The 139,801-nt window shown below is 43.7% G+C and overlaps 2 protein-coding genes and 1 pseudogene across 6 annotated transcripts in view; all 3 read right to left on the reverse strand.

Annotated features, from left to right (window-relative positions):
• Positions 1–1,106: 1,106 nt before the first annotated feature.
• On the reverse strand, positions 1,107–16,903 carry LOC109899699 (nuclear valosin-containing protein-like; annotated as a pseudogene).
• Positions 16,904–27,983: 11,080 nt separating this feature from the next.
• Positions 27,984–77,932, reverse strand: LOC109899698 (ras guanyl-releasing protein 3). Its single transcript, XM_020495144.2, has 17 exons — positions 77,549–77,932; positions 58,006–58,189; positions 56,589–56,691; positions 54,867–54,929; positions 53,800–53,931; positions 53,564–53,711; positions 53,013–53,186; positions 49,392–49,508; positions 48,572–48,847; positions 48,296–48,376; positions 48,041–48,154; positions 47,538–47,653; positions 46,400–46,547; positions 37,952–37,988; positions 37,680–37,829; positions 37,222–37,586; positions 27,984–29,674 (listed from the first exon to the last, which is right to left on the reverse strand). The coding sequence occupies exons 2-17, from the start codon at positions 58,073–58,075 to the stop codon at positions 29,666–29,668; spliced, it is 2,103 nt and encodes a 700-aa protein (XP_020350733.1). The 5' UTR covers positions 58,076–58,189; positions 77,549–77,932; the 3' UTR covers positions 27,984–29,665.
• Positions 77,933–90,875: 12,943 nt separating this feature from the next.
• Positions 90,876–139,801, reverse strand: part of LOC109898846 (latent-transforming growth factor beta-binding protein 1) — a 128,290-nt gene continuing 79,364 nt past the window's right edge. For 2 of the 5 annotated variants that reach the window (XM_031835757.1, XM_031835754.1), the window contains 24 exons: positions 136,041–136,265; positions 133,690–133,712; positions 132,694–132,805; positions 132,088–132,174; positions 125,601–125,726; positions 125,012–125,137; positions 122,969–123,094; positions 122,499–122,618; positions 119,148–119,270; positions 115,512–115,634; positions 114,643–114,768; positions 112,028–112,156; positions 109,750–109,872; positions 109,464–109,595; positions 108,255–108,383; positions 101,205–101,345; positions 100,063–100,224; positions 99,879–99,968; positions 98,535–98,663; positions 95,876–96,016; positions 95,515–95,688; positions 93,327–93,491; positions 92,782–92,931; positions 90,876–92,039 (listed from right to left, as the gene is read on the reverse strand). In XM_031835757.1, the coding sequence (XP_031691617.1) occupies positions 91,858–92,039; positions 92,782–92,931; positions 93,327–93,491; positions 95,515–95,688; positions 95,876–96,016; positions 98,535–98,663; positions 99,879–99,968; positions 100,063–100,224; positions 101,205–101,345; positions 108,255–108,383; positions 109,464–109,595; positions 109,750–109,872; positions 112,028–112,156; positions 114,643–114,768; positions 115,512–115,634; positions 119,148–119,270; positions 122,499–122,618; positions 122,969–123,094; positions 125,012–125,137; positions 125,601–125,726; positions 132,088–132,174; positions 132,694–132,805; positions 133,690–133,712; positions 136,041–136,265 (3,164 nt within the window). In that variant the 3' untranslated portion in view covers positions 90,876–91,857. The remainder of the gene's footprint in view (positions 92,040–92,781; positions 92,932–93,326; positions 93,492–95,514; positions 95,689–95,875; positions 96,017–98,534; positions 98,664–99,878; positions 99,969–100,062; positions 100,225–101,204; positions 101,346–108,254; positions 108,384–109,463; positions 109,596–109,749; positions 109,873–112,027; positions 112,157–114,642; positions 114,769–115,511; positions 115,635–119,147; positions 119,271–122,498; positions 122,619–122,968; positions 123,095–125,011; positions 125,138–125,600; positions 125,727–132,087; positions 132,175–132,693; positions 132,806–133,689; positions 133,713–136,040; positions 136,266–139,801) is intronic. The other 3 variants (XM_031835755.1, XM_031835756.1, XM_031835758.1) reach the window with 3 other exon arrangements.

Below are 139,801 nucleotides of genomic sequence, written 5' to 3' on the forward strand. Positions count from 1 at the left end.
GTAAGTGGAGGGTTTGGCCGGCAGGGATGTCCTTGTCCTGTCGCACACTAGTGACTCCTGTGGCGGGCCGGGTGCAGGGCATGCTGCCAGGTGTGCGGTTGCCAGGCGTACGGTGTTTCCTCCAACACATTGGTGCGGCTGGCTTCCGGGTTAAGTGGGCAGTGCGGCTCGGTTGGGTCGTGTTTCGGAGTATGCCGCTTCTCCCGTGTCCGTATGAGAGTTGCAGTAATGAGACAAGACTACCAATTAGAAACCACGAAATTGGGGAGAAAATAGGGCAAAACATAGATGTACATCTGTATGCAAATTGGGATGGAAATAGTAATTACGCAACAGTTAGTTCCCCAGAGTCCACAAACCCCCTGAGACTGTGTGGGAATAATGTGCTGACCCCCTCCATTGTTAATGACCACATTTAGGAATGCTGATCCTAGGGATGACCGAGGCAACTCAACAAGCCATTACCAGAAACACACTCACTGGGGACATAACTACTTGTCTAATCGATTTGGATTCGAGTCACTCACTGGATAAATGATGACGACAGTGCAGGAGATTTGACTGGTAGGGTGTGTGGTCATCCACACCCCCTCCCAAAATGGCTGCTGTGCCATTTCTTCCCCTTGCATGTCTGTGCAGTCATTCATATGTCCATGTCCCAATGCATCTCACCTTTTTAGACACAGACGGCCATACTTTCTTGAAGGTGTCCTCAAAGTTCTTCTTGCTGACCCTGATGTCGGCCACAGGGCCGTTGGAGTAGCTATGACCTGAGGGGTTAATAAGTACAGACTCGGACAGAGAGGAAGTGGACTGGTGACCTTGAGGCTAATAGCGCAAATCCCTGGTGGAGGATACTGTACAATTGCTATGACCTTGGCTACGGTACTTATCTTGCCTTAGAAAGCATTGTAAACAGAAATCCAGCTTTCTAAATGGCAGACATGGGGAAATGCATGTGAGCAGTAAACCAAGTTTGCAGTGTTCCATAAAACAATAAAAAGAGTAAAGAGGCAGAGAGGACCTAGATGTCTTTAGGCCAGTATTACCTGTATAAGATGGGTTGGGTTGAGTCAGGAGGTAGGCTCTCAGAGCATTGACAGAGGCTTCCCTCACCAACAGGTCAGGTCTGAGACAGGTCTGCCCCACTGCATGGAACACAGACACACATTACACATACACTCACACATATCCACTGTGTTATTATAGCCACTGTGTTGAGGAAGGCGGCGTGAACATCTGTAACAAAATCATCAGGGTGTTCTAAGGGTTTTATTTCTCCCGAGGGAGCAGACAGACAGGTTTAGATGCATTTTGCTCCCTCCTTCCTTCTCTGGGACACTCATGCGAAGCAGTCACTGTGCACGTCACGGGCAATTTCTTCCAGACTCACGTCCTGCTCCAGATGAGGTTTGCTTCCCCCCCTATGACAGACACAGTAATCACGAAACAACCCTTCTCCCAGCAACAAACATTATGAGAGGGTCATGGACCATTTACATCATGAGTTCCATCCATGGCATTCCACGTTACCCTGGTGATGATGAGTAAGATGGCGTGTCGGTCTGACGGAGGTGGGAGGCCCACATACAGGGTCTTGTCCAGACGGCCTGGTCTCAGATTAGTATACAAAACTGTACATGTGTCAATATAATCATACCCCAAAACACTGAATAATAATCTTTGTGAATATCTATGTCAGTTAGGGAGTGAAATTATGCCAGACGTCCTCCTGGTCTGTTGGTAGCTGCCATAATGAAGACCTGCCGCCTGGCCTCCAGTCTGTCCATCTTAGTAAGCAGCTGGTTGACCACACGGACACTGGCTCCAGACTGAGGACACACCGCCACCATCACCCACATGTCAACAATACTATTCTCATCCACCTCCATTCACACGATGGTGACCATCGGATTGCGGATTATTGGCCCCTCTCACCGCATGCCCGGAGCGGCAGGGGCACAGTGAGTCAATCTCATCGCTCGCTCTCTCCGACCTACGGAGGTACAAGAGACACAACGATGTCTAACTCATGTCGAAACGCACAGCTTGAATAAAAGACACACAAAAATGTCTTAGCTACATAATGCAAAGATAATAATTCAGGTCCCCAGGATCCTTTGTGTTTTACTTCACATTATATAAAGTCAGTGGGCATGAGTTAGGAATCTTACCTTTCACACTGGGAGGTATCTGATGTAATGCCAATTAAGGTTATTGATGTCTGTAACTACAGGTAACGGGAGCCCTCTACAAGTAAATAATGCACAATACTTTTTTTGGGGCGGCAGGGTAGCCTAGTGGTTAGAGCGTTGGACTAGTAACCGGAAGGTTGTCAGCTCGGAGGTTTGAACTTGCAAGGTACAAATATGTCGTTCTGCCCCTGAACAGGCACTTAACCTACTGTTCCTAGGCCGTCATTGAAAATAAGAATTTGTTCTTAACCGACTTGCCTAGTTAAATAAAGGTTAAGAAAAAGGCTGTTGGATCAATTAAGCCTGCTCTCTGTGAGAACGCTTTCGAGAGCTACGGCGATGCTATTGATTTCAGTGGGGCACTTCAGTTACAAATATACATTTCAGCAGATCTACCAACACAGAGGCAATATTACTGGACAGGGCAAAGGGTCACAGGGAAAAGAGTGACGTCGAGGCACTTCAGGAATCTGTATAGCTGAACGTCTCACCATGTTCAGCAACTCTGGCCCCTTGACAGAGATTAAGTTAAGTCCAGACTCATTGGCAACATCCTGAAATAAGAGAAAATGATATACTGTTTTAAATGATTAATTACTTAAAACAAGCCTTCAACATTCCACTTATTTTAGCAGCTGGCAAATGGTACCTTGGCCAGCAGGGTCTTTCCACAGCCTGGAGGCCCAGCTAGCAACACCCCTGCAGGAGCACTGAGCTTTGAACTGCTCAGGAGAACGCACAGGTGCCTATGGACACACACACAAAGTTACACACACACTGCCCTTATTCATCTAAACAGCACACTACCACAGCATTCCTTCTGATGTCAACAACATTGAATGAATGCTGGCATGCTACCAGGACTATTTGCATTGTCTCCCCACCCCCATTTTTACGCTGCTGCTACTGTTTATTATCCATGCGTAGTCACTTTACCTCTACCTACATGTACATATTATCTCAATTACCTTGACTAACCTGTGCCCTCGTACCAGTGCACCCTGTATACAGCCTCGCTACTGTTCTTTTATTGTTGCTACTTAATTATTTGTTATTTTTCTTATTTATTTTTTACTTCAGTTTATTTTAGTAAATACTTTAACACTTATTTCTCTTAACTACATTGTTGGTTAAGGGTTTGTAAGTAAGCATTTCACTGTAAGGTCTACTACACCTGTTGTAGTCTCCGCATGTGACAAATAAAATTTGAAATACACCCTACCACAATCCAGTCTGAATCTGGTGTTTAGAGCTAGATAGAGTTAAAAGGCCTGTCATACAATTTTAATGTATGTATAACATTTACAATTAGGGACGAGATGATACTAGTATCACTATACTCGTTAGTATTGTAGCAAGCAGACAAAACACTGACAAAGCACTAACTTCTTTAGGAAAACAGCCCTAATGTTAGAAACAAACACCATTATGTTGTCATCCAGAGTCAAATGTATTTTCCAAGCTGTAGCACACAATACTTTACATACAGCAGGTTTATAAAGAACCAATGAGTTCGGACAGCTTCTTGTTTTAATTTTTGCCATGGAAAAAATATATAGATAATGGTATCATCCCGGCCCCATTTACAATGTGCCATTAACTCTGTGAACACTGCTATTGACTGTGTAAATTGACTGACATCATGCGGTTGTTAAATGAACCCAAAGAGAACATATGGTTCCTTGTGTTGCTACTCATTCAAATCATAACAGTTGAGTCAAACTAGCATGTTGTTGGTGAGGAAGCCAATTATATATGGTTAAGTTCCCACTGTCAATCCCTATTGATCTAAATGACATGCTCAGAACAGGTATATTTCCTTTGTTCTGATGACAATACCTTCTAGGGTGGGGATAATTGCTGTATGGTGTTATGCTTTTAGAGTAGATGGTTTAATGTTTCTTAAAGAGCTAACCACGATAGAGGTTGATATTGAACTTGACCAACTTAGATGCTACAAGAGCAAAGGAACTGGTCAATTATACTTTAAGGAGGAGGCAAGGAGTTTTTCCTGACCATGTGACCTGACCAGAAAAACTCCTGGCTCAAATTAAGTCCAAATCTTAATATGTTGGTGCGCAGTGGCTAACACTGAGCCCAACATATTAGATATTTTGTTTCAGGCCTATCGAGGCGATACCCACCAGGAAGGCCATGGTGAGCTCTTTGCGGATGTCATGCAGGGCCCCCACATCCTTCCAGGTGACGTCTGGCACCGTGACGAAGCCTTCACTCTTGGCAGAGGGCTGCACGCTGGCCAGTGAGCCCTGGAAGTCTGACATGAGGATGCACAGGCCAGCCATCTGTTCCTCAGACAGAGATTCACTGCTCTTCAGCAGAGACAGCAGGTGACACAGCTCCCCCTGGTGGTAAAGACAGAAGTGGAACATTTTCACACCACTGAATCTGGTGAACATATCACCTTAATGGTCAGAGGGAATAGTGGATCCCATACTATGTACAGCATTCTGCCCTGGTGAAAAACACAACTAGTCTACACTTAATGGAGTCAAATATATCACCCTGAAGATTGTCTCTGTGGCCAGAGGCTGCTGCTCATCTCTCGGTGGTACGTTGCTTAGGTCTGTCATCTCCTGGCTTTCTGTGTCTGCTAAAGCCTGACAGCTCTCATCACCTGCTCCCTCCTGGACCTTTGGGCCCTGTGGGAGAGGACATGCGCCCTGAGGCCCTTCTGACTCTCCTCTCCCCTCCGCCTTGGGGACCAGCCCCTGGTTCTTGTCCTCCAGCAGGACCCTGTCGACGGCGCTCATGGCGGCCTCGCGGCACAGCGCCATGAGTTCAGCTCCCACGTACCCAGGGGTCAGACGGGCCAGCTGCTGGTAGTCAAAGTCCTCAGGGAGCTTCAGCTTCCGACAAAGGGTCTTCAGATTTCTGAGAGCAGGAATCAACACATGGCCGGTGACTTACAGTTGCAACACCAGAGCTAGCAACCACATTCTTGTCAACACCACTATTATTATAGGAGACAAGCCCACTCACCTGAGACGAGCTGCTTCGTCAGGTATCCCCAGACAGATTTCTTTGTCAAAGCGTCCAGCCCGGCGCAGCGCTGGGTCCAGAGAGCCTGGCTGATTGGTGGCACCAATATCCATTACCTGGGCTGTGACAGCTAAAGAGTTCAGGTCTGGAGGAACATATCGATGAGTGAAGGGACGATGAACGTCAACCAAAAGTACCAGAGAACGTGAATTGATCCTCTCCCAAGCCTGCCAACAAAATGTCATATTGATATTTTTATCATAAGTACTAAAATCTGAGATATTCCTATCAACAAAATGAAATTATGAAATCAACAAATGTATTCCACTAGCATCTCTCACCATCCATGCAAGTGAGCAGCTGAGAAACAATCCATCTCTCCGTGTCCTTGGATGCCACCTCTCTTAGGAGTGATGGCATCAATCTCATCAATGAACAGGATCCAGGGGGAGCTGGTCTGCATGGGTAAAAGGACCATAATTGTTAGTTTGAGCAAGCTGTCCTTAAAAAAAAGCCACAGTTAGCTGTAAAATGAAATAAAATAAAAAAAACCTGGGGAGCAGCCTGACAGTAAGGTCTCAGGAGTAGGGCTTTCCCCAACAACAACAAAACATCTTGGTTCCGAGAGTTGGAACTTTGAGACTCGAAATTGAGCTCAGGTGCATTCTGTTTCCATTAATCATCCTTGAGATGTTTCTACAACTTGGAGTCCACCTGTGGTAAATTCAATTGATTGGACATGATTTGGAAAGGCACACACCTGTCTATATATAAGGTCTCACAGTTGACAGTGCATGTCAGAGCAAAAACCAAGCCATGAGGTTGAAGGAATTGTCCGTAGAGCACTGAGACAGGATTGTGTTGAGGCACAGATCTGGGGAATGGTAACAAAAAACTGCAGCATTGAAGGTCCCCAAGAACACAATGGCCTCCTCCATTCTTAAAATGGAAGAAGTTTGGAACCACCAAACTCTTCCTAGAGCTGGCCTCCCAGCTAAGCTGCGCAATCGGGGGGGAAAGGGCCTTGGTCAGGGAGGTGACCAAGAACCCGATGGTCATTCTGACAGAGCTCCAGAGTTCCTCCGTGTAGATGGGAGAACCTTCCAGAAGGACAACCATCTCAGCAGCACTCCACCAATCAGGCCTTTACACTAGTGGCCAGAAAGAAGCCACTCCTCAGTAAAAGGCATATGACAGCCTGCTTGGAGTTTGCCAAAGTCACCTAAAGACTCTCAGACCATGAGAAACCAGATTCTCTGGTCTGATGAAACCAATATTGAACTCTTTAGCCTGAATGGATCAAGGGAATGATGAACGGAGAAAAGTACAGAGAGATAATTGATGAAAACATGCTCCAGAGCGCTCAGGACCTCAGACTGGGGAGACGGTTCCCCTTCCAACAGGACAAGGCAGGAGTGGTTTCGTGACAAGTCTCGATGTCCTTGAGATGCCCAGCCAGAGCCCGGACTTGAACCCGATCTAACATCTCTGGAGACTTGAAAATAGCTGTGCAGTGAGGATTTGCAGAGAAGAATGGGAGAAACTCCCCAAATACAGGTGTGCCAAGCTTGTAGCGTCATACCCTAGAAGAGTCAAGGCAGTAATTGCTGCCAGAGGTGCTTCAACAAAGTACTAAGTAAAGGGTCTGAATACTTATGTAAAATATATATATTTTTTAATATACATTTGCAAAAATGTCTAAACCTGTTTTTGCTTCGTTATTATGGGGTATTGTGTGTAGACTAAAATGTAATCCATTTTAAAATAAGGCTGTAATGCATTTTGAAAAAGTCAAGGGGTCTGAATACTTTCCGGATGCACTGTATATTTGCGACTGCTCGACCAAAAGCCTATCCACCAAACAATCGACTAAATGGTGTCAGCCCTACTTAGGAGTGACACTTACCACAGCCTGCTCAAACAGCTCTCTCAGCTTCTGCTCAGACTCCCCTGACACCCCAGACACCAGCTCTGGCACAGACACCTTCAGCAAGGGCAACTCCATTTCCTGGTAACGCAGAGGGAAATTAATAAGTCACCTAGAAACCACTATATCATTTGCAGATTTTTCCAGGAAATGTGTAAAAAGAGCTACCAAAAAACAGGTTTTGCACAGTAGTGAGAAAAATGTTTAATCAACATGCAGACCAAGGTTATTATAGTAAACAAAAAAAGAATTAAAACAAAATCATTAACAAACCCGTTTGAAAAACTAAAACTATTACACTTGACTACAAAACTAACTAAAATCCATCATGATTTATGTTCAATTAGATTTTTTCTAAACTTCAGCCAAAAACCTAAGCTTTTTGAAGATTGTCTAGTTACTGAATCTGGCAGGTAAAATGTGGCTGGGAGATGGCAATGTTTCAAATAGGCCGAGCTTGTGCATCCCTATTACTAGCGATCACTAGATAACAGAAAGCCAAAAAAAGGTCTGTAGGTTGCCTACTAGATTCTGCCTTTTCTACTAAAGTTAAAAAGCAGTGGATTGGTGTAAACATGGGCGAAAGAGTTTTGCTCTGTAACAGAGTTAAGAACGTACCATAAGCTCACGCCACAGCTAGCTTTGCAATGTTGCCGAAGGAGCTATCGATTAGGTATTTTTCGATAGCTCAAACGGTTGGTACGTTGTCAAGATAATCAAATTGTCACATGAGTCTAATACAACTGTTGTAGACTTTACCGTAAAATGCTTGCTTACGAGCCCTTCCCAACAATGCAGAGTTTAAAATAGTAACAAGAGGAATAAAATAAAATACACAATGGAGCTACGAGTACCAGCACCAGAGCAATGTGCAGGGGTACGAGGTAGGTATTTGAGGTAGATATGTACATGAAGGCAGGGTAAATTGACTAGGCATCAGGATAGATAATAATATGATTAAAATAAATAACTGAGTAGCAGCACACTGACGTCCATTTATTTCACTGGTGCCATGACCCAAATTGGCTGTTGGGCTCAGCTCAAAGGCTGGGGTCACCCGCTGTGTAGTGAGTTTTTAAAAGGAGTGAATGTAACGGAGTTAAGAATGTACCGTAGGCGCACTCCACAGCTAGCTTGAAATATCGCCGATGAGCTATTGAATTAAGATATTTTTCGATAGCTCAAACGGTTGGTATGTTGTCAAGTAGGACGGTCACGTGTGTCTACGAGCAGAGGACCACAGGTTTGAGCCCAGTATGGTGACAGGGAAAGAAGCTACACTGTTAGCAGCACAGGTCCCGTTTCACTTCCACCATATTTGTTTTACATCAGTCTCTCTCACAGACTATTCCTTTAAAATCCATGTCACATTGAGATGGGTTTAAAATTATAAAATCAAGCCTTATAACCTGACCCGTCACCTTGTATTACTGCCAACCAGTTGCGAAGTGACATCCCCCAAAAATGATTCAACACAAATGACTAGCCTAGCCTCCCATGCCTGCTTTCTATCCCTAACACTAAATAATATAAAAACGAAATATAAATATTTTTATACAACTTAAACTAAATAAAAACTAACAAACCAGGTCTGAAAACTAACAAACAAAACTGCAAGTAAAAATCCCAAATTTAACATAAATAAAAAATAACTATGATAATGGCAGGTAGCCAAGCGGATAGGAGCGTTGGGCCAGTAACTGAAAGGTTGCTGGTTCAAATCCCAGAGCCAACTAGGTGAAACATCTGAAATAACCTTGATCCAGAATCACACCAGCCACAGCCTGGGCCAGGAGGGTCTTTCCACAGCCAGGGGGGCCATGGAGCAGAAACCCCCGTGGAGGGACAACCCCCAGCTGCTGGTACAACTCTGGGTGACGCATATGGATCAGCAGCTTGCACACCTCCTACAGTTACAAAGAGCCAGACAGGAATTCAATCTACAAGCCATTATGATTCGGCGCCTGGGTCATCATGTTCAGTAGAATACAATGTAGCAAAATGCTTTGAAATGTGAAATGAATACGAGCATTCTTATTGGACAAGTTCAGGTATCATCTCTACTGCATCAAAACACAACCCTGGATACATCTAAATGAGCTTCCACAGCTAAGCAAACAAAATACTAAAAGAAAGATGGCAATGTAACAAGTGTACCGCCAATGTGTCTTCATTGCCGCCAACATCTTCAAACTTTAATGTAGAATACTGTAGCTCAATGGATTTTGTCATCGCTAGAACAATCAGAGGACAACTTATAGTTTATAAAACACACACCATTCTGACTTCAAGTGATAATGTAAAATGTCTTGACATGTTCAACTGTTTGCTGTATATTGTTTGTATCCTTGACTGACTACAATGTTAGACTTCTTAAACATCAGCAAAGTAAGGTGGGAAGCAGCCTTTACCTTTCTTGTTAATGATACTGGCCTCTGTCTCCAGCATTTCGCTTTGAAACTCCCTCTTTCTGATGTTTCGATTTTTTTTTTAAATTGGCCTTTTTTAAATTTCTTCTTAGGCTCAGGCATTGAGACATTTGTTTGCTTCTGGTGAAGTCAATAGAAGCATTCAAATTGTTATAGCAAATTGTGAGACAAAGAGGCATGTAGCAATCCACAACTGATGAAAAACAGCATAGGAAGCTGTAAGACATACATTTCCTGCAGGACTGGCTGCCTCCTCTTTACACAGGTCAATAAGGATGCTGTCCTGCTCCGGGCCTCTGCCCTTGTTTTTGAACCACCCCCCTGCAGACACCTTGGTGCCACAACTATGAGGGGTGGACTGAGCCTGGGCAGGGCTGTCTGATGCAGACTGTTCCCTCTTGGGAGAAGTCCCACTCTCTGGGTTACCCTTCTTGTACAGGGACATGAGGTTGATGGGCTGGTCAGGCAAGGGATAATCAGAAGGAAAAACAAGTTTAGTCTATTAGCATATCATCCTGAAGCTCTTTGCCATTTATTATATTACATGGTAATAAGCAACAGCTAATGATGGTACACCTGACAGATTAATTATATGGGAAGAGGTAGTAGAGGATTATGTACCAGTTGTTCGGGAAGGTCCTCATGTCATCCGAGTTACTGCTGCCATCACTGTAAAAGACCAGAATATGAACAGTTTAGTCACGCCACTCAGGTGCATTGACAAATCAAAAAGGTTATGAGCAGATGGTGTGACCCTTACCCAGCATCCTTCTGACTGTGTTTGGCTCTCTTGGCTAAGTGCTTGTTCTCCAGATCTGTCAGTCCAGATTCATCGCATATCACTCCATGGACTAGAAGGGAAAAGGAAGCGAGAATAATAATATCTGGTTTTCTCTCGGAGAGACAGGCTAACATACTTTCGCCAAAAGGCAAGAGAACATTGTGATCGTCAGTGGCAATATTAAACTATCAAAAATGGCTTCCCAAGTCAAATAATAGATTGGTTATCTGTATGAAGAAAATGTTTTTGCTGACCTTTTTCCACCTGAATCGTGAATGCAGTCTTGTTTTGCCTGCCATAGTCCATTCTGAGGATACAATATTAAGCCTAGTTATTTATTTTATTTAACCTTTTATTTATGTGCATAAACCCCGAAGGTGTTCAGAAAGGCAAAGCTGTGGAAAGAGCACAGGGGGAAATTATGTCAAATAAACCTCACCTGTGGAATCTCTGAAGGTCTTCTGCCATTGAAGAAATGTCAACATATTTTCCACTCTGGTTACTCAAATACTAGCAAACAAAATTTAACAGATTCAATACAGTAACAAACCATTATTACTGTTAATTTTGTAGCTAGCTGTTACCGTGGATACCTAGTCCAAAATTGTCTTTACCTGCTCAACTTTCTGATTGAGTCGGTTGTCCACTCTGCCGAAGCCACCTTGTCCTGCCACATTTGATAACTGCATAGTGAAGCGTTATTACACGTAAGCTAGCTAATGTAAACTCACCCCATTCCATATGTGCGCAACCGCAACATTCAAACGAGGCTACAAAGAAAACTAATGGGACTGTAGCGACTGTGTTGATGTCAAAATTGGGGGTGTGAACTAGGTTTCTATTCAAGCGTTGATCGACATGGTAATGGCTCTATAGTATTGGAGAAAAGTTGATAAAACTGACCCTCCTTTAGAACTGTTTGGCCATAATGACCATCGTTATGTTTGGAGGAAAAAGGGGGGCTTCCAAGCCGAAGAACACCATCCCAACCGTAAAGCATGGGGGTGGCAGCATCATGTTGTGGGGGTGCTTTGCTGCAGGAAGGACTGGTGCACTTCACAAAATAGATGGCATCATGAGGTAGGAAAATTATGTGGATATATTGAAGCAACATCTCAAGACATCAGTCAGGCCGTTAAAGCTTAGTTGCAAATGGGTCTTCCAAGCTTGGTTGCAAATCAAATCAAATCCAATTTTATTTGTCACATACACATGGTTAGCAGATGTTAATGCGAGTGTAGCGAAATGCTTGTGCTTCTAGTTCCGACAATGCAGTAATAACCAACAAGTAATCTAGCTAACAATTCCAAAACTACTACCTTATAGACACAAGTGTAAGGGGATAAAGAATATGTACATAAAGATATATGAATGAGTGATGGTACAGAGCGGCATAGGCAAGATACAGTAGATGGTATTGAGTGCAGTATATACATATGAGATGAGTATGTAAACAAAGTGCATAGTTAAAGTGGCTAGTGATACATGTATTACATAAAGATGCAGTAGATGATATAGAGTACAGTATATACGTATACATATGAGGATAATGTAGGGTATGTAAACATATTAGGTAGCATTGTTTAAAGTGGCTAGTGATATATTTTACATCATTTCCCATCAATTCCCATTATTAAAGTGGCTGGAGTTGAGTCAGTGTGTTGGCAGCAGCCACTCAATGTTAGTGGTGGCTGTTTAACAGTCTGATGGCCTTGAGATAGAAGCTGTTTTTCAGTCTCTCGGTCCCAGCTTTGATGCACCTGTACTGACCTCGCCTTCTGGATGATAGCGGGGTGAACAGGCAGTGGCTCGGGTGGTTGTTGTCCTTGATGATCTTTATGGCCTTCCTGTGACATCGGGTGGTGTAGGTGTCCTGGAGGGCAGGTAGTTTGCCCCCGGTGATGCGTTGTGCAGACCTCACTACCCTCTGGAGAGCCTTACGGTTGTGGGCGGAGCAGTTGCCGTACCAGGCGGTGATACAGCCCGACAGGATGCTCTCGATTGTGCATCTGTAGAAGTTTGTGAGTGCTTTTGGTGACAAGCCGAATTTCTTCAGCCTCCTGAGGTTGAAGAGGCGCTGCTGCGCCTTCTTCACGATGTTGTCTGTGTGGGTGGACCAATTCAGTTTGTCTGTGATGTGTACTCCGAGGAACTTAAAACTTACTACCCTCTCCACTACTGTTCCATCGATGTGGATAGGGGGGTGTTCCCACAATCATCTCCTTAGTTTTGTTGACGTTGAGTGTGAGGTTATTTTCCTGACACCACACTCCGAGGGCCCTCAACTCCTCCCTGTAGGCCGTCTCGTCGTTGTTGGTAATAAAGCCTACCACTGTTGTGTCGTCCGCAAACTTGATGATTGAGTTGGAGGTGTGCGTGGCCACGCAGTCGTGGGTGAACAGGGAGTAAAGGAGAGGGCTCAGAACGCACCCTTGTGGGGCCCCCAGTGTTGAGGATCAGCGGGGTGGAGATGTTGTTACCTACCCTCACCACCTGGGGGCGGCCCGTCAGGAAGTCCAGTACCCAGTTGCACAGGGCGGGTTCGAGACCCAGGGTCTCGAGCTTGATGACGAGTTTGGAGGGTACTATGGTGTTAAATGCTGAGCTGTAGTCGATGAACAGCATTCTCACATAGGTATTCCTCTTGTCCAGATGGGTTAGGGCAGTGTGCAGTGTGGTTGAGATTGCATCGTCTGTGGACCTATTTGGGCGGTAAGCAAATTGGAGTGGGTCTAGGGTGTCAGGTAGGGTGGAGGTGATATGGTCCTTGACTAGTCTCTCAAAGCACTTCATGATGACGGAAGTGAGTGCTACGGGTCTTCCAAATGGACAATGACCCCAGGCATACTTCCAAAGTTGTGACAGAATGGCTTAAGGATAACAAAGTCAAGGTATTGGAGTGGCCATTACAAAGCCCTGACCTCAATCCTATAGAAAATTTGTGGGCAGAACTGAAAAAGCGTGCGCGAGCATGGAGGCCTACAAACCTGAGTCAGTTACACCAGCTCTGTCAGGAGGAATGGGCCAAAATTCACCCAACATATTCTGGGAAGCTTGTGGAAGGCTACCCGAAACGTTTGACCCAAGTTAAACAATTTAAGGGCAATGCTACCAAATACAAATTGAGTGTATGTAAACTTCTGACCCACTGGGAATGTGATGAAAGAAATAAAAGCTGAAATAAATCATTCTCTCTACTATTATGCTGACATTTCACATTCTTAAAATAATGTATTTGGCTAACGTGTATGTAAACTTCCAACTTCAACTTTATTTATTTAGATTTTTTTATAGCTGCTAGTTAAATAAAGGTTTAATAAAAGTACTTGCCATGCTAATCTCATTCCACTGGTGGGTTGCTGCGTGGCTCTCAGCAGTGGTCATGTCTTCAAAGAACTCCTCACACTTCTGGCAGTAGAACCTGATGACAGGAATTAAAAAGCTAAACTATAAAGAAAAATATATGAATGAAAAGGCATTTAAGAGTCATTCTATTAGCAAGTAATGATAAATAATAACAAATAATGCTTAAATTATGTAGACAGAAAAGATGGGTCTATAATGAATAATATTGTACCATCCTGCTTTAGCAAATCCTCTAGTTCCTTCACAAGAGTCTCTTTCCTTTTAATTTGGTCCTGTCTCGATCTCCTCTGACTCACCTGGTCATCTTTGCTCTAGACAGACCCATTTCATCAGAATATTAAAATGCAGTTTTTTACAGTTTACACACCACAACATACAGTACCAGTCAAAAGTTTGGACACACCTAACGGCTTTTCTTTATTTGTACACAAACTATGAAATAACACGTATGGAATTGTGTTAAACAAATCAAAATATATTTTATATTTCAGATTCTTCAGAGTAGACACCCTTTGTTGATGGGAGCTTTGCACACCGTTGGAATTCTCTCAACCAGCTTCATGAGGTAGGCAACTGGAATGCATTTCAATTAACAGGTGTGCCTTGTTAATTTGTGGAATTTATTTTCTTCTTAATGCGTTTGAGCCAATCAGTTGTGTTGTGACAAGGTAGGGGTGGTAAACAGAAGATAGCCTTATTGGGGTGGTAAACAGAAGATAGCCTTATTTGGTAAAAGACCAAGTCCATAAAATGTCAAGAAGAGAAATGACAGTCCATCATTACTTTAAGACATGAAGGTCAGTCAATCTGGAAAATTTCAAGTTTCTTCAAATGCGGTTGCAAAAACTCTCAAGCACTATGATGAAACTGGCTCTCATGAGGACCACCACAGGAAAGGAAGACCCAGAGTTACCTCTGCTGCAGAGGATAAGTTCATTAGAGTTAACTGCACCTCAGATTGCAGCCCAAATAAACACTTCACAGAGTTCAAGTAACAGACATCTCAACATCAACTGTTCAGAGGAGACTGCGTGAATCAGGCATTCATGGTCGAATTGCTACTAACGGACACCAATAAGAAGAGGAGACTTGCTTGGGCCAAGAAACACGAGCAATGGACATTAGACCGGTGGAAATCTGTCCTTTGGTCTGATGTCCAAATTTGGGATTTTTGGTTCCAACCGCTGTGTCTTTGTGAGATGCAGAGTAGGTGATGGGAATATCTTCGCATGTGTGGCTCGCACCATGAAGCATGGAGGAGGTGGTGTGCTGGTGCTTTCCTGGTGAGACTGTCGGGTGATTCAAATCAAATTTATTTATATAGCCCTTCGTACATCAGCTGATATCTCAAAGTGCTGTACAGAAACCCAGCCTAAAACCCCAAACAGCAAGCAATGCAGGTGTAGAAGCACGGTGATTTATTTAGAATTCAAGGCACACTTAACCAGCTTGGTTACCACAGCATTCTACAGCGATATGCCATCCCATCTCATTTGCGCTTAGTGGGACTATCATTTGTTTTTCAACAAGACAAGCACCCAAAACTCACCTCCAGGCTGTGTAAGGGCAATTGACCAAGGAGAGTGATGAAGCGCTGCATCAGATGACCTGGTCTCCACAATCACCGACCTCAACCTAATTGAGATGGTTTGGGATGAGTTGGACAGCAGAGTGAAGGAAAAGCAGCCAACAAGTGCTCAGCGTATGTGGGAACTCCTTCAAGACTGTTGGAAAAGCATTCCTCATGAAACTGGTTGAGAGAATGCCAAGAGTGTGCAAAGCTGTCATCAAGCCAAAGGGTCACTACTTTAAAGAATCTGAAATATAAAATGCATTTGATTTGTTTAACACTTTCTTTGGTTACTACATGATGCCATGTGTTATTTCACAGTGTTGATGTCTTCACTATTATTCTACTATGTACAAATAAATAAAAAAACTGGAATTATTGGTGTATCCAAACTTTTGACTGGTACTGTACATCAGGAGTAATTATCATCAGCAAGAATTAGTTTTATCTCAGAGAAAAGAGTGTGATTGGAATGATACTGCCAGACCTTTTGTTTGCCTGAATTCCTCTGGGAATGGTTGCTATCATGTGGATCACACTCTGCACTTTTCTCCCTTGTTGCTAAGAAAGCAAGTGAAATGCAATTAGTCAGATAAGTAATATAGATTCACATGTTTCCTGTAAGAGTGAATGTGTTGTATATAGACTGCTCTCACCTTTTAATAATGGACTGTAAAGACTTCAGTGCTTGTCGTATTGGTGCTGTTCCAAGTGCTGGCGAGGCCAGTCTGGGCTCCTGTGATTCCCCAGCTACAAGAGGAAGAGGCAGCATTGGTGCTGGTAACGGCAGTTTCTCCTCCTGCTTCTGCTCCGGCATCTTCTCATCCTTCTGCTCCGTCATCTTCTCATCCATCTGCTGCTGCAGCTTGATCATCAAGTTACTGATCTCCGCCGTGCCCAGATTCAGCCCAATGGTTTTCAGCATGGTCTTGATCTTCTCATAGTCCTTCACAGTAGGGGCAGGTTTCACATCAGGAGCAGGAGGGACAGGCTGAACCCTAGATTCAGGCCTCACACTGAACTGGACCAGTGGAAGAGGCATCTTGAAGTCCTGGATTTCACCATGGTTCCCGAACAGAGGCATGCTTTGATAGTAAGGAGGGCCTGCCGGTGAGACCTCTGCAGAGCTTTGCTGGGTAATAGTTGTGGACTGTGCAAAAGGCAGGGTGGCAGGGTGTTGTTTTGCCTGGTTATCCTCATTCCCATAAAGAAAGTCCTCCTCATCCTCAACCTCCTGCAGTTTCTGAACAGGCGAGACCTCCCTAGTATCCTGCAGCCAGACGAAATCACAGCCCACTCTCTTGTGGGGGAGGAGATTGCTGTCAGTTTCCTGCTGTCTCATCTGGGAAACTTCCTGTCCACTGACTGGATTAGGCCCATCCGGAACTTGAAGAAATTCCTGTCTTCTGGCCGAGACTGGCCAACCTGGAATACTGCTGCTCTGGATTTCTCTGCTGAAGTTATTGGCCTATGGAACAAATAGAAAAGACAATGAGTTGTATTGTGAGAATTTATTTTACATTTGTTAGATTGCCTAGCCTTCTTCACTGCAGATATAATTGATAGTTTTACAGCAAAATGGATCTCACAAGGTCTGTAGAACATTCATTAACTTACCATACCCCATGATGACATGTCGTTCTCATACTATATCTGGATTGTGAGAATGACATTCTTGATGGAAGGCATACTGTCCTCCAGTTTGAGGTACTGGAGCAGGTCATTGTAAGAAGAGGTGTGACTATTGATGCTGCTGCTGCTACAGCTCCGACTGGGGCTCCTTTTGTCCCTGTGATCTGGGTGATGTTCCACTCAGCCCTGACTCTTTCCACGGCTGTGACTCCTACTCCTTGCTCTACTTTTGCTCCTTGTCTGACTTTTCCCTCGGCTTTGGCTGCTACTACGAGCCTTGCTTTTGCTTCTGACCTGGCTCTTTCCACGACTGTGACTCCTGCTCCGTGGTCTGCTTTTGCTTCTTGCCTGGCTTTTTCCTCGGGTACGACTTCTGCTGCGCGGACGGCTCTTGCTTCTCACCTTGCTCTTTGCTCGGCTCTTGCTTTCCTTTGCTGGACTACGAGATTTACTCTGGAGACTTTGCCTCTACCAGCCCAGGTCTTCTGGTACACCTGGTGCCTTGACTGCCTTCCCTGTGTCCGACAGGTTGAGTCCTTTGAGGAAGTCAGGGACTGGCTTATTGGCTGCAAGGCATCTGAGGAATTATTGACCAGCAGTCAAGTTCCCACTGATATACAAGTAAAAGCTGTTTAGATTCCTGTCCATTGCAAGCAGCTACAATTGAATGAGGTTGTGAACTAGGGGGTGATTCCACGTCAGCGTAGGTAGAAAATATTTTTTGTATCTCAGATTGTTCTGACAATTCTCACATATAAAATTGTTTGACATGCTTTTTACATTTGTATCTTTCCAGATCCCCTTTTTTTCCTTTAACGAGTCCAAAGACAAGCATATACTGCTCTCCCGGGAACAGGCCCAAATCCCTGTCATTTGCATAAAGAAAAGACAGAGGAAAAGAGGACGCAGATCAGGCTGCCTTCCGAGAATCTGTAGGCGAGTAAGTAAACTTCCACTGCCATTCGTCCTACTTGCTAACATGCAAATAACATTGATGACCTACGATTACCCTACAAACGGGGCATTAAGAACTGTAATATCTTATGTTTCACCGAGTCGTGGCTGAACGACGACACAGATAATATAGAGATGGCGGGATTTTCCATGTACCGGCAGAACAGAGAAGCTACGCCTGGTAAGACGAGGGGTGGGGGTGTGTGTCTTTTTGTCAATAACAGCTGGTGCACAATGTCTAATATTAAAGAAGTCTCTAGGTATTGCTCACCTGAGGTAGAGTACCTTATGATAAGCTGTAGACCACACTATCTATATTATTCGTAGCTGTCTATTTACCACCACAGACCGATGCTGGAAATTAGTTTTACCAAATGTTCACCAGCATGTCACATGTGCAACCAGAGATAATAAAACTCTAGCCCACCTTTACTCCACACATATAGATGCATACAAGCTCTCCACCGCCCTCCATTTGGAAAATCTGACCATAATTATATCCTCCAGGTTCCTGCTTACAAGCAAAAACTAAAGCAGGAAGTACCAGGGACTCGCTCAATACGAAAGTGGTCAGATGACACAGATGCTACGCTATAGGACTGTTTTGCTAGCACAGACTGGAATATGTTCCTGGATTCATCCAATGGCATTGAGGAGTATACCACCTCAGTCATCGGCTTCATCAATAAGTGCATCGACAATGTCGTACATATTCCAACCAGAAGCCATGGATTACAGGCAACATCCGCATCGAGCTAAAGGCTAGAGATGCCAATTTCAAGAAGTAGGACACTTATAAGAAATCCCACTATGCCCTCGGACAAACCATCAACCAACAAAGTGTCATTATAGGATTAAGACTGAATCATACTACACCAGCTCTGACGCTCGTCGGATGTGGCAGGGCTCAAACTATTACGGACTATAAAGGGAAACCCGAGATGCCCAGTGACGCGAGCTTACCAGACGAGCTAAATGCCTTTTTATGCTCGCTTCGAGGCAAGCAACACTGAAGCATGCACGAGAGCACCAGCTGTTCTGGATGACTGTGTGATAACGCCCTCAGTGGCCGATGTGAGCAAGACCTTTAAACAGGTCAACTTTCACAAAGCCGCAAGGCCAGATGGATTACCAGGATGTGTACTCAAAGCATGCGCAACCAACTGGCAAGTGACTTCACTGACATTTTCAACCTCTCCCTTACCGAGTCTGTAATACCTACATGTTTCAAGCAGACCACCATAGTTCCGGTGACCAAGGAAGCGAAGGTAACCTGTCTAAATGATTACCGCCCCATTGTACTCACTTCGGTAGCCATGAAGTGCTTTGAAAGGCTGGTCATGGCTCACATCACCAGCATCCTCCCGGATACCCTAGACCCACTCCAATTCGCATACCGCCCCAACAGATGCACAGATGATGCAATCACAATCGCACTCCACACTGCCCTTTCCTACCTGGGCAAAGGGAACACCTATGCGAGAATGCTGTTCATTGACTACAGCTCAGCATTCAACACCATAGTGTCCATGAAGCTTATCACTAAGCTAAGGACCCTGGGACTAAACACATCCTTCTGCAACTGGATCCTGGACTTCCTGAGGGGCCGCCCCATGGTGGTGAGGGGAGGTCCCACCTGTACTCCCTGTTCACCCACGACTGTATGGCTGCGCAAAACTCCAACACCATCATCGAATTTGCTGATGACACAATGATGGTGGGCCTGATCACCAATGACGATGAGACCGTCTATAGGGAGGAGGTCAAAGACCTGGCAGTGTTATGCCAGGACAACAACCTCTCCCTCAACGTGGGCAAGACAAAGGAGCTTATTCTGGACTACAGGAAATGGTTGGCTGAACACGCCCCCATTCACATCAATGAGGCTGTAGTGGAGCGGGTTGAGTGCTTTAAATTCCTCGATGTCCACATCGCTAAGGACCGATCATGTCCAAACACAACACAATCATGAAGAGGGCTCGACAATGCCTCTTCCCCCTCAGGAAGCTGAAAAGATTTGGCATGGGCCCTCAGATCCTCAAAAGGTGAAACAACTGCACCACTGAGAGCATCCTGATTGGCTGCATCACCGCTTGGTATGGCAACTGCTTGGCATCTGACTGCAAGGCACTACAGAGGGTAGTGCAAAAGCCAAGTACACCTCTATACGCGCAGTGTCAGAGGAAGGCCCTCAAAGACTCCAGTCACCCAGGTCATAGACTGTTCTCTCTGCTACCACATGGCAAACAGTACCGGAGTGCTAAGTCTGGGGCAAAAGGCTCATGAACAGCTTCTACCCCCAAGCCATAAGACTGCTAAATATACTGACCAAAAATATAAATGCAACATGCAACAATTTCTAAGATTTTACTGAGTTCATATGAGAAAATCAGTCAAATGAAATAAGTGCATTAGGGCCTAATCTATGGATTTCACATGACTGGGAATACAGATATGCATCTGTTGGTCACAGATACCTTAAATGAAAAATGGGCCTCAGGATCTCGTTACAGTATTTCTGTGCATTCATATTGCCATTGATAAAATACAATTGTCTTGGTTATCCTTAGCTTATGCCTGCCCATACCATAACCCCACTGCCATCATGGGGCACTCTGTTCACAACGTTGACATCAGCAAACAGAGCGCCAGAGTTCCTCTGTAGAGATGGGAGAACCTTCCAGAAGGACAACCATCTCTGCAGCCTCCACCAATCAGCCATTTCTGGTAGAGTTGGCCAGACGGAAGCCACTCCTCAGTAAAAGGCAAGTGACAGCCCGCTTGGACTCTCAGACCATGAGAAACCAGACTCTATGGTCTGATGAAACCAAGATTGAACTGAACCTCCAACAATGCATCTGTCAAACTACTCAAGTTTGCAGATGACACCACTCTGGTCGGTCCATGTACCGTAGGGAGGTTGACCAGCTAGTGGCCTGGTGCAGTCGCAATAACCTGGAACTCAGGTTATTGAGTTCCAGTTTAACACAGACAAATATTTCCACCTCGAGATTGATAACTCAGCTGCTAACACTGCGGAATCATTCAAATTCCTGAGGACCATCATCTCCCACAACCTGAAGTGGGAGGACAACATCACAACAGTCAACAAAAAGGCACACCAGCGGATGCACTACTTGCTGCAGCTGAAAAAACTCAATCTCCCAGTCAATTCTGATCCGGTTTTACGCATCAATTGTTGAGTCCATCCTCACGTCCTCCATCACCATCTGGTTTGGGTCTTCCCGCTGCAAGGGCAAACTGCAACGCATTGTCCTGTCTGCAGAGAGGGCTGCCACCAGCCTCAATCGTAGTCCTGCACGACTCCAGGGCAAGGAAGTGCGCAGGAAAGATTATCACTGATCCCTCCTCCAAAACCCCTCCTCCAAAAATTCACCTCTGGCAAGCGGTTCAGGTCACTCATTACCAAAACCTCCCGCCACCTGAAAAGTTTCTTCCCAGAGGCTGTGGCCCTCACCAACTGGCTATCTGGCCCATAAAGACTAAAGGACTAGGAACTTTTATGCTGCACACCGCATCAAGCCATCTCTGAACTGTACACAAAATAACTGCACTATACTGCAATGCACATTTCTCTGCATTTAAATATATTCATACTGATACTGTAAATTTGTACATTCACTGTATAGCAACTGTACACCCACTGTACATTTGTATATCCGCTGATTCTCTTACAGCACTATGCTCACTCTACCTAGTTGTATATAATGTATGTAACCTTTGTTTAAACTCTGTATTCTGCCTCTAAATGCTGTCTATCACTAGCAGCCATATCACCAAGTACAATTCTGAGTATGTGTAAATGTACTTGGTGAGAAAAGGTGATTCGGATTCTGAGGTACTGTCTGTGGGAAGTCACTGAAGTAATCTGGGCAGCTATCCTATTCTCATATAATGGAAGCTAAACTAATAAATAAACTGACTACGCGTTATGAGATAGTAAGCCAGGCATAATGGGACCAATGTCATCTGCCCAAATAACATTCTTCCAAGGGTCTTGATGATTATCCAGGTGCTTCTTGGCAAACTTGAATCAACTTTTTGGATGAGATGGGTCCTATTATGTCCTGCGAAAACCTAACACTACATTCCACAGTAAGAACCTCTTACCAACAGTCAAGCATGGTGGTGGTAGTTTGATGGTTTGGGGATGCGTTGCTGCCTCAGGACCTGGACGGCTTAATAGGAGGAACCATGAATTCTGCTCTGTATCAGAGAATTCTACAGGAGAATGTCAGGCCATTTGTCTGTAAGCTAAAGCCAGGGGCGCAACTTTCACTGAGGACGGGGGGGGACATTCTGAAATTGCACTTTTATCATTGGAATGTGAAACAATACGAGGCAATGGTGTGCTTTAGGACCATGCGGACGCCTCCGAGGTAGGCTTTGATGTCCCCCCCACTTCTAAAGCCAAAGTTGCACCCCTGGCTGAAGCTGAAGCGCAGCTGGGTCATGCAGCAAGACAATGATTCAAAACACACAATCAAGTCTACATTACTTGTTGTTGTTGTAATGGCCTAGTAAATGTTGTGGCAGGACTTAAAACGTGCAGTTCATGCTTAACAATCCACAAATGTCGCTGAGTTAAAGCAGTTCTGCATGCAAGAGTGAGCCAAAATTCCCCAACAGCGATGTGAGAGACTGATCAACAACTACAGAAAGCATTTGGTTGCAGTCATTGCAGCTAAAGGTGCCACAACCACTTGTTCAGCGTAAGGAGGCAATTACATTATCACACAGGGGAATTGGGTGTTGCATAACTTTGTTAGTTATATAAATAAAAGAAGTAGATCTTTTTTTTGGTTATTTGTAAACTCAGGTTCTCTTTATCTAATATTAGGTTTGGTTTAAGATCTGATAACATTCCGTTAAAAATATATGCAAAAGTAGAGATTCAGAAAGTGGGCAAATACTTTTTACAGGACTGTATCTCATAATGAGTCATTTATGAGATAGTAAGTTATTTGTATGAAAAAGTTACTTACTATCTCATAATTGACTTAGTATCTCATTATGACATGAATTTATATATGACTTACATATCTGATAACAAAGACTCATAATTCCGACTTACTATCTCATAACTGGTAGTCAGGTTCATTTTTTTCGTGGCGGGAACGAGCTTCCATTTCACTTGGCATGTTTGATTTACAATGATAAATTGTAGATCTGTGCCATTTGGCCACCACTAGGGGGTGGTGTCTGATAACACACATTTTACATTTCCCATTTCACTTCAGATGACAGTGAATTCAGACATTTTAATAGAACATGAAAGGCATTTTCCCAGATGTTGCTTCCTCTTTCTAAATTAGATCTAAATGAACTGTATCTGCTTTCTGTGGGAGACATCCTGTTGTGGACACCCCATCTTCCCTCTCTACATCCCACTGGTTCAACATGTTAAAAAAATACTGGTACTCCAGTCTGATAAACAGGAGTCGTTTCTTTATTTGGCCGTTTACAGTGTAAAGGTCGATAGTTTACATGTCACATATGGAGAAACAGAATTCTTAGCACTCCAGGGGTTTATCTTTAAGACATGGTGCCCCCCAGTGAAGATACAACACACATAGGTCTAAGCAGGGATAGAGAGAGAAGACAGATTTGGCAAATCAACCCATAGCACATGGTCGACAAGATGGAACAGGACAACATTGAAGCACAGTATAGAGCAGATTTATACATAAAAGTGAAATATGAAAAGATATGGGAAATGAGTAGGCTACTAACAGCAGATGGTTCATAGGAATAATGTAAAACTTCTATAAATACATTATATTATCATCACTTATTTTTCTTTATTTTTCCTTTGTTCAAAAATACACTGTTTTTAAAGACCATAACCCCCAACATAATCCGTCAAGGTAATGCGTTTAACACATAAATAAAAATGGTAATTTTGACCGAGGTAATGTATATATTTGGATGTAGCCTATGAAGTTTCATATTTTTTATTGCTTTTTAACCATTTTCATGTAGACTTGATTGTGTGTTTTGAATCATTGTCTTGCTGCATGACCCAGCCGCGCTTCAGCTTCAGCCAGGGGTGCATTCATATTATATACATAAATCCAGTATTCAAGTTTGATTAGTTGGTGAATTCTGCCTCTCTAATAATGGATCTGATATTGGACTGCAGTGACAGTTTTTTTTGGCCTCAGAATATGTGTTGGCTTTACTTTTCCCTCAAACAAAGACTGTCAGCAGGTAACAGGGCTAGAGACGGTACATTGCATTGTTTCAAAAAATACACAAGGAGTAAAAACACTGCCGTATGATTGGTTTCAGGAAAGCATTGAATGAGAGTTTTCTGTGGTAACCTTCAATAACAATCTGACAATTCTAAACTGAATAGTAGGTGCTGAAAATCTGTAGTTTTATACAGTACATAAAAATGTGTATACATTTGCCACATCAACAAATAAAATAAAATTGGCACAGAATGGCTAATTAAACAATGCTAGAAAATGCTCTACATAAACAATACATTAGACAGTATGAAAATCGATGAAAAACGTACAATCAAGTGAGAACACACTTTTCTCAAGTAGACCAGTTAATGTTGATAATAGTGTCATCAATATTGTTGACAATCATTTGACAGAAATAATATAAAGTCTTGTTGGAATGTGTCCCAAATACAAAAAAGTATGTCGTAGTAGAAGTGAAGTTGTTATTGTCGTAATATCCCTTATAGACATGATAACTCAGAACCTTTTTCAAAACAAGCAAAGTCATTTTGTGGTAATTACACAACATGAACAAAAGTATGTGAACACCTGCTCGTCAAACATCTCATTCCAAACTCACAGGCAATAATATGGAGTTGGTCCCCTGCTATAACAGCCTCCACTCTTCTGGGAAGGTTTTCCACTAGATGTTGGAACATTGCTGCAGGGACTTGCTTCCCGTTCAGCCACAAGAGCATTAGTTAGGTTGAGCACTGATATTGGGCGATTAGGCCGGGCTCGCAGTCGCCGTTCCAATTCATCCCAAAGGTGTTCGAGGGAGTTGTCAGGGCTCTGTGCAGGCCAGTCAAGTTCTTCCTCTCCGATCTCGACAAACCATTTCTGTATGGACCTTGCTTTGTGCACGGGGGCATTGTCATGCTGAAACAGGAAAGGGCCTTCCCCAAACTGTTGCCACAAAGTTGGAAGCACAGTATCATCTAGAATATCATTGCATGCTATAGCGTCAATATATCCCTTCACTGGAACTAAGGGGCCTAGACCAAACCATGAAAAACAGCCCCAGACTATTATTCCTCCTCCACCAAAATTTACAATTGGCACTATGCATTTGGGCAGGTAGCGTTTTCCTGGCATCCACCAAACCCAGATTTGTCTGTCGAACTGCCAGATGGTGAAGCGTGATTCACCACTCCAGAGAACGCATTTCCACTGCCTCAGAATCCAATGGCGGCAAGCTTTGCACCACTCCAGCCGACACTTGGCATTGCGCATGGTTATCTTAGGCTTGTATGCGGCTGATCAGCCATGGAAACGAGTGGAGGCTGTTGAGAGGAGTACAGCTCATAATACTGTCTGGAACGGAGCAAATGCAATAGCATCAAACACATGGAAACCATGTGTTGGATGTATTTGATACCATTCCACTTATTTCCGCTCCAGCCATTACCATGAGCCTATTCTACCCAATTATGGTTGAGATTGCGTCACCTGTGGATCTGTTGGGGCGGTATGCGAATTGGAGTGGGTCTTGGGTATCCGGGAGGATGCTGTTGATGTGAGCCATGACCAGCCTTTCAAAGTACTTCATGGCTACCGACGTGAGTGCTACCGGGCGGTAGTCATTTATGCAGGTTACCTTCACTTCCTTGGGCACAGGGACTATGGTGGTCTGCTTGAAACATGTAGGTATTACAGACTCGGTAAGGGAGAGGTTGAAAATGTCAGTGAAGACACTTGCCAGTTGGTCCGCGGATGCTTTGAGTACACGTCGTGTATGCATCTCTGTGTGTGGTGTAAAGGCGGTCTAGAGTTTTTTTTCCTTTGGTTGCACATGTGACATGCTGGTAAAAATGTGGTCAAACGGATTTAAGTTTTCCTGCATTGAAGTCCCCGGCCACTAGGAGCGCCACTTCTGGATGAGCATTTTCTTGTTTGCTTATGGCCTTATGGAGTTGTTTGAGTGCAGTCTTAGTGCCAGCGTCGGTCTGTGGTGGTAAATAGACGACTATAAATAATATAAATGAGAACTCTCTTGGTAGATAGTGTGTCAGTGTGTCAACAGCTTATCATAAGGTACTCTACCTCAGGCGAGCAATACCTTGAGACTTCTTCAATATTAGATATCGCGCACCAGCTGTTATTGAGAAAAAGACACACCCCCACCCCTCGTTTTACCAGACATAGCTTCTTCTCTGTTTTGCCGGTGCATGGAAAATCCTGCCAGCTCTATTATCCATGTCGTTATTCAGCCACGACTCGGTGAAACAAGATATTACAGTTTTTAATGTCCCGTTGGTAGGGTAATCGTAGGTCATCAATTTTATTTTCCAATGATAGCATGTTAGCAAGTAGAACGGATGGCAGTGGGAGTTTACTCGCTCGCCTACGGATTCTCAGAAGGCAGCCCGAACTTTGCCCTCTTTTCCTCCGTCTTTTCTTCACGCAAATGATGGGGATTTGGGCCTGTTCCCAGGAAAGCAGTATATCCTTCTCGTCTGATTTGTTAAGGGATATAGCTTCTTCTAGTTCGTGGTGAGTAATCGTTGTTCTGATGTCCAGAAGTTATTTTCAGTCATAGGAGACGGTAGCTGCAACATTACATACAAAATAAGTTAAGAAATAAGTTGCAAAAAAACTGTTGGTTAGGAGCATGTAAAAAGTCAGCCATCCTCTTCGACGCCATCTTATCAAAACATGGTTTCCATGTGTTTAATGCCATTCCATTTGCTCTGTTCCAGCCATTATTATGAGCTGTCCTCCCCTCAGCAGTCTCCACTGATGGAAACCCATTTCATGAAGTTCCCAACAAACAGTTATTGTGCTGACGTTGCTTCCAGAGGCAGTTTGGAACTCGGCAGTGAGTGTTGCAACTGATAACAGACCATTTTTAGGCACTGCGTGCTTCAGCACTCGGCAGTCCCGTTCTGTGAGCTTTTGTGGCCTATCACTTCGCGGCTGAGCTGTTGTTGCTCCTAGACGTTTTCACTTCACAAGAACAGCATTTATAGTTGACCGGGGCAGCTCTAGCAGGGCAGAAATGACTTGTTGGAAAGGTGGCATCCTATGACGGTGCCACATTGAAAGTCACTGAGCTCTTCAGTAAGGCCAATCTACTGCTAATGTTGTGTGCTTGATGTTATACACCTGTCAGCATGGGTGTGGCTGAAATAGCCAAATCCACTCATTTGAAGGGGTGTCCACATACTTTTGTATATATATGTATGTGAGTGTGAGACAAGCAGAGAATTCAAAGGTCAGCTTAGTGGCATTCATTAGTGTGACATTATACATGCATGTGTATGTTCTCAATACCCAACACGTAACAGCCCCAGTAGAGCTATATAAGATCTGGCACCAAGATCAATGAGAACTTATGCAAACCAATGTACTCGAAAGCAGCTCAGCCAAGCATATGGAAAGAACCTCTGTGGCATCACAACACTTTGCTGTCCTTGATTTCAGCCAGGTATGATGATATTGTGGGTTTAGGAGACCTTGCAGGAATAACACATTATCCATGAGTAGTCCAGCAGCAAAGAGAGTGATATTGCACCGACTCGTGTCACCCACTAAGCACTGAATCATTGTCATGATTCATAAAGGCCCAGTGCAGTCAAAAATGCAATTTTTCTGTGTTTTATATGCAGTATATTTCCACAATGCCCTTTGCACAAGAGCTGTTTGAAAAGACTGCCTGAAATTTCAGCCTGTTTTGGTGGGACAGAGCTTTGGTCTGCCTGGTGACATCACCAGGAGGTAAATTAGTTAATAGTCCAATAAGAAAGAGAGTTCCAAACCTCTCTGCCAGTAACAGCTAGTTTCCCCCTCCCCTCTCAGACCACTCCCAGACAGTCCTAGCAAAATTATTGCTTGAGAAATTGCTCTTTGCTAAGAATCTATGTGTTTCTTTTTGACCATTTTAATTGAAAACAATCACAGTAAGGTACTTAATTGTTACACCAAAATGATTTGATGTTGAGATTTTTTTTAAATGGCTGCATTGGACCTTTTTAGCTCTTGTATATGAAGCCTTGGATATCTCTTGCAAATATACACAATATTTCCCCCATGCTCCTCCCCCAACATGGAGTCCTCTGACCCTGCAGTCCTGTTATTGGCTCTGTCTTACTTTGTCAAACAGAAGGTCAGACTCTATTGTTATTACAGAGACCTCCATGTCAAACTCACCTGCCCGTACCTACTTGTCCCTACCTTGAGGCCCTACAAGAAGTCTCTACAGATGAAAATAAACTCCCTCCCCTTACGTAACCTGCTGTATCCTTTGTGATGGAGGAACTTACCTGCTCACTCAACTGATGCCTGGCAACCACCGCACAAGCACCTGGGCTCACACCTGGTGCCACTGTAAGCAAGTGCGTAATCAGTGCTCCACTGACTGAAGGCTTAGTGGAGATTCCATTACCTCTGCCTGAATGCAACAGGCTTGATTCTTCAGCTGATGAAAATAGGTCAAAGGTCACTCAAATGGTGTCTCTATTTATGTGGACAATGAGAAACACTGTTGACCCATATTCACATATTCAGCCTGCAAGGCTTTGAAATAACCGGAATACTTTAAACATTGAATCGCCTGACTATATGAAATATCACATACCTAAACCCATAAATAAATGTAAAGTATCTGTAGTTTACCACATTGTCCTGAGTGGATACAGAGTTCAAATCCCTTTGAAATAATAAGACTGAAAACAATAACGCTTTCTTAACTAACCAAAAGACAACTTTTCCTTAAATTTATAACACAACTCTCAGTGGTTGTATTGTTCTTTTCCTCATGCTAACACAAGAAGTACCATTTCTTGTATTTCAGACTAAGATATAGAACTGGCTCATAAACGACCATCAGTTGTCATGCCACATGTCATGCCACTTTTAATCCATTACCCTTAGAAACAATGTACCTGCCACTTTTTCCCTCATATTCATCTTCACCTTCAACTTTCTATTGCTTTACATCTTGATCTCTTATTAATGCATTCTCACATCTCCAAATGCATTCTCACTTTGCATCCCCCACCCAGTCCATCATAAAACATTCACAGTGTCTTCAAAATGTCAATCAAACATGATACATTATTGCAACTAAGCCACGTGACCCAAATAACTTATTTTTTGCAGCAAATCAACAGTAGATAACACACATATGTGCTCCACAGACCACACAGAAATGCAATAGGAAGCATGTACATGCTCCAACATTCATACAGGCACAGGTGGACACCCGCTCATTTACGTTCAGTCAGTCAAACACTGGTGAGCCCCAACAAACCTAAATCACATGTACTGTAAGTAGTCCAGGATCCTTTTCCAATGACACTGATGGGTTGTGAAGGCAGGGTGTGTAGAGCTGGGGAGCATTGAGGACAAGGGCTTTTTCAGTCCCATCACTCACATCCCTGGTTCGGGATTAAACATCAGTATTCATATGTGGTTCACTGAACACCTGTCCATTCTACTCCAGGTCACCAAACGAAGGCCTCAAGCAGCCAAGTACTTCGCCCAGTGAGGAGAGCTTCCTGATGCGGGCTTCCAAGGGCCTCCTGGAGCCCTGGGTTCGGCCCTTGGTGTCTCCAAGTCAGCTGTCCTGAGTGCAAGAGGAGAGACACGTACTGTAGTCACATACTCAGAGGTCACGATAGAGGAGAGAAGACAGGAACACACTAGCCAGGTATTCCCAAGAAGTCACTACTGTAAATAGACATTCAGTTATTGTATTCTTGTTTTTCTTTACAATAGATTGCATTGGTAAGAAATTGGCCAATGATAAGGTTTTACGTTCTGAAGGCTGGGCCTAAAATACTGTATAAGAGATCATACAAAAGAGGTTCTCTAGTGATTCTTATGTTGAAGATGTAAAGAATATTGTGTTGTATTGTTTATTGAGGAGCAACCAGACGCCGCACTTGACATATTTATGAAAACAATTTTACTGAGTTACAGTTCATATAAGGAAATCGGTACATTTCAATAAATGAATTAGGCCTGGGAGGTCATTTGCCGAACCACTGGGGAATCAAGCCCAGCCACTGGGGAATCAGGCCCAGCAAATCAGAGTTTTTCCCCACAAAGGGCTTCATTACAGATAGAAATACTCCTCAGTTTCATCAGCTGTCCAGGTGACGAGTCTCAGACGATCCTGCAGGTAAAGAAACCGGATGTGGAGGTCCTGGGCTGGAGTGGTTTCAAGTGGTCTGCGGTTGGACATACTGCCAAATTCTCTAAAACAACATTGGAGGCGGCTTATGGTAGAGAAATTAACAGAAAATTATCTGGCAACAGCTCTGGTGGACAATCCTGCAGTCAGCATGCCATTTGCCCGCTCCCTCAAAACTTGAGACATCTGTGGCATTGTGTTGTGTGACAAAACTGCACATTTTAGAGTGGCCTTTTATTGTCCCCCGCACAAGGTGCACCTGTGTAATGATCATTCTGTTTAAATCAGCTTCTTGATATGACACACCTGTCAGTTAGATGGATTACCTTGGAAACTGAGAAATGCTGATTTCCTGTAAAATGTGTGGCCAACATTTTTGAGAAATAATCTTTTTGTGCAAATGGAACATTTCTGGAATCTTTTATCCAGCTCATGAAACATGGGACCAACACTTTACATGTTGCGTTTATATTTTTGTTCAGTATAATAATCATGCACCCAGTAAGAAACTGACTCTAAAAATGGCTAAATCCCTGTGGATGATGAGAAATGGAAGCATTATTGTTGAGAGGGACGAGGCAAAAGGAATGGCAAATAAGTCTGTCCACACAGCCGATTGGCAAACGTACTGTAAATTGAGAAATCCTGTGACTAAACAAATAGAAGAAGAAACTAGTATGAAACAAAAATAAATAAGTAAGTAAAAGATTATAGTAAAATCTTTGGAGCATCATAAATTATATTTTGGGGAAAAAGGCAAACTCGGCTCCATCCTGCATTGAATCAAATGTCTCATTCATCACAAAACCCTCTGATATTACCAACTACTTTAATGACTTTTTCATTGGCAAGATTATCAAACTTAGGCATGACATGCCAACAACAAACTCTGAACCTTCGTGTCCATGCATAACTGACCAAATGAAGAAAGACAAGCATTGTAATTTTGAATTCTGTAAAGTTAGTGTGAAACATTTTGAATGATTGTTGTCTATCAATAATGACAAACCACCTGGTACTGACAACTTGGACAGATTTTACTGAGGTTGGTAGCGGACTATATTGCCATTCCTATTTGCCATCTCCTCAATCTAAGCCTACAGGAAAGTGTGTTTCCTTAGGCCTGGAGGGAAGCAAAAATAATTCCGTTACCCAAGAATACCTTAAGCACTAGTTCAAACAGCCGACAAAACAGCCTGCTATGTATCAAAAACTAAAAGCATTGAATTTGGGACAAATCATTCACTAAACCCTAAACCTTGGTGTAACCCAAGATTGTAAACTGACATGGTCAAAACATATTGACGCAACGGTAGCTAAAATGGAGAGAGGTCTGTCTGTGATAAAGCGCTGCTCTGCTTTCTTGACATCACTATCAACAAAACAAGTCCTACCGGCCCTAGTTTTATCACACCTGGACTACTGCCCAGTTATATGGTCAGATGCCAAAATGAAGAACAGAGGCAAATTACAGTTGGCCCAGAACAGAGCAGCACGGCTGGCACTTAAATGTACATGGAGGGCTAATATCAATAATATGCATGTCAATCTCTCCTGGCTCAAAGTACAGATCAGATTGACTGCATCACTACTTCTTTATGAGAGGTATTGACATGTTGAAAGCACCTCACAGCACATTGCGGACTGTGAAGAGACACACACACACGCGCACTCACATAGGGCTGTGGTGGTCATGACATTTTGTCAGCCGTTCATTGTCGTGCAAATAACTGGCAGTCTCACAGTATCTCACCGTTAATTAACATAAACACATTTAGCATCTTCTGGCTTCCACGCAAGTCTAATAAATCTATGTAATTTAGCCTACACCTTCACAATAAATCCATTATTTGTTTTAGACAGGTCTAAAGAAACATGATATGAAGAAAATGTATTACATTTTCAGAATAGCATACTCTGAGTTGTTCTTACGTTAGGCTCTGATCTGGCTATGCCATATGGCTGTGGGCTACACTAGTTCACTTAGCAGACAAGATTTGTTTAGAATTCCGTGGAATTATTTTATAGTATTAGTATAGTATTTGTTTTCAAACGTTGGATTTTTATTTTAATTTTTTGAATTTTACCCCATTTTTCTCCCCAATTTCGTGGTATCCAATTGTTTAGTAGCTACTATCTTGTCTCATCGCTACAACTCCCGTACGGACTCAGGAGAGACGAAGATTGAAAGTCATGCGTCCTCCGATACACAACCCAACCAAGCCGCACTGCTTTTTAACACAGCGCGCATCCAACCCGGAAGCCACCTGCACCAATGTGTCGGAGGAAGCGTTTTGAGGAAGTGTTTTGATTTTTAATACATTCTAACACTGCATGATGGGACTCGAATGATGATTTGAAAAAAGTTGTTTGAAAGGCATGACCTCGTCTTTGTTTTTAGCGCAGGCTACATTGCACTTCATCAGTCTGTCATTCACAAATTGAGAAACACTTGATAATGCCTCAAATTTCCCAGCGGCATCCCCTTTGTGTGGCCGTAATGCCCCCTAATGGCCGTAATGCCCCCTAATGGCGATCATAATAAATACTAAATACAGTGTCTCATAATGGGATAAAGCAATATTTGGTAGTGAGTTTTGTTGAGGCTCTTAGGATGGAAACCACTTGCAAATATGTTTGATTGAATGTCTAAAAATAGAGGAGCCTGTCACGACTCCGACCGAAGGACACTCCCCGTTCGGGTGGCGCTCGGTGGTCGTTGTCGCCGGCCTACTAGCTGCTACTGATTATTTCCTCCCCCTCCTTATGTGTTGATTGTGTGCACCTGTTTTGTGTTAGGTAGTAGGCTTTATTAGTCAGCCGGCCCGCAGGGTTCCTTGTGCGGGATTAATTATTGTGATCGTCTGTTTGGTGTACTATTGTGCACGTCTATGGGTTTTGTGTTTTTCCCATTTTGTGGTTTTCCCTGGACAGTTTAAGTCCCCCTGTTTGGGGCATTTGTTTGTTCAGTACGCCCTGTGTGTTTGTGAGGGTTGGCTTATGTTCAGCGTTTTTTCTCAGTGCATTAAAATAGCACTCACCTGAACTCTCTGCTTCCTGCGCCTGACTCCTCACCCACTACACTCAGACCGTTACAGAGCCAGCGTGTTCGCAAGTCACCTTCCATCCTTTCATTTATTTCCAAATATTCCTAAGGTAGATGACCTAATAATACCATTAGTGCCACAGGTTATAACAGCATGATTTGTCTCGATAAAATATTAAACTCCCTGCTTTTGAGCCAAAATATCAGGTCTTTATTTAACCTCTATAAACTGATGAAAATCAACTTTTTGACACAGGCCACCATCTTTAAAAAATAATAATTAATTGTTGGACATAAAAGACTTTAAAACATCAGCTTCAAGGAATTTCAATTTTGGACATTTGTGCCCAAATATTCCAGGCATAATAGAGAGACATATGTGATCTTATACAAATAATAAGAAATAATAATTGATTGGATTTAGGCCTATGTGGCGCTTTTCTACCAACTGAGGTACTCAAAGTGCTTTACATAGTAGAGGGAAACTCACATCATCCACCATCAGTGTGTAGCACCCATCTCCGTGATGCACGGCAACCATTTTTGTGCCAGAACGCTAATTCCACCTCAACTATCAGGTGGAGAGGTGATATATGCCAATTTGGAATGAAGGGGATAATTAGGTGGCCATGAAGGAATGTAGCTAGGTTGGGAATTTAGCCATGAAACCAGGGTGAACACACCAGTGGAGGGTATACCCACTTATTTTTCAGTGGGCATTGCATAACTCGACAGCCTTGGTTTCTCAAATGATTGCCTCGCCTGGTTCACCAACTACTTCTCTGATAGAGTTCAGTGTGTCAAATCGGAGGGTCTGCTGTCCGGACCTCTAGCAGTCTCTATGGGGGTTCCACAGGGTTCAATTCTTGGACCGACTCTCTGTATACATCAATGATGTCGCTCTTGCTGACCGACTCTCTGTATACATCAATGATGTCGCTCTTGCTGCTGGTGAGTCTCTGATCCACCTCTACGCAGACGACACCATTCTGTATACTTCCGGCCCTTCTTTGGACACTGTGTTAACAACCCTCCAGGCAAGCTTCAATGCCATACAACTCTCCTTCCGTGGCCTCCAATTGCTCTTAAATACAAGTAAAACTAAATGCATGCTCTTCAACCGATCGCTGCCTGCACCTGCCCGCCTGTCCAACATCACTACTCTGGACGGCTCTGACTTAGAATACGTGGACAACTACAAATACCTAGGTGTCTGGTTAGACTGTAAACTCTCCTTCCAGACCCACATCAAACATCTCCAATCCAAAGTTAAATCTAGAATTGGCTTCCTATTTCGTAACAAAGCATCCTTCACTCATGCTGCCAAACACCCTTGTAAAACTGACCATCCTACCAATCCTCGACTTCGGCGATGTCATTTACAAAATAGCCTCCAATACCCTACTCAACAAATTGGATGCAAGTCTATCACAGTGCAATCCGTTTTGTCACCAAAGCCCGATATACTACCCACCATTGCGATCTGTACGCTCTCGTTGGCTGGCCCTCGCTTCATACTCGTCGCCAAACCCACTGGCTCCATGTCATCTACAAGACCCTGCTAGGTAAAGTCCCCCCTTATCTCAGCTCGCTGGTCACCATAGCATCTCCCACCTGTAGCACACACTCCAGCAGGTATATCTCTCTAGTCACCCCCAAAACCAATTCTTTCTTTGGCCGCCTCTCCTTCCAGTTCTCTGCTGCCAATGACTGGAACGAACTACAAAAATCTCTGAAACACTTATCTCCCTCACTAGCTTTAAGCACAAACTGTCAGAGCAGCTCACAGATTACTGCACCTGTACATAGCCCACCTATAATTTAGCCCAAACAACTACCTCTTTCCCTACTGTATTTATTTATTTAGCTCCTTTGCACCCCATTATTTTTATTTCTACTTTGCACATTCTTCCACTGCAAATCTACCATTCCAGTGTTTTACTTGCTATATTGTATTTACTTTGCCACCATGGCCTTTTTTTGCCTTTTACCTCCCTTATCTCACCTCATTTGTTCACATCGTATATAGACTTGTTTATACTGTATTATTGACTGTATGTTTGTTTTACTCCATGTGTAACTCTGTGTCGTTGTATGTGTCGAACTGCTTTGCTTTATTTTGGCCAGGTCGCAATTGTAAATGAGAACTTGTTCTCAACTTGCCTACCTGGTTAAATAAAGGTCAAATAAAAAATATAAAAAAATATACTCACTTCTTAAATCTCCACGATGCGTATCACAGTGTAGTGGAGGAATGCGCCGTATCAATAAATAGGGCTGATAGAACAGATCGGAAAGTTTAGCTTAAAATGTTGATCAAACTATTATTTCTTCCCATTTTAGGTGCAGCAATGTACACACGGTAGTAGGCCTATATGTGAATGTTCCAACATGCAATTTGCAGGAAACACAGTTCTAAAATACGCACCCTACAAGCACGCTGTTTCATAGACAGAGATCAAAATATCCTTTAGAAAGATTGCCTCCACATTTCTATGGTGGGACCTTGGCTATAGGCTACTTTGAAGCAAGGTAAGACATGCCTCATAATATGAAGTAAAACAATAGGCCAAACCATCTTCTGGTAGAAGGAAAGGCTTTCCCAAAAACCTCTAAATGTTAACTAGCTACAAAGTAGCCCATGCCTTGTTGTCAGAATGATATCATGATGATTATTTGCGTTAATCCAGTGGCCATTTATTCTGCAAACTCCGTCTCGTGTGCCTGCACACTTGAATTAAAGGATAATTACTCTCAAAAATCTAAATGTCTCAGATTTTCCCGGAACTCAAAAGTGGTCTCCTAATGTGGATTAACCATTGTTATGGGCTTAGAACACATCACTTTGATGTTTTTCTGTTTAAAAAAGTGTGACTTTGAGAACGAAAACCTGAAAAATGTGAGAAAATCTGAAACCTGTGAACTTCGGACTCAGTTTCAATAGTAGGCCTACTATAGGCCAGCTAGGGTTGGCCTGACTGTGAAAGACCAATATGGGATTTATCATTTATAGGTCATTCAGAGTGTATGTCACTGTTTCACCACTACAACACTGGAACACCCCTACTCATACAATAAGTGCCATGGGATTTTGAATGACCACAGAGTCAGGACACCCGTTTTAACGTCCCGTCCGAAAGACAGCACCCTACGCAGGGAAATGTCCCCAAATGTAATCAAGGATTGAAATGATTATGTTTCTGTTTAGGCTTCTTGCGGTCAATTTGCAGTCTACAAATGATTTGTTTTATTATGATCCGGCCCCCCCACCATCCGTTTAATAAAAAATTTGCCCATGGCTGAATTTAGTTGATGATCCCTGATCTAGATACTCCCAATGAATGAAAGAGAAAATGCCCCTCGGTGCCCTGTAACTGAATCCCTTGTTTCCAAGGGGAGGGAAATAAATGAGGCTTTAATAACAAAATATTATGAGGTTGTGAGGCCATCGGTAAAATAGATTCATCATTCACTGTGTTATTCTGCATCCCTGAATCTGATCTGGCCAGGTTATCCATTTGGGTTTGATAAGAAAACATGTATAACACAATAATAACTGTAAGGCTGTAATTGTATTTTCTTTCTAATAAAAGACCAGTCTTCAAACATCCATGAGAGAGGATCAACATGAACGAACAGAATGTGGGTAATAACCACTTGGGGGAGAATGAGGGATAATGGGAGACTCAATGTGACATATGTTGTGTCACAGATAATTAAAATAACCTTAACCTTCCCTAAAGACACAAAACAATACACACACACACACACACACACACACACACACACACACACACACACACACACACACACACACACACACACACACACACACACAGACAGGTACTCACACTTTCCAATATACAGACCAATATACAGAGATCCCCTGATCCATCTATACACTCAACACACACACCTCAGCAGCAATTACCTTCTCTCTGTGTGGTATTATCCCGTTCTGCACCACCTCTGCAGGTCTGTCCGTCTGCTCCTGGGATCCCCGCCGACCCCTGGGCTCCTTCTGGGCCTCGTTCTCCCAGCGGGCAAAGCCTTTGCTCATGGAGGCCTGCCGGTGTGGTCGATACTTCATCTTGGGGAAGGTGTGGGAGCCCCCATCCCCAGCCCCCCAGGTGTGCTCTGACCACAGGTGCTCCGTCTGCGTGGCCTGGCTGGTGGTGGCCCGCTGTAAACCCACAGAGATCCGCTGGGCTGAGCACGTTATCAGGGTGATGGACTTATGCTCCAGGTCAGAACCTCCAGGTGTCACTGAGGGGAACTCAAACATCTCGTCCTCATCTGCATGGAGGACAGTATGACAGGAATGAAACACACTGACCAAGACCATATTAGTTGAAACGCTGTTGGTGTATCACTGAAGTGCTGCTGTACCCTTGAAGGTGGGCATGGTTGGGCTGCTGGGTAGAGAGCTGTGGGTCAGGCCTCCAGGGGAGACACTTTGCAAAGAGGTGGAACGCGGCAGCTTCCTACAGGCCAGTACCAACAGCTCTCTGCACTGCTTATGGCAGTTCACACCGCAATCTGAAACAGAACACATAACAGCACCGTCAGGCCAAAGCCCTCACAGTGCATGCATTGAAAAATCCCAAATGTCTTCAATATGTAGTTCTATACACGTGAACATTACAGTCCATAGAGCCTACCTTTGCACTTGTATCCCTGTTTGATTATTCCCCAGAGCTAAGAGCAACATGTCCAGAGGGGCAGGAATAGGAGGGAGGTGGAAAAATACAAAGGAGTGTTAGGATTTGTAATGTGGAAGCATATTTATGCTGCAAATATGGTCAGAGGGGTCAGTGTAAACCATTGTGTAATACCGTTTTTCTTTTACAATCGCTTTGGTGCAATTTGCACAAATATGTAGTATACTTTCACAACTCTTAGCACAACATTCAGTAACACTTTATTTGGATAGTCCAGCTGTAGTTCTCTACAGACTGTCAATAACAGTTCAACTATCTAGTAACCCTAACTCTAACCTTAACATTATTCGAAACCTCACCGAAACCATAGCCTGCAGTTACTTATCAACAGATAGTATGGGCATCTGTTGAGCATCTACAGTGCCTTGCAAACTATTCATCCCCCTTGGCGTTTTTCCTATTTTGTTGCATTACAACCTGCGATTAAAATTGATTTTTATTTGGATTTCATGTAATGGACATACACAAAATAGTCCAAATTGGTGAAGTGAAATGGAAAAAAATCTACAAATTTGAACAAATTAAAACCGGAAAAGTGATGTGTGCATATGTATTCACCCCCTTTGCTATGAAGCCCCTAAATAAGATCTGGTGCAACCAATTACATTCATCACCCCGAGAACACCATCGGCAGGGACTGGGAAACTGGTCAGATTTGAAGGAATGATGGATGGCATTAAATACAGGGAAATTATTGATGGAAACCTGTTCTAGTCTTCCAGAGATTTAAGACTGGGATGGAGATTCCAAAGGTGAAATAAATCAAATTTAAATAAATTCACCTTGCAGCAGGACAATGACCCTAAACATATTGCTAAACAAACACTGGAGTGGTTTAAGGGGGACATTTAAATGTCTTGGAATGGCCTAGTCAAAGCCCAGACCTCAATCCAATTGAGGATCTGTGGCATGACTTAAAGATTGCTGTACACCAGCAGAACCCTTGAACTTCAAGAATGGGCAAAAATCCCAGTGGCTAGATGTGCCAAGCTTATAGATACGTACCCCAAGAGACTTACAGCTGTAATTGCTGCAAAAGGTGGCTCTTCAAAGTATTGACTTTGGGGGGGTGAATAGTTATGCACACTCAAGTTCTGTTTTTTTGTCTTATTTCTTGTTTGTTTCACAATAAAAAAATATTTTGCATCTTCAAAGTGGTAGGCATGTTGTGTAAATCAAATGATACAAACCCCCCCCCAAAAAAATCAATTTTAATTCCAGGTTTTAAGGTAACAAAATAGGAAAATGCCAATGGGGGTGAATACTTTTGCAAATGTGACCAAAATTCAAAACAGACCACTAAAAAGGCAGTTGTTTCAAACTCTAAGCACATTTTCAATTGACTAAGTATAACAGACAAAATCACAGTCACTTTTTCACCAAACTTAATCAGTGATTCATCTAAAGTAATTGGTTTTCACAATGCAATGCTCACATTACCTTTGATAGGACTTTCTTAAACCAATTTTACTATTTTTTTAACAAGGCAAGTCAGTTAAGAACACATTCTTATTTTCAATTTAAGAACACATTCTTATTTTCAATGACAGCCTAGGAACAGTGGGTTAACTGCCTGTTCAGGGGCAGAACAACAGATTTGTACCTTGTCAGCTCAGGGGTTTGAACTTGCAACCTTCCGGTTACTAGTCCAACGCTCTAACCACTAGGCTACGCTGCCGCTTTTAATTGATAATCACTTAACTATTTGTTAAACCTACTGGTTTATCTACTATAGATTGAGAACTACATAGTGAAAATGTATGTTTGTAAAGTATAAACATACATATAAAGGTTGATAAATACTGTAATGTACTACTATGACTTCACAGTAAGTTTTACGAAATATTTACAAAATACCTCAGATTTACTGTATGTAATGCATCCTATATACAGTAAACTTGTATCCAAAATGAAGTTGCTAGGGTATTGTAACGTCTGCTTCCAACGCTCAAACACCTAGATCCCCTGAACGCAGCTCACTTTCCAGCTCACACTCTCAAACACATAGATCCCCTGAACTCAGCTCACTCTCCAGATCCCAATAACCTGATCACCTGTTCACACACCTGTAAGTCATTACACACACTATTTAGTTCAGTTCTTTGCACCACATCATTGTGAGGTATTGTTTGTTTTGTGACACACTTCTATTGGAGTGCTGGTTTGTCCAGTAATTTAATCCTCCCGTGTTTTGATGGTTGTATGATGGTTCTTTTCCTGCCTCCCTAACGACGCATATCGGATTTCCTGTTATCAACCTATTGCCTGATCTCCTGGACAACGTTACTAGCCTTTTCCCTGCATGTACTGTTGCCTTTTTGGAACCCTGTGTTTGACCTTCTGCCTACCCCTGGACCCAGCAACCTCCTCCTGTGGTCCTTTACAAATAAACACCTGCTGCGCCCTGCGCTTGAAGCCAGCTCTGTGTCTCCCATCGTGTTCATTACAGGTATTTTTGATGGTGGGGTTTGTTGGGGAATAATCAGAATTGGTTGGTAACATAGGTAAGATGTTTTATATTCATCATATGTTTGTAAGTTACTTCTCATCAGAATGTTATTTTTGTATAATACTGTGGCGGGGTTGCAGTTATCTGTTCTATGTCAAGACTAAGTTGCATGGGCCGCAGAGAGGGGAGAGGTCAAGGTGTCATCATGTGTAAACATATATTTTGCTCCACTGTGTCTGTGTGCCAGTCACTCCCTACTTTTCCCATCGGGGAGAGGAGGATGGCAGTGTCTGGAATCATTCTCATGCTCCCTCTTATCTTAACATATAGCCTCACTCTCCTCTTCGTGAGCTTGTCCAGGATTGGTTGTATTTAGAATTGGTTGTATCTAAATGACAATTTGATATATGCCTGTTGATATGAAGGATTGGTTTATGTTTCTGGGTTTGAGTAGGGAGACAAAGCTGAATGATTTATTATGTCTATGCTGTCTGACTACGTGTGTTCTTTGCTATTAAAGGATCTCAGTTGCAATGTGTAAGGGGCTCTCAGAGAATTCATTGATAGACACTGAATTGCCTGAGAGTCACAGGGTTGTGAGAGAGCTCATATAATTAAAGATGGACTTTGATAACTAACTCTGACTGGTGTTGTGGTTTGCTCCCATGATTTGGTAAATAGAGTAATTTTCCACGACAGGTTTCACACTCCTTTCCTAAAACTGCATTGGCCAATACATTTACTGTACTACTGTGATGTATGCCATTTACGTAGCAGGTGTTTTATCCAAAGTGACAAGTGAGTCCACACTTTTTTTAAAGTGACCCCAGTGGAAATCGAAACCACTACTCTGATGTTGTTAGTGGCGTGCTTTTACTAACTGAGCCACACAGGACCACTACAATACAATAATGTAAAATAAAATACATGATTACAATACAAGTGGAAGGTGTATGACCGCCATCCCCATGAGCATGCCACCCTCGTCCAGGCCATGGATGATGTGGCAGGTGTGCAATGACATCAATCCAGACGTATACAAGGCTTGGATTCACCAAAATGTTTTCCCTAGATCCATGAACAATGAGGGCATGTACTGCAATGTCAATGAGAACCTATAGCCAAATGTGCAAAACGGGCTTGATGCAGACTACAGTACACCTATGCATGCTGTAGTTATATCTGAACAATATTTTTTTTTGCATCAATGATTGTGAAAGCTGTCTTCAATTATCACACATTTGATTACACATGGGATGGGAATGTGATTTAACATTTTTGAGGGGTCAAATTTGATAGGTCGTGTAAGTTTATTGCCTAATGTGAAAACAGTGTATTGAACTTTAGCGTACTGTAGTATATTACATTCAAAGGGCAATTTTGAAATATGTATCTTGCATTTTTTTGGGCATTGAATTCAATTGTTAAAACAAACAACTACATTGAAAAGATCTCATTATGTTGTTCTGGTGATTCAATCAATGTTCTCATGGTATTTCACAGTAAACTTATTTTGGTTGTGTGGTGAACGATGTCTCCAAACAAAATGAATGCACAGTAAAAAGGTTTTGAATATAAGACTTGCTGTATTGCGAGTGTTAACAGTTTGGAGTTTACTATTAGTTTTGAAAATGTACCAGACTTGTGATAGCACCAAAGTGATGTAAAAAAAAAACTGTAAACAGAATACAATGTCTCATAACACACTTCCTGTAAACTCGTATGTGTGTTTTATTTGTGTACCTGTGTGCATGCTCGTTTAAGAATAGGAGGAATTATCTATAGAAATTCTCATTTATTTTCACTAAGTGATGCCTAAATCAGCACAAATAGAAAGCTAGAGGGAACATCATTTGTGTACATGTTTTGACACACAACTCTTCTCTCATGTAAGACGTTCATGCTTTCATTGTTGACTATGTGACTGTTGCCATCACCATGTAAATTGCATTATTGTTCCACCAACGCTAATCAGTGTTTCTTTATAAACCTTTAAACAATGTAGCCTGCACTCATGTCAACATATTGCATGTCTGTGTCACGACTTCTACCGAAGGTAACTCCTCTCCCTGTTCGGGCGGCGCTCGGCGCTAGGCGTCGCCGGTCTACTAGCCGCTACCGATCCCTTTTTCTTTTTCTGGTTGTTTTGTCTGTGTTCCTTTTCACACCTGGTTTTCAATTGCTTTGATTTCTGTTGGTATATAGGGCACCTGTTACCTGCCGTAATTCGTGCAGGATTAGACTTGTGTGTATTGCGCTCGATTGTATTTGATGTTTGTTGTTTTTTCGCTATTACGCACGTGTATGTAAAGTGTCGGAACTGTGTTTGTTCCTCCGTGTGTTTGCACGAGTATTCGAGAGCGTAGTTTTGGGATTTTTTTCTGTGCCATTTGTATTGGTGGACTATATTATTAAAACACGCTTCTCAGACATCCCTGCTCTCCTGCGCCTGACTCCTACACCTCTCACCAAGACGCATGTTATCACAGAATCCTGCACCAATATAATTATGGAGTCAGCAGGAGCGGACGCACTTCCAGGGTCCGTGGAGGAGCGAGTTCAACACCACACGGCAGTGTTACACCGACTGGGGACCGCCATGGATCAGGTGATGGCGACGATGGAGAGATGGGAGAGAGGTGGCCTTCCCACACCGTTATCAGCTACACCCCAACCAGTACCACTACCCTCTCCTTCATTGCCTGAGCACAGTGGAATTCGACTCGCCCTCCCGAGGGAGTATGATGGGACGGCGGCCGGGTGCCAGGGCTTCTTACTCCAGATGGACCTATACCTGGCGACTGTTCGTCCGGCTCCTTCGGGGGGTGAGAGCGTGAACGCCCTCGTCTCCTGCCTCGCAGGTAAAGCCCTGGAGTGGGCCAACGCGGTATGGAACGATCCTGACTCGGCGAGGGACCACTACCCAGAGTTCACCCGCCGCTTTCGGGCCGTGTTTGATCACCCACCTGAGGGTCGAGCGGCGGGTGAACGGCTGTTCCATCTGAGGCAGGAGAGGAGGAGTGCTCAGGACTTTGCTCTAGAGTTCCGGACCTTGGCCGCTGGCGCGGGATGGAACGACAGGGCCTTGATCGATCACTATAGATGTAGTTTGCATGAGGACGTCCGTAGGGAGCTGGCCTGTAGAGACACCACCTTGTCCTTGGACCAATTGATCGACATGTCCATTCGGTTGGACAACTTGCTGGCGACCCGCGGACGTCCAGATCGGGCTCTGTCAGTTCCATCTCCCAGCTCCACCACTCCAACACCCATGGAGCTAGGAGGTGCTTCAGCAAGGGTGACCGGAGGAGGGGGCCTTTCCTGTGCCAGCTGTGGTCGCAGAGGGGGTCCCCCCGGGAGTCGAGACGCCAGGCCGAGCACTGCCCGGACACCTCAGGTGAGTCGGCACCAGGCTCACCCAGAGCCCCCTGTTGGTCACATGTATGTATGGATTGTTTTTCCTGAATTTTCCGCTCTGTCCCGGCATAAGGCGCTAGTAGATTCAGGCGCGGCGGGGAATTTTATTGACCGCGGTTTAGCGAACAGGTTAGGGATTCCCCTTGTTCAGCTGGACAAACCCTTCCCAGTGCACGCCTTAGATAGCCGACCATTTGGGTCAGGGCTAGTCAGGGAGGCCACGGCTCCACTGGGTATGGTTACGCAGGAGGGTCATGAGGAGAGAATTAGTCTCTTCCTCATTGATTCTTCCTCAATGATTCTCCTGCGTTTCCGGTGGCCCGTCACAACCCCAGGATTTCGTGGCAACAGAGGGCTCTACAGGGGTGGTCGGAGGAGTGCTCAGGCAGGTGTGTAGGAGTTTCCATCGGTGCTACAACGGTGGAGAGTCCAGACCAAGTCTCCACCGTGCACATTCCCTCAGAATATGCCGATTTGGCTATCGCCTTCTGTAAAAAGAAGGCGACCCAATTACCACCTCATCGACGAGGGGATTGTGCGATAAATCTCCTGGTAGGCGCTGCACTTCCCAGGAGTCACGTGTATCCCCTGTCACAGGAGGAGACGGTGGCTATGGAGACATACATATCAGAATCTCTGGGGCAGGGGTTCATTCAGCCCTCCATCTCACCTGCCTCCTCGAGTTTATTTTTTGTGAAGAAGAAGGAGGGTGGTCTGCATCTGTGCATTGACTATAGAGGTCTAAATTCCATCACGGTGGGGTATAGTTACCCGCTACCTCTCATTGCCACGGCGATTGAGTCATTTCACGGAGCACGGTTTTTCACAAAACTGGATCTCAGGAGTGCATATAACTTGGTGCGTATCCGGAAGGGAGATGAGTGGAAGACGGCGTTTAGTACCACATCCGGCCATTATGAGTACCTCGTCATGCCGTACGGGTTGAAGAATGCTCCAGCAGTCTTCCAATCTTTTGTGGATGAGATTCTCAGGGATCTGCACGGTCAGGGTGTGGTGGTTTACATCGATGATATTCTGGTCTATTCCGCTACACGGGCCGCGCATGTGTCTCTGGTGCGCAGGGTACTTGGGCGACTGTTGGAGCATGACCTGTACGTCAAGGCTGAGAAATGCTCGTTCTTCCAACAGGCCGTCTCCTTCCTTGGATATCGCATTTCCACATCGGGGTTGGTGATGGAGGATGACCGCATTGCAGCCGTGAGTAATTGGCCGACTCCAACCACGGTAAAGGAGGTGCAGCGGTTCTTAGGGTTTGCCAACTACTACCGGAGGTTTATCCGGGGTTTTGGGCAGGTGGCAGCGCCCATTACGTCACTGCTGAAGGGGGGGCCGACGCGTCTGGGGTGGTCGGCTGAGGCGGACAGGGCTTTTGGTCGCCTGAAGGCTCTTTTTACCTCTGCTCCCGTGCTAGCGCATCCGGACCCCTCTTTGGCATTTATAGTGGAGGTGGACGCATCCGAGGCTGGGGTTGGAGCCGTGCTCTCCCAGCGCTCGGGTACGCCACCGAAGCTCCGCCCCTGTGCTTTCTTTTCTCGGAAGCTCAGCCCGGCGGAGCGAAACTATGACATGGGGGATCGGGAGCTGCTAGCTGTTGTCAGAGCCCTGAAGGTGTGGAGACATTGGCTTGAGGGGGCCCAGCACCCTTTCCTCATCTGGACTGACCATTGTAATCTAGAGTACATTCGGGCAGCGAGGAGACTGAACCCTCGTCAGGCAAGGTGGGCCATGTTTTTCACCCGATTTAGGTTTACCATCTCCTATAGACCAGGCTCCCAGAACACTAAGCAGACGCACTGTCCCGACTATATGATACAGAGGAGCGGGCCATTGACCCTGCGCCCATCCTCCCGGCTTCTTGTCTAGTGGCACCTGTAAGGTGGGAGGTGGACGCAGACATTGAGCGAGCATCGCGTGTTGAGCCCACTCCTCCACAGTGTCCAGCGGGACGGGTGTATGTTCCGCTGGAGGTTAGAGACAGGTTAATTTGGTGGGCTCACACATCCCCCTCCTCTGGTCACCCGGGGATTGGGAGGACGGTGCGATGTCTTAGTGGGAAGTACTGGTGGCCCACTTTAGCCAAGGACATGAGGGTTTATGTGTCCTCCTGCTCAGTGTGCGCTCAGTGCAAGTGGACTATATTATTAAAACACGCTTCTCAGACATCCCTGCTCTCCTGCACCTGACTCCTACACCTCTCACCAAGACGCATGTTATCACAGTCTGTTTTTTGAAACCCCTCTATGCACTGTGAATAATCTTTGTCTCAGTAGGTCATTAAGAGCCATGGGGTATCAACTTCAAGGAATAAAGATGGACATCTTTTCTCAGCACTGTATCATTTGGTAGCTGACTGAGGGCTTGCGCTAAGTTGACGGCAATATATAGCACAGAGTTTCTGACAGAAACTACCAGAAAGCCTTTACTTTTCTTCCAACCGAAATTGCACTGTGTCGCTGAGCATAAACAGTTCATGTTTCTCACAAGGTGCACAGTATACATACAAATCCAGCACAGTGCTCGCAGAAGGTAGGCTTCAGATACGTCATCTCCGTAAAGTTGTGGATAAAACCAGGGCCCATTTTACACTGGAGCAAGGGGTTGGCCCTCAGGAAGTAAGCCATCATCTCATCCTTACTAATCAGGCCATCTCTGGAGTGAGGGGGGAGAAGACAAAGAATATAGATAAGTGAATAATAAGACGGCGAGAATGACAGCTTTTGTTCTGCAAACATTACAGTAAATCCCAACCCTTATTTCTGTCTTATCCAGACATGGAGAGACCTACAAAAATGCTCTAGATCAGACACCCAGGTGGTTTGTAGCAGCTCCAGCCTCTGCATGTATCCAGTCTCCCTCCTAAGGAGCTTAGCCTCCCAGACCTATTTCCTGAGTCATGGAGCTGCTCAGGCGATCTGAAATGCGATTTGAGGTGTTCCAGTGAACAGACGAACCACCCAGGACACGAGGGCAGATCACTGTGTGTGGCGCTGCGTGTCCTTCATGGGCTGCCATAACCTTCACCTCCCCTCCTCAAGCCATGGTGACAAAGCACCACTCCTAGTCAAGGCAGGGCAGGGCTAAAGCAGACGTAACTCTGTTGTGACTTCGGAGTGTTTTCCTGCAGATTTACGATAGGAGGTTTGACAACACCAATAACCTCATTCATACTGTAGGTTTGTGTGGAGAAAAATGGGTGATGGCCTGTGAAATCACAGGGTTTTTAGAACACCCACAGTTGCAGTCCTATTGCATCTTGGATGCTCATAACTGCTTTGAAGGCAAATATTAGGCACAAGAATCACATTACTGTGTTTGTGTATAAGAGAGAGTGAGAGAGATATGGGGTGCATATATGAAGGGCAAACAAGGTGAGATGTATGAGGAGATGGGTTAGTGTGGAAATGTCAAAATGTGGTTGCATGTGTGGAACTTGAATCTGTGGGTGGGTGCGTGCTTGTGTGGGTTGGGTGTGTGTGCTCGTGTGCGTGCTTGGTGCCTGTGTGTGTTTAAGTGAGAAAGAGGCGATGTGAGAGAGTGTTTGTTGGTGACAGAAAGAGGGAGATAGAAGAGGAGGATGAGGTGACTTAGCTGTGACACTTCTGAAGCTTTAAAATGTCAATGGTAGACAGGGTCACTCACTGGTCCTTGTCCAACACACAGAAAGAGTCCAAGAAAGGAAAGTTGGCAGCAATACTCTCAAAGTCCTCCTGAGAGATGTAGCCATCATGGTCATGGTCGTAGTTCCTGAATACAGACTTCCCAGAATAAGACAAAAACAAAGGACTTCAACTGATTTACAAGCACCAGCAATTGTGTGATTCATATTTTAGTAGTTGTTGTGAACCATCGTGGAAATGGTTCATATACAGAACCTACTCAAATATTTGGTATTGTGACAGAAATAGCCACAGACTGATTCTTGAAGTCATGTATGAGATATTTCTGAATGGGTAACTCATCTTATAGATAATAACATGTTTAAGTCTTGTTTTTTTTTTTGAAAACTTAGTTTTCTACTACAATGTCATTTCACCAGTCAATAAGAGTTTCAGTTCAGACCACAGCTAAGCTATGTCCTCCTGGACTTTATGCAGGTGCCTTTATTTACGCAGATCAGTGTTACTGTAATGGAAGCAACTTACATCCACCACCTTCCTGATGTGCTTGTTCACCACATTGGGGTCAGGTTTGGCTGTCACACCTGATGCCCAGTCCAGAGGGGCCATTGGCTTGTTGGGGGTTGTTGGAGAAGTAGGCTGTGGAGTGGGAAAAGATGGAGTGAAGATAGGACCACTCAGGTATCCAATATTATTTCTGTTCTTTATAAATTTTAGTTGATATTTATAATAACCATAGATCCAACAATGCAGCCTATAGACCCCAACATGGAGACTTACCAAAGACTTTGGGTTCCGTGGTTCCCTTAACAAGGATAGCTCATATATCTCATCTTCAGTGTAGTAAAGGTCTAGAGAGAGCTGGGGAAATCACTTAAGATTAAACATGAAAATAGACTTAGTGTTTCTGCAATAACGAAGCCATTTATGATCATGTTACTCATCTGTATGATCCTACAAAATGTGGTTTGAGACCCACTGAAATGAGAAATGTGACAGAACGATTAACAAGTCCATTTCCTGTTGACGGGGGACCTTTTAGGCCGGGACACTCACAGTGAGCAGGTAGATGAGGTCCATGTTTGGTTCCACCTGGGCTGCAGCACTCTGAAGGGACACCAGCTCGTTGAAGGTGAGGTAGAGCTGCTGCATCTTTATGATGTTCACCTTGTCGTCGTTCACCCAGTCGGGGAAGACCACGTGCACGGCGATCAGGTCCTTCAGGTGGACCCCCAGGATGGGGACCTTGAAGCCTTCGGAGTCTGTGAAGGCCTTGCGGTAAGCACAGTAGTTCCCATTGGAGGAGACCAGCTCCGTCATCTCATTCCAGATCTGATGAGAGGGGTAGGACGGCAGGAAGTAGTGGACAGGATCGATTTTTAGATACAGCAACGGAAAGCTACAGAGAGAGTGACCAGTGCCGGGGAATCTACTATGAAAATATAGTTCACCAAGCTACCAATTACTTCACACTGGAAGAAGTTAAGCTACATTAAAGCTTCCCTTTAAAAAAATGTGATGGAGTTCCAATAATTCTCTGCACCACATGGCAAAAAAAGTTATGAACTACTGAAAACACTACCAAGATTTTAATTTAGTTCAACTACCACCAAGCTTCTGCTAAATGTAATTAAATTACATGTGGTTCACAACTGCCCAACACTGAATGTAACATCAAATGGCAGGAAATGAAGACGATACCAATTCTGCGTGGTGTGTTTTCTGAAACCATCAATACATGGCAGTTGATGAATTGACCTACATTGTTCCTTAGCAGACACTAAATGATTATGACCAAAAGTCAATTCAAGTGTAGAACCCGATCAGATGATATTAGTGAGGCTGTGACAGAGCACAGGCAGGCGTACGTGCTGACCTTGTTGACCTCGGGTGCTAGATGAGAGTGGGTCTCCTTCAGACGGGAAATTGAGCTGTGGCTCAGACCTCCAACCATGGCCATCAGTGTATTAAAGTTCTGCAGTTGGAGGAGTTTCTGAAGGACAGAGTGGCATGGAACAAAGTGGAAGAGATTAGAGGTAGAGTGAGAGAGATAAATAGAGAGAGAGAGAGAAATAGAGATAACGAGGAAGAGAAAACAGTGCAAGAAAAAATTACAATAAACAACAAACAAACCTAAAATATATTTTAAAAATTACCCCCTTTTTCTCCCCTAATTTCGTGGTATCCAAATGCGATCCAATTACGATCTTGTCTCATCGCTGGAACTTCCCAACGGGCTCGGGAGAGGTGAAGGTCGAGTCATGCGTCCTCAGAAACATGACCCGCCAAACCGCGCTTCTTAACACCTGCCCACTTTACCCAGCCACACCAATGTGTCAGAGGAAACACCGTCCTACTGACAACCAAAGTCAGCCTGCAGGCACCCGGCCCACCACAAGGAGTCGCTTGAGCACGATGAGCCAAGTAAAGTTCCCCAAGCCAAACCCTTCCCTAACTCGGGCGATGCTGGGCCAATTGTGCGCCGCCCTATGTCCCATAGGTCACTACCGGTCATGGCCGGTAGTGACACAGCCTGGGAACTCATCCGGGTCTATAATGACGCCTCAAGCACTGCGATGTAGTGCCTTAGACTGCTGACCACTTGTGAGGCGACCTAAAATAACCTTAATAAAAAACAGTACCTAAAATAACATAAACCAACATAAATTGATCTCTTTACACTGTGCTTATGGAATCAATTGCATGAGGGGAAAGTGCTTGAACAAAAAAACTAAAGAGCCCTCTTGAGTTAAACGTCACGCTTCTGCATTTAAAGGGTAGGCCATTTCATTGTAGCTGACAGATGACCTGCATAAGCAATGGAGGCAGACATGAGCATGAGTGCTTGTCATTAGTCTTCTGAATAATTCCTTTATCTAAATCCTGGTAGATGATAATGGTAGAGAGAAGCCACCGGTCTCTGATGAGATTGAGAGGCCTAATAGCATGCATGATGCTTAATGTCTGTTAAGAAATACAGACAATAATTTGCACCCCCCCCCCCCCCCATGCACACAGCAATTAGACATGGAGAATCACATTAATAATGATGAAATGTTATTGCTGGAGGGATGCCCTGTGCTAACATAACATTGTCTTACGTCAGATAGCGCAAGGATTCCGCCTGCACTGATCTGTTTGGTTTATCGCAAAAAGAGCAAGGGGATGGATCAAAACTAATTCAAAGACAATGTGCCACCATAACTATTGAAAATACTATGCAAGTTTGAGTTCAAGGTCACCTATATAATGATTTTTGTGAAAGTTCTCATGGATTAATGTTGAGATACGTTGTGATATGGAACCTGCTAAACAGCATTATGAAATACAATTTCTCACAATAAGCTATAGGACTAGACTTCAATTGTTGATAAGAAGGGTAACACTGAATCTTAGCCCTCATTCTCATGATGGTCTTTCTCAACTCAGAGAACTCTAGTGGATAATGGTTGATGAAAGGGTCATTCATCTGAAATTGAGATTGATCCACAACATCCTGTATGTCATAGTCCCCATGCATCTTAAAAGCTATTTTACTTCAGTAATACCCTGACTACACCACTCGCATGCGCTAGCTAAAGAGGACAAATTAGCTAGCAAGTGCAAGCTAGCTAGCTAAATTGCCATAAATGTTTAATGCTTTTCGACATGTCCCCAAATTAATGTAATTGTTACAGAGTTTGTTTTGATATTTTAACCTGCGTGTCGTGATTGCGTTTGGTGTGGGGCGACAAAATAGATTTATGCACGATGGCACACGATGGCGCACGCGCTTAGTCCGTTTGGGTTCCGTGTAAGTGACTCACATTCTTACGCCACCAGAGGCAGTGCCACCGACTTTGTGCCATGTCATTTTTAAGAGTTTTTGTATATGAATCTGTTGCCGGGTGTAACATTGTTATGTATTTTAAATTGTCAAATAAAATCAAATAAAAAATACACGAGGAAAGCATATAAGAGAAAGCCTTTCTATAAGACAAAAGAAAGTATGTGGGCAGCAGTAGATTTGAATGACCGAAGGGTGTTATGATCTAATTGACAATGTTCCAGCTCCATTGATACAGATGATTTAATGCAAGTCTGGCTCAGCAAACTGTCTGATTAATATATGGTACATGAGTCCCTTTCCCGTCCTCTTTCTCATTCGGGATGTTCACATACTTATAATGAGAGATGTTCTGCACAAAAAGGTGGTGAAAGAAACCCCTATTCATTTCAAGTGTTACAGTGCCGTACAGTTTATATATTTAAAAAAATATTACCCCTTTGTCGTGGTATCCAATTGGTAGTTACAGTCTTGTCTCATCACTGCAACTCCCGTATGGACTCGGAAGAGGAGAATGCGTCCTCCGAAACATGATCCAACCAAGCCACACTGCTTCTAGACATAATGCCTGATTAACGCGGAAGCATGCCGCACCAATGTGTCAGAGGAAACACAATACACCTGGCAACCATGTCAGCGTGCACTGCGCCCGGCTCGCCACAGGAGTCACTAGAGCGCGATGGGACAAGGACATGCCTGCCGGGCAAACCCTCCGCTAACCCGGACAATGCGAGGCCAATTGTGCGCCGCCCCATGGGTCTCCCGGTCGCGGCCGGCTGCGACAAAGCCTGGACTCGAACCAGGATCTCTAGTGGCACAGCTAGCAACTGTGAGGCAGTGCCTTAAACCACTGCATCACTCAGGAGGCTAGTGCTGTACAGTTAATGAGAATTTATGCCTCCTTTACAATTGATTGTGTCAGAGTGGGCGGGTTTTACACTCTAAATTGTGAGGAGTTATGGAATATTGGATGTAAGTGGAGAGAATGAAGAAGCGTGAAACAGCACCTCCCCAGCTGTCAGAGCGAGAGAGACAGAGAGAGATGTTACGAATAACTATGAGTGGTGGGTGGAATCAGGCGCAGAGAGCAGGGTTCTGTCGTTTATCAAATTTATTACACCTGTGCAACCAAAACGATCACGCCAACACACAGGGCGTATATAAGTTGCCAGTCCAAAACAACAGGACAAAATAGACCGGAGAATAAAGATATGAAAACAAATCACACCATCAAACACAGAGTAACAATTAACAAGCCCGCACAAATACCCAGCGGGCCTAGTGCCCTTAAATACCCTAATACAAAACAGGTGTACCCAATTAACCAATAACCAACACAAACGGAAAAGGAATCGATGGCAGCTAATAGGCCGGTGACGACGACCGCCGAGCCCCGCCCGAACAGGAAGAGGCACCCTCTTCAGCGAGGTTCGTGACAAGAGAACTATTTGCAAATCATTATAACACGGTATATAGACATAATATGACATTAGAAATGTCTTTATTCTTTTGGAACTTCTGTGAGTGTAATGGTTACTGTTCATTGTTATTGTTTATTTCACTTTTGTTTATTATCTACTTCACTTGCTTTGCCAATGTTAACATTTGCTTCCCATGCCAATAAAGCCTTTGAATTTAATTGAGAGAGAGATACCATCTCCCTCTTCTTACCTGGGCCACGTTGATGTATTTGGTGATGACCTCAGCACGGTGTTGGGGTGTCAGCTTACTGAGCACCATGAGCTGAACCCACTGGGAGACTCCGTTGAACAGGGCGATGGAGCGCTCCAGCGTTGGGTTGTCCACCAGACATCCGTGCATCACATAGCTTTGGTAGTCTGTGAACTGGGTTTGGGGGTTGGAGAAAGAGAGAGTTAGTGTACGTGGCATGTACAGTACCGCTGAGTTAATAACACAGACGTCATTGGCATATTCAGTATACAGTGTGCCCTCAATCGCTGGTGAATTTACAAGTGAACTGCCCAGTAAATAAAACAAACTGAAAGGTAGAGCAAACGTATCTAAGAACATATTCTGTGGTGGTGCGCAATTATCCTGGGGATGAAGTTAGTTGACAGCCAAAGCTTTGTTCTGTAGTTAGTAACAGGAAAAAAAAGAGTTCTGTGGAAAAAGCACTCTTGGAAAGAGTCTTGAGGAATGTCACACACAGGGGTTAGATAGGGAGGAAAGGGCACAAGTCTTTTTCCACCAGGGACACTCACTGATATCCTCCTGATGGACTTGTACTCCAGGAACGTGAGGTGTTCCGCCAGCTCCATGGGCTCCAGGTGGTCAAAGAGGAGTGAGGCTTTGCCCTTCTTGGCTTGCTTCTTCCTCTGGGTCAGCTTTCTCATCCAGTCATATGACGGGCTAGAAAGAAACACACACAGTCTGTTGAAACTGGAAACTCTCTACTGACTCCGTGTGCGTGTGCACCCATCCTTGGGTAGTTCCTCACATGGTGGAGATGTCAATGAGTTTGTAGTGTTCCTCACAGCCCAGCTGAGCCGCCACGTCTCTGAACTCCTCAGTGAGGCGTATAAGGCCCATGTCCAGGTTAAACTCTGCAGGAAACACCGTAATCCAGTACCTGACACACACACACGGATGGCTGATTTAGCACTAATATGTTAGCAGTTACGCAATATGTTTACTGTTTGCATGTGGACATTATGGCTGGGCAGTCTGGCTGAACATCATAGTGTGTAGCCCCAAGCAGCAGTGCCAATAGAATAGGAATGATTCACAATGACACCATAGTCTCAGAAGGAAAAGGTAGAGTTGAGGGTACTGACCCTGCACAAGGACTGCCGGGGGCTCCTTGCTCAGTGATTTGTAGTGTGATGTGGCTAAGGGGAGTGGTGAGATGGGCAAGTCCAGCAACCATGGTCATAAACGTGGCCTAGATTTTATCAACCCAACAAATCATGTTTCCCTAATGTGGAAATAACAAATGAATACAGAGAACCATTGACAAGGGAATGGCCATTGTGGTATTCTCCCTTCAGATACAAATTCAATGCAAAATATCACATGGACTTTAGTATGGCCCCTCGTTACAGTAGTTAACATTAAATTCAGATGATTTATTTAGTATTTCCTTTCATGTAAAGGTTGCACACAAAATAATAGGACACATTTTTTAATGGATTGGCAGACGGTGGTTGAGAATTGCTTTAAAGGGGCTACCAGTGAAAATGAGTGTCTGTGTACTCTGTTAAAGATCGCCTGAGGACGTTTTGGGGGTAAATAATAGATCACAAGACTCCTAATTCACTGAACGCTTTCGCACAAAACAGTATCTCCACCTCAGATGGCAGGCGGCGGTCCACGTCTCATGAGGACAGCCACTGGCTGTCAATTGTAATGACATCCTCTCAACTCTCATTGCACACCAGCCAGTCAGTCACAGAGCCCTAAGAGAGGAGCCTACAACCCTCAGGGCATTTTCAGCCTAGCAATACAAAACATCTTCAATACTAAAGAGCGCAGAAACTCATTGGTATGTAGCAGTGTTTTCTTTACCTCATTAAATAGCAGATCTTCAGTCTCGTTCTTTGGCACTCATCTCCCTGGCAGTCACGGTATGTGGGGTTGTGTCAAGGACAGTTTAGCACTTTTTGGAGACCGTGTCCCAAGCCCTATTACGAATGGACACACATTCCACATTTCCAACATCCCCCCCCCCCCCACAAAAAAAAATACAACAATAAAACAGCATCTTTCATGAGAAGCAGCTGCACATTTATCAGTTGGACAAAATGTCTCCTCTAATGAAGAATAACTTAAGTGTTCAAAGAGGAATGCCCAGTATGTGGAAATATAAAAACAATGAAAGGTCTGGCCATGTTATGAACCTCTCCACCAATGCATGTGCACATTCTCTAAATAATTGTCACTTGCCAATGTTTTTCCTCCTCGAACCGTTGAAATATACAGGTAGCTGACAAAATAAAGGAAACACTTGAGAAATGAGGGACACAAAGTATATTGAAAGCAGGTCCTTCCACACAGGTGTGGTTAATGAGGTAATTAAACAATTAACATCCCATCATGCTTAGGATCATGTATAAAAAAATGCCCAGAATTTTGCAACTTTAACCATGGCTAGAGATCTCAGTGACTTTGAAAGAGGGGTCTCAAAAGGAGCATAGGGGGTTTAAAGGTGTGTGTGTGGGGGGGGGGGTTGACGTATTTAACTATTCTTGTGGGGACCAGAAGTCAACCAGAAGTCAAACAAACAAAGATTTGACAAACTGGGGACATTTTGTTAGTCCCCACGAGGTCAAACGGTATTTCAAGGGGGTTTAGGGTTAAGGTTAGAATTAGTGTTAGGGTTAGCATTATGTTAGGGTTAGGGTTAGGAGCTAGGGTTAGTTTTAGGGTTAGGGTTAAGGTTAGGTTTTTGGGTTAAGGTAAGGGTAAGGGTACGGTTTGGGGTTAGGTTTAGGGGTCAGGGAAAATACGATTTTGAATGGGACTGAATTGTGTGCCCCCAAATGGTTAGCTGTACAAGACGGTAAGGTTAGGATTGGATTTAGGGTGATGGCTAATCTGATTATAGATCTGCAAATAGGGGAATCTTCCATCAGGAGCACCACAGCCATTACTCCAACCAGCAGCAGGGAAAAGATGGGGTTCGTCAGTGGAGAGGCCTGACGCCAGGCATTGTAATATCTCAGGGTGTCTAACCAGAAGCAAAGACATCAAACCACTTAGTGGTATGGAGTCTCCAGGAAAACACTGTCCAGAACCCTGCTAACTGAATCAGATTCAAATGCACAGTCAAGGCACACTAGGTACAAATCATAAAGAGGAATGGAACGCTAATAGCTATCGATTCGATCCAGGTTGCTCTTCCTTTTGAAGCGGTTCTCCATCTCTAACGTTGCTCTCAAATGCACTTGCACTTAACATGTCTGATTCTTCCAGTAGCTTTGATAGGACAATCTGACTTAACCCAGAGCTGTGCGATCAACCAATCATAATTGGTTGCTAGAAATGACACAAACAGTTGACTGAAAAACTATCCCTCAAAATAAACAAGATATTTTTTTATACTCAGGAAAAGTCACTCAGGGTTAGTCAGTGTCCACCCAGAAAATACATTTGGCACAGTCAGGGAACACAGCATTCCATAGCGCCCATATTACAGTATATACTCTGCCATTTCTAAACACTACCAAAGGCTTTAAATGACATATGACAACTGTTCTTTGTTAGTCTGATGAGAATCTACATGGATATTTCACGAGCAGCTTCCCGGCCAGCTCTGTGGATGTGACATACCAGCGATGCATCAGTAGCAGAGTGCGAGGGAGCGGGTTGGACTGCAACTCCCCATTGTCATCTGTGGAGAGGGATCACACCATAGAAAAGGAACAATGGGAACACATCTACACTGAGTGTACAAAACATTCTAAACATGGTCTCTTTCCATGACATAGACTGACCAGGGGAATGCAGCTGAACGCTAGGATCCCTTATTGATGTCACCTGTGTAGCTGAAGTGAAGGAGACAGATTAAAGATGGAATTTTAAGCCTTGAGACATTTGGGACATGGATTGTTTACGTGTGCGATTCAGAGGGTGAATGGGCAAGGCAAAAGATTGAAGTGCCTTTGAATGGGGTATGGTAGTAGATGCCAGGCTCACCGGTTTGAGTGTATCAAGAGCTGCAACGCTGCTGGGTTTTACACGCTCAACAGTTTCCCGTGTGCATCAAGAATGGTCCACTACCCAAAGGACATCCAGCCCACTTGACACAACTGTGGGAAGCATTGGAGTCAACATGGGCCAGCAACCCTGTTGAACGCTTTCGCCACCTTGTAGAGTCCATGCCCAGTCTAATTGTGGCTGTTCTGATGGCAAAAGGGAGTGCAACTCAATATTAGAAAGACATTCCTAACGTTTTGTACACTCAGTCTATACTGTATGGATCACATCACACACCACTGAGATAGCTTCCCCACTGTGTTTCTGTGCCATACCAGGCAACTGCACCGCCCGCAACCGCAGGGCTCTCCAGAGGGTGGTGCGGTCCGCCCAAAGCATCACCGGGGCAAACTACCTGCACTCCAGCACACCTACAGCACCCGATGTCACAGGAAGGCCAAAATGAGAATCAAGGACAACAAACACCCGAGCCACTGCCTGTTCACCCCGCTATCATCCAGAAGGCGAGGTCAGTACAGGTGCATCAAAGCTGGGAACGAGAGACTGAAAAACAGCTTCTATCTCAAGGCCATCAGACTGTTAAATAACCATTACTAGGCGGCTTCCACTCGGTTACGTAACCCTGCACCTTAGAGGCTGCTGCCATATATACATATACATAGACTTGAAGTCGCTAGCCACTTTAATAATGGAACACTATTAACTTTAATCATGTTTACATATTTTTGCTTTACTAATTTAATATGCACATACTGTATTCTATTCTACTGTATTTTTGTCGATGCCACTCCGACATTGATCGTCCCAATATTTATATATTCCTTAATTCCATTATGTTACTTATAGGTTGTGTGTATTGTTGTGAATTGTTAGATATTACTGGACTGTTGGAGATAGCAACACAAGCATTCTGCTACATCCACAATAACATCTGCTAAACATGTGTATGTGACAAATAAAATGTAATATGATTTGATTGGTCACTCACTAAAAGCCTGGATGCAGGCATCCAGTAGCATGTTGAGGGGGGCTGCCTTTCCCAGCGTCGATGTTCCCATGGTCCCACAGGACGACTCCTCACAGCAGAGATGGGTTCACGCCCCCCGAGCGGGAGAACACATGGTACACCTCCACACCTGGAGGTCAGGGGTCAAAGCCTGCTCAGGAGCTCTCTGTGAGAAGAGGAGACACGGCCAGGCTAAATAAACATTGCTTACATCCCTCCATAGGATTATTGTGAACACATGCAGACATGGGTGTGGATGTCGTTTATTCATCAGCCTACGATCATAATTGCTGTTCTAATTGTGAACATATACACAGTCAATTCACCAGGTGTATTTCCATGTACGTTACATATGACCACTACATGGATGCTATACTAAGTTTTTCAATAGACAACAGTGGCGAGTGAAAAAAGCTAGTTCAGTGGATTCCTCCAGCATCATGCTCCTGTCCTCCACATCTGCAGGAGCTGGGCAGCCTTCTGAGAACTCCCATGGCAGCCATCAATGTTTAATGACTTTCTGATGTGCTCAGTGCGTGATACCACCAAAACAGCTCATGATCCCATCCAAATTGCATAATACTCTTCAGGCCCAGTGACCCGGACAAGACTGCAATGGCATGGTTGGGGACTGGATTTATGTAATCTGGATACTGTGGTTTCTCTCTGTCTGAAGAATATCAGTGATTGTCAGTTCATATCGTATCGCCACTGATGCCAACACAAAGTTAAGAAAAGTACAGACAATGTCATTTTAGAATGTTATTAAATTTTTTTAAGATTCCCTGATTAGATTTTTCAACACAACAATAAAGGTTGATATAGCAGAGCGAGTTGTCTGTAGTGATGACATTAGAGGTGGCGTCATCGAAAGGTTTGGTTGGTGGTTTTGGAAACCGTGGCTGATTTGGATTGGTTGCGGTAGTGGTGACGTGGGTAAGATCACTGAGGAGGACAAGCCAGTAAAAAAAACATATTACAACCTATATTGTGATAATTGCATTGTTCGTTCTATAACCCATTGGTTCATACACCACCGTGATGTACAAAAAGACCGGGACAACAAAAAGACAAAAGTCACACAGTGGTGGAATAAATCCAACTACACGTATGTTTGATTCATTACTAAACCAGAGAGCAACATCTGTGAAGTCCCCAAAGCAAACATTGCATGTAACAAACAGTTATATGACCTATACAAAATGGTCAAGCAAGTTGTTTTCGACAGTTTACGAAACAACTACTGATGTTGAACCACAGAGTTACCACAAGTCAGCACAAAGAGAACAGGAGCACTGCCTCCACTACTCCAGAACCATTTCAATTGAAACATTTAAACATCATCAAATCAACAAGGCTATATATATATATGCATAGTTTAATACTCTGAAAACCAACTTAAAGATACCAAAAACTATTTATGTTGCTAAATATCATGTGGATGTCCATGGTACTGATTTCTGTCTGTGTGTGTGTGCGTGCGTGCTTGCTTGCAAATATTATTATTTTTTGACTCACCCTACATGCAAACTAGTTGAACGACAATGCCATCCTCCTCTCTTTCATGTTGGCAAAACGGTCTATGGCTCTGTCATACAATGCACTTTTAGTTTAATGTTGTCATAGGCTACCTAGATAAAATGCTTGCTTGCCTGACTTCCTCACATGGGCAACAATCAACCAGCTAAGTTAGATTGCTAATTAACGTGAGCCTGAAAGGGCTAGGCTTCATATTGCACTTCCATCGTCTCAGGCCAGTGGCACAACATATTCATTTATGGTTCGATCAGAATCGGCGTCATAATTATTTGTACAAGCCAATGATTTAGTCCAAATCCCATCTCCATCCATGGCTTAGGAAAGGGCTAATTTAGCAAGCTAGATACAGCAGGACATCAACACAATCAGACCAGAAATGAAAATGACGTTTTGCTTAGGATGTGATTTGATTGGTGAGAAGCAAAATCCAAACTGGCCTCCAAACAGACCAGAAATGAAAATGACTCTTTTGCTTAGGATGTGATTTGATTGGTGTGAAGCCAAATCCATACTGGCCTCCAAACAGACCAGAAATGGCCTGCCTTGGTGAGCATTTTGCTGCACCAGGACAACCCGCAGTTGAGCTCAGCTCAACGCTGATTGGCTAATTATTGGTGGGGGTTAGGGTCAGGAGTGGTGTGTATGTGTGTGTGTGTGTGTGTGTGTGTGTGTGTGTGTGTGTGTGTGTGTGTGTGTGTGTGTGTATGTGTGTATGTGTGTATGTGTGTGTGTGTGTATGTGTGCGTGTGTGTGTGTGTGTGTGTATGTGTGTGTGTGTGTATGTGTGTGTGTGTGTATGTGTGTATGTGTGTGTGTGTGTGTGTGTGTATGTGTGTATGTGTGTGTGTGTGTGTGTGTGTGTGTGTGTGTGCGTGCGTGCATGCGTGTGTGCGTGTGTGCGTGTGTGTGCGTGCGTGCATGCGTGTGTGTGCGTGCGTGCATGCGTGCGTGTGTGTGTGTGTGTGCGTGCGTGCATGCGTGCGTGTGTGTGTGTGTGTGTGTGCGTGCCACACGCTTTTTCTGGAAATGAAATCAAGCCTTTGTCCCTTGACTGTAAGATGATTAGTGAGCTCTCTCTAGCTGCAGACAGAGCTGATAAGATCTTAAAAGATGGACATAGAATGGATGTGTTACCGTACTGACTACTATGTGTCCTTCAACTCCGATTCATCGTCGTTAATGTTAAGATAGATGATGTCCATGGCCTTGACTGAAGGCGACCTTTCTTAATTAAGGCTCGGAGACAAACATACGTAAATCAAGGCCTAGTCTCGGATTGCCTTGGTGCGAACATTAATCAACTCTGCCATGGAGATTCATGTCAAGCTACCTACTTCAATCCCATCTCAAGCCTCCTGCCTACCACAGTTTCAGGTGCATTTGAAAACGTAACAAACTGATGTACACTAGTTCCATGATTAAGTCGCTCTGGATGAGAGCGTCTGCCAAATGACTAAAATGTGAAATGTAAATGTTCTACAACATACAGTATATATTGCATTTGAATAGTAGCATGCTGCATGCATATTGATAAATACATATTATGTCAATAGTCTATGCAAAGGGAAGAGCAAATGCGTGAGGAAGATTTGATCAACATTCAACTCAGTGGAAATATGTGACTCTGTTACGTTATTACCTAGCCAATAGCCTATCACTGCACTGAAACAAAACAGCAGATGCTTAGAGCCGAACTGGACATCATGACAGATATGCCCAAGCTTGTTAATCTCAAGCAATTACAGTTGATTAATAAGCATAAAGGCACTAACAGCAGCCCTCCTAACAGATAAGAGGTTGATCATGCACCACTGTTTTCCATCATGATCTGCGACATGATCTCCACTTCATGGACTTTGAAGCAATTACAGGAGCCATAACAATTGGTCTAAAATCCTACAAACTTCTACCCCTTATTCTGGGTATTTCACCTCCAACTCCCTGTGCAGTCAGTCACACCGTCTGCCTTTGTGTAGCTCCGCACAGAGCCAGAGTGCAGACAAAAGCCAAAAGCCAAGCAGCCTTGGAGGGTCACACTTCAATCAGCTGAGAGGAGCACTGATAAACCAACAACCAAAGGTCTCCAACTCAGCTACTGCTTTGACTCCAGCTTCACCATACATTTTGTGCTCAAAGCATACAGTGAGCTATTTGGTCAATACAGTTGTGAACACAGAGTTGTACAGTAGCGTCCTGAATGACATAATTAGTCTATGCTGTAAATGTTGTTCTGACCCCATAGTGCAGAGGGACAGACAGAACCAACATAAGCATCAGCTGTCAACTGGAAACGGCATGTTTCTCCACAAGCATGTCCAGTCAAAATGGTTCCACCTGGAACCAACACGGTTTCTTCAAAGGGTTCTCCTATAGGGACTGCCAAATAACCCTTTTAGGTTCTAGATAGACTAACCACAGTAGCCTTGTGGTTCGAGTGTCCGCCCTGAAAGGTTGGGAGTTTGATTCCAGGCGGAGTCATACAAAGGGCCCTAAAAATGGGACCTGATGAGTCTCTCCTTGGCTCTCAGCGCTGAGGAGTTAGATTGGGGGTAAGGCCCTGCAATAGACTAGTGTCCTGTCCAGGGAGTGTACTTGTACATCAAGCTGCCTCATACTACAGAAACAGGATATTAACTGTTCTAGCGCACACAAGCCAAGGCTCGTTCAAGGCTACTTACTTACTTAATGGCAACACGAATGTTAGCAACACCTCCATTTGGTAAATCCATTAGGACCTCGCATTTATACTTCCACAAATACAGCAGGGAGCGTGTAGGTAATATTATTGCACCGACTACTGTATCTTACTTGCCGTAGTTACATGACACCGAATGACTGTTGAGTTTGTTGCCCAGGGGTAAACATCCCTTATGTGTCTTCTATATATATACCCATGACACTGTTGATCTTTGAATCCTTAAGACCACCCTGTGGGTGCTTGGAAAATATTCTGCATGTCGAAGAGCCTTTAGCTCTGAACTCTGATTAACAGAATGAAATGTGAGCAGAATGTTGTGGCAGAGCAGCAAGCTGTCTCAGGGATGTGCTAAAAGACATCTACTAAAAATGACCACAAAAGTACCTTCTACAATTTCTCCTCAACCAAAAAAAACCTTCCGCAACCTCTCTAAATCAAACGTCTTCTCCAACCAGAGAGAGACATCATGGTTAGCCACATCAGGGCAGTGGTGTACAGAAGCGTGCAGCACACGGCTCCTAGCGTGAAGAGTCTGCTGCCTTGAGCCTGAGGAGGACCTGGATCAGAAAATGGATTAATTGTCCATTCCATGCCTCCGTGGAGGCAGACAACTCCAGCCCTACTCTCCACAAGGACAATCCAAAGCTTGACCCCTTCTATCCCCCTTAAGTCACTCCCCTTGTCCAGAGCTGATAGGAGCGGAAGGATGGAAGCAATATGACGGAAACTACTTAGGTATGGGCACCTTAGTACTATAGCAGTACTTAGTACTATTAGGTACTACAGCATATGAAAATGGAAGTGAATGTGGGCAGGGAGGTACAGGAAGTGAAAACACTTCTCTGTTGAAAAGCAGCCTTGCTCGACTCAGTATCACTACTTCATAATGCCATCCACAACACAAGTGAACCATAGAGAAATGAGAGGGAAGGAAGCTTGTTCTGAAAATGTCAATTCCAGGTGAACAGAATTCCTTCCTGCATTAAAGAAGCGCAGGAGCCGAAACGGAGCATCCATCGTGAAGGAAAGGGTCATGTGTTATTTATAATCTTACATTTTCATGTTTGACTCATTTCCTATACGCCTCATAAATATTTGATTGATTGTTCGGATGTGGATGTACAAGTACGTGTGTATGCTCCGGCTCCAAGGGCGGAAGCAGAAAGCCCGTAGAGCTACAGTTAGATGTTGCTTGTTTAAAGGACCCCGAAGTCACTATTTGTATCACAACCCAAGGCAGGGCGCTTGTTTGTAAATCAAATATTCCTTGGTGGATTCAAGGCCTTGGCAGTTTCGTAAAACACAAAACAGTTGTGTTTTTCACAGAGCTGCGAGGGCTTTCCTAATCCTACTGACATGGATCCCTGTTTACTGTTAATTTTGATTGTTTATTTCACTTTTGTATATTATCTTCCTCACTTGCTTTGGCAATGTTAACACATGTTTCCCATGCCAATAAAGCCCCTTGAATTGAATTGATCCCATACGATTGGCCTTGGGTGCAAAAAGGCTATATATTTCTTGCCACTCATGTTCATATTCCCAAAAAGTGTGTAATGTGTCCTTCTGTTTGTCACAGATTGACAGCAGGTAATCTGTCTGTTTTCCAAGAAGCTTTACCCTTGAGACACCTCTCTATGCAGCTTTAAAACACTTAAATGGTCACTATAGGCAATCCCACAGCTAGACACACTGCTATATGAATGTGGGCGCATTTGGGGTAAACATTGGAGTACTAAGGAAAATTAAAATTTCAACACAAAGGGTGTCCTCCAGCAGCTTTGAGGGCACTATATAAATATGGAACAGTTTTATATTATTTGTTATTATCAGGAGGATAGGATGAATCCGGTAAAGTAACCTCAATACACACACCTCTACAATCCCACCTGTTCTGACAACTACCCCCCTCACCATTGCCTGACCACCACACTATTGATACCAACACCTCTACACAACCCAATCATGTACAGTGCCTTGCGAAAGTATTCGGCCCCCTTGAACTTTGCAACCTTTTGCCACATTTCAGGCTGCAAACATAAAGATATAAAACTGTATTTTTTTGTGAAGAATCAACAACAAGTGTGAGACAATCATGAAGTGGAACGACATTTATTGGATATTTCAAACTTTTTTAAGTTAATACTTTGTAGCGCCACCTTTTGCTGCGATTACAGCTGTAAGTCGCTTGGGGTATGTCTCTATCAGTTTTGCACATCGAGAGACTGAATTTTTTTCCCATTCCTCCTTGCAAAACAGCTCGAGCTCAGTGAGGTTGGATGGAGAGCATTTGTGAACAGCAGTTTTCAGTTCTTTCCACACATTTTCGATTGGATTCAGGTCTGGACTTTGACTTGGCCATTCTAACACCTGGATATGTTTATTTTTGAACCATTCCATTGTAGATTTTGCTTTATGTTTTGGATCATTGTCTTGTTGGAAGACAAATCTCTGTCCCAGTCTCAGGTCTTTTGCAGACTCCATCAGGTTTTCTTCCAGAATGGTCCTGTATTTGGCTCCATCCATCCTCCCATCAATTTTAACCATCTTCCCTGTCCCTGCTGAAGAAAAGCAGGCCCAAACCATGATGCTGCCACCACCATGTGTGACAGTGGGGATGGTGTGTTCAGGGTGATGAGCTGTGTTGCTTTTACGCCAAACGCAGGTTTTGCATTGTTGCCAAAAAGTTCAATTTTGGTTTCATCTGACCAGAGCACCTTCTTCCACATGTTAAGTGTGTCTCCCAGGTGGCTTGTGGCAAACTTTAAACGACACTTTTTATGGATATCTTTAAGAAATGGCTTTCTTCTTGCCACTCTTCCATAAAGGCCAGATTTGTGCAATATACGACTGATTGTTGTCCTATGGACAGAGTCTCCCACCTCAGCTGTAGATCTCTGCAGTTCATCCAGAGTGATCATGGGCCTCTTGGATGCATCTCTGATCAGTCTTCTCCTTGTATGAGCTGAAAGTTTAGAGGGACGGCCAGGTCTTGGTAGATTTGCAGTGGTCTGATACTCCTTCCATTTCAATATTATCGCTTGCACAGTGCTCCTTGGGATGTTTTGTTTTGTATCCAAATCCGGCTTTAAACTTCTTCACAACAGTATCTCGGACCTGCCTGGTGTGTTCCTTGTTCTTCATGATGCTCTCTGCGCTTTTAACGGACCTCTGAGACTATCACAGTGCAGGTGCATTTATACGGAGACTTGATTACACACAGGTGGATTGTATTTATCATCATTAGTCATTTAGGTCAACATTGGATCATTCAGAGATCCTCACTGAACTTCTGGAGAGAGTTTGCTGCACTGAAAGTAAAGGGGCTGAATAATTTTGCACGCCCAATTTTTCAGTTTTTGATTCGTTAAAAAAGTTTGAAATATCCAATAAATATCGTTCCACTTCATGATTGTGTCCCACTTGTTGTTGATTCTTCACAAAAAATACAGTTTTATATCTTTATGTTTGAAGCCTGAAATGTGGCAAAAGGTCGCAAAGTTCAAGGGGGCCGAATACTTTCGCAAGGCACTGTATACACGGAGGGACCTGGAAACGCAGAAAGTGTGGATGGATAAATCTAAGTTTAGCAGGTGTTATAACGGTGCAGCAAAATGCTTATGTTACTAGATCCTAACAATGCAGTCAAACGTCAAACAGCAAAAATGTAAAGAAAAACAGCAGAAAAGAAAGGCAAGAAATAAATCCAACGAATCCAATTAACAACCCAAATAGCACTGTAGCACTATCAAAATGCAATCTATACATATGTACACCAGGGGAGTATACACAAGATAAACCATTATCAAAGTGACTGCAAAAGCGATTGTGCATGTAATGCTTTTATTATGAAGGTGCATTTTTACGGTGAAAGTGATCTTCCCCAAACTTCAAACTCACGTGTTGCGTACGTATGAAAGTTAGGCTCTAGACTTGTTGTAAAATCAAATCAAATCAGATGTTATTGGTCACATAACGAAATGCTTGTCCTTGTCCTTCTAGTTCTGGCAGTGCAGAAATATCTAACAAGTAATATCTAACAATTTCACAACAAATACCTAATACACAGAAATCTAAGTAAAGGAATGGAATTAAGAATATATAAGTATATGGATGAGCAATGTCAGAGTGGCATAGGCTCAGATACAGTAGATAGTATAGAAAACAGTATATACTGTACATATGAGATGAGTAATGCAAGACATGTAAACATTATTAAAGTGACTAGTGTTTCATTTATTAAAGTGGCCAATGATTTCAAGTCTGTATGTAGGCAGCAGCCTCTCTGTGTTAGTGATGGCTGTTAAACAGTCTCATGGCCCTGAGATAGAAGTTGTTTTTCAGTCTCTCGGTCCCAGCACCTATACCGACCTCACCTTCTGGATGGTAGTAGTGTGAACAGGCAGTGATGGGTGGTTGTTGTCCTTGATGATATTTTTGGGATTCCTGTGACATCGGGTGCTATAGGTGTCCTGGAGGGCAGGTAGTTTTTCCCTGGTAATGCATTGTGCAGACTGCACCACCCTCTGGAGAGCCCTGCGGTTGTGGGCGCTGCAGTTGCCGTACCAAGCGGTGATACAGCCCGACAGGATGCTCTCAACTGTGCATCTGTAAAAGTTTGGGTGACAAGCCACAGTTTAGGTGACAGGTCACATTTCTTCAACCTCCTGAGGTTGAAGAGGCGCTGTCGCGTCTTCTTCACCACACTGTCTGTGTGGGTGGACCATTTCAGTTTGTCAGTGATGTGTACGCCGAGGAACTTAAAACTTTCCACCTTCTCCACTGCTGTCCCGGTTATGTGGATAGGGGGGTGCTCCCGCTGTTTTCTGAAGTCCACAATCATCTCCTTTGTTTGTTGACATTGAGTGAGAGGTTGTTTTCCTGACACCCCACTCCGAGAGCCCTCACCTCCTCCCTGTAGGCTGCCTCGTCATTGTTGGTGATCAAGCCTACTACCGTTGTGTCGTCTGCAAACTTGATGATCGAGTTGGAGGCATGCATGGTCACACAGTCATGGGTGAACAGGGAGTACAGGAGGAGGCTGAGAGCGCACCCTTGTGTGGCCCCAGTGTTGAGGCTCAGTGAAGTGGAGATGTTGTTTCCTACCTTCACCACCTGGGGACGGCCCGTCAGGAAGTCCAGGACCCAGTTGCACAGGGCGGGGTTCAGACCCAGGGCCCATAGCTTAGTGATGAGCTTGGAGGGCACTATGTGTTAAGGGCTGAGCTGTAGTCGATGAACAGGATCCTTACATAGTTATTTCTCTTGTCCAGGTGGGATAGAGCAGTGTGCAGTGCAAGGGAGATTGCGTCGTTTGTGGATCTGTTGGGGCGGTATGCAAATTGAGGTGGGTGTAAGGTGTTGGGTAAGGTGGAGGTTATATGGCCCTTAAATAGCCTCTCAAAGCACTTCATGATGACAGAAGTGAGTGCTATGGGGCGATAGTCATTTAGTTCAATTATCTTCGCTTTCTTTTTACAGGAACAACGGTGGATAAGAGACACATTTCAACATGTGTAACCTCATGAAATGTGGGCACAATCAGAATGTGGACAAGATCAGGAAACACAAAGCATGTTATAACCAGGTATAAACAGGACTTAAAGGGGCAATCTATGTTTGCTACATCCATTATTGGACTTTTAAGTTCATCATATATACTCATGGTGTCACGCCCTGGTCGAAGTATATTGTGTTTGTCTTTATTTATTTGGTCAGGCCGGGGTGTGACATGGGTTTATTGTGGTGTGTTTTGTCTTGGGGTTTTGTTAGGTATTGGGTGTGTGGCTTAGTGGGGGCATCTAGGAAAGTCTATGGCTGTCTGGAGTGGTTCTCAATCAGAGGCAGGTGTTTATCGTTGTCTCTGATTGGGAACCATATTTAGGCAGCCATATTCTTTGAGTGTTTTGTGGGTGATTGTTCCTGTCTCTGTGTTTGCACCAGATAGGACTGTTTCGGTTTTCACATTTCATTATTTTGTAGTTTCTTCATGTATAGTTTTTTTTTTTTCCTTCATTAAAATAACATGAATCATCATCACGCTGCATTTTGGTCCGACTCTCCTTCACCACAAGAAAGCCGTTACAGAATCACCCACCACAACAGGACCAAGCGGCGTGTCAACAGGCAGGAGCCGCAGGAGAAGCTACAAAGGCAGCAACAGCAGAGAAAAGAGGAATGGACATGGGAGTACGGTTTGGACTACAAGAGTATGGACTATACTTCTTGGGAGGAGATAGACAGGTGGGCGGTCGACCCAGGGAGAGTGCCGGAGCCCGCCTGGGATTCGATGGAGCAGTGCGCGGAAGGTTATCGGATAATGGAGTTGGCGAAGCAAGCACGGCGGCGCGGACGGAAGCCCAAGAGTCAGCCCCAAAAATGTGTTGGGGGGGGGGGCTCACAGGGAGTAGGGCTACGCCAGGTAGGAGACCTGCGCTAACTCCCTGTGCTTACCGGGGGGCTAGTGAGACCGGGCAGGCACCGTGTTATGCTTTGGAGCGCACGGTGTCCCCAGTGCGGGTGCATAGCCCGGTGCGGTACATTCCAGCTCCTCGTATCGGCCGGGCTAGAGTGGGCATCGAGCCAGGTAAGGTTGGGCAGGCTCGGTGCTCAAGAGCTCCAGTGCACCTGCACGGTCCGGTCTATCCAGTACCACATTCACGCACCAGCCCTCCGGTGGCAGCTCCCCGCACCAGGCTTCCTGTGCGTGTTCTCGGCCCAGTACCACCAGTGCCAGCACCACGCATCAGGCCTACAGTGCGCCTCGCCTCTCCAGCGCTGCCGGAGTCTCCCGCCTATCTAGCGCTGCCAGAGCCTTCCTCCTCTACAGCGCTGCCGGAGTCTCCCGCCTGTTCAGCGCAGCCAGAGCCTTCCTCCTCTACAGCGCTGCTGGAGTCTCCTGCCTGTTCAGCGCAGCCAGAGCTGCCAGCTTGCATGGAGCAGCCAGAGCTGCCAGTCTACATGGAGCAGCCAGAGCTGCCAGTCTGCATGAAGCAGCCAGAGATGCTAGTCTGCATGGAGCAGCCAGAGCTGCCAGTCTGCAAGGAGCTGCCAGTCTGCAAGGAGCTGCCAGTCTGCAAGAAGCCGCCAGAGCTGTCAGCCTACATGGAGCAGCCAGAGCCGCCAGTCAGCGTGGAGCAGCCAGAGCCGCCAGTCAGCATGGAGCAGCCAGATCCGTCAGTCTGCCAGGATCCGCCAGACTCTTCCAGATCCGCCAGTCAGCCAGACTCTTCCAGATCCGCCAGTCAGCCAGACTCTTCCAGATCCGCCAGTCATCCAGACTCTTCCAGATCCGCCAGTCAGCCAGACTCTTCCAGATCCGCCAGTCAGCCAGACTCTTCCAGATCCGCCAGTCAGCCAGACTCTTCCAGATCTGCCAGTTAGCCAGGATCTGCCAGTCAGCCAGACTCTTCCAGATCTGCCAGGATCTGCCAGAACCGCCAGCCAGCCAGGATCTGCCAGATCCAACTACCTGCCTGAGCTTCCTCTCAGTGCTGAGCTTCTTCTCAGTGCTGAGCTTCTTCTCAGTGCCGAGCTTCTTCTCAGTGCCGAGCTTCTTCTCAGTGCCGCGCATCTCCTCAGTGCCGCGCTTCCCCTCAGTGCCGCGCTTCCCCTCAGTGCCGCGCTTCCCCTCAGTGCCGCGCTTCCCCTCAGTGCCGCGCTTCCCCTTAGTGCCGCGCTTCCCCTCAGTGCCGCGCTTCCCCTCAGTGCCGCGCTTCCCCTCAGTCCCGAGCTGCCCCTCAGTCCGGTGGGGTTCTGGGTGAGGACTACTAGGCCATGGTCGGCGGCGAGGGTGGACTATCCTAGGACGCGAGGAAGAGGGACTAAGACATTGATAGAGTGGGGTCCACGTCCCGCGCCGGAGCCGCCACCATGGACAGACGCCCACCCGGACCCTCCCTATTGTTTTGATATGCGTCCGGGAGTCCGCACCTTAGGGGGGTGTTCTGTCACGCCCTGGTCGAAGTATATTGTGTTTGTCTTTATTTATTTGGTCAGGCCGGGGTGTGACATGGGTTTATTGTGGTGTGTTTTGTCTTGGGGGTTTTGTTAGGTATTGGGTGTGTGGCTTAGTGGGGGTATCTAGCAAAGTCTATGGCTGTCTGGAGTGGTTCTCAATCAGAGGCAGGTGTTTATCGTTGTCTCTGATTGGGAACCATATTTAGGCAGCCATATTCTTTGAGTGTTTTGTGGGTGATTGTTCCTGTCTCTGTGTTTGCACCAGATAGGACTGTTTCGGTTTTCACATTTCATTATTTTGTAGTTTCTTCATGTATAGTTTTTTTTCCTTCATTAAAATAACATGAATCATCACAACGCTGCATTTCGGTCCGACTCTCCTTCACATCAAGAGAGCCGTTACACATGGATTCCTGCAAAATATACAGTTGAAGTCGGAAGTTTACATACACCTTAACCAAATACATTTAAACTGAGTTTCACAATTCCTGACATTTAATCCTAGTAAAAATTAATTGTCTTAGGTCAGTTAGGATCACCACTTTATTTTAAGAATGTGAAATGTCAGAATAATAGTAGAGTGATTTATCTCAGCTTTTATTTCTTTCACCTTGCTCACACACTCTTTTTCACTTCTGCCCACACATTTTCTATAGAATTCAGTTCAGGGCTTTGTGATGGCCACTCCAATACCTTGACTTTGATATCCTTAAGCCATTTTGCCACAACTTTGGAAGTATGCTTGGGGTCATTGTCCATTTGGAAGACTCATTTGCAACCAAGCTTTAACTTCCTGACTGTCTTGATGTTGCTTCAATATATCCACATAATTTTCATTCCTCATGTTGCCATCTATTTTGTGATGTGCACCAGTCCCTCCTGCAGCAAAACACCCCCACAACATGATGCTGCCACCCCAGTGCTTCATGGTTGGGATGGTGAGCTTCCGCTTGCAAGTCTCCCACTTTTTCTCCAAACATAATGATGGTCAGTAGGGCCAAACAGGTCTATTTTTGTTTCATCAGACCAGAGGACATTTCTCTAAAAAGTTCTATTTGTCCTCATGTGCAGTTGCGAATTGAAATCGGGCTTTTTTATGGCGGTTTTGGAGCAGTGGCTTCTTCCTTGCTGAGTGGCCTTTCAGGTTATGTCGATATAGGACTCATTATACTGTGGATATAGATACTTTTGTACCTGTTTCCTCATCTTCACAAGGTCCTTTGCTGTTGTTCTGGGATTGATTTGCACTTTTCGCACCAAAGTATGTTCATCTCTTGGAGACAGAACGCGTCTCCTGCCTGAGCGGTATGACGGCTGCGTGGTCCCATGGTGTTTATACTTGCATACTAATGTTTAAAAAGATAAAATTGGTACCTACAGGCATTTGGAAATTTCCCCCAAGGATGAACCAGACTTGTGGAGGTCTACAATTATTTTTCTGAGGTCTTGGCTGATTTCTTTTGATTTTCCCATGATGTCAAGCAAAGGGTCACTGAGTTCGAAGGTAGGCCTTGAAATATATCCACAGGTACACCTCCAATTGACTCAAATTATGTCAATTAGCCTATCTGAAGCTTCTAAAGCCTTGACACACTTTTCTGGAATTTTCCAAGCATTTTTTGGAAAAAGTACTTGTGTCATGCACAAAGTAGATGTCCTAACCAACTTGCTGAAACTGTAGTTTGTTAACAAGACATTTGTGGAGTGTTTGAAAAACGAGCTTTAATAACTCCAACCTAAGTGTATGGAAACCTCCGACTTCAACTGTATGAATGCCCATACGCTTAGTTCAATTGTCTAACCCCATCAGAACCCAATAAAAAAACCAATGTATTTGTAAACAAACACTGTAGCACCTCAAAATATAATTAAAACTGTAATTTTACATCTATCGCACTGTCTATGAATTTGAGAGTAGTTCAAATTCTCCAGCCCAGTCTCTCAGCCACAATCCCCACATATTTATTTCATCAGTATAGCTAGAACTTTACATTTGATTCGATACTCCCGCATTCAAATGTTTTATATGAGGTGACAGTACAGAATGTCACCTTTATTTTGACAGCATTTTTATACATACCTGTTTACCGTTTAGAAATAAAAGCACTTTATGTATCTAGTCCACCCATTTGACGGTGTCATAAGTTTGGACAAATGAACTTACAGTGTCTAGATAAAAGGCTACACCCCTCTTGGATTTCACATTTTATTTTATAATAAAGTGGGATTGAAATGTATTTAATTTTTGTCAATGATCTGCAGTCATTTTTTTTGTGTAAGATTATTGAAAAATGAAACACTAATATACCTTGATTAAATACACCCCGACATTTTAGAAACACCTTTGATTACAACTGTGAGTCATCTTGGATGTGTCTCATAAGAGCTGTATTGTGCAATATTTGCTCATTATCCTTTAAAAAAATTGGAGATCATGGCCGGACATCAAATTTCAAGTCTTGCCAAAGACTTTCAAGCCGATTTAAGTCAAAACTGTAACTTGGCCACTCAGGAACATTCACTTGGTAAGTAACTCCAGTGTAGATTTGGCCTTGTGTTTCCTCAAATATAAGGCTTTGCATTTAGGACAAAAGTGTATTCCTTTCAATGTTTTGAATATTATTATTTTACTGCATTGGTACATACATATGCATGTTTTAGAATATTCTGTATATTTTTTATCTTCTTTTCACTCTGTCATTTAGGTCATTATTGTTTATTCACTACAATGTTGTTGATCCATCCTCAGTTCTCTCCCATCACAGCCATTGAACTCTAGCTGTTTTAAAATCACCAATGGACTTATTTTGACATCCCTGAGCAGTTTCCTTCCTCTCCTGCAGCTCAGTTCAGAAGGACCACTGCATCTTTAATGTGTTTGGGCTGTTTAATACATCATCCACAGCATAATTATACAGTTGACGATGCTTAAAGAGATATTCAATGTCTTGTTAATGTTATCCATCTACCAATCACTGCCGTTCTTAATTGAAATTCAATACTTGACTGAGGAACATTACAGATGTCGCATGTATGGGGAACAGAGGAAGGTGTAGTCATTAAAAAAATCATGTCAAAGCCCCTATTATTCCACACAGAGTGAGTCCATATCACTTAGTATGCGATTTGTTAAGGCAAAGGGGGTGAATGCTTATGCAACGACTATATTTATAAAGTTATTACATTTGTATTAATTGGTAAAAATGTGTAGAATTTTCTTTTTAATTTGACCTTATGAAGTATTTTGTATAGATCAATTACTAAAAATTACAATAAAATCAATTTCAATCCCACTGTGAGTTTAAATTTAAATTTTAAGTGAGTGTAGACTTTCTATAGGCAGTATAAATGTGTACTAGAGTAGTCAAAAGTGTAGTATTTGGTCCCATATTCCAAGCACACAATGACTACATCACGCTTGCGACTCCACAAACTTGCTGGATGCATTTACAAGACATTCTAACCTCTCAACCATAACAGGGGGGGTTATAATTTGAGGGGGTATGATCCTTGTGCCTCTTACTTTCTCACTCCTCATTATCCATGATTCATTCTAGATTATCCGTAATCATGGTAGAATGCATCCAAATTCACGCAGAAGTATTCAGAAACATATTATACTCTTATTTCGGGTAAAAGTGACTCCAACATGACAAAATACATTATTTACCATTCATTTCCAATGTGCGCAATATAATCTGAAACACAACGAAAACAAACTGCAAATCCATCCAACAAGTTTGTCATTTCTAAACGATAAAACAGATATGTAGGAAAATACCCTCAAATACTGTCGCCTCATATGAAACATTTGATTTCAAATGCAAAATGCTGGAGTATAGAGCCAAATCAAAAGTTTTAGCTTCACTGTCCAAACAAATACGCAGGGGAGTGTATTTATCAAATCATTGGCTGAGTGGCGGCTTGTTTATTGTTTGATCAGCACATTGTCTCTTTAAGTGATATGCTAACTTCTTATACGTAACAACCCCATGAGTAGATTGGTGTGTGTGTGTGTGTGTGTGTGTATATGTGTGTGTGTGTGTGTGTGTGTGTGTGTGTGTGTGCGTGCGTGCGTGCGTGCGTGTGTGTGTGTGTGTGTGTGCGTGTGTGTGTGTGTGTGTACATCCCTGTCTGCCTACGTATGTGTGTGCGTGAGCTAGCATGGTGGGCTGTTTGCTAAGAATTTTGTCATGCAGTTCACTTAATCTATTATGTAGCATGTTATGATTATTGTATGCAAGTCTTCATTCTGGACTAGGTTCTCTTGTCAAGATACGTCCATATTTCAAGCTCGCTCAATTTCAGAGCGTTTGGCAACAAACAGAAAATGTCATCAACAAAAAAAGAATGTGTTTCCAACGATGGGGAGTTTTCTTACGACTCCAGTGGGATTGTCCCAGAGAGATGAGGTGGACAACATACAGTAGAATGTGCTGCATTGTGGGAAAGCTGGTTATTTCACATGAGCTGTGGTGAGCAGCTACCTGTAAACAAATGTACTTAAACATGGTCCACCGATGTCTGTGGTGGGGGACTACGTGTTTTTTGCTTTAACACCAATGTCATACGTGGTGGTGAGGATATTTATCTCTGTCTAGACAGAGTACAAAGCCACAACTCCAAACCACCAGTCTACTAAGTATAAACATTCTTATTCCTTGGCATGTTCTTAATACTGTCCAGGAAGTATAGCTCCACTCACACACTACCCTTAAAACCCATTAATCCCAGCCTTCCAGAGTAACAGACCACTCCTCTAACTGCCACCCCATGTGCTACCTACACACACACACACGCACACACACACGCACGCACGCACGCACACACACACACACACACACACACACTATAAATAGCCCCAGGGTTTACTGGAAACAAAAGCCCCGGCCCACGGCTGCTCTGCAAATAACAATCTGTGTAGCCTTGCTGGAAACAGAAGGAGGGAGAGGCAAAGAGAGAGGAGTGTGTGAGTGAGAGAGAGAGAGAGAGAGAGAGAGAGAGAGAGAGAGAGAGAGAGAGAGAAAAGAGGTGTGTGAACATTTGTGAATCTTTCCCCTCAGATTTGTCCTATTTTTTTTATTTTTTATTAAATGTTAAATCAAGGACCAAACTTAATTTTTAAGTCCACATTTTATCATCATAATAAAAAAAAAGATCTGTCTGTGGTATTTTGCAGAGGGGGCACACTGACTGGACCATGCAAAGACTACTTCTAACCCCCCCCCCCCCCCCCCCCCCCCCCCATTCTCCTCAGTAAGTGGTTCCTTCTGATGTGCACCACGGAGCAAAGATATGCTACGTCAGTGGAGGAGGAGAGAGACAGTGTTGATGGGTGCATGACGCCGCTGTGTGTGCGTGAAGACAGAGAGAGAGAAAGAGAGAGAGGAAGAGGAAGAGAGGGAGATAAAGAGAAAGGTGGAGAAGAGACAGTAAAAGACACAGAGGAAGAGAGCACTCTCCCATGGTAGTGATTTATCTCTCCCTCTCAGTTGTCTGCTGGTCATAATTAATCAGCTGGCAGGTGCAGGTGGAGCAGATAGGGGTGCCGATCGAAGAGAGAGCGAGGGAGAGGAAAGAGAGAATGGAGAGAGGGATCGAGAGACAGAGAGGAGAGAGAAAGAGGGAAGGAAGAGAGGAGTACCTGGCTATCTCAGGCTGGTATCTGACTGGGACCTGACAGGCAATATAGGTGTGGGGAGGACTGTCAAGTGCCTGAGGCACTCTCTGTCTAGTCACAAGCTCCAGATGTACTTTGACATTACGTTTTCAAAAGGGGAATGATCTTTTATGTTGCCTATCTAACAGCTTAGCGAGAGAGACAGAAAAGTTAGGTAAAGAAAAGAATAATAAAACAAGCATGTGACTAGAATATAGTGTCCTCCGTTCTCTCCGGATCTATAGCTACTATTGCTACTGCCGACACTGACGCATAGAAAATCTGCAGTGGTAACGCTATTACTATGCATGCATTAGGATCATAGTGTTACTATATCTTTACCCAATATAGCTATTATATCATCAACTATTACACTAACTTAATTAAACTGCTATACTGTTTTAGCATCCTCTATGTTGATTACACAAGGACAGCTTGTGTGCAAGATGTGTGATCATCTTCACTGTAGGTAAGTTGCCGCATCCCCCCACAACCCCCACATGTTAACTGCCTTTTCTTAAATTCATGTTCTTTTATAAATCTCAATTAGGCTGTCAGGGAGCCACCCCTCTGTAATGTCATCCGCCAAGCTTCAAACATGCCATGGGTGACACAGGGCAAAGCTAGATTTAATGTCTTGGACACACACACACGCACACACACATACAGTATGTATACTGATAAAAAATATATATAAACGCAACATGCAACAATGTCAAAGATTTTACTGAGTTACAGTTCAAAGAAGAAAATCTGTCCATTTAAATAAATAAATGAGGCCCTAACCTATGGATTTCACGATTGGGGAGGGGCGCAGCCATGGGTGGGGAAGGCATAGGCCCACCCACTGGGGAGCCAGGTCCACCCACTGGAGAGCCAGGCCCAGCCAATCAGAATGAGTTTTTTCCCACAAAAGGGCTCTAGTACAGACAGAAATACTTCTTGACATGCCACACCTGTCAGGTGGATGGATTATCTTGGCAAAGGAGAAATGCTCACTAACAAGGATATAGCAAGGATATAAACACATTTGTGCCCACAATTTGCGATAAATTTCCTTTTTTGTGCATATGGAACATTTCTGGGATCTTTTTTTTCGGCTCATGAAAAATGAGACGAACAGTTGACACGTTTATATTTTTGTTCAGTGTACATCAACATGCACACCCACACCCACACCCACCCACTTTTTTGTTACAGAAGTTTTTACACAGACACACGCTCACAGTAAATACCACCTCACTTGCAACACTGCTTATCAGACCGGCCTTGAGGCTAAATTAAAGTAGTGCATCTCTCTATGTGCCCCAGACGCTGACACTCGGTCATATTTTTGGCAGAGTTATAAGTTACTGCAATGGTAGCAACTCATTTCCAGAGCTCATTAACAAACAAACGGGGTGGGATTTCTCCCCGATTTTCTTTAGGAAACACATTGTCCAAAAACACCTGTTCCACCAACTTCTCTCAATCAAATATTTATCCTCCAACAACAGCACACCGCGTTCTTTTCCCGCCCGTCTCCCTGAAATCTCTACTCAACTTCAACATTCAGGTGAAAAGAGCCTTTGTTGATCTGCGTTATAGTTCAGTTGCTGAGTCTGACAGACACTGTGAGAGTCTCCAGTCTCAGCTGGAGCTGAATTTACTGTGTAGCATATTGTTCTTACCTCTGTCTCTTCTTCGGTATGGCTTACTCTCAGTGGGACAGGAGTAGTTGAGTCCTGACTCTGGTCATGCTGTGGAAACTTTCCACTCAAGCTTAGGCAGCGGTGCTCTCTGACAGTGTGAGCGACTCTCGCTCTCAGCTGCACCAGAGAGGCTAAACAAAAACAGCGTGCTGTGCAGAGAAAGAAGCATGTGATCACAGCCCTCTGTGTCTGTGTGCCTACTCTCTCTCTCTTTCTCTAGTGAACACTCTCTTGAACACATTCTCTTGAACACACTCCCTTTCTCTGTGCCCTACACACTCTCTCACACACAAAAAAAGGATCCAAACATTTCAAAGGTCCCTGTATGCATGGCACTCAAGGGCTGAAACACACACACACACACACACACACACACACACACACACACACACACACACACACACACACACACACACACACACACACACACACACACACACACACACACACACACACACACACACACACACACACACCATCTCTCCTCTCTATCTCACTATCAATGCTCTTACACTTTCTCTCAGATCACTCCTCTCGCTCTTTGGGGCTGAGTCTGGGGCAGGCTCTCTCCCCACCTCATGACATTTGAAGCTATGTGAAGCAGTTCTGGCTGCAAGAGTAGAGTTGTATCAGCCAATCAAATACTTCCTCCATACATGAACTTAGGCATGCGCACACATTTGAAGCATATTTTTCAAACACGTACGCAAGCAGGCATGCACACACACACAAACAAGCACACACACATGCCTGCCAATCACGTAGTCCCTTCACAGCCAATCTGTGTAATAATTCCACGTGGATTGGATTTGGGAAAGAGGGTCTGTTCTGTTCAAATAGGAGCTGTATAAATCAGATTAGATACTGCTGTCTTCCTTGCTATGGTGGAGAACAGGTTTACAGTCCAGACAAGACCTGTCTACTGCAAGTGGTTCTCAAAGCAAACTAACCTAGATACAGATGAGAGCTGTTAGTGATAGCCACTGACCTGTAGGGTGTTATAGGCTGTAGATTTTCTCTCCAATTCGATACGTCCTGATTAGGAGTGGCGAGCACTGATTGAAGTTACCTCGTTAGTCAGGATGTGTTACCCCTCTATGGAAAGATGAGACTCCCACGAACACAATGGTGTTCACAAGCGTCTTGGGACTTGTCTGAAGTCGATACAGCTACACACTAATATGACCCCTCTGTGGAAAGGTGAGACCCTCACGAACATGTACATGTCGTTATTTTGCTCTAGGAAGCCCACAGGCCTCACAAGACTCGTCTGAAGGTCCCCCAGTACCAGTTGAAAAAATGAATGGAAGTACTGTATAATATGGACACTGATTAGTGCCAACCCTTTTTTTAATGTTTCCTTAGATTTTTTTGCGGGGGGTCTTTCTGTTGTTCCATGTATTGAATCTGTTATTCAATGCTCTTGGATGGGCTAATAGCAGCAAGGCCAAAACACATTTTTCATTACATTTAAAAAATATATATATTGTATATTTTTTATACTTCAAGGGGTCTTAAAATATAAAATCAAATAGCTAAATGATCCTTGGTATGACCTTCTTAAAACAATTCCATATAGCTTAGTAGAACCCCTCCCTGGCATTGTTTTGAGAGGAGATTTTGGGAGAGCTACACCCCACCTTAGAGCTTCCACTTTAGCTAGTCAAACAAAGCCTGAATCTGCTTTTTATCCCCTGTTAAGTTTGGTCCATATTCTTTGTTACGCCTCATTCTAAATGGGTGTGGGCTTTTCCTTCAGATTGTCTTTTCAGACTACATTTATTTTGTAGTGTTTTTGTCACTGACAAACAACGTAGGGGGGTTATAAGACTGGTGAAATCAGTTTAACAATGTAATAAGCACGGAAAAAAATACATGGAAGCATTTGTGGAAAATCCTACTTTGGGAGATACTAGATAAATGTAAGAAGGCAAATCTGATTAGTATGACATCTACCCATTCATAATAAGTTGTCAAATAGTTACTCGATGCTGTTTTGGTGGAGAAGGAAATACTCCTGGAGAGAGAGGATGATTAAAAGGGTGCTACAGGTAGTAGAGAAAACCTTGTAGACGTGTAGCTGCAGGAGGTAGAACTACAGGAAAAAATGGATCAACAGAGATTAGAGTTTGATTTAAAGAAATGGGAACTTGGGTTAGAGCATGCCATTTGATTAAAATAGTTAGATCTGGCAGCACTCAGTATCCATTCAGGCCATCATGCACTCTCAACAGTGTTTGATCTTGGTAGGAACATCTGGCTTGTACCGCCTTTCAATGAAATGGAGGTGGACGTACGTGTATATTTTACTCTGTTTGAGCCAATTGCCACAGCCCTAAAAGGGCCACGCAATATCTGGTCGCTGCTCCTCCAAAAGTGTTTTCATGGGAAAAGCTCAACATCTACGCCACTCTATCTCATGATCAGGGTTCAGATCATGACACTGTTAATGCTGCCATCCTTCGGGCTTACGAGTTAGTCGCAGAGGCATACAGACAGCAGTTCTGTAAATTGCGAAAGAGAGTCACAAAGTATTGTTGAATTCGCAAGGGAACAAGCTTTGATCGGTGGTGTGCTTCTCAAGAGTCAGAGGACCTTGAGGGTTTAAAAACACTCATACTACTTGTGCAGTTCAGAAATTGCCTTCGCGAAAGGGCTGTTACCTACATTAAACAGCGCAAGGATCTCCCTCTCGAGACAAAGTCCTTGTTTGTGTTGACACATAAAATGACTTGCTGATCCCTAAACAAAAGTCTATCCAGAGAAGTCACCTCCCACTACAAGGTTTCAGTCTTTATCCCCAGTGCCCAAAGACAGGGATGGGCAGAAAACGGGTTCTTTGTATCCGCTAATTCGTCATTATGAGAAAGGCCATACTACTGTGAGAAAGGCCATATTGTGTCCTAAGTTGAAACAGAAATAAGAGAAAGAAAAAGCAGTTTCTTCTTGTGGGAGCCCTCCAGCCCATGAAGTCTCTGGTTGGGACTGGTTTATCTCCTAAACAAGATTTTGGATCAGATTTGTATGAACCCTTTGTTTCAGATGGGTTTGTGTCTCTGCAGAGTGGTGATGTTGTTAGGTAGCCTGTGAAGAAACAGTGAGACACTGGGGCAGCCCAGTCCTTCATTTTGGAGGGTGTTTTGTCTTTGTCTGACACATCAGCAACTGGTAACAGTGTTTTGGTTCAAGGCGTGGAGATGCATGGAAGTTGTATTATGTGGAACTCAAGTCTGATCTTGTTTCTGTTCCCGTGGTCATTGGAGTGAGGCCTAGCCTACCTGTGAATGGGTTGTGACAAATAATGTCATTTGTAAGGTGCCCGAGTAAAGGAAACTGATGGGTTATCAGAGAAATACCCTAGAGTGTCCCCCAGCATGAGCTGTTACATGTGTTATGTCTAAGAAGATTGCCAAGAGCAAGTCTAGTTTTAAGGAGGCTGGGGAAATGGGATACCTAGTCAGTTGCACAACTGAATGCATTCTTCCGCATTTGAACCCAACCCAAATAAAGTGTCATATTTTTTTGCTCATATCATTTAAAAAAAAGTTGTTAGGTGTAGGGCCATAAGTAAAAAGGTAAACTGGGGTGTGACTAAATGATTCATCAGGGTGATCTTTCCACAAATAGACAGGGTTTGTCCTTTCCATGGCAGCAAAATCTTATCTAATTTGTCTAACTTCCTATTCAAATGTATTGTGGTGAGATCCTTTCTTTTGAGATATGAATACCAAGTATGTCCACTTTACTGTGGGACCATTTTTGGGGAAACTACATTTTTTATTTTACCTTTATTTTACTAGGCAAGTGAGTTAAGAACAAATTCTTATTTTCAATGACAGCCTAGGAACAGTGGGTTAACTGCCTGTTCAGGGGCAGAACGACAGATTTTGTACCTTGTCAGCTTGGGGATTTGAACTTGCAACCTATTTTTTTGCTCATATCATTTAAAAAAAAGTTGTTAGGTATAGGGCCATAAGTAAAAAGGTAAACTGGGGTGTGACTAAATGATTCATCAGGGTGATCTTTCCACAAATAGACAGGGTTTGTCCTTTCCATGGCAGCAAAATCTTATCTAATTTGTCTAACTTCCTATTCAAATGTATTGTGGTGAGATCCTTTCTTTTGAGATATGAATACCAAGTATGTCCACTTTACTGTGGGACCATTTTTGGGGAAACTACATTTTTTATTTTACCTTTATTTTACTAGGCAAGTGAGTTAAGAACAAATTCTTATTTTCAATGACAGCCTAGGAACAGTGGGTTAACTGCCTGTTCAGGGGCAGAACGACAGATTTTGTACCTTGTCAGCTTGGGGATTTGAACTTGCAACCTTTCAGTTACTAGTCCAATGCTCTAACCACTAGGCTACCCTGCCGCCCCGGCAGTAAACATTGTATTCTTTAGAGAGCCAATACATAATTTGGTGCATTTATCATCATTTGGTTATAATCCAGAGAGGTTAGAAAAATAATCTAGATCCTCTATGAGGCTGTGCAGGGATCCAAACTGCGGATTCAAAAGAAAGCAACATGAATCGTCAGCGTACAATGACGCCCTGGATTTCTAGCCCCTATATATTATTGTTTGATCAGATTTGAATAGCTAACATTTCGATGGCCATAATAAATAAATGTGCTGATAGTGGACAGCCTTGTTTTAATCCTCTTGACAATTTAATATTTTCTGAGAAGTAGGCATATTTATTATTTTTCAACTGTGATACTATATTTAACTTTAACCCATTGTATAAGAGATTCTCCAAAATTAAAATAGTACAGGCATTTATATATAAATTCAAAGCCATCTATGAATACCAGGCCTGCTTTCTCAAATGGTATAATTCCTTTATTTCCTTTAAAAAACTATTTCACCTAAAATGTTTTTGTTTTAAAGATGAGTATTGTATTGCCTCTAAAGGCACATTTAAATGTGTCCCATACAATAAGGGGAACTGCTGTACCACTGTTATGTCAGAAAAGTCAGTTAGAAATGATTCTACACCTTTAGACTAAGTTATATATATATATATATTATTTGATGGTCTGACCGCATTCTGTCCCCTATCAACACTTTTTAAACTTTTGGTAGCAGGGAGAATGACATAAGAAAGTAGTCAGGATGACTAGGTCAGGATATTTAAGCCTCCATATATACACTAGTTCCAATATATCCATAATATTCTTAATTTCCTTAAGTGTATGAGGTTGATAGTTTGTAGTGTGATTTCCATATGTTCGATTAAGGTACTTAAAACTGAAATTATAATATTATAAATGTAATCTTTATTCAACTAGGCAAGTCAGTTAAGAACAAATTCTTATTTACAATAACAGCCTACACCAGTCAAACCCGGACAATGCTGGGCCAATTGTGCACCTCCCTATGGGACTCCCAATCATGGCCGGTTGTGATACAGCCTGGAATCGAACCAGGGTGTCTGTAGTGACGCCTCAAGCACTGAGATTCAGTGCCTTAGACTGCTGCGCCACTCGGAAGAGTCACGTATTGCCTTTAAGCTCGCTAAATTATTATATATATTTTCAAAGAAAAGTGGATCATCAATATTTGGACGATATAGATGAATGAGCCAAATGTGTTTATGGACCAATAACATATTTAAAAGGATTCACTTGCGTATCTGTTTGAACAGTTTGCACCTTCAGATCAAAATGATTGTTAGTTAATATCATTACTCCTTTTGAGTTTCTCTGACCATGGGAGAAATATATTTTGCCACCCCAGTCCTTTTTCCATACAACTTAGTCTAAAGGTGTAGAATGAGTTCCCAGTAAACAATAGATATTATATTCCTTCTCTTTTAGCCAGGTAAAGACTGCTAAGCCATGACAATAATAACTAGCTATACTTATTTCACCATTTAACATAATGAGATTTGATTATACTTACCACCGCGTCCTGTTGAACGCGGAACGAGGGAGAGCTCAATTTGTTGTTTTGAAAGTGTATTCAAAAGTTTCTTGGTAGCTAGCTGCCTTTTGAGTTTGGATCCTGAGACACAGTTGCCGTCATTTGTGTGAATCCCACTTTAAGACCATTGATGGAAAGAGATAGGATGACCACCTCGTTCAGGGATGAGCAACTGACCCTTTTGAAGGCCATTGGAACAAATTATTATTATTTATTTGTTTACTCAGTTGAGGTCTCAACTTACTGTTGAAATTTAGAATAGTGAAATACGCAAGGTGCATTTTCGAAATTTGGTTGTGCATCAGCAGTTTTTATCATTATGTCAGTCACTGATAGTCACTTAATTAGCCCATGTCAGCTAAACATGTTTAGATTGGAAAGTTAGTCTAGTGGTCAGCTATCTAAATTTAGTAATCATGGTCGAATTACTGGCAAGGGGGCCCCAACGATTTAGCAAGTAAAGAATGTAGTCTATTCCAGTATCCCGGTGGTGGTGAAAGAGAGATCATGAAACTACAAAAGTTGATTCTGGTAATACAATCATTTTTATTATTGAGAATCAAGACTGGAAAAAGTTTGGGATTTGCTCCCATCTTTCTACATCAGACTCTATGCTTCTTAAGATGGTGTTTTATTTGTGTTTGACTATTTATTGATGGCAAAGTAGGAAAGATGTATATTCCCAAGTAGTGGAAATGGGGCGGCTGTGAAATACACATTGCTTTGCTCAGGGGCAATAAAGCGGATTTTGTCCAGTTGAGCTATAGAGCTGTAGTTATTAAAAATGCTGGAATTCTCTCAACCAGCTCCATGAGGTAGTCACCTGGAATGCATTTCAATTTACACGTGTGCCTTGTTAAAAGTTCATTTGTGGAATTTCTTTCCTTCTTAAATGCGTTTGAGCCAATCAGTTGTGTTGTGACAAGGTATGGGTGATATACAGAAGATAGCCCTATTTGGTAAAAGACCAAGTCCATATTATGGCAAGAACAGCTCAAATAAGAAAAGAGAAACAACAGTCCATCATTACTTTAAGACTTTGAAAGTTTCTTCAAGTGCAGTCGCAAAAACCATCAAGCACTATGATGAAACTGGCTCTCATGAGAACCGCCACATGAATGGAAGACCCTTCTCTGCTGCAGAGAAGTTAATTAGAGTTACCAGACTCAGAAATTGCAGTCCAAATAAATGCTTCACAGAGTTCAAGTAGCAGACACATCTCAACATCAACTGTTCAGAGGAGACTGTTTGAATCAGGCCTTCATGGTTGAATTGCTGCAAAGAATCCACTACTAAAGGACACCAATAAGAAGAAGAGACTTGCTTGGACTAAGAAACATAAGCAATGGACATTAGACCAGAGGAAATTTGTCCTTTGGTCTGGTGTCCAAATTCGAGATTTTTGGTTCCAACCGCCGTGTCTTTGTGAGATGCGGTGTGGGTGAACTGATGATCTCTGCATGTGTATTTCCCACAGTAAAGCATGGAGGAGGAGGTGGTATGGTGTGGGGGTGCTTTGCTGGTGACACCGTCTGTGATTTATTTAGATTTCAAGGCCCACTTAACCAGCATGGCTACCACAGCATTCTGCAGCGATACGTCATCCCATCTGGTTTGCGCTTAGTGGGACTATCATTTGTTTTTCAACTCGACAAAGCAGCCAACAAGTGCTCAGCATATGTGGGAACTCCTTCAAGACTGTTGAAAAAGCATTCCAGGTGAAACTGGTTGAGAGAATACCAAGAGTGTGCAAAGCTGTCATCAAGGCAAAGGGTGGCTACTTTGAAGAATCTCAAATATAAAATATATTTAGACTTTTTTGGTTACTACATCATTCCATGTGTTTTGTTTCATAGTTTTGATGTCTTCACTATTATTATACAATGTAGAAAAGAGTAAAAATAAAGAAAAACCCTGGAATGAGTAGGTGTGTCCAAACATTTGACTAGTACTGTAGGTTTATCTTTAGGAAACTTAACAAGGGCAAGACTAAAATGGTGCAATTCAACAAGAGAAGGGGTCCACTGCTGCATATCAAATCCAACAGAATGCAGAACGCAACAGAACGCATACAAACTATGAATTTACGAATGCAAACAGCGGTCCCTTACCATCTCCTGCTGGACTCAGTGTGAGGTTACTTCTGCCAAAAGAACAATCCTTAAATGTAGATCTACTTGGTTCAACTTATCCATCTGACACAGCTCTTCTCTTCACTTGTTCTTTAGCAGACTGCTCAGTGATACATGATTTAGGCTTTAGGGGCCCGATTCCGACTTAGGAAATTACTCCTTTCTTAGGCACGCCTTTCCTATGCACTTCTCAGTAGTTGGTATTCAGATTTACCTTATGAAGGTGCGTAACAGGCTTTGCAGGTGTGGTTCCCTTGCGCGAGCTGAGTAAATGTATTTCAACCACTGAAAACCCTCCCACTTGCTTGCTAACAGATTTTCTGTGGAGTTTTCATTCAATAGGGTTTTCAGTACATCTATCGTAAGCCATCCCTTTAAATAGGATGTACCTTTTAGTTAGAATTTTATCAACATACTCAATAGAATATATTGAGAGAAAGGTTTCAGAATATTAATGAAAGAATGCCATCTAAATATATATATATTCGTCTCTGTTTCAGCTCCTATTGGTAGATTTAAAAATACTTTGATCTTGTAGATTATTCAGCATTAGGAAAGTATTTATAAATTATAAAAAAAACAGGTATGGAGAGTATTTATGCAGAAAAGAAAAACATTGCCACATTCCGTTTGTCACACCCTGACCATAGTTTGCTTTGTATGTTTCTATGTTTTGTTTGGTCAGGGTGTGATCTGAGTGGGCATTCTATGTTGGATGTCTAGTTTGTCTGTTTCTGTGTTTGGCCTGATATGGTTCTCAATCAGAGGCAGGTGTTAGTCATTGTCTCTGATTGGGAGCCATATTTAGGTAGCCTGTTTTGTCATTTTGGGTTGTGGGTGATTGTCTATGTTAGTTGCTTGTGTCAGCACAGGTCTCATTATAGCGTCACGTTCGTTTTGTATAGTTTGTATTCACTGTGCAGTGCTTGCTTTAATTAAAAAATCATCATGAACACACACCACGCTGCATTTTGGTCCGCTCCTAGTGTACAATAGTAAACTATAACCTTGTCTATTGCCTGCACTAACCATGGAACTGTGTGATTACACAGCCAATTATTGTGCCATGCGTCAGGTTCAAACTGTTTGGTCTGGCTTGGTCTGCTGTTAGCTCCATAACGACTGAATTTTTGATTTATCAACTGTTAATAATGATCCTCAAACACATGGCCGTGACAGCGTTTACAGAGGAAGCGAATTAAGGTAACTTAAACAATGTAATTAAATGGTATGATAATGTAGAACTAAAGGGAACTAACAGTAAATTGGCAGTGTGTTGTTATTAGGCCTACTGACAGTCGGTACTGAAAGTGGCTAATATTTAACAAGAAAGAAATGGGAAACAGAGAAAGTCGAGGTAGCCTATAACTCCTTTGATGCAGTTGAATGGGTGGAATGTTATTCATATTTTTCATAATCAACTTTTTTTTTTGCAACGAAAATCCTGTGTTTCTATGTTAAATGCTTTCATTATATTTCAGTCTTCTGTCATGTGTGTATAAAATGTAATATTGTGACACAAACTCAACATTCCATAAATGTAATCTCTATATATGACACGGTACATGTGTCGTCTTTTAAGTGCATAACAATGTGTGTGAGGTGTACACTTTTTTGTTTCAGACTACCAAGAAACACTCTGTGTGACCCTGATTTACCCCACTGCAGTTAAAGGTTGACATTCGAGAATGCCCATCCCTGCAAGTTAAAAGGCCAGACAATTTAACTTCTGCATAAAGCCACAGCATTTCATCAACTTTACTGTGGGAAAGTTTATATGTTGAGATGCTTCAGTTTGTTGCTATATGACTGGTTTCACATTTGTCTCCAGCGATTTTAAGGTAATAACAAGTGTCATTTAGATATACAATTCCCTTATCCAAACGGATATATAATTTACCTTGCACTTACCAAGTTGTATATTACAGTGCATGGAGGATGCTGTTATTTCTCTCAGAAAAAATAAAGTACAGTCTTGGCCAAAGGTTTTGAGAATGACACAAATATTAATTTTCACAAAGTCTGCTGCCTCAGTTTGTAGGATGGCAATTTGCATATACTTCAGAATGTTATGAAGAGTGATAAGATGAATTGCAATTAATTGCAAAGTCCCTCTTTGCCATGCAAATGAACTGAATCCCCAAAAAACATTTCCACTGCATTTCAGCCCTGCCACAAAATGACAAGCTGACATCATGTCAGTGATTCTCTCGTTAACACAGGTGTGAGTGTTGACGAGGACAAGGCTGGAGATCACTCTGTAATGCTGATTGAGTTTGAATAACAGACTGGAAGCTTCAAAAGGAGGGTGGTGCTTGGAATCATTATTCTTCCTGATAGGAAACTTGTGCCGTCATCATTGCTTTGCACAAAAAGGGCTTCACAATCAACCATTTATCGGATCATCAAGAACTTCAAGGAGAGCGGTTCAATTGTTGTGAAGAAGGCTTCAGGGCGCCCAAATTTATCGGATCATCAAGAACTTCAAGGAGAGCGGTTCAATTGTTGTGAAGAAGGCTTCAGGGCGCCCAAGAAAGTCCAGCAAGTGCCAGGACCTTCTCCTAAAGTTGATTCAGCTGCGGGGTCGGGGCACCACCAGTACAGAGCATGCTCAGGAATGGCAGCAGGCAGGTGTAAGTGCATCTGCACGCACAGTGAGGCGAAGACTTTTGGAGGATGGCTTGGTGTCAAGAAGGGCAGCAAAGAAGCCACTTCTCTCCAGGAAAAACATCAGGGACAGACTGATATTCTGCAAAAGGTACAGGGATTGGACTGCTGAGGACTGGGGTAAAGTCATTTTCACTGATGAATCCCCTTTCCGATTGTTTGGAGCATCCGGAAAAAAGCTTGTCCGGAGAAGACAAGGTGAGCGCTACCATCAGTACTGTGTCATGCCAACAGTAAAGCATCCTGTGACCATTCATGTGTGTGGTTGCTTCTCAGTCAAGGGAGTGGGCTCCCTCACAATTTTGCCTAAGAACACAGCCATGAATAAAGAATGGTACCAACACATCCACCGAGAGCAACTTCTCCCAACCATCCAGGAACAGTTTGGTGACGAACAATGCCTTTTCCAGCATGATGGATCAGCTTGCCATAAGGCAAAAGTGATAACTAAGTGTCTCGGGGGAACAAAACATCGATATTTTGCGTCCATGGCCAGGAAACTACCCAGACCTTAATCTCATTGAGAACTTGTGGTCAATCTTCAAGAGACGGGTGGACAGACAAAAACCCACAAATTCTGACAAACTCCAAGCATTGATTATGCAAGAATGGGCTGCCATCAGTCAGGATGTGGCCCAGAAGTTAATTGACAGCATGCCAGGGCGGATTGCAGCGGTCTTGAAAAAGAAGGGTCAACACTGCAAATATTGACTCTTTGCATCAACTTCATGTAATTGTCAATAAAAGCCTTTGACACTTATGAAATGCTTATAATTATACTTCAGTATCCCATAGTAACATCTGACAAAAATATCTAAAGACACTGAAGCAGCAAACTTTGTGAAAATTTATATTTGTGTCATTCTCAAAACTTTTGGCCACGACTGTACATACTTTTCCACTTGGAACCGGCAGGTTCGCTAGACCTTATTTATGGTTTCGTTGCCATAAAGTAAAGCTGGTGGAATTATTAAGGAATTAAGTCAAGGTCAGAATATGCCATATCTGTAGACATACCTCCGCCACACCTTCATTTATTCCATCTCCACCCAAAATGAATAGCAGGTGAATAGCATACTATTCTCGAGTTCAAGGTCAGAATACGCAGAGAGAGAAGGGAATTACGTTCCATTTACGCATGCTTAACTCGGGTCGGAATCGGGCCCATGGGGACTAGAACAATGGACTTTTTGACCTTGGAGGGACAAGTTAAAGTCAGCCCGAACCATTGGCTGAGCCTGAGCTGATCTAAGTCCTGACATCAGAAAATATCCCATACACACAACAGGAACCAAGCCCTCAAAAACAACATGGGCTTAGCAGGGTAGGAAGTGATGCCACATAGAGGGCTTGGTGACTGAAAAACCATAATTGACATACTGTTGGAGAGTACAGTACATAAGCATTAAACATACAATATTCTTAAAGTAGCTACAATGGTCAGGGAGGAAGTCAGCACACTATTACAGTTGAAGATTCTACAGAGTGGGCTTCCAATGTGATTGAGAGGCAACATGGGAAATGCCTCATCTCTTCCAAATGACCGAACAGGGGGAATTCTCGGTTACCACCCGGGTCGCTCTTTTGTTCGGCAGAAAGTATGGTCAAGCCTGGCGCTGGAGGTGCTAAGCTGAGTTTAATGCTGTTTGAGTCCCCCGTCAAAGGTTTCCGCTGTCCCCTTGTCACTGTGGGATAGCCCCATCTGGGTAGCCAGCCAGGAGGAAGGCAACAGTAACGCTTAATATTTATTAACTAATTGGCTGTGGTGTTTTTACACTGGTCCTGCTACTGTGCCATTCAGATCCTAGTGGTTATATCAGAGACACAATCACAAATACACAGATCTATAATAACCAGATCCAACCACTGAGCTTCAGTCATGTCACTGTTGGCCTATATTAAGAACAGCAGCAGGGAAACAAAATGATTGCTCAGGTTTACTACGATGTGTTGACATCAGAACTGTGGTTGCACTGTCTGTGTTAATGGAAAACATGACAGAGGGGACACTGGAACATGGGGCAATAGGGAGGGTGGGGAGAGACAGGCATGTGCTGAAATCCTCAAGATCTGCGAGCAACAAGAATGCAGCAACAACAGCAGCAAGGTCATTGGTAGTTGAAGCGACCTCGGCCTCTTTTCCTCTGATCAGAGGAGGGTCTTGACACTCTGGTGCCAATTCATATTTCTATAATGCAGAAAACATCGTCTCTGACCGAGGTATTTCTCTGCTGATCAACCAGTCCATGTTAAGTGAAGTGTGTTCACCCTAACCCTGAGACTACACAGACTAATAATAGCACTAGTCTGAGGGTTATATGGAGTGACCAAAACAATGACAATTAACAATATGATATGAATTAACCATACGAAAACAGAGTGTTGGAAAGGTATGATAGAAAATGTATTGATAGTAACAGTTGCAAAGGTGTAAACATGACCCATTTCTTTTGTGTCCATTGTGATCTAGCTTGTGTTATCGGACATGGGTCATATGACTGGTTCTAGGTACAGCTATTGAGCACAATGTGAATAGGTCTTTGTTGCTTCTAATAATAAGTTCCATCACATACCAGGGAGTATAAATATCACCATTTGTGATTTATTACCAGGGGTTTAATATACATCATAATATGAATATTCGTACAAGAGCTATTTTTCATGTACAAATTACAAATCCATAAACTTGGTTTCTCAACTCTTCTGTTTAAATGTACAAAATTTCTCCCACGGCTGTCCCATAGCAGCTTTGCAACCTGGAAAGACTTTTACACATTGCAGTAAAATGCAGAAAAAGGTTTCATTAAAGTATGAAAAAAATCTAGCAAAATGTCATAGAATTTTTGTTCATAGAAAAAAAGAAATGGTAGGGAATATGACTGCTCCACAGGGCAGGCAAGATACAAAGAAAGAAAAAAAAACCTGCTATTGTCCAATGTCCAAGACACAGAGAAGTAGTTTTGTGTTTCCATTTATCATTAATACAAAAAAATGCCTAGAAAAAAAGCTTATTCCAATGAATTTACATGAACAAAATGATATTACAGTAGTGTGCATACTGTATGTTTGTGTGAAGCCACGGAGCAAAGATCTTATGGCTGTCCATTCATGACCAGGCAGGCAGTCCTCCACAGCCACCGTACAGGGACGAGGACTGTGAGGAAGAGGGAGAACGGGGAGAGCAAAGGGACGGCTGGCCTCTTCACTGAATTAAATATCCACACACAAGGCGTTTTGGACTGGGTAGAAAATAAAAGGTTATCCCCCAGTAAGAGTTCATAGGGTTTGTCGTTGCGTTAGGAGAGCGAAAGCTCCTCTAGCGCGCATAAACTCCTTCTAATATAAAAAGTTAAACTTACAAAAAACAAACATACATTTTATACAATGTTGAGTTTTTCCGTCACAAGGCACCACATAGTTGGTTAAATTGGATCTTCATCTCAAGTAAATGATTTTGTTGTTTTGTTTAGTGTGTTTTTATACAGTGCAGGGTATATGGGCTTGGATTAAATAAGTGTGTTTTTAGTGTGTTGGGTGTCCCTCTACTGGCCATGGGGGCTCACTCCCTCTCTGTGTGCGCTGCTGCTGCTGCCTCTGGTTCCCTGGCCACGCAGTAGTTAGGCTGCTCAGAGGGGGTGTATCCTGGCAGGCACACACACTTGTAGGATCCTTCCGTGTTGATACATTTGGCGTTCTTGCAGAGGGACATCCGGTTGTTGAGCTCGGAACATTCATTCACATCTGTGAGAGTGAAGAGGGTTAATTAGGTTAGCACAGTCTACGTACACTCAGTGGACAGTTTATTAGGCACACCCATCTAGTACCGGGTCGGACCCCCTTTTGCCTCCAGAACAGCCGGAATTCTCTGGGGCATGGAAACATTGCTCAGTTGGTATCAAGGGACCTAACGTGCCGTTCGGCACACCACTGTTGTACTGCGCTGTTATTTGCCCTGTTTGTGACCGGCCTGTTAGCATGCACGATTCCTGCCATTCTCCTTCGACCTCTCGTTAACAAGCTGTTTTCATCCACAGGAATGCGCTGACTGGATGTTTATTGTTAGTCGCCCCCATTCTCGGTAAACCCTACACACATTCTCTAAGACCTAACGCTCAACTGGAGTTGAACATAAAGGGCGTGACCGTTGAGGAAGCTGAACTCTTAGGAGTAACATTGGACGATCAGTTACAATGGTCAAGTTGCTGTGAAGATGGGGAGAGGTACAGTGGGGCAAAAAAGTATTTAGTCAGCCACCAATTGTGCAAGTTCTCCCACTTAAAAAGATGAGAGAGGCCTGTAATTTTCATCATAGGTACACTTCAACTATGACAAACAAAATGAAAAAAGAAAATCCTGAAAATCACATTGTAGGGTTTTTTATGAATTTATTTGCAAATTATGGTGGAAAATAAGTAGGAGAGATGTACTATTTTCCTTCTAGTCTATTCAGTGTGTGTGTGTGTGTCCTCCACCCATGTCTTACCCACACACGCCATGCGGGACATATCCAGGGTGTATCCGTCGAAGCAGTCGCAGGTGTAGCCCTCCTGTACCCGCACGCAGCGCCCGTTCTCACAGCCGTTCAGAATGCCACACTCTTCCGCTCTCAGGCCCTCAAACGCGTCGTACGCGACTGCAGGACGAGGGCAGGGAATGAGCTGTTTCATTAATCCAAGTCAGATGAAGCTATAATGAATTATCATTTTTGAAAGTGGTATAATGATGATTTAAAAATCCTCTACATTTAACTAGCTTGACGAGATAAACTAATGAATAATTAATCATCTCTTTTATGTTCTTGGAGGCCCTTGGTTACACTGAAAATACAGAATACCATCTGTGCCTACCAACTGAAAACAATTTCTGGTCATGGCATGTAGTAATTCATGTGGACACAAGATGGCAGAAAAGAGCTATCATTGAGAGAATAGGCAGCTTGTCCCAAGCTCCCCATGCCATATCCCCTCTCTCTGCATGTTTGAGCTTCATCAGTGTGTTGTACAGTGTGGTGGGGACTGGTTCACTCACTCTCCTCATCCTCGTACAGGGGCAGGGCACCAGGCTGGTCGGGGCGAGGTTCATAGTCCAAGTTGACCTCATACTCCTGGACGGGCTCAGCCACAAGGGCGTCACGACCATACGGATGCCCCTGTCCTTCCCTCATTGGCACGTTACACATGGAGGCATAGTCCTCTGTGAGAGAAGGGAGAGAAACTGAGACATGGCCCTCAGAGAGAGAGAGAGAGAGAGAGAGAGAGAGAGTGAGAGAAGGGAGAGAAACTGAGACATGGCCCTCAGAGAGAGAGAGAGAGAGAAGGGAGAGAGACTGAGACATGGCCCTCAGAGAGAGAGAGAGAGAGAAAGAGAGAGAGAGAGAGGGGAGAGAGACTGAGACATGGCCCTCAGGGAGAGAGAGAGAGAGAGAGAGAGAGAGAGAGAGAGAGAGAGAGAGAGAGAGAGAGAGAGAGAGAGAGAGAGCGAGAGCGAGAGAGAGAGAGTCTTCTGAGAGAGTGACAGAGGGAGAGAGGAGACTGAGACACAGCTCTCTGAAACAAAGACGGAGATGTAGCCCTGTGACCACAGCTGAGATCATGAGCTAGAGAATGCATGTGATGCTGGGCGCTATTTACAATGTACTCATAAAGACAGAAAACATGACAAAAACCTACTACGTTTGATCAACACAACACGTTTCTGTGATTTATAAGAACTGAAGCTTATTCAAATTTCAACACAAGGGTTTTCAAAGTAATTACATTACCATCTCTTGGCTTAGTAGCCAGGGGATACTTGACTGAACTGAATAGTCAGGTTGTGACTAGCGGCCCACTTCCCTCCTGAACGTGGCGTTCAACACACACCACAGCACGGCACCTGCTCTGAGGTCCCTCCTCCTTGGTTACTGTACTGTGGGAACCTAAACCAGAGTCTTTCATCTGCACGCCCCGGCCAGCCATCCCCTACAGTCCCCTGCTAATCCCACGCACCTGCTTGCCTCTGTTCGCTCCCACAAGAACGTCTACACAGGAAACGCATCAGAGAGGGACCGCAGAGCAATCTGGATGGGCCTGATGAGAACAAACCGACTGTGTGTTCTGTCCTCTCTGCGAAGAGCAGCGGTGAGCACCTGCATCTCAGTTTCTCAGGATTAAGGATCCGAGTGGGGACCATGTTGGCCGATGTTGGACAAGAAGTCTTAAGTGGAACTCCAAAGGGTGTTCCACGAAAACCGTTGAAAACCTGCTGAGGTGCTCTCTGTTTAAAAGTGGCCCGGACGTGCAACTTTGAGATGGCTAACTTGTATTTCTGTCAATGTTTCTCAATGACGTAACAAAAACAGATTTTATAAAGAGAGTGTGCAACTATCATAGCTGTAGGCCTATGTTGCACAGCTGCTACGTTCCTGGAGAGCTCTCGTGACTTAACCGGGCCCACTAAACTGTCGGTTCAACATCACTCTCGCATGAAGCTACGAATTCCTAGTCAAACTGCTGGGAAATCACTCAACATTTAAAAATCCCCAACTCTACCAGTTCCATCTTCCAGTGGGTTGGAATAACAGTCTTATTTTATCAGAGGGAGGAAAATGATCCAGTTCAGAGCCCTGAGGACTGTCCCCACATGTTCCAGTCCACAGGTCCCCATAATGCACACTGCAGCCATCTGCCCTGGCAGCATGGTGAGGACATGCATCAGAGACCAGACCTCCCTACCTAGACACACTCCAGGTATTGGATAAGAGAGGCGAGGAAATGGGAAAGGGGGGGGGGGGGGTAAAGGATAGAAGATAGGCCCCAGGCAGGCTAGATCTCAGAGGCTCCAGGAGACAGGAGCATTAGCAGGCAGCTGGCAGACTCCAAGCCTAATGAGGTGTCACTAGTCCTGGGTCTGATGTCTGAGAGGCCCTGGCCCGTCTGGTTTAAGGACTGACCAACATCATCACTCTGAGACCAGCTGAAATATACTGTCTGGGGTTCTATATTATATCGCACACGAGACTAGATGACGAAGCATCTGCCTCAAATGAATGACTCTACGTATTTGAAGAAATTACTCTTAGATCTCTGAATGTTAAGTGTTCATAGCAGGACAGTGTAAACACAGTGTATTCACTCCAAAGATAATGGATCATAATAGGTCAAGGACAAAGTCATTATAACAGTAGAGTTGATAGATGGACATGAGTGCTGGTGTGGAAGGGTTGTAATTGTTGAACCTGTGTTCTTCAGGGGGCAAAGGGCACAGTCCATGCCCCAGGCCTCTCCATGCAGACAGCAGCACTCTGTGAAGGTGGTCTTTCTGTTGGCTAGGGGCTTGGTGCAAGTCTTCCGGGTGCCTGTTACCGTCTGCCAGCAAATACCCTGGTAGTCAGTCTGCACAGAGTGTTGCTCTGCAACAGACACGTTACATCTCAGTCACAATCATTACCTCACTATCAGAGGCACACTACGACACGGCAAGGCATGCAATCGCCATGAGAAAGACGTCAACAAAAAAACAGAACACGTTTCCAAAGAACAGAGACAGTATGAGAGGATGCTTCTATTTTTGCATCCAGGCTCTTTGAGGGTTCTTACCAGCCACTTCAGGGGCGATCACGCAGCGCTTGTTGTCAGAGTCCAACACCATGGGGCGGGTACAGAAACACATGTAGGATCCCTGTGTGTTCAAACACTCTCCCCCCACACAGCTCGACTCATCCTGACACTCATCGATGTCTGCAGGGGAGGAGAGGAAGGGAGAGAGATGGAGACCAAGATGTCAAGAGGCCCCGTTGGGAGTTCTGTCGTCTCACAGCCCGATTCTCAAGGAAAACGTACCGTAACACTTGGATATTCCATCTGTAGATGCTCAACCGACTGTCTGACGTTTCAACTAACTATCTACTAACCCCAGCCCTTATCCTAACCCTAAACTTAACCCGTACCCTTATCCTAACCCTAAACTTAACCCGTACCCTTATCCTAACCCTAAACTTAACCCGTACCCTTATCCTAACCCTAAACTTAACCCGTACTCGTATCCTAACCCTAAACTTAACCCGTACCCTTATCCTAACCCTAAACTTAACCCGTACCCTTATCCTAACCCTAAACTTAACCCATACCCTTATCCTAACCCTAAACTTAACCCGTACCCTTATCCTAACCCTAAACTTAACCCGTACCCTTATCCTAACCCTAAACTTAACCCGTACCCGTATCCTAACCCTAAACTTAACCCGTACCCTTATTCTAACCCTAAACTTAACCCGTACCCTTATCCTAACCCTAAACTTAACCCGTACCCTTATCCTAACCCTAAACTTAACCCGTACCCTTATCCTAACCCTAAACTTAACCCGTACCCTTATTCTAAACCGAACCCGAGCTGTAACCTTAGTTGCTTATCAACAGGTTGTTAATAGTATGTCCATCTGTAGAGCATCTACGGCTGGACAATCCGGAGTATCCAAATGAAGTGTGACCAAATGCACATGACGGGCCCGTTCACACTCAGTCACCTGTCCAATTAAGGATCCACTCACATCAAACGGTGTCCCACATGCTAAAACACTTCAGGTTAACTTGAATTGAGGAGGAATCAACCCACTCAGAACATGACTAACAAACCAACTGCATTTTCTCCATCGTATTGATGAGAGTTCAAATCTGTTTTCCCTGTGTCCGTGAAAATGTCTGTTGCAGAGACGAGCGCCGCAGTTAACAAGTTTTTGTGAATTCTCGGTAAACTAATAAAGCTTCAAGGGGATTATTTTGCATACATTTTGAAAACTAAACCTGTTATTTGGATTGTAACTCAGTCCCAACTGAAATCCCATGTATTTCTGAAATATACAGCCACACGCATTAGATACACATCAGGCCTGTGGTTTCATAATTACTGAGGAAATGATATATATATTTTTTAAACTCAATGGTTTCATCCATCCAGACATTGAACTGAAATACACATCCACTTGATATTCTACACTTTCAAAAATACCCCTCCATCCCCTTTTTAAAAATATCCCATATAGAGCACGGCTCCAGGGCTGGTGGTGGTAGTGGTTAGTTTCTCTAGTCCACGCGTAACGGGGTAAAACCAGGACCGTCCAGGGTAAAATGCCAAACCTCCGCTGGACCCTCCGCCCAATCTCAGCCTGTCCAAATAATCAAATGCAAATATGGTGGAACTCTGCAGACGGCCCCACGGGCATTCCACTGCTGCCGACCAGGGGTGCGGTGTGGGGCCAGGGGGTGCGGTGTGGGGTCAGGGGGTGCGGTGTGGGGTCAGGGGTACGATGTGGAGCCAGGGGTACGATGTGGGGCTAGGGGTACGATGTGGGGCTAGGGGTACGGTGTGGAGCCAGGGGTACGATGTGGGGCTAGGGGTACGATGTGGGGCCAGGGGTACGATGTGGGGCTAGGGGTACGATGTGGGGATAGGGGTACGATGTGGGGCTAGGGGTACGATGTGGAGCCAGGGGTACGATGTGGGGCTAGGGGTACGATGTGGCGATAGGGGTACGATGTGGGGCTAGAAGTACGATGTGGGGCCAGGGGTACGATGTGGGGCCAGGGGTGCGATGTGGGGCTAGGGGTACGATGTGGGGCCAGGGGTACGATGTGGGGCTAGGGGTACGATGTGGGGCCAGGGGGTGCGATGTGGGGCTAGGGGGTGCGGTGTGGGGCTAGGGGTGCGATGTGGGGCTAGGGGTGTGATGTGGGGCTAGGGGTGTGATGTGGGGCTAGGGGTGCGATGTGGGGCTAGGGTTGCGATGTGGGGCTAGGGGTGCGATGTGGGGCTAGGGGTGCGATGTGGGGCTAGGGGTGCGATGTGGGGCCAGGGGTGCGGTGTGGGGCCCGGCAGAAGGCCAGGGTCCATCCAGTTTGACCGGGATGGTAGTTTGGGCGTGCTGCCTGAGCCTGCTGGGTTTGGCAGTCTGGCCTTGTGTCACCCCCAGTGTCCCGTGTCCCCACCCTGCCTCTCACCCTGCTCTGGCCCAGGGAGGGGACCCACTCTACACACCCTGGCCCAGCCAGCCAACACACACAGGCTGTGGTACAGTAGCACTAACTGCTTTTATGTGCGTGGACAGTTTAATGACACAGGGCTGTGGAAATGGTATATTAGTAGGCTGAGGGCTATTGATTCCAATTTTTTAATTGTCGCAAAAAAACAGCATGTTGTGAGTAAATCAAGTATGTTTGGGCTGAATTAACACTAACTAATGTGAATGACCTGCCCACTGACCTCTGCACTGCAGCTTGACCTCGTCGTAGTACAGGCCAGTCTTACAGTAACACTCGTAGCTCCCTGGGCTGTTGAGGCAGAAACCATCCTTACAGATCTCCTGGCCAAACAACGCACATTCATCTGCATCTGGGAGGGAGAGGACAACCCGGGTTTCTTAGTAACAGCACGCATGCACACACACACACACACACACACACACACACACACACACACACACACACACACACACACACACACACACACACACACACATTTTCAATGCATCTCTTACTATTTAGACAACAATGTAATCATGCAGTTACTGCTGAATCTGAGGGAACACCAATACCACTCAACGGGAATTTACATGTCCAGTATTCAAACAGTCTCTACTCTTTATGTTTACAGAAAGGGGAGACCAACTCAACGCTTTAATGAGATGAAATCCGGAGAGGCGTAGAGAAAACCTCTATCAACAAACAGTTCTGCGTTTCAGTACTCTACTCTTCCTTCGGTTGGGTGTTGGTGTTTGCAACTGAGACCAATAATCAGCCATGCAAACAGGTCGACTAATTGAAGACATATCCAGACGTGTCTGAACGTGAACGTGTCTAGCAACTCGCCTTCCCAGCAAGTCTCAGTCTCTCTCTCGGAATATACCACATTCACTTGCTGCCGGCCCCTCTCTACCAGACTCCCCTTGCTGTAATAAATTACATGATTGAATTAGGGTTGTTGGTTCGATGAATTAGCTTTCGCGTCAGGTGAACAATCTAGGCTTGAAGGGGCTGGGAGAGGAGAGGGAGAGAAGAGGACAGAGGGAGAGAAGAGGACAGAGGGATAGAAGAGGACAGAGGGAGAGAAGAGGACAGAGGGATAGAAGAGGACAGAGGGAGAGAAGAGGACAGAGGGAGAGAAGAGGACAGAGGGATAGAAGAGGACAGAGGGAGAGAAGAGGACAGAGGGATAGAAGAGGACAGAGGGAGAGAAGAGGACAGAGGGAGAGAAGAGGACAGAGGGAGAGAAGAGGACAGAGGGAGAGAAGAGGACAGAGGGAGAGAAGAGGACAGAGGGGAAAAAAGCAGGAGAGAGGGGAGAGGAGAAGATGTGGAGGTCATATGTCTCCAGACATCTAAAGCTGGTATTTCTGCTCTGTGACTCCAAGGCTGAGAGACAGAGACCACAGACACACATATAAACAAACACTTACACAACAAGAGCACAGACACAAGCCATTCAAAATCGTGGGGTTTGTTGCGACCTAAATTGTCTGAATCATGAGGTTCTCACAGCATTCTCTGAACACTACCGTTGTAAGCCAAGGCTCCGCTCAGCCTATACTGGGTCTCTGAGTTCACATACCTTTATAACTCTCGGCTGCGGTCACTCCGAACACAGCGTCACCAGTGGGTACATTGCCTCTCCCAGCTGGACACATCTGGGAAAACTGATCTGTCGAAGAGATAGACAAGAATATGTGTAATAAGTAGTGTGTGTGTGTGGATATAATAAGTGTGTCTGTGTGTTCATGTGTGTGCCTCCTCACCAGTGCCCTGGACGGGGCAGGGGTGCACCTCACAGTTGTCCCCCCAGCCTGCCCCCAGCGTACAGCAGCACTCCTCCATGGTGACACTGCTGGTCAGCACGTTCTCACACAGGTTCTCATCATTGAGGTTGTAGTAACACTCCTTCCTCTCTACTGACGACGCTGGGGCAAACAGGAGAGAAGAAACATGGTTACACATGAATAGATCAACAATAAGTGCTCAGTAATATTTGCAGTTGTGGGCGTGAAGGAGTAACGTTTTTTCTGAGCGCTAAAAATGGGTTAACCCAGGAGGAATGAGACTCTCTCGTAAACTGGGACAATTACAGCCTGATGGAGAGATGGGCCACATGATGACTGTGATCTGGGTCTTCGCACTGCTTTAATGATATATCTGGAGAGAAGAGAACAACCCCCCCCCTTCCCCTCCTATCTCCACCTCCTCTCCTTGGTTTCCCCCAAACCCTCCACATGCACGTACGAACATGAACACACACACACACACACAGACACACACACAGCGGTGTCTTTATCACAGTTTTGTTATCTGTAAATGCCTCTGATAATTACAGATGACCAGAGATTCTCAGAAAAACACAGCTTTTTTTGCTTCAACATGGAAATAGCTTCTTTTTTTTTACATTCTTCTAAAGCAATCCTACTATTACATAACGTCTGTGGTTGTGAACACAGAACATGCTCTAATTCCTAACATTATATAATGATAAACTGTCCTCTTTAAATATTTGGGAGTGTTCTCAGAGGTGAGAGAACATACCTGAGGTCATCGGGTTAAGTCTGACAAGGAGCCCAGGTTAATGTTGAGCTTTGGGACCTAAAGCCCTGTATTATACAGTATATCCACCAGACAGACAAGACACACCATTGGCTCTGTTTCTCATGAGGGTTTTACACTGAGGCAAAGACAGAGGAGGCCCCTAACCCGCGGCTGTGTTGTTAAACAGAGCCAGGCCCCCTCATTCATCAGAGCACCACTCCACTCAAATGAAACTCCAAGCTATTAAAGAGTAATATTGTCCTTTGAGACAATGCGCTACCACTTGATGTTCAATATTTAAAATGAAACATTTAAACTGTGCTTTATATAAGCTTCCTTTCTCTTCAGGCAATGTGTGGGTCACCTGTGGGAGCGGGACTGCACTTGGCGGTCATTTGGTTGTACTCCTGGTCCTCGTCGGGGCACATACACAGGAATGAGCCCTCCACGTTCTCACACAGGGCCTCGCCACACACACCGCTCAGCAATTCACACTCATTCACATCTGCAGGGAGAACACAACACCTTGGTTAGCGGTTAGCACTAATGAGCATAGTTAGCAACCTCACAGGATGCATCTTATTTACATAATATCTCACATATGTGGCATGTGTGGTTTCATTCACAAGACAAGTAGATAATAAAGATACATTAAGATACTAAGTGGTGTACTGTATGGGGAGCTGGTGATATACTCTTGGAAACACAAAACACTCAATGTTTTCAAAATCAATGAATAGGCCTATACATTGAGGAAGAAAAACACTCAAATATCTATTTCACACTCCAATAACATTGTCTGTTTTCCTTTGACCTGGCTGTGGTTATAGCTGTGCATCCATCCATGTATGTCTCTCCAGTTATGAACGAACGTGCAGAGAAAACACATACATCAACCCCGACGTGGAGCTTAATGTAAAAAGACAACAAAGTCTCGTGGTTCCGACGAGCTCTGAGCTGCTCTGCATTCCCAACACCCTATCCAATACTTCACACTGGGGTGTGGGCCAGTTTGTCAATGAGCTAGAAAGTGTTAAGGAGAGAGCGGGGAGGAAGAGAGTGGGTGTGTCGCAATAGGGGAGCACTAAAAAGGGGAGAGGTCCAGAACGACAATGGAAAAGGCAGATTTTTCTTCATAGGATAATATATTTCAATATATTTCACGGCCTTTCCCGCTCAGCGGAATGGGACTACAATTTGGAGGAAAATTTGTTTTTCCATTTCAGTGGATTCTTTCCTCACGCATCTGTGAGTCCTTTCAGGAAACTATGTGTATGTCGCGGGTCACTACTTCACAGGAGGCATTTGAACATAAACATTTTTTATTAGATCAAAATGCCTTTTATGGCAGAAATTCCTTCTGGAACTTGTGAACTTTCATGTGCCTTAATAACAATCTTGTATGCCATCTGTAAATATGAATAAAATTGTTCAATTATGAGCCTAGTTGGTATAGCCACACAAAAAAAGACAGGAACCTTCCCTCTAGCCATGACTGGTTAAGATAATGGATGGGCTGGACATGCCGAGAGAAGAGTTCGGATTCCATGTAGCGCACTTCTGTCTTTCACATGAGCTGCTCAGTATGTGCAGGTAATCCTTTCTAACGCTGCTTTTTTGAAAGTTATCACAAAGAACTGTGATAATGTTGATAATGCTCTCCACTTTCTGGAGGACCGAGTTTTGAAATATGTGGAATGCTCAGTGGAAGCTAAGGAGATGTAGAAAGTTCAGGCGTTTGATTATGCGGAGGGAGTCTTAAAGAGAACACACAAAGGCTGTTGTATAAAACACCTGTCCCCGGATTACATCTTCAAACTAAGGGCAACCATGGCATCCATGACAGAGAGGGAGAAGCGTTCATCCATGTATATGGGTAAGAGAGTCTAGCTAGCTACATTTTCAGATATTATAAGTTTAAAATATTGTCAGAAAGTTTCATTGCAAGTTAGCTAACGTTAGCTGGCTGGCTCGCTAGCTAACGTTACATGTATGATCTGTTTAGTGATATTATTCGTATCTCAGAACCATTTGTATTGTTAGTTATAGCCTAACGTTAGCTAGATAGCTAACATTGACCCTAGTTGGTTAGCTTTAGCTACATGCAGCTTCATGCAGTTTAGTAACGTTATGAGTTGGGATTATGGTTAATTGTTAAGCTAGCTAGCTACATGTCTAAACAAAAGACTCCACTATGCAAATAACCATTTCACTGTACCGTTTACACCTTCTGTATCCTGTGCATGTGACAGATAAACATTGATTTTATTTTATATGGTGTGCATTTACCAGAGACGGTAATGTGAGGAGCAACATGACCTGCACCAAAGTCAAATTAGGATATAATGTTAGGCCAACAAGAGAGTGTCCAAGTTCTAAAATTCTCCAGTAAAATGCCCTACTTTTATTTCATTACACTCCCAACCGTAAGCTATTTTCTGTAATTATCTCACCATTAACTTGTACATAATGATCTTGTTATGAGTTTATTTTCCTGTAATAAGAAATACAAATTAGCTAAAGTTAAGGCATTGTCAGCAATATGATATGGCCATTATTTGAACTGGCTAACATAACAAGCTAGATACTAACCAAAATATTGTTTAGAAAATTGCTTTTAGTTACCTGGTTTTCTAGATTGACACATACAAAATTCATTTTTAAACAGGTGGGTTTATTGGTGTTAAAATACGCCCGTCATGCTATTTTGAACCACCAGGCTGCTGATGTCATGCAGCCTGTCGTTTTTGTGTATGTACTTTTTCCTAGCGACAAGTTTTATGTCGGACAACAATAGAATGTTCGTGATGTCACTGCGACAACTGTCTACAAACATGTCGATAGACGTAGTATAAACCAACCTTTAGACTTGAAATCTTTGGTTGTTTAGTACACTACCGTACTCACTCTGTTAAGCCCCGCATGTGAATCCTTAAAGAGCCCACCCATCTCTTTAAGACAAAGAAGAGACAAAGAAGAGCTCACCAGTAGGTTTACCTAAACAGTCAAGGGCCATTTTCTCAAAAGTGAGGTTACAAATGTATCAACTTTCAAAGCAGAATTACTTTCCCATTGTTCCTCAACTGCAGTGTACGGTTTACCATGTTCTAGCTCCGAATCAATTGTATCCAATTTAAAATGTTGCTATATAAGACCAAATCGAGCCGGTCGATCACATTTAAGTTTACCACAATTTGGCTATATAGTACATCTCTACTGCCCAGCCAATGGAAATGATGTTTTCATGTGTAAACTTAGAGAAATGCTGAGTTACAGTATAGTACAGATAGGCTAGTTAGAAGAAGGATTTAACCTTGGCTCTATTTCCATGGCTATATACAACTTATTTTTATGCACGCAGAGGCAAACATGCTTTCCTGCGTAGTTAACTTTATTGTTGTTAATTCAGTATGTGACTGGGCAGAAATAGCCAGTCGCAAGAGCCATAGAGACTGTATCATAGTTTGATTCAGAGCACAGATGGCTTGGCATACCCTTCCACAATGACCGCCACCGCATATATCTGCTGCCACGGATTGGAAAGCTCATTAACGGCCAGGTACACAATGCAGGAAGCAGACAAAAATAAAAAATAAAAAGTCCCTCCTCCTCTCCCGCCTCTAGTTACAAACCTTCCTCAACGCTCAACTCAAAGCACACCGCTACTGAGGAGAATCTATAATTCATTAGCTGACATTAAAACCTGCTGCTGCTTCTCTGGTTTTAGCCCGCACCGCAGTGCCCTCATTAAAAGACAGTCTGTCTGGCGTGACCCTGAAGCACCTTGTTCGCCTTGCACAGTCACCATCTGGGTTCAGCCCCAACCGATATCCCTACCCCAACCCCAGTCCAGCAGAATGAGAAAAAGCTGGTTGAATCTTGATCTTGATCAACGTTGCAGCTGGACTAGAGGGAGAGAGAGGGAGTACTGTCAATGAAACGTGTCACTTAAATCACTTGACAGTGAGAGAGAGTTCTGTTCAATGACATGAACTGTGAAATGAAAGGACACAGACAGATAAGCTACGTTATCTGATTCCCAGTCTGAAGAATATGTACCAAACAACACTGAATCCCAACACAAAGTCATTAAACTCCAAAACAGCCTCTTAATCTGGGAAGCAGCAAACAATCCCAGAGGCTCAGGGGTTCATCTGTCTAGGGGTAACCAGAGACAGGGAGAGGAGCGGGGGGAGAGAAGGGGTTGGTTGTGGACTACTTCCAATAGTTTCGGGGGGAAAAGTGAGCCCATCTGTGCAAGACACAACAGAATGATGGGCTGGCAGGAGAATGGAGGCAGCTGGCTGTACAGGGCTGGGGTGGGACCAACCAACACTTGCCAAGGTACAGATGGAGAGTGTGTGTGTGAGAGAGAGAGAAAGCAAGAGAGACCATACGTGTAAGTTTGCATGACTGTGTGTGTGTGTGTTTGTTGCGTGGAGTGCGTGTATGTGTATGTGTGTGTGTGTGTGTGTGTGTGTGTGTGTGTGTGTGTGTGTGTGTGTGTGTGTGCGGGCGCGCACAGGTCAGGGGAGAGATCTGGCTGGAGGAAGTGTTCTATCCGCTTCAATAGCGGAGTGCCTGTGACCCACTTTCAGGCCTCTGACAGGCCTTCCTGTAGGAGGAACATTTTAAAGATGGAAACTGCATGGGCCCAGTTAAAAAAAAATAAGACAAACAAGCTCCCATTCTTCACCTTGTCCCAAAACATGAACTCACTGACTCTCTATCTGATTGCTATCCCCCCACTCACCCAAACCCCCTCAAACTATGAGAATGAAATTGAAAGCTACAAACAAAATGGCATTCTGCTGATTGAGTGAGAACTGGCTTTCTTTGTGTCTGCGAAACAATGTCCTCAATGCCCACTGGCTTGGCTCAGGAAGACATTAATCCAGGATGATGGTTTGATTTGGTGGCAGGGATGGACTTTCTGACAGAACACTCTCACCTTTTCTCACTGCGCCCCGAGGCTGAAATGAAAGCCACGCATCATTGACAGTTAGCGGTGCCACCACAGCACGGCCCTGACCAGAAAAAGCTATTGACTGAGAAATAACCTGGTCGACCACACATGCAGTATATCACATCAAGAAAGAAAATTGAGTGCAACCTACACTGAGTGTACAAAACATTATGAACACTCTTTCCATGACAAACTGACCAGGTGAAAGCTGTGATCCCTTATTGATGTCACTTGTTAAATCCACTTTAATCAGTGTAGATGAAGGGGAGAAGACAGGTTCAAGAAGGATTTTTAAGCCTTGAGATAACTGAGACATGGATTGTGTACGTGTGCCATTCAGAGGGTGAATGGGCAAGGCAAAAGATTGAAGTGCCTTTGAACTAGGTAGGTGCCAGGCTAGTAGGTGCCAGGCTAAAAACTGTACCCCTGCTGGGTTTTTCACGCTCAACAGTTTCCTGTGTGTATCAAGAATGGTCCACCACCCAATGGACATCCAGCCAACTTAACAGAAGTGTGGGAAGCATTGGAGTCAACATGGGGCAGCATCCCTGTGGAACACTTTCAACACATTCTAGAGTCCATGCCCCAATACATTTAGGCTATTCTTAGGGCAAAAGGAGGGGGTGCAACTCAATATTAGGAAGGTGTTCTTAATGTTTTGTACATTCAGTGAATAGATCGTATTCAGACAGCTCCAGTCTCGAAACAAATCAAATCAAATGGAGAAAATGTAAACACAAATCTAGGTCTTATAGTCAATCTTTCTCTTCAGTGAGGATAAGCAGACAGGAACCAGAGGCCCGGGACTCACACCGACAGAAAGACAGACAGCTGCCATACAGCTTCATGGCTCCATCACCTTCACTGCAGCGGAGTGTGTGTGCCCATGTGTGGGAGACAGCTTGGCTAAGAGTCTAAGCTCTGGTGCGTTTCCAATCCCAGGGTCTGAGGAGCACTGCAGACACGGTGGGGATATGTCTAAAACATCACAGAGAACGCCAGCTACACCTTCAAATTGAATGAAAATAAATGGTCACATCAATCAAGCGTCTGCCATCTTTTTTCTTTTTTTTTTTCCTGCAGAGAGGGAAACCACTGTCCAAATTTGAGAGGACAGGAGTATTTAAAGTCCCATCAATCTGCCTCAATATGGCCCATACCACATCATTACATTCAGGTCTTTCATGACATATGATTTCATGTCTACAGTGCTTATACTATCTTTAAGAGAAGCATGACGCATGACGCATACGTGTCTAGCACTGCCACCACCAACAAACTTCAGAGGGAAAAAAGCTGTCAGGGAAATACACTCAATCATGCTTCCTATTGCTTTGCATGGACCTCTTCATGTTTATAATTGGCAAAACGGCTACAGCAGTTGTCACCGAGTCAGAAAATAAATCTCATTTGAAGATTAAAAGGTTACTGTCGGTATTCTCGGTTGGCAGACACAGCCACGGCAGACACAGCCATGGCAGACTACCCAGCGTGTCCATAATAGGGGTGAGCATGACAACCCCGCTGAAGTTCTCGAGGCGGGAGCAGACGTTTTAGCCATCAGAGTGTTCCAGTGCTTTCAGCAGGACCCTTCAAGGAAAGCCTTGTAACTTCCTTGCAAAGAATGAGCACCTATATCATCAAGGCACACGCATGCACTGACATGAAATAGGCGCTTCTGAGTATCAGACCAAAAATATATCAAATGATAGACCATAATTTGAACTAAAACTTGCAGTGGCAAAGCAGGAGCCAACTGTTCAGTATATTCTAGCACATACTGTCGATGTACTAAAGACTATACCAGATGGTCTCTATGAAGAAGCAGACCTATTCATGCCCATGTCATACACTACTGTCTTCATTCCTTCTCTGGCCCTCCTGGGACTTTTTTGTAACCCCCTCCCCTTCCCCAGACACCCAACCACCCCCAACACCCACCCAACCACCCCCACCCCCAACACCTACCCAACCACGCCCACACCCACCCAACCACCCCCAACACCCACCCAACCACCCCCAACACCCACACAACCACCCCCAACACCCACACAACCACCCCCAACACCCACACAACCACCCCCAACACCCACACAACCACCCTCAACACCCACACAACCACCCCCAACACCTACACAACCACCCACGCACACCCACACCCACACACATCTAATTCTTACTATTGTTGTGAGGTCTTTTTGGGGACCAACAATTGATTCTTTTTCAAAAACCTACTTTCCCTCACTCCTAACCCTGAACCTAAACCTAACCCTTACCTTAACCCCTAACCCTAATTCTAACCACAACCGCTAAGCCTAAAACAGCCTTTTTACAAGTGAGGACCTGCAAAATGTACTCACTTCTTTCAATTGTTGTTGATTTACTATTCTTGGGAGGACGTTTGGTACTACAAGCATAGTAAAGTACACACACACCACTCCTACTCACCCACGCAGCCGAGGCCCTCCTGGGACTCCTGGTAGCCCCGGTCACACAGGCAGCGGAAGGAACCGACCGTGTTCTCACAGAAGCCGTGGTTACCACACACCGTGGCGTTGACGTTGCACTCATCAATATCTGCAAAACGAGGAGGAGGAGGGTCAAGGGCTAGTTAGTCACTCTTCTTTACAGTCTCAGTGGCAAAGGTGGTCCCACAGTTAGGACCAGTTGACCCACAGAACAGCACCCACTGAGCTGCAGTGGAACTAGTCTCAGGTTTGAAGCACATCTCTCATTGGTGCCATTGCGTCGAGTATGAGCATCCAGAGTTCAAGCTGACAATGTGTCCGGAGTTGAGGTAAATCAGAAGAGTGCAGCACACCACAAACACACAGAGGCAAGAGCTAAATAAACAAAAGGCAGATCCATACCCTGAAAAAGAGTGTGTGTGTGTGTGTGTGTGTGTGTGTGCGCGTGTGTGTGCGCGTGAGTGCGTGCACATCAGACTCCACACCCTGCGAAGACTATAATAAAAATGCTCAAATATTAACACTAGGGAATTCATGGAGAGTGATAGACAAAACACTTCACACACAAACCTCTTGGCTGAGCTGAGCAAACAGAGCACTCTAAACTGTAGCTGGAACACTGTGTAACCCAAACAGTGCAAACAACCGCCTGACTCCCAAACAAGCAAATGCAACAGATGTAATGTTGCTGCCTCACGACAGATGCTCAGAGTGAGTTACTATGGTCAATGAGGGACCTGTTCTGTGGAGTTAATTCGTAGAGAACCAGCTTTAGTTAGCTGGACCAAAGAGACAGTACAACTCCGTTAGACGACCCCCCCCCCCCCCCCCCCCCCCGCCATACATGTACAGGGGTCAAGTCAAGTTGACTCTTTGTGGCGATCAGTGTCTATTACAAAGCAGAGTTGATAGGACAGAACAGAAATGTTTGAAGATGGATGGGGAACAGCATGGAGAGGCGTGTTGATGGATGAGGGAGTAAGGTGAGTTTTGATGGATGGATGGATGAAAGGATGGATGGATGGAGGAGGGTAAGATGAGATACATTGATGGGTAGAAGAGAAGCACAAAGTAAGACACTTGATTGGCACATGAGCATTTCAAAGAATTGGATGGGGCAGCAGCTGAAGCAACGGAAAGTTGGCATGTCTGTGTCCTCCTTTTTGATGCCCCCGTGATGCTGACTCACCAACACAGATGCCTTCTGGGCCACGGTCGTGTCCGGGGGGGCAGTCCACCACACACCTATAGGACCCCTCTGTGTTCTCACAGAGCCACGCCCCACAGATATTCTGGCCCAACTCTGCACACTCATCGATATCTGGGAGAGCACAGCACCACAGTACCCCAGTCAACACTCAGCTAAACACCTGTACGCCCCACTGAAGTGAACACAATAGCGATGCTTGAATTGCAGTCCTCGGGATATCATGATCGGTATAGAGAATGATGGGATATGTAGTTGTGTTACCAACCCAGGCATGTGTCAGTGTCTGGCTGCAGGCGGTAGCCAGTGTCACACTGGCATCTGTAGGAACCCTGGCTGTTCTCACAGGAGCCGCCAACACACCTGGTGTCATCCGAGCACTCATCCATATCTGCAAAGAAACACACAGTCACGCTCGGCATACCGGTATGTACCACTTCACATGCCAACAAAAACCTTCTCAAAGGGGGTGTTGGAAACAAACATCCAACACCTTTCTTGGAGTCCAAGGACTTTGATGTCTTTGAAAACCCTGCATTGTCCGTTGACTGAGACTCAAAGAAACAGCATCCCGCCATAAGAGCCTAGAGATGAAAGAGACAGGGAGAGACAACCACGAAGCAGATAGGACAGGCCAAAGCAGGTTACATCTTCCTCTTGATCTCAACTGGACACAATTCAATCTGGCTGTCAAACAGGCCCTCCCTGAAGCCCAACCATTCTCCTTCGAGGGGTCAGAACATCCTTTGGCTGTTACAGGGGAGGACAGTCTGTGGGGGTATTACGGTGCTTAAGCCAAGCTTGGGTCTGGGTAGAGGAGCAGGGAGCCATGACCCCTCTGCTTTTATTGTGTTCCAGGCCTCAGTCCCAGTCTGCTCCTCAGCTGTGGTTCTACTTGTCCAATATAAACAGGGGGGGGGGGGCTGAGTTGGGGGGCGCTGAGGTGTTTTATGGCCCCTGTCCTGTTGCTGGTTCACTGGGCCCGTGTTCGCAGGATCAAACAAGGTCGGGGCCCCACCTCAGGGGGGCCTATCATGGAGCCGTGTTCAGGCTGAAAACATGTTTATATCACAGGGAGGAGAGGAGAACTCCCCTAACAGTAAATGCTATTTCTCTGCTTGCCTCCTTTTAGCTTGGGAGGATCATGTGTCTGTAGTTCAGTCTCAGTGATGACACCTGCAAAAGCCATCTGCTGTAAACTCTGCTTTATAGACTTACACAACATGCAGGATGCTCACATACTATGGAGCATCCGACTAATTAATTTCCTTAGTAATGGGATTAGTGAAATTACAAAAAGAGAAAATTGGATGACTGCAGATTAGGACCAAAAACTGTCAATTGTAGTGGTAAGTGTGGAATATGTTGTCCGCCACTCCGTGCACGCACACACACACACAGACACACACTCGCACGCATGCACGCACACACACACTCTCGCACGCACGCATACACACACACACACACACACACAGACACACACTCGCACGCATGCACACACACACACACTCTCGCACGCACGCACACACACACACACACACACTCGCACGCACGCACAATCACACAGACACACACTCGCACACACACACACACACACACACACACACACACACACACACACACACACACACACACACACACACACACACACACACACACACGGAGGACCTCACTGACTGAGCCTGAGCTCCTGCATAAATCAGGAGTAACAGAGTACAGCAGAAAATATTCCTCCTAGTCTAGACAGCGAGCTCAAAGGCTTCCTTCTCTGTTTTTTACTGCAGGAAAGGGCATTTAAAACAACTCTGGCAAGACTCCTGGCACGGGGCAAGACTCCTGGCATGGGGCAAGACTCCTGGCATGGGGCAAGACTCCTGGCATCAAGGTCTTTGGTGGAAAAATAGCCGGAGCCATATGTGAAAGAATTGAAAGCCACTCTCTTCCAGGAGCATCAAGGCAACGGCAGGGAGAGAGACAGAGCCGGAAGTGCGGAGGGACCAGGCGGCAGCATACGGAGGCGTTAGACAAGCATCCAACTAACGTCAGATAAACAATCAGTTGAACCAGAGGAAACTACAGCCAAACATGGGACTGCTGTCAATCAAACCACAACTTTAACAACGGGTGTTGAGGAAAGATTGTGTACGTATGACTGTGTGTGTTTTTGTGTGTGTGTGTGTGTGTGTGTGTGTAGTGCTGAAGTAGTAAAAAAAAAAAAATGGGTAAACTTTTGCGCAAAATAAAAAAGGTGCGTAAATGGAATTTACTGTATGTGCATTTACCCAGTACTACACACACTGCATGTGTGTGCATAGTGTGTGCACACGCTCAAGAAAGAGTGACGTGAGAGAGTGACGTGAGTGAATGACCGTGTGAACGCGTGACAAAATGAGTGACTCAGTGAGCCGCCCCCTAACACACCTAACCACTCTAACAGCGTATCATATACTGTACCACCAGTCCTCTCGGGCCACAGAGACAGAGCTACAACAACTACAGATCACTGGAAGACGCGGCGCGTCGTATTCTTCTGTGGCCTACTGTACCTTCACAGGTGTGTGTGTCCTGGCCTGCAGCGAAGCCTCTCTCACAGACACAGTAGAAGGAGCCCTCGGCGTTGAGACACTCCCCGTGTGGGGAACACAGCTCCGGGTCGTCCAGACACTCGTCAACATCTGTAGGGGACAACCAGCCAGACCAAGACACAGGTGTGAGGTCATTCAACTTGACACACCAGAGAGGGAGGGGTGGATACAGGCAAGAGGCTTGTCAACAGCTGCGCAGGTGCCCCTGTCTCTGATTACTCCGTACACACAAACACACACGTACACACACACACACACACACACAATGAAGGACGACAGCAGCGTTACCACAGGCAAGAGAGACGTCTGACATCCCCTGGTATATCAGACTGACATCACCTGGCCTCTCAGCTTCTCTGGCACGCTCACATGATGTGTGTGTGTGTGTATCAGAACAAGTTAACGTATGAGTGAGAGGGTGTGTACAGCTGCATGTGTGTGTATTCATGTGTGTGTAGGTACATCCCCTAAAAAAAGACATGTATATACAGCACTAGTTAAAACGTTGGACACAGCTGCTCATTCAAGGGTTTTTCTTCATTTTTACTTCTAGATTGTGGAATAATAGTGAAGACATCAACACTATGAAACAACACATATGGAATCATGTAGTAACCAAAAAAGTGTTAAACAAATATTATTATAATATTAATATAATATTCTATTCTTCAAAGTAGCCACCCTTTGCCTTGATGACAGCTTTGCACACTCTTGGCATTCAATCATACAGTCGTATGAAAAAGTTTGGGCACCCCTGACAATTTCCATGATTTCCATTTATAAATAATTGGGTGTTTGGATCAGCAATTTAATTTTGATCTATCAAATAACTGATGGACACTAATATTTCAGTAGTGAAATTAGGTTTATTGGATTAACAGAAAATGTGCAATATGCATCAAAACAAAATTTGTGTCCTTTTGCTAAAATAACAGCCTCTAGACGCTTCCCATAGCCTCTAATGGGTGTCTGGATTCTGGATGAAGGTATTTTGGACCATTCCTCCTTACAAAACATCTCCAGTTCAGTTAGGTTTGATGGTTGCCGAGCATGGACAGCCCGCTTCAAATCATCCCACAGATTCTCAATGATATTCAGGTCTGGGGACTGGGATGGCCATTCCAGAACATTGTACTTGTTCTTCTGCATAAATGCCCGGGTAGATTTTGAGCAGTGTTTTGGGTCGCCCTGGCGTAACTTAAACTTTGTGACTGATTCTTCAACATTATTTCCAAGAATCTGCTGATATTGAGTGGAATCCATGCGACCCTCAACTTTAACAAGATTCCCAGTACTGGCACTGGCCACAAAGCTTGTGGGTAGCAAGTGTTTTTCTTGGAACACTGTGTTCTTTTGCTGCCATGCATAACGTCCCTTGTTATGACCAAATAACTCAATCTTTGTTTCATCAGTTCACAGCACCTTACTCCAAAATGAAGCTGGCTTGTCCAAATGTGCGTTTGCATACCTCAAGCAACTCTGTTTGTGGCGTGTGTGCAGAAAAGGCTTCTTCCGCATCACTCTCCCATACCGCTTCTCCTTGTGCAAAGTGCGCTGAACGATGCACAATGACACCATCTGCAGCAAGATGATGTTGTAGGTCTTTGGAGGTGGTCTGTGGGCTGTTTTTGACCGTTCTCACCCTCCTTCGCCTTTGCCTCTCTGATATTTTACTTGGCCTGCCACTTCTGGCCTTAACAAGAACTGTGCCTGTGGTCTTCCATTTCCTCACTATGTTCCTCACAGTGGACACTGACAGCTTAAATGGTCTGCGATAGCTTTTTGTAGCCTTCCTCTAAACCATAATGTTGAACAATCTTTGTTTTCAGGTCATTTCAGAGTTGTTTTGAGGCCCCCATGTTGCCACTCTTCAGAGGAGAGTCAAAGAGAACAACAACTTGCAACTGGCCACCTTAAATACCTTTTCTTATGATTGGATGCACTTGTCTATGAAGTTCAAGGCTTAATGAGCTCACCAGACCAATTGTGTGTTCCAATTAATCAGTGCTAAGTCGTTACAGGTATTCAAATCAACAGAATGACAAGGGTGCCCACATTTTTGCAGAGCCTATTTTTCACATCTGATTTAATTTCATACAACTTAATATTGCTACACTAAAGATCTTTGTCTGGACAATACCCCAGTACTCAGCTTTTATTAAAAATGAATGGCATGCCACTGTGATCATTTTCTGTGACGACAGAGTAAATTATTATGCAGCCTCAGAGTGGTGCCCAAACTTTTTCATACGACTGTATGTGCTATTTTATGGTTTGGATTTCTTCACTATTATTCTACAATGTATAAAATAGTAAAAACTCTTGAATGAGTAGTTGTGTCCAAACCTCTGACTGGTACTGTATATATAATACATGGTTTTTGTGTCTGTTTGCATCTGTGTGTGTGTGTGTGTGTGTGTGTGTGTGTGTGTGTGTGTGTGTGTGTGTGTGTGTGTGCGTGCGTGCGTGCGTGAGTGTGTGTGTGTGTGTGTGTGTGCGCGCGCGCGTGTGTGCGTGTGTGCGTGTACGTCTTTGCATGTACGTTTTAAGAACGTGAGGGAGCGAGTGACCTATACCTAGGCAGCTGGTGCCGTTGATCTGCTGGTAGCCCTGGGGGCAGCTGCAGTGGTAGGAGCCCATGTTGTTGACACACTGGCCCACCCTGTCACAGGGCATGGTCAGCTCCTGGCACTCATCCACATCTGCAACCACAGGTACAGCTCTCAATGCAGGCAACACACACACACACGCACATACTGTAAGTGTGAACACACACAAATACACATAAAGATGCACATAATGTGCACGCACACACACACACGCACGCACACACGCACGCACGCACGAACGCACACACACACACGTACGCGCACACACATACATGGACCAAAACACAGACACTATGCTTTATGGGCAGATAGATGATATGAGTGCGGAGGGTGAGTCTATTTTAGGGTTTTAATTAAGGTAGATTCTATGAGGGGTTGGTGGGATTCATCAAACAGAAAATCAACTCCTGAACCATCAACAAACCTGAGCATCTGACAGCAACACAAGTTCAACAATCAAAAGGAAGAGAGTGTTATAAATAGATTGGTGGATTGATGCTGTACATTCCATGATTCAAAATACATTCAACTAGATTAACAATGTACATAATATTGATACTGTATTTGCTGATGCTGAGTCCAAAAATGCAATCTTCAGAATCATTATCAGAACCAAGTGGTTTTAAGAACTTTTTTTCAGATCTCTCTAAACACAGTTAACTGCAAAGTGTCCCAAAACATCCACTGCACAGCAGGACATTGTACCGCATGAGACAGTGTGCAGTTCTGAACGTGAGGGTGTAATTGTATGAGTAAGTGTACAATGGTATGAGTCAGCGTATAACGGTGTAAGTCAGTGTGTAATGGTAAGAGTCAGAGGGTAGTAAGAGTCTTACCGTCACACTGGTCCCCCGCCGGGGAGGCCCTAAAGCCCGGCCCACAGTTACACAGGTAAGAACCCACAGTGTTCTGGCAGTGCCCCCTGGTACACACCTGCTCATCCTGGCACTCATCCACATCTGGGGCACAACACACAGCACTGTTAGGGCAAAACTAGCATACAAATCATCAAACAAAAGCAGTAAGGATTTTATATTTATTCAGGATCCCCATTAGCTGCTGCCAAGGCAGGGGTCCAGCAACATTAAGGCAGTTATATACAATAAAATAAATATATGACATGACATTTGGAATGTTTAGATTAAAGGTCGACCGATTATGATTTTTCAACGCCGATACCGATACCAATTATTGGAGGACCAAAAAAAGCTGATACCGATTTGTTTTGAGTTTTTTTGTAATAATGACAATTACAACAATGCTGAATGAACACTTATTTTAACTTAATATAATACATCAATAAAATCAATTTAGCCTCAAATAAATAATGAAACATGTTCAATTTGGTTTAAATAATGCAAAAACAAAGCGTTGGAGAAGAAAGTAAAAGTACAATGTGTGCCATGTAAGAAAGCTAACATTTAAGTTCCTTGCTCAGAACATGAGAGCATATGAAAGCTGGTGGTTCCTTTTAGCATGAGTCTTCAATATTCCCAGGTAAGAAGTTTTAGGTTGTAGTTATTATAGGAATTATAGGACATTTCTCTCTCTACCACTTGTATTTCATATACCTTTAACTATTGGATGTTCTTATAGGCACTTTAGTATTGCCAGTGTAACAGTATAGCTTCGTCCCTCTCCTCGCTCCTCCCTGGGCTCGAACCAGGAACACAACGACAACAGCCACCCTCGAAGCAGCGTTACCCATGCAGAGCAAGGGGAACAACCACTCCAAGTCTCAGAGCGAGTGACGTTTGAAACACTATTAGCGCGCACCCCACTAACTAGCTAGCCATTTTACATCGGTTACTAATCTCGGGAGTCTTAAACAGCGCAATGCTTGACGCACAACGAAGAGCTGCTGGCAAAACGCACGAAAGTGCTGTTTGAATGAATGCTTACGAGCCTGCTGCTGCCTATCACCACTCAGTCAGACTGCTCTATCAAATCATAGACTTAGCCTTAGATCATTAATATGGTCGAATCCGGAAACTATCATCTCGAAAACAAGACAGTGAAATGCGGAACCATTCCATATTTTATCTAAGGTTGTGGCATCCATTAGTCTAAATATTCCTGTTACATTGCACTACCTTCAATGTTATGTCATAATTACGTAAAATTCTGGCAAATTAGGCGGCCCAAACTGTTGCATATACCCTGACTCTGCGTGCAATGAACGCAAGAGAATTGCCTGCTAACCTGGATTTCTTTTAGCTAAATATGCAGGTTTAAAAATATATACTTCTGTGTATTGATTGCATATACCCTGACTCTGCGTGCAATGAACGCAAGAGAAGTGACACAATTTCACCTGGTGAATATTGCCTGCTAACCTGGATTTCTTTTAGCTAAATATGCAGGTTTAAAAATATATACTTCTGTGTATTGATTTTAAGAAAGGCATTGATGTTCATGGTTAGGTACACGTTGGAGCAACGATATGCACCGCATCGATTATATGCAATGCAGGACACGCTAGATAAACTAGTAATATCATCAACCATGTGTAGTTAACTCGTGATTATGATTGATTAATAGTTTTTTATAAGATAAGTTTAATGCTAGCTAGCAACTTACCTTGGCTTACTGCATTCGCGTAACAGGCAGTCTCCTCGTGGAGTGCAATGAGAGGCAGGTGGTTAGAGCGTTGGACTAGTTAACTGTAAGGTTGCAAGATTGAATCCCTGAGCTGACAAGGTGAAAATCTGTCGTTCTGCCCCTGAACGAGGCAGTTAATCCACAGTTCCTAGGCCATCATTGAAAATAAGAATGTGTTCTTAACTGACTTGCCTAGTTAAATAAAGATGAAATAAAAGTGTAAAAAATATATATTTTTTAAAAATTGCCAAATCGGTGTCCAAAAATACCGATTTCCCATTGTAATGAGAACTTGAAATCGGCCCTAACTAATCGGCCATTCCGATTAATCGGTCGACCTCTAGTTCAGATGCTACATTGAGGATTCTGAGGTGCGTCACTAAAAGTCAATAACATCAAACACGGCCCGTTCCCATTTGAGGCTGAAAAGAGGCATAACATACCATTTTTGGAATAATAATACTTGAAATAATGTGAATTAAATGCGAAAGCTGTGTTCAAGGAATTGTCAATGATGTTGGCCTTTCTACCGCATCTTGAATGCTAGTGCTGTCCACACCATAGAGAATCTATTAACTTAAGAAATAATAGGGAGGAAGGATGTTATGTATGCAAACAATATAAAAAACATTTTGAATATCCTGATGAAAGTGGCAATTGTCCACCTGTTTTAAACCTATACGTGTCTCTTCTAAGACCCTATGATCCATGAACCGTACATAATACAGACAACATCTTGGTTTCATCATATGGTGTGCTCTCAAATAGGGAGTATTTTTCACATTCATTTATCAAAAATTAACATATTGATAGGAATATCTCAAAGTACCCTTTTTTATTGTGCTAATTTGTATACATATTGTTTTAAACAATATACTCTACAAGCTAGTGGGCTCAGAATCTAGACATCCTCCATATTTGCACACTATAAGAGTATAATGACCAAGATGTTGTCTGTATCATGTAATGTTCACAGATCATAGTGTTTTACAGGAGGCATGTCTAGGTCTAAAAAGGGCCTAAAATGGACACTTTCCTCATGATTTTCAAAAAAATGGTTTGTGCTACAAATGTAAAAGCATGTATATAAAAAGTTTCCTGAACATATATTCTATTTTCAAGTTTTCCTGGGGTTGAATCGCCTCACACTTTGATACACAGACTCCAAGAGCAAGGTAGCGGGGAAAAGATTATTCTCATTTCAGGTGCAAGAGGTGGGCCAGGTAAACAGCGAGAGATATTGATGCGGCGTATTGGGAGAAAGATGACGAGATATTGATATACCGCAACTCTTAAGGGTTTCATATACTTTCATTACCCCAAACAGCCCAGGGTGATTACTGAAATTCCATCATTTATTTAGCAGGGCCCAATAGCTTCACTGTGGGCACAACGGTCAGCTGAAAAGGTCGAGCGCTGCCAGGCCAATTCTGAATGATTTATAAACCTGCACTACAAGGTCTCCATCTTAAGCAAGGCGCCTTGTGACTGGCATTAAAGACACTGTGGGAAAAGTTCGGGAAAAGTGCTTCGCTGTGCTAAACTGACTGTCTTAGACAGGCAGAGTCATTCATTATGTCACATATACAAACAGTGCCCAAACAAATAAGTGATTATGAGGTAATATGTGCTTACTTCAACGGCATTCGCTCTTTGCCGCTATTATGCTGTTTACATTTATGGGTTTTCTGGAAGATTCTAACCAGTGGCTAATTCAGTTTGGACAAAATGGTGATTCTCTCTAAACTATGATATCATCCAGTAATAATGGAATCCAGTCTTCTAGATCATTCAGGGACTTGGTAGAGCTAGTTTTGAGTTGTCACTTGAAAGTCCCATAACATCATAAAGCACTAGAATTAGGGTGTTACCTTCACATGATTGTCCATCTAGGCTGAGCGTGAATCCATCGTTACACGAGCAGACAAAATATCCCTCAAAGTTGGAGCACTTCCCATTGGCACAAGTTGACTGGTGCAGGCATTCATCTACATCTGGGCAGAGTCAACAAAACAGGAGGGAAAGAATTGTAGTCAAAGATTTTTACAATGTGTTTAATATCTCAAATGTCTAAACATGCTGCCATGTTGGATATGATATTAGAAAACCAAACTCCAGCACAATGTTATTTTTTCATGCTTCACAGTGTGTTTAATGGATCTCAAAACCAATGTTTGGGCCAACCTTCACTTGGCTTAAGGTAATGCACCTGGAACTGCATCATAATGTGTGTAAACAACCCTCATTGTCTTGGATAAGATACAACCACACGAAACAGACCCATTGAAAGTTGGCATGACCTAGCTAAGGACCTAAACCAGCACCACTACCTTAAATGAGACTCTAGAGGTCTCCCTATGTGTCACATGGCCTAATGATTTCCTGTCCCAACCTGCACCCTGCCTACCCACTGTGGCTTGGCTGGGTCAGGACACTGTGTGAATACTGCTCACAACCTCAGGGTCAACCATCCACCACATGCAACACGTACTCTCTGGAAGGGCTGAGTGATGCACCTATGGTTTCAACAGAAACCGGTCGACTTCCAGGAAAATGTGGGTCCATATGGTGGCTTTTTAATTGGTTGATTTGTGGGACTTATACTGTACTGAGCGTAAATAGAAATACTACATTTGTTTCCTGAGGTGTTCTTTGTCCATTAAACAGAAACGGTTTAGGAATGAGATTAGATTATTCCTTGAAACTCGTGGTTAAATAATACTGTCTATAAAGTGTAGGAAATTCACTCATGGAATGTGTGCGTTGATTCTGCTGCAGGTCTCCCAGGCAGCTCACATGATGTCCTGGAGCTAGGATTAAAGCTGATGTGAGGCATCATGTACCTCACTGACAATACAGACTGTACCCAGCGACCTACTCTGCATTCCGCATCTAGCTAGTGCATTTCAGAAGGTGGCTACAGCTAGGGCTGTGGCGGTCATTTTGTCAGCCGGTGATTGTCAAGCAAATAACTGCCGGTCTCACAGTAATTGACTGTTAATGAACTTAAACACATTTAGCATCTCCTGTCTTCCAAGCATAGCCTACAAGCCACTGATGCAGACCTTTGGAACATCTACATTTTTTAAAAGTCTAATAAATCCATGTAATTTAGCCTACACCTTCACAAGAAATCCATTATTTATTTTAGACAGGTCTAAAGAAGCATGATATGAAGAAAATGTAGTCTATTTCAGAAGAACAGAATAACACACTCTGCGTTGTCCTTGTGTTAGGCCCTGATCTGGCTATGCCATATGGCTGTGGGCTACACTAGTTCATTTAGCAGACAATATGGCTTAGAATTCCGTAGCATTTTTTTTGTAAAAAATCAAAAAAATTCTCCAAACGATTTGAGGGAGTGCGCACATGCACATGCGGCTATTCTTTGTTGAGCAGTTAACAAAGAAACAGGTACTATTATATGATTAATTTAGAGTTATTTATGTAACAAATGTAGAGCTATATGTTTTGATTTTTAATACTTTCCAAGGCAGTATGATATGACTCTAATGACAATTTGTTTTTTAAAGTTGTATGAAAGGTTTGAGCTCTGCTTAGTTTTTTTGCGCAAACTGTACACACTTCATCAGTCTCTCATTCACAATTTGACAAGCACTTGATAATGCCTTGAATTTCCCGACTGCATTCCCTTTGTGTGGCCATTAAGCCCCTAAAAAATCCATGCCTTTTGCACCAGTGGTGCTATGCCCTTGATCTGAATATGATAATTATAATCCCCTTCTCCCCGCTGCGTGCAGAAGCACCTCTCACTCACATGGCTCTCAGTCACGTGATCGGGTCTTTCTCACAGGCTACAAGTGAAGACAGACACACCTGGACGCAACAGCGTGCATCCTTATCCATTTCTGAGGTGCATATTGAAGATATTGGAAGAACGGTCCACATTTACTTTTCATCAGCCAACAAGATGAGTAGGCCTAACTAACAGCAAAAGCACTAACTTATGTCAATCGACTATCCCCAAAGTTGACCTATTCTGTGTGAGAAATAAATATTCCAAACATAGTACAGGACAGTTGTGGGATGCGATAGATCCCAAATTAATACAACCACTAGCATAAAAAAAACTGTTTTTATGCTTTGAGCCTGAAGCAACAGATGAGAACATTTAGCTTAAAATGTTGATAAACTATTAGGCTATTTCTTAACATTATAAGCGCAGCAATGCTTCTTGATTTAATCATGTCTTTACATACACTAAATAATATATGTGGGAAATAATGTTTTGATTTGGAATGGACCATTATCATGCACCTGTCTCGAAACAGGGGCAGCGGGAAAAAAATACATTTAATCGATGCACTTTAATAGTGAATGAAGGATGCTTTCCCTGTGGTTCATTTATATATCAGCCAGGTAGGCTTTACTCCTGTTAAAAAGAAGCAACGTGCTTAATATTCAGAAGGTTGAGAAATAAATATAGTAGGCCTAGCATATAGAAAGCTGATTGGATCCTCCTCTTTTAATTAGAGGCCATCACTCTGTTTTCTCACGCAATTGCATAGCCTATAGAAATATTGCACAACATGAGCTCATGGGCTGTCATGAAGTGTTTGATTAGATTTTCTATTACATTTGCATTGATGTCAGAGTGATTAGAGGGACAATAGAGTGCAGAGTACCAGGCAGTTAGTAAGTTTGGTAGGCTACTAATGACCATCGGCAGCATCAGAGCTTGGAGATGTCTAATTACCGTAAACGGTGGAACATGGAATTTGACTGCCATCATGACTCGTGACCGCCGGTGTGGCAGTAATATGTCACGTAACAGCCCTAGCTACAGCACTGTATTCTGTATATGACCAACAGCAGGGTAAACACTTAGAACTGTCAGTGCAGGGTAGTATTAGAAATTCTAAATAGTGATATCCTCTCGATATATACCCTGTCGGAAATACAGTCTGTGTCCCAATTCCCATGCTTTCAGTCTGTGTGAGGGCTTTGAGAAGACAGAGAAGCAGTGAACCAGCACTGTGGCTCAGGGGTTCTGAGGAAACTCTTGGACTTCGTAGTAAAGGCAGAGTGTAAGAGAGATGGAGTGGGGGACGAGCCAATGCCCCAGGACAAAGCACACACCTAACAGCTTTGCCCCCCCCCCCCCCCCAGGCAGTATAGAATTTCAATTCAGAGCCAAGCCACTCCAGTAATTTGGATGCTCCTGATTATTTGTGAGAGAGAGAGAATGTGCAGTCACATACCGACACACTGTCCTCCCTGGCCCTGGAAACCGTCTGGACACGAATCACACTCATAAGAGCCCAGCAAGTTGACGCACATGCCGGATGGACACACACCCATGTCCAGACACTCATCTATATCTGTTGGAGAGAGAGAGAGAGAGAGAGAGAGAGAGAGAGAGAGAGAGAGAGAGAGAGAGAGGGAGAGAGAGAGAGAGAGAGAAAGAGAGAGAGAAGAGAGAGAGTGAGAGAAAGAGAGTAGAGGTGGGGGGAAAGAAAGAGAGAGGCGAGGAGAGAGGCAAGCACTGAATCAACACCACAAAAGGCCAAGGATTTAAGTGTGGGTGATGTGTAAGTCGGCAATATGCATATCATGTTGTTAATATGACAGAAACAACCATGGCATTGTCTTACCATGAACCCCCCTCTAATTCTCTTGCCCCTAAAGCTCTCCAAATAGAACCCAAATCGTTGAAGGGCGCTTCTTGTACCTTCACACTGGCCTGTTGGGCTCATCCTGAAGCCGCTGTCACAGTGCCGACAGATGTAGGAACCCACATTGTTGACACAAAAGCCATCCTCAGGACAAGCATGGGAGTTCAGACACTCGTTTAAATCTGAGCGAGGGATACAGAGAGGAAGAGGAGGGGAGAGAGAGGGATGGAGGGAAAGACGGGGGTGGGAGCGAGAAGGAGAGATTTGAGGATAGTAACTGGCTCCAACAAAGATACTCAATCTTTTAAGAATAATCAACCCTTTCTTGGTACTCACCCAAACCCATTAAGAACATAAGCATAATCCCCAAAACCCTGGAGAAATGTGATGGGGTACACATCATTTTAGTGCTGTGTCACTTTTGTTTTACAAACATGTCAGACATTACTCCGTCCAATATCAACAAGGGCAGCGGAAGTTCAGGCTAAAGTGATGGAATCCCCTGGTCTGTCCGTAGATCTGTGCCAGATCTCTATGTACCCCAGTCTGAATGTGATATCCATCGATCTAAACGATTTGGACAGTCTGGCATTACAGAGAGCTAGAAGAGTGACTCATGACGCTCTTTCCTTGACTTTAACTGAATATCATGGACATTGCTGATTCATGCCAGGACTGTCTCTGCTTCATGCCCTCCCAGCCACCTAAAAATGGACCAAAGCCAGCTTAAGGTGACATAAACTTCCTCTGAGGGCCCTGGGCGGGACTTCCTGTGGGACATTACAAAAGACAGAACCAACAAGGAAGGAAACAGGGACTCTAATTGGAGGGGAGTGGTATCCAGGATACCACTCCCCTCCTTAGTAACCAAACATCCCCCCCACCTTGAAGTAGAGAGTGTAAATGCATGACTCAGCAAAATGACGACAGACAAGAAACAGACTGGACATGGAATGGAAAACTTTATTTCGGTTTTAACTCGTCATGTAGTGTTGCCTCTGGTTAAGTAAGTGTTTTCAAAGTATTTTTAAACTGAACAAAAATATAAACGCAACATACAACAATTTCAAAGATGCTACAGTTCATATAAGGAATTCAGTCAATTGAAATATATATTCATTAGGCCCTAATCTATGGATTTCACATGACTGGGCAGGAGTGCAACATGGTGAGTGGTGGGTGGGCACCCACTACCCACTTGGCAGCCAGGCCCACCCACTGGGGAGCCAGGCCAAGCCAATCAGAATGAGTTTTTCCCACAAAAGGGCTTTATGACAGACAGAAATATGCTGTTTAATCAACTTCTTGATGTGCCACACCTGTCAGGTGGATAGATTATATTGGCAAAGGAGAAATGCTCACTAACAGGGATATAAACCAATTTGAACACAACATTTTAGAGAAATAAGCTATTTGTGTGTGAAACATTTCAGGGATTTTTTATTTCAACTCACGAAACATTGGACCAACACACTGCATGTTGTGTTTATATTTTTCTCCAGTATAGTTTCGTTTTCATCATTGGATTCAAGTATAACACGTTCCATCTGTCTTATTGAAGATTTAGGGCTGTTGTCCTCCAAGTTGCCTGTTTTTGCACTCTTCTTAATATTAATAATAGATCAAGTACTCATATCCACATAGAAATCCCTGGCAAACGGTGAGAAATGATATCCTCATATTTCCTTTTCAGATGTTTGACTGTTACAGTACAGTACAGTTACGGGGAAATAATCATTGGCTTTATGCCTCCGCAAACCTCATTTTGTGTCATTTTGTGGAAGAGAAAATCTGTGTAGAAACACCAGAAACCACCTAATGACAGTGTTCACAGTATTTATATCCCGGGATGGGGAGGAGGATGGGGAGGACGTCGCTAATGGGCCATACTGTGGTCATCTCCTAAAAATGCAGCCCCTATCTCCAGGAAGGGGGGACAATGCCAATGGGGAACTATACTGGAGACAACTGGGGAACTAACTAGGGGTTTCAACAAAAATGAAAACACCCAAACGGCTATCCAAATGTGTGCTGCTTGCGGTGCACAACACGTATTGAATCTCAGGGGGTGTGGTGGTATGTGTGTGAAATGACTTTACCAATGCAACTGGTTCCCTCCTCATCTGTCATGAAGCCTGGTTGGCACACACACAGGAAGCTGCCGGGAGTGTTCCTGCAGCGGCCGTTGGAGCACAGTGATGCAGACTCCAGGCATTCATCAACATCTGTAGCAAGGCAGGAGTCATGGGATGGAACATGGGTCAACTTGCTAAGAGACATACTGACATGCTAATGTAAGTGGATTCAAGTATTATGAGTATAGATTGTGTTTATTTCAAACCACCACTGCACCAAAGCAGTAACTCAATTATTATTCTACAATGTTCACACATAACTCCAAAATGCTGAAAGGCTAGTTAAATCATTATATATCACAAGTATATTCAGAAAAGGCCGTCATTGTAGGCTGTCATTGTAAATAAGAATTTGTTCTTAACTGACTTGCCTAGTTAGATAAAGGTTAAATAAAATAACAAAATATTCCCATTTACTGATGTAATTCAATTAATATATGTTCTGGGGCAAATGTGAAGAGTGAAAACCTAATCCAATCAGACCAAATGACAAAAAGACTCCGTTCCCATTGGTCTGATAAATGGACGTGACCTTTGACGTCTTGTTTCTTACCGACACAGGTGGTGTGTGTCTCATCCATCTGGTAGCCCTCTCTACAGATGCAGGTATAACCCTCCACAGTGTTGTAGCAGATCCCCTGGCCACAGATGTGAGGGTTGACTTGGCACTCATCCACCTCTGGCCAAGAGCGAGAGACAGAGAGAGAGGGAGAAAGAGAGAGACAGAGAGAAAGAGACAGAAAGAGTAGAGAGAAAGAGAGAGAGAGACCCAAATAGCAGGATTTTGAGTATGCATGCTGAACACAATCATGGAGGAAACCTCATGCTACTCTTCAAATACTAAATACATAAATACTGTATCTATATGCGCAGCATAAACAAATCTATTCCATTCCTGCAAATGGCCTTTCCTCTCCCTAGCCGATATTCTCATCAACTTCCCATTCATGGCTGCAAATGTGTTTCTGTATGACAAATATTGGCAAGGATTCAGCACACCCAACCAACAACTGCTGATAAGCCAATGCTTATTAGCTTGGAAACCCCCTCTGACTTTAAATCTCATAAGGTTCTTGAGCTGGCATGCTCCGGAACTTTGCATTTTTTAAACCTCACGCTTTGGGCTGGATGTGTCAATGTTAGGTTCATGTCAATGTTTAGCTGATACATGTATAATCTATGAGCAGAATTACTGTCTTACCTCAATTAGCCGCAAAATTCCTAGTTTGATAGCAACTGTTTCCAGGAAGTTGAGTGGCGCCATTTCCCCTACATTTTCCCCCACGTGGGCCAGCTCCCTAGCAATTCGAGTTCCAGCCAATGAGCTTCAGCCCCTCCCCATTTGAGTGACATCTAGCAAGATGCACACACATCAGAGTGAGAGAGCGCAATGATGTGGTGCACATATCTGCACGTGACATAATAGGCAATTTGTGTGGACCACTTTTGGCTCGTGAGCGCTACTTTCAGAACTACTAGCTAAAAAGTATATAAAAGTACCAGAGATTTTTTTTAAATGTGCAGAGTATTCACTCAAAAATGTATATGTTAGGCATTAAGCATTTGGGTCCAGGATACTAACCCTGATATTCTTGTACTCTCTGAAACTTGGTTAAAACAATGTATAGCTGAACACAGCAGCTCAATCAGGTGTAAGAATACCGACTGCACAGTAGCAGCTCACTTTGTTGAAGCTAAACATCCTATCTCCTCACTCAAATACACAGGTATCGAGCATGTTACTCTCTCAAGGAGAGGTAACATCGAGACCAGTTGCAGGCTACTCAGAGGAGGAAAGGGAGGACCATCCTCCTCAGTTACTTTCATAAAAATAAAAATAGTAAAACATTGTAAAAATATATCCTTTTTAGATGAAACTATACTAAATATAATCACGTCACCAAATAATTGATTAAAACTATTTTGCAAATAAGGTCTATAGTAGCAGCAACAGCACTCTGTAGGGTAGCACCATGGTGTAGCCGGAGGACAGCTAGCTTCCGTTCGCCTCTGGGTACAATGACTTCAATACAAAGCCTAGGAGGCTCTTGGTTCTCACCCCCTTCCATAGACGTACACAGTTATTATGACAACTCCCAAAGGACATCCTCCAACCTATCAGAGCTCAGAGCTCTCTGACATGTTGTCCACCCAATCAAAGGATCAGAGAATTAATCTGGTACTGAAAGCATAAGCTACAGCTAGCCAGCACTGCAGTGCATAAAATGTGATGAGTAGTTGACTCAAAGAGAGAGAAAGACAGTAGTTCAACAGTTTTTAACAAATACATTTCTTCCAAAATGAAGGAAAAGCAAGAGAGAAAAAAGGAAGAGAGAGGCCATCTAGTCTAGCCTACTGAAACACACTGCTGAAACAGAGGGATGCTATGTTAGCTAGCTGGCTATGACTTTACAACACAACACTGGAACTCTTCCAAGTCGAGGTAAACTTTTGGTTTGACTAATTTATTGCCACCGGGGCCCGTTGGTGTAACTGCTTACTGACTGTACACTGTTGCGGTTACTGCATGATTGTAGCGGGTTTACTAACGCGTTAGGTCTACTATCTATGCTGACTATGATGTTACTTTAGCTAATATGGTGACAATGATGTAGGCTGTGTGTAGCGGTTTGGCATGGAAAGGTTTTTCTGCTTCGTCACATACAGCTGATGGGTTGTGCATTGAAGTCCACACGCGAAGGGAAGAGGTGAAAGGAGGAGAGCTCATGGATGCAAGAAATAATACAACGTGGCTGCTATGAAAGTGAACTGTGTCTACGCGTGATCAGGGGTGTATTTATTCCACCGAAAAAATGTTTCGCAAACGTGACAAAACGGGGATAAACATACCTGAATTTGTCCAACAGAAACTCTTGTTTGCAACTGTTGGACTAATGATTACACTCTATATCAGATAGATGCAGGCGATAATGTGCAAGGCAGTATTGAATATCACTGTCTGTCACCTCAAATTTGTCTTTCGACACACCTACGTTGTAAACTGTCATTCATAGGCGGGGTTGTAGCAATCTCATGATGGGTGTAGGGAAAATTTGAGTATCATGTAGTTGCCTAAACCTGTCACTGTTACATTGAACTGGGTGAATGGAATATGAATGACAGTCATCCAATATGCTGTAATAGAAATAAGGCCACGCTCATTAAAAACATATTTGTACTCCCTCTTCTTAAATGGCACCGACCGCCAACGATCGGGACCCTACTACTACAGAGGGAGGCCTAATGGATCTCCTGTCTAAAAACACTGACTCCTAGTGGTCTGATTATTGAATTTGACCTCGGGCCATTTCAACCCAATGATTTTTTTTTGCCCACAGTTTCTTAGCTTATACTGCATGTCATGTTTCCCATGGTGATGATGCTCATTATGCATTATGTTTGAACCACAACAAGATATGAAATTAACTAATGAAACAAAGATGAAAGTAAATTAAATGTAAGAATAATGATTGTTGATATTAGCATAATGTATTCCATTATATCTAATCATGTTGACATAAGATTATGTAAATAATTGTCTGCATGTATTGACATGCTGTAAAACATTTGTTTCACTGTTTTTCATCCCTCATTACCTTAATTACTATGACACGCCCCTCACTGTGTTCATTGGCTCCACTAATTGCACTGCTTGTCTACATAACTGTATCAAGCAGTTACAATGTAACCCTGAAGACAGCACTGCGTTCCAAAATGTTGGTTACTATACCCATTAAATGTTTGGGATTGTGCGACCTTCTTTCTTTTTTATAGCCCTATCCATATAGGCCAATTTCTACAAGTGTAAAGGGTTAAAGCCATTAGATGTAGTTCACCACAGTGCACTTCATTTTATAACGGGTGATAGGTTTTGCACTCATCACTTACTTGCTCTATCAGAAATTAGGATGGCCCTCTTTGACCTCATGTAAGTCGAAACACTGCATTTTGTAAAAACTCCCTCATTACCTTACATCTTTACTTACCTATAGAAGAACGAGTTACCATACCAGATCACAGGGATGGATATCTATGGAAATTCCGTCTGTTGCTACAGACTTTTAGCTTTAAGTTTCTTTGCACCCCAAGTATGGAACAATCTTCAGAGTTCCCTACAAATGGATGTATTGGTGCCTATTTGCATTTACTGTTATTTTATTGTTGCTCTTTAATTATTTGTTATTTTTCAATGTTCTTATTTTTCAATTTTATTTATGTATTTATAAATGTTTTACTTCAGTTTATTTAGTAAATACGGCCCCTTTTCCCCAAACATTTTCGCCTAAAATTACATACCCAAATCTAACTGCCTGTATCTCAGGACCTGAAGCAAGGACATGCATATTCTTGATACCATTTGAAAGGAAACACTTTGAAGTTTGTGGAAATGTGAAAATAATGTAGGAGAATATAACATATTAGATCTGGTAAAAGATCATCTTTGAAATGCAAAAGAAAGGCCACAATGTATTATTCCACTTTAGGCTCTATTTAGATGTTAGATGTTGGCCACTAGCATTGCATGTGCAACGTTTTAGACTGATCCAATGAACCATTGCATTTCTGTTCAAAATGTTGTATCAAGTCGGCCCAAATGTGCCTAATTTGTTTATTAATACATTTTCAAGTTCATAACTGTGCACTCTCCTCAAACAATAGCATAGTTTTATTTCACTGTAACAGCTAGAGTAAATTGGACAGTGCAGTTAGATTAACAAGAATTTAAGCTTTCTTCCCATATCAGATATGTCTATGTCCTGGGAAATGTTCTTGTTACTTACATGCTAATCATATTAGCGCACGTTAGCTCAACCGTCCCGTGGGGGGGGGGGCATCAATCTCGCAGTTAACACTTCTTTAAAAAAGCATTGTCGGTTGTAGGCTTGTAAGTAAGCATTTCACTGTAACGTCTACACCTATTGTATTCGGCGCATGTGACAAATACAATTTGATTTGATTTGATTTCAAAGTGTTGATTGGGGACCTCTTTGCTGTGCAATGTGATTGTTTTTCACGCGTGTGCTTTATTGAATTGTTTGTTTTCTCTTTGTATTTTGTATTTTCTGGTGTAGTTCCTATGTGCAATTTGTAATTGTAAGATGCAAAACAGATCTTGGTCTCAATGGGACTACCTGTTAAAATAATCAGCAAAATCCCAAAACCTACTCACTGGGTGCATCAATCGGTCTACTCATGTCTCGACATGAGGTCAGCTGTGGGACATAACACAGTGGGAAAGTATGGAATGAAGTAAATCATAGTGTCTAATGCCCATCAAAAGGCACCAATATGCAGACATATTACAGAAGTGGGCCACTGGACCTATAGTTCCAGAGACTTAAGGACTCCATCATATAAGCCGAAACTGCACAACTGTCCAATCACAGTGACCGAGCGGTTTGCCATTTCAGGACTTGATGAGAAGAAGAGAAAATTAAAGGGGTATTAAATTATTGGTGATAGATGATGAATATAGTATTTAAGAATTACAGTGTTGCTGAGGAAATGGTCGTCAAAATGTCAGCAAGCTTCGAGATCACATTAACAATACATTACGCATCCCTGATGTATGCGATTATTAATGTCTGGGCTTCTTCAAAGCTCAGCAGGCCAGTATGGTGGAATTACAAAGAATTTAAGTATTACTGTACAAATTTCAATAGGCGAGGTATTATTGCTCAAATATGCCACAGCGGCATCTCCTCAGAAATACAGTTACATTCAATTACTGCTGTGTTTTATATAGGATTTAGGGAAGACATCAGCCAATCAGAGGAGGATGGGCTCCTGCTCTAGACTCTGCTTCCTGTCAAGGTTTCTTCCCGCTTAAGGAGGTTTCCCTCATCCGTTCGGTCAAGCGTTATATTTTAGCACTTTGTTACAAATGTATTTGTAAAATGCACAATCATTTGATTGACTGACTGACTGATTGGTTGATTGAGCTACAGAATGATTAGCGAGTGTAGTTGCTTTACACCTTAAAGAGCATCTCCGCCATGTTACAATCAAACGATTGTTGTGTTTTGTAGAGGATGTACTTTAGAAAGAAACGTCATGTTGAGAATGATTAGCAAGCGTTGAGGCACAGAGGCCAGGGTCTAATCACAGTAAGGATGACAGGATGATTTCAACAAAAAAATGAGAGAGATGCAATTATGTATCACAGTTTACCGAGTATCTGTCATCAGGTGGCTTAATTGTTGTGGCTTCTTAATATGGTGTCACGTTTCCGGGACAACGGGACGTAAAACGCTGAGATGAGAGCGGTCTGGGTGCTTGGATGTCCGCCTAGCAAATATAACCCCAAATACCCCAGCGGTCCCCTGATTGGTCCAGGTGCTTTTTGTGGGCCTGGAACCAGATAGTCCCACTCCCTTCCCTCCACACTTGTCTCCGTGCCGACACTAACCTCTATTCTACTGCTCTGTGAAGTCCCCCCTCTTCCTCGCCCTGGGTATCAAAACAGGTGCGTTTCACACAAGTGGTTGCCTAGCGATGGCACAAATCTCTGGCCTCACTGGCCTTTCCCTTCCGATTCAAATAACCACAGCAACAACATCTAAAATGGGAGTCTCTCAAATAAAACAATACAGGACTCAAATACATTTCTCTAAGGGTCAGGAGAGAAAGAAAAAGTTGCTCTGCATTTTCATTGGAGTGATTTGAAGCCTTTATGAGGATGTTGTTAGACTATTGTTAAACTATTCCCATCTAGAAAGTGGAGAGAAAGACTTCATGTTGCCACGGCCCCTCAACAGCAACACAGGATTCCTAAATATAGAAGAAGCCCGAAATACAACGGGGTAGAACCCCAGGGACAAAGAGAGGAGGTCCGGAAGAGTCAGAAAGTGCCATGTTCCCAGTCTGCGGGCCTCTATTCATTCATGATTTTTACACAATCAGCTTGGGATAGCTAAGATAGAGTTTGTAGCAGGGATAGTAGTTATTAACCGGCCAGCAGCACATTGACCAGTTGACCAAACTGTGTCCAGATGTCACCGGGTTACTGCGTGTCACTTTATGTCACTGTGGGCTCTTACCTGCTGACTGAGTCGGGGCGATGTCCTGGCCAGCGTTGGATGGGAGGATCAGGGCTGGAGCAGGGGGGGACGTTTTCTCCACAACCTCTGCGAGACCAGGACAGATAGAGCCAGGGGAGAGAACAGCACAGTCAGACTTTCCGTGGTCTTTAAAATGAGTGTTTCAATGTTGAGTTGTTGTCATGAAACTGTAACACGGAGCGCTGCAGAAATCAACAATCCCAGCTAAATCACTCTTCACCGTCACGTGCTGAGCTGACAGTTGTTAAAAGATTTTTCCAGCTTGGAAACATATTGAACCCTTTTTACAACAATTGAAACCTTGCATTTCAATTAAGATAATCCTATACTAGAGCCTGGAGAACACCCATCACAAATGGCAGGTGCTCTTTCCACTATGACGATTAGACCTGTCACAAGGGAAAGAACATAATATATTTTTCAAACCAACCCATTTTCATTTCTATTCTTTCAGGTCAAATTGACCAAAACAACATAAATCTTAATTAAATAACTTCCACACTTTGCCCTGTGAGGGTGGGCACCAGCCCAGTGAGACTGAAATAGCAGCAGAGAGAGTAGAGGGGAAGGGAATGGATGAGACACCTGGGTAGGCCGGCTCCATCCTCATGGTAGAGACACCGGGAGAGAGCTGTGGCTGGCCAGCCTCGACCTCAACTACTGGCCTACTACTAGTAGCCTCCAGAATAACCAGCTCCTTGAAGGACAAAACACAAGACAAACACAATATGGACCTCGGGGTCAGTGGACTGATCCGTATAGACATGTGTGAGGTTTCGGTGAGCAAGCGCCGCTCATGCACCGCTGTCATGCGTGAGCTCGTCAAATAGGCCGCTCGGCAGTAAACTATTTACAAATCAGCTTGCATGGCAGCTGAAGGAAGGAAAGTGCTTGAAAGGATTGTAAGAGCAAGATTTCGGATAGTAAGAGCAACATTTGTTGTCATTGAGTGGACAGGGTCTATAGAATGCCCAAGTCAGTTGTGTGGACTCCAACTTGACTTCAGCTTTGTAGACATTTGGAGTTTCTCAGAGTGTACTGCGCAACAGTGTTGACTTACTCCACCCTTGTCAAAGTGCTTTTAAAGAGTTTCAAGCAGCTGAGTCTACTTTACCGCTGAAAGATTACAGAAAGGTTTCAGGACTGTTCAGTATTTGAGGCTCTTAGGCTGCACTTAAACATGCAGCCCGATTCTGATCAGTTGCTCAATTATTGGCAAAAGAGCTGATCTGATTGGTCAACTGACCAATTTGTGGAAAAAGATCAGAATTGGGCTGCCTGAGTAAACGCAGCCTTACAGTATGAGGCTGGACAAAAGCGCAAAGAGCAAAGTCTTGCCAGCTGCGAACGGCATTGACATAGACGTTCCACTGTGAATGCTTTAAGTGCGCTTAGGCTGAAAGCATGGAGCATTGATTGGCTCAAAGTCATGCAGTGGTTATGCCGACTTCATGCAGAGGTGATGCTGCAGGCTGCTTCTGCAGGTCGCTGCCATAGAGGCTGAAGGATGAATACTTCTTGTTGCATGCAAGAAAGCTTATTTCTGTTTCGTTGTTTTTTTGCAGAAGAAACCCAACCTACCTGCTCAGGTGCATCTGTGGCAACTGGCCATGAAGACAAAATAAAAACAACACAAAGAAAGAATGAGTTCAAAAAAAGAGTGGGACTGTTTGGAAGCACAAGGCTGGATATACCTGCCCTTGACTACCAAGGTTTGTCAGAGGCAAGTACATCATTTATTTGTATTTTTAGGACAACATTCACATTATAGTTTCCCATTAAATATAGTCAGGCTTTTGAATACATCAATTAACCCGGCTGGGGCCAGAGAGGATTAATGATTTGCAATCCATAAGACGGTCACCTTCACAGGTACTTTTAGCTGTTCATGACCGCATCAACATGTGATAATTGTTAATCAGTAACAAGGATGTTCCACTAACACCTTATTTTAAACACTGGCCAAATGCCATGTCATAACTCAACCCTCTTGCATTTTTACGGAGGTCATAAAGACCAACGGTATTGTTACGAATGACGCATAACATTAGGCGTAAAATAAATTCCCTCCACCAGGGTTCATAGCCCCTTGTGGCATGCAAACACTAATCAACACAGGTTTGGGCAGTGACTTTCTCCTCTTATTGTTTGTCTGAGTCTGTCCTCTGCATTGGATCCTCTGTGCTCAAGAGAAGTTTAGCTGTAGTTTGCATAAGTCTGTGCACTCTACCGCTGGCCAAGTTTCTCTTTCCCTCACCGGCCGCCAAGCATGTCCTGAACAATAAAAGAGAGGAACTCCATCTCTCCTCTCAGAACCCAGCGGTTTGAGTGGTGAGGGCAAGCCAAAGCATGTGAATCCTCATCATCCTATCTAGGGTGGAACTGAATTGGTGTCTGGGTGAGCAATGTTTTTAAAGACCCCCACACACTCACGCATACAAGTCAGTTCTGTCTTTTGTTTCACTTATGTGCTGCCTTTTGTCGAAGGGTGGATTACGAAAAAAGTGCGCTGGCACTGAAGGTACACGATATTCCACATATCAAAACAGGACAGCATCGTGAAAAGACAAAAGCATGGCCCCAGGGCCCATGTGTTACAGTCTATGATGCCAAATTCCACAGAGCACTCTACTTGAATTCTAAAAGACCAAGCAACTCCCATCTATGAGTCACACTGAGGCCCAGCTCATCCCAATGTTCTGTCTCTGTCTTTCTGGAGTACATTAGTAAAGATGGCTGCTCTTCTACTGGTGCTTGCTGTGTGATGTTGACTCAGCTGGTATAGAGGGAATTGTGTGATGTTGACTCAGCTGGTATAAAGGGAATTGTGTGATGTTGACTCTCTTGGTATAGAGGGAATTGTGTGACGTTGACTCAGCTGGTATAGAGGGAATTGTGTGATGTTGACTCACCTGGTATAGAGGGAATTGTGTGATGTTGACTGAGCTGGTATAGAGGGAATTGTGTGATGTTGACTGAGATGGTATAGAGGGAATTGTGTGATGTTGCCTCAGCTGGTATAGAGGGAATTGTGTGATGTTGACTCACCTGGTATAGAGGGAATTGTGTGATGTTGACTCTCTTGGTATAGAGTGAATTGTGTGATGTTGACTCAGCTGGTATAGAGGGAATTGTGTGATGTTGACTCTCTTGGTATAAAGGGAATTGTGTGATGTTGACTCACCTGGTATAGAGGGAATTGTGTGATGTTGACTCTCTTGGTATAGAGGGAATTGTGTGATGTTGACTCACCTGGTATAGATGGAATTGTGTGATGTTGACTCACCTGGTATAGAGGGAATTGTGTGATGTTGACTCTCTTGGTATAGAGGGAATTGTGTGATGTTGACTCTCTTGGTATAGAGGGAATTGTGTGATGTTGACTCCCCTGGTATAGAGGGAATTGTGTGATGTTGACTCACCTGGTATATAGGGAATTGTGTGATGTTGACTCAGCTGGTATAGAGGGAATTGTGTGATGTTGACTCAGCTGGTATAGAGGGAATTGTGTGATGTTGACTCTCTTGGTATAGAGGGAATTGTGTGATGTTGACTCCCCTGGTATAAAGGGAATTGTGTGATGTTGACTCACCTGGTATAGAGATAATTGTGTGATGTTGACTCAGCTGGTATAGAGGGAATTGTGTGATGTTGACTCACCTGGTATAGAGGGAATTGTGTGATGTTGACTCAGCTGGTATATAGGGAATTGTGTGATGTTGACTCTCTTGGTATAGAGGGAATTGTGTGATGTTGACTCTCTTGGTATAGAGGGAATTGTGTGATGTTGACTCCCCTGGTATAAAGGGAATTGTGTGATGTTGACTCACCTGGAATGGAGGGAATTGTGTCATGTTGACTCAGCTGGTATAGAGGGAATTGTGTGATGTTGACTCCCCTGGTATATAGGGAATTGTGTGATGTTGACTCACCTGGAATGGAGGGAAGTTGTCTCTCAGTGACGCTCAAGGCCTCCACTGGTTTCTCTGGTGTCGGGAAGGGCAGAGGCGGGGCCACAGGCTCTTGGTGGGTGATCATTGGCTTGTTGATGGTCTCAGGTTGGCTGGGAAGTTTGGGTAGTTGATTGGGTAGTTTGGGCTTGTAAGAGCCTGTGACAGTGTAGCCCATCCCACCAGGGCATATCTCCTTGAATTTAGCTAAAAATGTTAAAAGAAAAATAAGTATTCTTTACGCAAGAAAAAAAACACATCAGAAACCACTTCCATCCCAAAAAAACAGATCGAAATGTCCACATTAAATATATTTACTTTGCATAATTCATAGCTATATGACTAATTTGATTGATCTTTTATTTGATGTAACTCATATGTAAAGTACAATAAGTTAGGTTAGGTTTTTGTTGAAGCAGATTCACCACGTGTATATAATTCTCGGAGTTCTTTCCGAGCTCCACATACAGTGCAATCGGAAAGTATTCAGACCCCTTGACTTTTTCCACATTTTGTTACGTTACAGCCTTATTCTAAAATGGATGAAATAAAAGAAAATCTCATCCATCTACACACAATATCCCATTATGACAAAGTGAAAACAGGTTTATAGACATTTTAGCAAATGTATTACAAATAAAAAAGTATTCAGACCCTTTGCTATGTGACTCGAAATTGAGCTCAGGTGCATCCTGTTACCATTGATCATCCTTTAATGTTTCTACAGCTTGATTGGAGTCCATCTGTGGTAAATTCAATTGATTGGACATGATTTGGAAAGGCACACACCTATCTATATAAAGTCCCACAGTTGACAGAGAATGTCATAGCAAAAACCAGATTGAAAGAATTGTCCGTAGAGCTCCGAGACAGGATTGTGTCGAGGCACAGATCTGGGGAAGAGTACCAAAAAATGTCTGCAGCATTGAGGTCCCAAGAACACAGTGGCCTCCATCATTCTTAAATGTATGAAGTTTGGAACCACCAATACACTCACTAGAGCTGGCCACCTGGCCAAACTTAGCAATCGGGGGAGAAGGGCCTTGGTCAGGGAGGTGACCAAGATCCCGATGGTCACTCTGACAAAGCTCCAGTTCCTTTGTGGAGATGGGAGAACTTTCCAGAAGGACAACCATCTCTGCAGCACTCCACCAATCAGGCCGTTATGGTAAAATGGCCAGACGGAAGCCATTCCTCAGTAAAAGGCACATGACAGCCCGCTTGGAGTTTGTCAAAAGGCACCTAAAGACTTTCAGACCATGAGAAATAAGATTCTCTGGTCTGATGAAACCAAGATTGAACTGTTTGGCCTGAATGCAAAGCATCGCGCCTGGAGGAAACCGGGCACCATCCCTACGGTGAAGCATGGTGGTGGCAGCATCATGCTGTGGGGATGTTTTTCAGCAGCAGGGACTGGGAGACTAGTCAGGATCGAGGGAAAGATGAACAGACCAAAGTACATAGAGTACATAAAACCTTCTCCAGAGCGCTCAGGACCTCAGACTGGGGCGAAGATTCACCTTCCAAGAGGAAAACAAGCCTAAGCACACAGCCAAGACAACACAAGAGTGGCTTCAGGACAAGTCTCTGAATGTCCTTGAGTGGCCCAGCAAGAGCCCAGCCAATTGCAGTTAAAACACTACATTTAACATTGATAGTGAAACAAATATATCAGATCAAACAGTAACTAATCCAGCTACCTTGGTAAACATTCCAACAAACAAAGAAGAACACATTGAAAGAGATACCTTAAAAAACGCTGCACTTCACATCAAGGTTAGTCCTGAAACGATTACACCAATCCTATATGTCTACTCAAGTTTATTTCTTGATTATTAAGGAGCACAAGTCTATCATTTACTCGTATCTTCTTATGGCTGCAGGGGCAGTATTGAGTAGCTTGGATGAAAGGTGCCCAGAGGTGCCCAGAGTAAACGGCCTGCTCCTCAGTCTTGTCAGTCTCAGTTAGTATTGGATAGAAAACACTCAGAAGTTTCTAAAACTGTTTGAATGATGTCTGTGAGTATAACAGAACTCATATGGCAGCTAAAACCTGAGAAGAAATCCAAACAGGAAGTGAGAAATCTGAGGTTGGTCGATTTTCAACTCAGGCCCTATTGAATTCACATTGGGATATGAATGAAGTTGCACTTCCTAGGCCTTCCACTAGATGTCAACCGTCTTTAGAAACTTGAATTAGGCTTCTACTGTGTTGTGGGACTGAATAAGAGCTGAATGAGTCAGGTACTGGCAGAGAGCCATTTCCTGGTCATGCGCATTCCACATGATATCGACTTGCGTTCTGTTGCTCCTCTAGACACAAAGGAATTCTCAGAAGATTCTGAAGATTTATGATAAAAACATCCTAATGATTGATTCTATACTTAGTTTGAAATGTTTCTTCGACCTGTAATATAACTTTTTGAAGTTTTTGTCCGAAGTAATGCACGAGCGTTTGGATATATGTACTTAATGCTAGCTACTTTTGCTATAGATAACGGACATTATCGAACAAATCAAGCATTTATTGTGGAACTGCGATTCCTGGGAGTGCATTCTGATGAAGATCATCAAAGGTAAGGGAATATGTATCATGTAATTTCTGGTTTCTGTTGACTCCAACATGGTGGCTAATTTGATAATTTTTCTGAGCCCTGTTTCAGATTATTGCATGGTTTGCTTTTTCCGTAAAGTTTTAAAAAAATCTGACACAGCGGTTGCATTAAGGAGAGGTGTATGTATAATTCCATGTTTGTATTATCATCTACATTTATGATGAGTATTTCTGTTGAATCGATGTGGCTAGGCAAAATCACTGGATGTTTTTGGAACTAGTGAACGCATCGCGCCAATGTAAACTCAGATTTTTAAAATATAAATATGAACTTTATCAAACAAAATATACATGTATTGTGTAACATGAAGTCCTATGAGTGTCATCTGATGAAGATCATCAAATGTTAGTGGCTAATTTTATCTCTATTTGTGCTTTTTGTGACTCCTCTCTTTGGCTGGAAAAATGGCTGTTGGTGACCTAACATAATCATTTGTGGTGCTTTCGCTGTAAAGCATATTTGAAATCGGACACTGTGGTGGGATTAACAACAAGATTACCTTTAAAACGGAATAAGATATATGTATGTTTGAGGAATTTTAATTATGAGATTTCTGTTGTTTTGAATTTGGCGCCCTGCACTTTCACTGGCTGTTGTCATATCATCCCGTTAACGGGATTGCAGCCCTAAGAAGTTATAACAGCTCTTAATCTTACCCACAGAGATGTTCTCACTTGGGGAAAAATGGGCCCTGTTCCAAGATATCATCCTCTAACTCTACCACCCACACTCTCTATAACAACCTGCTGTACCAAACTGCAAACCTGGAGGATCTGGCAACCAAAGGAATCTGGCAACCCAGATTAATTTGACTGGTGTTGTTAATTAGGCCAAACGAGGTCATTTAGTAATGTCTCTCGGAGCCCAGACAGACAATACAGGCACAGACGAAGAAAAGGGTTAGACTTATTCCCAGATAAACTCCCAGGCCTAATGGAATGTTTGGCTCGACGTCATAAATGAAATAAGACAGACCTTTTTGAGTGGAAGTGTGAGGACTCAGCGAACAGCTTCTATCTATTTAGTGTGGCTGTGGTCCACATGATCTGCAGGCGTCTGCTATTGTATCACCAAGGCGAACACTGACCATAATACCCGTACAGGTTGCACTGACAGAGGGGGAGCCGT

The sequence above is a fragment of the Oncorhynchus kisutch genome, linkage group LG11, assembly GCF_002021735.2.
Source record: "Oncorhynchus kisutch isolate 150728-3 linkage group LG11, Okis_V2, whole genome shotgun sequence".
In the NCBI taxonomy this organism is placed as follows: domain Eukaryota; kingdom Metazoa; phylum Chordata; class Actinopteri; order Salmoniformes; family Salmonidae; genus Oncorhynchus; species Oncorhynchus kisutch.

Excerpts from the sequence above, each read along its gene's own strand:
- LOC109899698 (XM_020495144.2), bottom strand. The coding sequence starts at position 58,075 with ATGGGAACATCGACGCTGGGAAAGGCAGCCCCCCTCAACATGCTACTG. Across the intron at positions 53,712-53,799 it reads CTCATTGACATCTCCACCAT|CCCGTCATATGACTGGATGA; the intron begins GTGAGGAACTAC and ends GTTTCTTTCTAG. Across the intron at positions 48,155-48,295 it reads CACGGAACCCAAAGTCTTTG|CCTACTTCTCCAACAACCCC; the intron begins GTAAGTCTCCAT and ends CCCACTCCACAG.